The sequence below is a fragment of the Melopsittacus undulatus genome, chromosome 1 (genome assembly GCF_012275295.1).
Source record: "Melopsittacus undulatus isolate bMelUnd1 chromosome 1, bMelUnd1.mat.Z, whole genome shotgun sequence".
Lineage (NCBI taxonomy): Eukaryota > Metazoa > Chordata > Aves > Psittaciformes > Psittaculidae > Melopsittacus > Melopsittacus undulatus.
Genome location: NC_047527.1, coordinates 18154330 through 18298508, shown reverse-complemented (window position 1 = coordinate 18298508; position 144179 = coordinate 18154330). Strand labels below are relative to the sequence as shown.

Here is a 144179-nt window from a genome sequence, read left to right as displayed (position 1 = left end):
AGACTATCAGCTGAACCACACACCTTGGTGTCATCGGCAAACTTGCTGAGGGCACACTCAATCCCACTGTCCATGTCACCAACAGAGATGTTGAACAAGACCGGTCCCAACACTGATCCCTGAGGGACAGCACTCATTACTGGTCTCCAGCCAGACACTGAGCCATTGACCACAGCTCTGTATGCAGCCATCCAGCCAGCTCTTGATCCTCCGAGTGGTCCACCTATCAAATTGATGTCTCTCCAATTTAGAGACAACGGTGTTGTGTGGGACAGTGTCGAATGCTTTGCACAAGTCCATTTTAAGGAATTAATATGTATTTTTCTATTTTGTTACAGTAGCATAGGAAGGATGCATATTTGAAATTAACAGAAATCCTTGAAAATAATTAAAAAACCCTTTATTAATAAATCTAACATTTTTTCCATTTATTTAAACTAGTAAAGAATATATGATACATTTCAGATACACAACCAAGAAAAATGCTGAAAAAGAATATTAGAAATAAATAATGCAAGTCTATAAAGGCCAAAAGTTTTCACAGAAATTCTGTAAACAGACTGTGATTGGGACCTCTCAGGAAGTACTGGAACTTAAAATGTAAGATTTCAAGAAATAAAAAACTGAAGTAAGGTTCTCAGAAAACCACCTCTTTTAAATATCCACTTCCATACTTTGTATAAGCCTACATTAATACACTAAACAAATAAGGCTTAAAATAAAGTGTACACAGAAATGGAAATGCTGATAGGAAATGCCTCCCTGTGGCTTGCAGACATTTAATTACGGTAGCTTGCTGCATAACACACATGCAAGGTTCCTCAAGGCAACAAATCTTTTAAATAATACAATAACCTTAACTCTCATAGAAAGCAAAACAGAAGAGAGACTATGTGACATTCCCTTTCAAACAACACCATGATTGCAATAGATGAGTTACATGGGATAAAGGGCTGAACTTCTTCCCCATGTTCAGTTGTTCCCAGGAGCAAACACGAACTTCCTTGAAACAGATACTCATTTAGTCATTCTATATCACAATTCAGCCTCTGAGGAGGTAACCATTTTACTTGACTTTGTTTTCACTGTTGTAAGACACAGCAGAATTACCCAGATACCACCCAGAGCAAGAAGATTTTGAGAAAACTTACTGAAATTCCTCATCTGTACTGAAGCCGCCTGCAATAGACCTGAGGTGACAAAAATCGTTCTCCTTTATTCCTACATTCCCCAAATATCGCAGTGTTCCTAACTCTGTGTTCCCAATGATTAAATCTCAGGTTACTAAGTAATATTCATATAAATCTGTAAGCACTTTATGTTGCAAAGTAATCATCTATATAAAACCTTTTTTGATGGAGCTCTGCATGAACTCTACCACCTTGACATTACTGCCCAACAATGACAATGTAGATGCAAACCAGACATAAAACAGTAATACATTCACTGAGCCTTTTTAAAAAACATTTTCAAGTCAGTTAAAAAAAAACCCAAACAAACAAACCAAGACAACGACCAAACAACAGAATGAGAAGGGAAGGTCTGCAAATCAAAGTCTGTTTTAACTTACACAGGTAAGAGTAAGGAAAATCTTGTCAATATTGGATATACTGCTGCATGGAGGAGGAAAATCAGGTTCCTTGAAAAGCTCCTGCATTTGGAGGCATTTTTGCAAGCCAGAACTGTTTGTTTCTCTCTTCAATTCTCACTACATGATTTAATAATTTCACTGATACAAGTCTGGAGAATTTACAGGAGAACCAAACCAATCACAACTAAGAAACTGTTAGTCCATAAAAAAGGAACGCTTATTTTCCTCGCAAGTAGATTCTTACAGAGGTCTTTGGTACCACAGATCACAACAGCTTTCCTGTCAGTATACAACATATGAGACATTCTTTGCTATGGGGTTGTAAGCAAAACATGAATAAAAGAATGCAAAACACCCCAGGGTGGAGCTGTCACAACTGACCCATTTTTGGTTTAACTGTATTGACAATGTCAATTTAAAATAAAACTAATACCACCCCAACAGGTAATCACACTGACCCTTACTTTGCTCCAGGAAAAAGCTACTAAAAGCTATTCTAGTGTCTCCTGAAATATGAACAAATTTCACTGCAAGCGTTAAGTCCTAAGTCAATAATCTAAATCTGCATATGCAATGAAATGATTCCATTTGAATTAATTACCTGTATAAGAAACATAATTCCCCATTCATTCCATTCACATTTCCCTTGATGTTACTGAATATCAAAATATTAAACATTTTTTTGGCCAATAGCATTTGAATTTGGGATTTGTTTTCCTTACGATACACACTTGTTTATACATCATATGCTTGAAACACAAGGCTTTATCTTTTTTATCTGACTACTTTTTCCATAGGTAAACAGTGTCATTTAAAACAAGAAATGAATTCTCAAAACTCACAAGTATGGGAAATAGTTGGGAAAAATGATGCATAAATCTATCCACCTATGCAGTAGCAGCTTCTGAAAACTGCTTTGAGAAAGCTGTTAGTTGCAGAAGACATTGTCCCATAGATCTGAAAAAGCTTACTTCAGAGACAGCCAAGTTGAAAAGCTTTTTATCTTACAGATAAATTTTGACAAAAAAATTTTGATTCCCCTGTAAAATACCCCTTTCTAAACTTCAGCAGATAGTTCTGAACTTCTCAGAGCACTTACCTTGCCAGTTCTTTCACAAATCGTTAACACAAATTGCAGCAGAATAAACTAAATAATTAATTTCCAGAGTTCACCTTTATTAAAAACAAGGTTTTTGTCGTGAGAACAAATAATCTCTCACTTGTAGCTTGAAAGCCTAAGATAGGATCACTGGCTTCCAGGGTTGTTACTAGCTGCTTTGCAACCTGTCCGACTTGTCTTCCTTCCTTCCTGTTGTACAGAACTGTGGCCAGAGGAGTTGGCTGGCGATAGATGAAAACTCGTCGTAAGCATTCACAGAGAGCAGCATAGGAATAATCTGGAGCACAAGCCATGAACTTCTTGTCTTGCTTTGATGCTTGGACGTAACCTGCATAGCCCAAAAAGAAGCAGAAAAGAACAGTAATATATTAGTTTCATCAGCATTTTAACTGGCTAAGACAAAATCAAGCTTAGCTTAAAAAATAATAATGCAGTTAGAAACAAAAAAAGGAGAGAGATCTATGTTGTTATTTAATAAGCCAATAGGTTTTGGAGGTCTGCAGTGGCCAATTTAACATCATTACATCTTCCCAACAGGTGTTTCCAATGCATGTGTGTGTACAGCTAGATACTGCTCCCACATCTAGCCTCTCTCCGCCTCACAAGGTCTTTGATTTTCCCAGCAGGATCATAAAGCATGGATACACAATGTGACCCAATATTATTAGCCTAAGCAGAATAGCCCTCTTCTCTCCCCTCATCTCCCAGTTTGTAATTACATTTACAGTTTAAGATTTTTGAGCCTACCTAATCTTGAACAGGCACTTGGAACTTGCCTTCAATTTAGAACTGCATACTTTTCAACACAGTCATCTTTGTTAATGTTCACTAGAAGAAAATCCTTCCTTGCTTCTGCTATTACAGAACTCAATTCGTAAACAGATTTCAGACAAATTTACTTTCACACTTTCGTAAAGAGACTTGAGACACAATCTTTGTAAAGCGGTCTACCTGATCACTTTAGATCAGGTAAGATAATCTTCCTGAAAGGTTATCTACTTAACTTCCATTGAACAATGCATGGCAATGATTATCACTGAAAGACAGCATCTCTGAGAACAGCACACATGCCAAAGCTTACTTTTTTTTTGCTCTCCCTCTTTACTTACTATCAGAAGATAAAGGTGAAAGTACTTATACTGGAGATGTCTGGGATGTGGTTAACTTTCTTCACAGCAGACCTCAAGATACTGTGTTTGGAATTTGTGACTAAAACACTATTTTAATCCAACAGGGTTTTTTGCCTGTTGCTGAGAAGTGCCTGGACATTGTCACCACTGCTAATTCTTGAAGCTCTGCCTGCCCCCAGTAGTTTGGGGATGCACAAGAAGTTGGGAGGGGACACAACCAGGATAGCTGATCCAAAGAGCTCAACCCAAGAGTTTCTTGCTTTTGCTCTTCCTGTTCTCTCTCGTGCTCCACTGTGGGTAGAGAGAACAGGAAGAGCAAGCAGCTCTGTGGTGCTTCAGCGTCCACCTGGGCTAACCTACAACAGGACCATCACACTTAAGTATGCATTTCATGCCTTGAGGTTATTATGGTTGTTCTTTTGTTGTTGTTTTGGAGTTTTTTTGCTTGTTTTGTGGTTGGGTTGTTTGTTTTCTTTAATGTTAACCTGACTTCTAAATTTACAAATGCTTGCTACTGTCCTCAAGACACCATCTCTGTTCAAAGCCAGCTTGACAGTTTTCACCACAAAACAGCTAGTAAATATATAACTAGACTATCAACTGCTATGATTGCTGTAGTGGAAAATATTAGGACAGCCAGAAAAACCTTCCAAGTGTAGGGTTCATTAATTTAACTCATATATTTAAACACTGGCAATAAGAGCAGGATTTAAGGTAGGATTGCAGGTAAAAGAAGCTTTTGAGGCAGGGGACTTGCATTTAAATGTAATTTGCCAGAAAGAAAATGGTAGGTTCTTGATTTATGTTCACCAATAATATTTAAAATATTAATTTTTCACTCATCATTTTTGTATAGCTTATTAAAGTTAATTCCAAAGGTTCAAGCAGAAGGAGGAGGAAACAGGGCTACTACCATTGCTTTGGTCAATATAGTGAATATGGTAGGTTTTCAAAAACTAGCAAACTCATCTTTTAATCTAGAAAATACTGATTTTTACTAATAGCTCTTTCAAACTACTTCTAAATTTGGCTGTAGAGAAACAAGCTGATGACCTACATCACCTCTGGCACTTAAAAGGTGAGCTAGATTAGTACAAAGGTGCAAACTTCTATATAATACTGTAAAATGATATTACAATATGGAGAAAAAGGTAGAGGGCAATGTTGGTTTTGCCACCTTAGTTACAAAAAACCTCAAAGATACCATAATTTCCTTCCTGCCGTTTTCAAAACAGTAGAAACACATTCTTAAAACAGTATGATGGAGTCAGCCCAGAAACCTGAAACTAACAGTAACTGGGGAAAAAAAAAATCTTAATCCTTGACATCACTTTTTTCCCCCCACTGTAATGAAACCTGAAATGAGTAAACAAAGAACAAATTGTGAAATTAATCTCTCTTGTTAGAGGATTTTTTAAGATGCTTACAGCTTAATTTGATCTTAAGTTAAAATAACAGCCTATTAAGAATAAATCATATTACAAAATTAAATAACTTGCAAAGCCTCAGAACAAAATCAATTATGTGTTATGGTAACCTCTGTGAGCTCTATAAAACAGCCAGTATCTTCTCTTTCATTTTGAACCCAGACCAAGTGTGGTGTGGTCAAACAAATGTATCTAGGGAAGGGAGGGAATAAATTGTCACACTCATTGCATTACTGAAGGGATAGGTATAGGGAACACTCAGAGAACATGAAGACTAACTGCTGCAGCAGAAGTAAATTCTGGACCAGATTAATTTTCATGAAAACTGATTTGTGTGTTTCTTACTCGATAGGTACAATACTGGTCTACATGGACCATTGTATTTGATCAAATCCTACTTTTGTGTCTGTATTTTGCAAAGTACTTTCTGCTTCTGACCCTTAGGATTCTGCCTCTAACCCTTAGGATTCTGCCTCTAACAGTGGGTGAAAACAAATTCTTAGTCCTGAGTGCAAGACTACATCAATAATTCTTCACAATCACATTTTCTGCTTTTCTGGCAGCCTGTGATTTCAGAAGAGGTAGGGGCTTTTTGAGCCACGGCTACCACAGTTATACTCTTGACTGATTTCTTTTGTCACAATGACTTTTTTTATTTCCCTAAAATTAATGAAAACTTTCCATGTCCACTTTCCCTGTCAGAGTTCCATAAATTAAATGCACATATTAAGTATTTCTTTGAGCTTCTTTTGAACGTACTATGTGCCAGCAACATTTGATGCTCCTAGCTCTTACAAGAGAAAAAACAGTGAATAATCACGTCCAAGTCTTCAGATTTGTCATCTGGGACAAGGAGACAGGAAAAATCTAACAGTCACTTATTTAAACATTTTATTACCATAAGCATTACCATCTAGATATGTCATGAATGAACTGCAGCTGCTTCCCTGATGATTTCTGTGTGAGAGTTAAGATGATGATTGTGCTTTGAAGTCTTTAACTCAAGTTCACTTATGCAAGGAACATTCCTTTTTCACTTTGCAGTACCATGCTCACATCCTGTATATAGTCTGAAAAGGCTTATTTTCCTCCCAAGACATAAACATTTTATTTCTTATGTTCTAGTATTTTAAAATTAAGTTACTATGCTACTATCAACAGAATTATATTACTTTTCATTCAAATATAAGTGAAATATCAACAGAAGCCCTACTAAGGGTACTGAGCTAGAAAAGTTTCAGATACAGGAGAGTGACAAGGAAGTTTACTTCCTACCTAAAGCATTAAAAGTTGCAATGTGTTCCCACATGTTCTCTGGTTGGTCAGAGTGGGGCTGCCAGAGAAGAGCATCAACATCATGCCTCAGGCAGAAGCATGGCATTTCTTTGGGATCCACAACAACTGAGAAAAGATACTGGTTGCTTCCAAGATTAATCTGAAACAAAATGAAGAAATACAAAACACTGACTTAAAAGGATAAGCAGCAGATTCTTTCCCACATACTGCCCAAGTAAGATGATCAGCAGCTTCATGTTTGGTACTTGACAAAATGTTTGAATACATTATGTGCATCCCACTGATCAACAGCTCAATACACTACAGATAGCTAATATATTTCAAGCAGACACAATTAAGTTTCTTGGGATATTATTTAGGGAAACATTATGTTCACTACATAAACAAATGAGAATGTGTTCTGTGTAGAAATGGCTTCCCAGGATACTGGATCTTGACTTCTAATGTTAGGAAAATATTCGAAGTAATCATGCCTGGTTTTTAGCAGTGCCACCAGGGAAGGAAATGCAGTAGTTTAAGCTGAGTTATTCAGAACTTTATTCAGTCTGGTCTTGAAAACCTCAAGGATAGAGGCTGTACAATCTTACAAGGCAACCAGATCCATGATACAATTATAGTGTAAGAGCTTTTTCTTCTATCCAGTTTGAACCTCTTGTTCCTACTTATGCTTGCTGCCTTTTGTTTTCTTACCATGAATCACTGAACAGATAAAATCCATTTGAAGAGAGTTGCTTTAAAATGTCCTCCTACCAATTACAGATTTTATTTTATGACATATGTTACCTATCACACTATATCCACAAAACACATTACTTCCTTGGTGGAGCATGCTAGCCTTTAGAATTAATCTTTATTTCTCTAGCAGCACAGATGCACATGCAGGCATACATTACATACACATACACACACATGGAGAAATATATGTATTTATCCATATTGCCAAAAGAAAAAATAAAAGATATATTTCTATTTTTAAGGAAAAGAACAAACCAAGATCTGTAAGACATCATCTATAGACTTCTTACAGAGCTTTTCAAAGGAAAACAGGAAATTCTGAACCAATTCAAAATCTTATCCCTTAACTAAGACATTTTCTGTACAAGGCATTATCCTTACACTTTCTGCAACACAAAGTAGTGATGAGCTGTAACACCAATGTTCACTACAAGCTTAGTAGAGACATCTTGAAAAAATCCCCCAACAACACCAAGATGACAACTTAACCTGTGATGACTTCATATCACTATTTTGTTTCCTGATTTAGCCAAAGCACCAGATCAAGTCCTAACTTACTGTTAGCACAGGTTGCTTACAACCCAGATTAAGCCTCCTACTGAAACATTTTTCCTACAATCTGTTATTTCCAGTGATTGACAAGGAAGTATCACAAAGTGATCTGTGTACTCTACCTCCTTAGTGAAGAGTCAACTTTCTACCAGGCTAGCTGCAAAGTTATTGAGAAAAATGTAAGCTAAGTAATCTATAACAATTTTATGCCACTGAAAAAGACCCCTTCCTTTTAATCATTCTGATGTAACTTTGATTTTTCAAATGGTTCACTTGTGAAAGTAAATATATTTTTAAAACAGAATAAAGAGAGCCTTGTTTTTCCATTAAAATGACAGTGAAGAACACATACTGCTGCATAATTTTTGTTACTACTTTGATTTTACGTTATGGAAGGAAACTATGTGGTTTCAAGAGTTTCACAGATTTTGTTCCAGTAACAGAATTCAACTTGCTTATCATTAAAAAATGTTTTATAGTATTTCTGTAATAATTTGCAGCACTTACCACATGAGTGACTTTCAAGGTATCACCATCAAATCGGCACAAGCTTGCACTATCTTCAAGAAAAGCATCACATTCTTCTAATTCTTGAGCATTACAAGGTGGGTTCTCCTTCTCAGGGTTTGGATTCTGAAACAAAATTACAACAATATACACTGAAAACACAAGTTACTGAATATATATATAAATTGCTTTATATAACAAAAAAGTTCAATAGAACACAAAGAATTATTTGCATATACTTACATACTTAAAGATCAAGCTATTATGTACTCAATCCAAATGAATAGAATAATTTCTGTTATGAAGGATAGCATGAGTACTAGGTAACACAAAATCAATTTCAGTTCAAGGAAAGGCACATATGCCACTAAAACATGGAAAATGAATTCCCTTCTGTAAGTAGCAAAAGTATACAATTGTGAAAACCTACACAGATTTATTAAGTTTACATCAGCGTAAGCTTCTTTCAGCTTGCCACTGGAAATGCTATTAAAAAAGTCAAGTCATGTTGTAGGTACCTCTAAATACATAGCTCTTTTTAGCTTTGCTAATAATTATATAAAATGAATAACTTTTTATGCATATTTTTAATGCACTCAAACCAAGAAAGAAGCACGTGTATTTTTTCACATCCCACAAGTTGAAGAAAGGAAAACCCATACCTTTTACTACTAATTAAAGAGTAAAACAGAACACGACTACATAGAGAAACAGCCTCCTTCTGCTAATGACATCCTGGATAATTTTCAAAACCACCAAATTATGCTACCTTTGTGACCTATTTCAAGAACTAATTTCATAATAACAGAAAGGGACCTTTATTTAACAGAAGGCAAAAATATTCACTTTCTCATCAAGTATGAGTTCATGTTGCTTCTTGTTCAGGAAAAAAGACACCATCTAGACAACTAATGTAAGACGAAATCTGAAGCCTAACAGAATGTGTAAGGGAAGATTAGAGAGGGCACTGACTCAATTCATCTGACAGGGAGTTCTTGAGTTCCTATGCTCATTTCTTCATCCACTTCAGCTGATTATTAACTTTTTATTTTATTTCAGTTCACAAAGTGAGGGAGATCACAATTTTTTTTTTAATTGCTAAGCAATTTAAATCCAAAGAAAACAAACAAGAAGAGATAGATAATAAAGAAATGTCCTTAAATGGCAGAAACCAGAAAAGTTAAATGTCATATACAGCAGGCTAACACACAAGACTTAAAATAGGGAATCTGTCTCTTTGGAGGATGGATTTCGGGGGTCAGCTCTCCTCTATCAACATTCTTGGTTTCCTGTTTCATTGAGTGGCTTTTTAAAAAACTTTCCCAGGTAAATATCATTACCATAAGCAATTTGAGGTGTGAAAAAAGAACCTATGCTCTTATCAGACGTGTATAGCTAAAGTTGCAGAAAACATATAACATTTATGTAAATGAACCTAAGACTGTTTTTTTACATGATCATTATTGCAAACAAGCTGAAAAGTTGTGACAAAAAAATAATTATCATCACTTTAAGCTCAGTATGAGTTACAAAAGAAAACAAATGTGAAGTTGCCAGCCTAAGGATGTACTGCAGTATCTTGCCCACAAATAGTGAGGGAGGGAGAGAAATCAATTTATTTTAATAACACTTTTCAGCCTTATTAAAAAAAAGTAATAACCCAGAATCAATATATCAAGGCCCACAGGGAGTCACACTTCACAAGTTTTAGATGAGATGTCATTTTCTATTTAAACCAAAAGGGAAAGTATCAAGCAAGCAGCAGTTAAAAATTACATTTTATTTTAAGTCTCCTTGTATAACAATAATGCCAGAAAGTTCATGAATCATCCTTCAAAATCACTTAAATCAACTACTTTAAAAAAAGCTGCCACACCGTAAGTGATGGGAGCAAAATTTATTTTCAATATTAAATCAAGTGTCTTATTCTGGTGCAGAGACGCTATCATGGAAGCTAAATTCAGTCCCCCATGAACATATTGCTGTTCAAAGTATACTCACAACTCAAGTGCTATTACATTAACAACTTCAGTTAAAAATGAATGCAGTTAGGATTCTGAATAGTAACTGAACCGATGAGCTATGTTAATGAAGTGCAAATAACGATATCAAGAAAAGACAACATGCAAATATACAAGAATTACAAGTGTTTTATTTTCAACTCCTTACCATTACTTCAGAGGTAAGATGCATCAGGCTTTCAGATATTTCAGAGCATTGTGAAGAGTCCATAATGAATTCCCCTCTTGTGTCACCAAGTATTAGCTCTGGCCACCGGGGTCCCTCATTTTTCTTAATTAGAGAAATTTCCAAACTAAAATGCAAATAGAAGACAAAGAGTACTAATGAAAACACTGCATCCAGTTCTCAGACTAATAATCAAAAACCTCTAAATACAGATTTGAGCACTCCAAACTGAATTAATAATGAAAATCATATAACAAAATCATTAGTATTCACTTTATAAAACGAACTATTTTAATGGAAAATATTCTAAAGAAAAACAGACCAAGGACACATGATTTCTAAAAGCCTAACAATAAAGACACTGTGTTCATGCAAGTGTTCTTAAAGAGTTTTCGATGTAAATGTAGTTTTCCTGTAGCAGTCTTATTAAAATATTTCAAATATTACAAGAAGATGCCCTGTAAACAAATATTCAAAGAGTGACAGTCTATTTGAAACCTAAGTACTACTTAATAGGGCTACTTAAGTGTGCTCCACCTTCATATAACATCTAGGACAAAACCACTAGTATTTTATAGGCAACAAATACTATTTTGTTTTATAGGCAACAAATACTATCAATTATCTACATTGTGTATCTAAAATCATATCTCAGAAGACACAATTTCTGTAACCTGCAAAACAAGCCAACAATAAACTTAGGAGAACTTGGTATGAATGTTAAGATTAACTAACGAAACAAACAGAAAACAAGAGACAGAGCCCAGTGCACCAACACAGCAATTCCATTTAATTACTGCATTAGAACAACAGATGGAGATAACAATAAAATGAGTTAGTTTTATTCACTTTTTAGATATACTCATAGGGCCTACATAGACAGTCTGTTACCTGACAGAAAAGGAAAACCTTCTAAGTTATTAATTACTACATCACTACATCACAGCAATAACTATTCAGTGAATGCTGAATCAAGTTCTGAGGCAGTTACACTGGTATTAGAAGCAGCATACTTCTTCAGAAGATACTTGGAGCAAGTTTTATTCTTTTAATTGACAGATTTAAAGTGGTACTGCAGTACCAACATTAAGAACCAAATGCATTTTATTACACTGAAATGTGTAATTACTGTTTTCCATTAAAACAGAAACCTGATATTCATGGAATATTGCTCACTTGACTAAGTAATAAAAAAACTGAGTTACTCAGCTGAGTTATTTTTCACTATGATACTTAATACTCAACAACAGAAAAGTTGTATTTTAGTATACAGTATTAGTATAAGCTATATACTAATATTAATCCCTCTAATTCTTTTGGACATTTGCTACCAATAGGAAGACTAAACCCCATATACAACACCTTTTGTTCTCTCTAATTATCCATGTGCAGCTTTCATGGTCCACAGATGAATACAGTTTTCCTTCCATCAAGGGAGGCTGATCTTTCAGTATAACACATATGTTATCAGGGGAAAAGCGTACTTTTATGTCATCCTTAGTGATGTCTTCAGGAATGTGAACTGTTATTGTCACATCATCTTCAGTCTGCTGCCAGTAATAGAGAGGGTCTGCAATTGGAAAGATGCAGAATAATACAAACTATATTGCAAATGATGTCCTGGATTCCAGTGTGCAATACTAGGAGATACAAAATAGAAATTTGTGGAAGAATGGAAATTAACTTTTACTATGAAAAACTGTCCTGGGTTCAGCAGTAGCAGTCATTTTTTTCCTTCTTAGTAGCTGGTGCAGTGCTGGGGTTTTGACTTTCAGCCTGGGAACAGTACTGATAATAACCATGTTTTCAGTTGCTGCTCATTAATGTTTACTCTGACCAAGGACTTCCTGAGCCTCATGCTCTGCCAGGGAGAAGGGGAAGCTGGAAGGAAGCAGAGACAGGACACCTGACCCAAACTAGCCAAAGAGGTATCCCATACCACAGCACGTCATGCCCGGGGAGGTAACTGGGAATTCCCCAGAAGCGCTCGTTCTGGGTTGGGCTCGTTTCAGTGAGTGGTATCATATTCTCTTCCCTTGCTATTTCCTTTATCATTATTATTATTATTGGTGGTAGCAGCAGTGGTTTCTGTTATACCTTAGTTACTGGACTGCTCTTAACCCGTGGGAGTTATATTCTTTCGATTCTCCTTCCTATCCTTCTGGAAGTGGAGGGAGAGGAAGGGGTGCAGTGAGAGAGCGGCTGCGTGGCTGAGTGAGTTTAAACCATGACAACAACTTATATAAAATATATTCTTATTATAAAATGGATAAACAGTTTTTAACAATCGAGTTAATTTCTGTCCCTTTTCTGGAGAGCATTTTATATTCATGTCTATACTCAAACATGTTGACATGTTATACAATAAGCTATTACTCTAATTACTTTACTGTAGCATTACAAAATTGATAACCAAAATGTACTCGAAATACATTGAAACATTAATGATGAATAATTTGAAGAGACACCAGGTGCAGTGGTACTGACAAGCTACTGCATACTCAGAAGTATATGCCATTCAAAAATGTGAACATTTTTTTCTTACCTACTTTGCCAGAAGCTACACTGACTATTCAACAGAAATAACTTTAGAAAACCAGATAGTCTTCATCTGCTTCAACTGATGAAATAAAACTCCCTGCTCAGAGGTAACAACTGACTTCTGCTCCTGAGTCTCGAATCCACCTGATGTCTATCCTGATTAATAAACTGCTACAAGAAGAGGACTTTTAAGAGAAACATTTATACAATAGGAAAGCGATGACAACATTAACTGGGTAGTGCACAGTTGGTCACAGAAAATACAAGATGCATCCATTTTCTAAAAAGCAAACTTGTACATGTTACCTTCCTATTTAGAAGAAAATGAAAGTATGGATAGACCCTTTGGATGCTCTCAAGTTATCACAAGACAAGATTTCACTGATCTGCATCAGCAACTCTGACCTTGGAAGGCTTCCTACACTGCTGTCCCTTACCACAAATTTCCTGTTTGCAATGGATCAGCAATTGGTGCTACAAGTATATTTCCCAGAAACAATTAGTATCTGAGATAAGACAACCTTCAAAATTCTAAATTTTGACACAGCTTACATAAAATACTAAAAGTTTTGATTTATGAGACAACTGAATTGCACCTAAAAATGTAGCTAAGACTTATCATCTCTCTTAAATAGGTATTAAAACTTCCCCCTGAACTAGGAGTTCAGGTTTCAGTACTTTCTGTACCATTAGATTTCTGTGCCACAAGAAATTTTCTACAGGTATTGCTGCAAGCAGTATTCCTCATGTTATAGATATCTGGGCTTTAGCAATACTGTATGTGTGCAGCACAGCTCATTTCATGCATGTGTAAGAGCCATACAGAGCTCTTCACTGTATTTCTTTAATCACACCTAGCGCACAACTCAAACCCTTAAAATCCTTAAAACACTGAACTAATTCAGGTAACAACTACAGAGACACTGCATTATGGTCCTCAGTGCACTGAAGAACTCATTTGCCTCAAGATTTATACCTACAGGCTATTCCTATTACATGTACAATGTCACAGGTGTCACACAGTGCAACATTTATACATTCCAGAAAATTGATCTTTTTATATTGTTTCCAAAGAGATTTTTGCACCATGGACAAAGATTGTGCCAGTATCATTCAGTTAGGATCAGCTCATTAACGCCTCATATTCAGAAGCAAAATCAAATCTGAAACGACAGAGCTACATAAATATACATATTACAGAGCTCAGTGATAATTATGACAAACCAACTTCATTAATAAAGTTTTATTTCATTTTGCTTTGATCTTAAAGGAAAAAAAGCATGGATAACTTTTGTTGAAGTTTATTATTTTTTCCTGAACTGCTTTTTCACTGGAGAAAATAATCTTTTACAGGATTCTCAGTCTTTAGAAATGTTTGTGTTTTAATTTTGTTTTGTTTTGGGTTTTCTGTTTGTTTGCTTAGTTTTTGGTTTTATTGGGGTTTTTTTAGGGGGGAAGGGAATCTAAGCCAAGAGATAGATCAGCCTATCACAATCTGCCAGGTAAGTCTCACCTTTCTTTTCCTTTGTTGCTTCTGCATCATCATTTTCTTCTGATTTGTTGTCTTCACCTTGCATAAATTTGAATGGTTTGTAGGAAACAATCATTAAACCATCCCCAGTTGGCTCTATTGCTGCATAATGTGGGACTGATTTTCCTTGCAAAACTCTCCTTTTCAAGATTTCATATCTGTGATCACCTATAAAATAAATTAAAAAATATCTTAGTGATAATAATTTTTCTAGATGGCAAATTATTATAAAAATCTCATTACACTGAAATATACCGACCAAACCTATCAGTTAATTCACAGTACTGTAGTTTAAAAATAAATTTTTCTTCTGTTTTCCAATGAGTTTGTTAAGTATGTAGACCCTAAAATTAATCTAACTAATCAAAAAGAACAAAACATTGTCCCTTTTTCTTATGAGGTCTTTGTTGATCACAGCTAAAACCAGCAATTAACAAAACCACTCACACCCTCTGCAAAAACAAGTTTTCCACATACTTGTTTTGTTCCAATTCTTCACTCTGAGGCCCTGGCACAGGTTACCCAGAGAAGCTGCGGCTGTCCCATCCCTGGCAGTGTTCAAGGCCAGGCTGGACAAGGCCTTGAACAACCTGCTCTGCTGGAAGGTGTCCCCACTTGTGGCAGGGTGTTGGAACTACATGAGTTTTAAGACCCGTTCCAACCCAAACCATTCTGTGATATTTTGAGCTGCTGTCAGAACCTGAACAGCAGTGAAACAGCTAGTGATAACACTTTATTCATAATGGAAAATGCCCATGCCCATCTTTTTCAACTTTAGTAAAACACTGCCCTTTAAAAGGTCCTAGATGATAGCTACTGACATCAAGGACCATGCCATTCCCTACTGTGCACCAAAACTCATGAGTACTGATGACTCACAACATCATGAAGAGGGCAGGTTCCAGCACAATGTTTGTTCTTTTTCCATTAGAATCCTACTACCCACAGAGTCCTCAGTAATTGATCAACTTCTGAATAATAACCAGATGGCACAAATGGATTTTTAGCAAAAAACAACTTCATTAAATTCTCACAAGTGATAAAATTATCCCTAGGAATTATTTAGTTTTTCATATTTATGCTTCATCTCTTCATTAAAAAAAATTACTGTACTTGTAAATACAATTTTACTTGAACTTGTAACCCACTACCAAAGACATTAGAGAAAACCAGATTATGATGATAAAAATCATCTATGACACCCTAGCACTCAAAAATATGTTCCTCTTTGACCTCAACGTTAAGCTGAAGAGAAACATGAAAGTCGTAGGAGAATACAGATAATAATGGATAAGCCAGATGTAACTTACGTCTTCTCAGATGGTTATCTTGTTTGCTAAGCAAGTGGGGTAGAGAGTAACAACCAAACTATAACGTAATTCTGGTACTTAATGGTGTTAGAGCCCCCCTCCTTCTGCTAAAATGTTAGGGTAGGGCGGGAGTATTAATTAGAGATTCAACCATCCAATTAGTAAGAGATCTATACAACCAGGAGACTCCAAGCAACAGAGTAACATGCTTTAAAAGATTAACAAATTACTTTGTCTTAGATATATGATGAAAGAGAACATGTCTTTGTTGTAGTGGGAAGTTAGCCCCTCATTGTACGAGCTGTTATTTGACTAAATTTAACTGTGCACTGAAACACATCAAAATTGTTTGTGTCTCTCTTACAGCCCATGCTCACTTGTTAAAAGGCATCACGACCTCTCAACTTGCCATTGTGTGACCAAACCTCTTGTGGAGTATTTTCAAACAACCTCCAACACTTCTAATTTTTTTAAGTAAGTCTTTGTCATCTTTTGGGTAAGTTCATAGTACATGATTTTTTTCCTGTAAAGGTCAGAAGGAAGCTAAGTATTTAGCTTTTTCTGGTTTTAATTAGACTTACAAGACAAAAACTAAAAGCATGATTTATTGTTTTTAAAAACATTAGTCGCCAGTAATATAAATGTAAAAGACTTACCCTCTTTGCCTATCTCTGCAATTGTAACCCATTCCAAGGTAATATGAAATCCACTTCCTTTTGTGTCCAATTCATCTTTTTCTACCCTAAGCAGCAGCACAGCTACTGAATGAGTATCAGATTTTACAAATGAAACACTGTGTGCTATAGTAAAAGGACTTCCTAGTTCTTCATTAAACACAATCTAGAAGACAAAAGTGTAGTATAAAGTCAGTTGGTTAAAACTGGAAGTCTTGCTTTTTCTCAGAAAGCCGTAAAAGGCTCCAGCGAACATCAAACCAGTTAAACCTTGCTTCCCACAAACCACATTGGCAGAGAGGTTATTATTGCTTACATAATAAAATCATTATATGAGCCATTAAACAAAGCATAAAGAAAATGCCTGCATTATGGCTGTTTACTACAGTAAGTAGAGGTACAACTGAAAAACAGAACAGAATCCATAAACACAGCATATCAACCAGGGGAAACAGTCTCACATTCAAGATGTAGGCATTTCACCAAGGCCTTACCCCTTCTCTAGGCACCTCAACATCCTGAAAATCTCTGTAGAACTTGACATGTGCAAACAGGGAGATAAAAAGGTCCAGTGCAGTGGCTGCCAATGTTTAACCATCAGCCACTACTGAGGTGACAAGGGGTCTCTTTATTTGGCTACTGTCTTTACAAAGAGATTCAGTTTTCCTTCTCTATAAAGTTGAAGGGGAATAAGAAACAAAAATCTATAATGAAATGAAGAAGTATAATATTCATGCACAGGAGAAGCTAGGGCTGTAAGTTTTTATTTTTTTATGTTATACCATATGAAAAGGTCCATCCAGTTTTTCATAGAATCATAGAATGTAAAGGGTGGGTGTCAGGATGATGGAGCTAGGCTTTTTTCAGTGATACCCAGTGATAGGACAAGGGGCAATGGGTGTAAACTGGAGCATAGGAGGTTCCACGTTAACATCAGGAAGAACTTCTTTACTGTAAGAGTGACAGAGCACTGGAACAGGTTGCCCAGGGGGGTTGTGGAGTCTCCTACGTTGCAGATATTCAAGGCCCACCTGGACAAGTTCCTGTGTGATGTACTCTAGGTTACCCTGCTCTTGCAGGGGGGTTGGACTAGATGATCTTTGGAGGTCCCTTCCAATCCTTGGGATTCTGTGATTCTGTAATAGTTAGGGTTGGAAAGGACCTTAAGATCATCTAGTTCCAACACCCCTGCTACAGGCAGGGACACCTCACACTAAACCATATCATCCAAGGCTTCATCCAACCTGCCCTGGAACACCACCAGGGATGGAGCATTCACAACCTCCCTGGGCAAGCCATTCCAGTGCTTCATCACCCTAACAGGAAAGAATATCTTCCTTATATCCAACCTAAACCTCACCTGCTTAAGTTTGAAAACGTTACCCCTTGTGTCCTGTCACTAGAGTCCCTAATGAATAGTCCATCCCCGGCATCCCTATAGGGCCTCTTCAGATACTGAAAGGCTGCTATGAGGTCTCCATGCAGCCTTCTCTTCTCCAGGCTAAACAGACCCAACTTTCTAAGCCTGTCTTCATATGGGAGGTGCTCCAGTATGGGAGTAGATGGGCACAGTACATAAATATGTCATACTGAAAGGTTAATAAACACCACTGTTAACATTAAAAAAAAAATCACAGAAGAGGACTGCACATCTTGTAGTTTGAGACATTCAGCAATTGGTATCTCTAGCCAGAAGTTTTAATTCTAAAAACTATGTATTTCAGCCTTTCTCAAAACCAGTACTTAACATCAAAAACCCCAAGAACATAAAAATGAAATTAATCCAAACAACAGAGAAGAAGAAACAAAACATTGGCACACGAAAGAAAAGAAAAAATGACAAGGAATCAACCTAATTGATTCTGATTCTCTGAATTCAAACTGCAGTGGCTGAACAATTATAGATTCAATCCACCTGTGGTTACTGAAACCAGGTAAGGTTTGAGGATTTATGGGGTTGGGATGCAAACATCACTCTAAACCACTGGGTGCTATACATACTCAAAAAGTTCATTTCAAGGGTGACAGAACCTCAACATATAAATTTCATGGTTTTGTTAGCACTGATCATTTATGTCATTTATGCAACAGCATTCTCATAGAACAGAATAAAAAACAGTTGGTATTACCAAACATCTAAAGAACAGGATGACTAATTTCCTAGTTACTCAACTCTCAAAAGGTGTAGGAGAAGGAGCTAATCCATCATGCTGAAATCTTTCACTTCAGGACATATATCTGAGTTTCTGCCAGTATTAGAACCTCCTCAACTATTTCAGAAGCTGCTCTCTAACAGAGAAAATAGATGTGAAATGTGCCAGATTTATACCAGGTTCATCTTTTATGAATAAAGAGGAACTAACCACAGACCACAAGAGCCATAGTAGCTCAGATAGAAATGTAACTTAAATTACATTTGCTGTGTTCAGGCAGAATAACCAATACCATTATCAGTGTAGGAAGATCACAAAATCACCTCTTCACAACTTTTTCAAATAATTAATTATGTAAAGAATTTAATCATAAGAAATACAAAAACCATACTTCAGATGCAATTTTAACAACTTGAAAAACAATTTTAAGTAATAATATTAAGTACCAATAATTTTCCAGAGCTAAGTGCACAAACCAGAAATCTCCTAACTTAAAAATGAACGTTGCTTTTAGCTTGGTTGATAATAATTTCAGACTTTAAAAATATTGTATATTATTCCACAGGCCAGTTGAAATGGCAAACAATAAAAAATAGGGGGGGGGGGGTAGAATCCTAAACAGGCATATAAATGGGTAAGGGAAAGATGAAATGGTGTTAAGAAAAAGTTCCAACTAGACAATCACTTAGCCATGTATGTAGAGACACTTTTAGTTAGATTTTTCATTCAGTCAAAATATCCCCTTTCCAACACTTGCATTTCAGCTACTTTGTGCATAAAAAACTCAGTCATTATTCATTGAACACAATCCTGTATCAGTGACAGAGTTATGATTTAAAGTTTAATTCTTCACATTACATATATACAATTCCCATCAGAAATGCAAGAATTAGAATGATGTGGGAGATGTACAATTCTTAGATATGTTACAGCAAGACTTACCTCCCACTTTTCAAATGTACTGTTTCCACGCTTGCCTGATTTAATTAAATACAGTCTTCCTGTACCATCAGAAAGGGTAACCCATGTGGAAGATGAGAAGTGTATTGAGGCACAAAGGCGATTATCATAAGCTGTCAAATCTGTAGGTAGCCGGAAAACTTCTCTTGGTTTTTGCAGAGCAGTGTCCTGTAAGGGAACAATCACCTGCTGAGACTTTATGAAGCATTTATCAATTTCAGTAACTATTACAGTCAAATTAAGAATAACAAATCTCAGTGGCAACTCACCAGTTTCTTTGTGCAGTTGAGTATATTTGGAAAAAGGGGGTAGCAAACATCATTCCCACGTATGTGGGAAAGGTGGTAGGATTTCATTATTGATTTCTGTTTACTGAAAACACAAGTGTTCTATAACTGATACTTCAGCATTCAATGTTTTTCTTTCCATTTTACAGCACTAGTTACTTAAAAAAGGATTTTCAGTACTTTTCCACTAGCATTACATATAATCACCTACCTCAAATAATTCTAGTCCCAGTAAAAATGTGGAGGTCTAAAAGAAATGACAGCCACAGAATTGTATTCAAACCAGTTCATAAAAACTCACTTTTGAATTAAAGAGAATTTTAGGCTATTTTGTTATGCAGAATATCAAGCTGATATATAATTTCTCAGCTTTCCTAGAGCAGCCATTTTATTAGGTCATTAACTGTGATTAGCTAACAAAGCTGGACTAATTCATATCATATTTGCAAATAATTTTTCCATCACATTATGATTACCCTATGGAGTTAAATACAGTCAGCAGCCGGTCACAGGGGGTATTCGCCAGGGGAACAGTAATGGGGACAGATCTGTTTAGTATCTTTATCAATGATCTGGATGAGGGGATCAAGTGCACTCTCCGTAAGTCTGCAGACAACACCAAGTTGGGTGAAAGTGTTGATCTGCTGGAAGGTAGGAAGGCTCTAGAGATGGATCTGGACAGACTGGATCAATGGAATGTGGCCAACGGTATGAGGTTCAACAATGCTCAGTGCCAGGTTCTGCACTTGGGTCACAACAACCCATGCAATGCTACAGGCCTGGAGAAGAGTGGCTGGAAAGCTGGCTGGTGGAAAAGATGCTGACTGACAGAGCGAAACATGAGCCAGCTTGTGCCCAGGTGGCCAAGAAGGCCAACGGCATCCTGGCTTGTATCAGAAATAGCAGGGCCAGGGAAGTGATCACCCACCTGTACTTGGCACTGGTGAGGCCACACCTGGAATCCTGTGTTAAGTTTTGGGCCCCTCACTACAGGAGAGACATTGAGGAGCTGGAACACATCCAAAGAACGGTAGTGAAGCTGGTGAAAGGTCTGGAGCAAAAGTCTTAAAGGGGAGCAACTGAGGGAACTGGGGGGAAACCTTCTCACTCTCTGTGTGGAAGAAGATTGTAGCAAGGTGGGTGTCAGTCTTTTCTCCCAGGTAACAAGCAATAGTACAAGAGGAAATGGCCTCAAGTTGCACCAGGGGAGTTTTAGATTAGATGTTAGTAAAAATTTCTTCACCAAAAGGGTTACTGAGCATTGGAACAGGCTGCCAAGGAAGTGGTGGAGTCACCATCCTTGGGGGTATTTAAAACACGTGTACATGCGGTGCTTCAGGACATGGTTTAGTGGTGGACTCAGCAGTGGTAATGGTTGGACTCAACTTTAAAGGTCTTTTCCAACCTAAAAAATCCTGTCATTCTACTATGCATCAAGATAAATTTATCATGCTCTGTCAGTGGCACACTGCAATTTTATTTTTTACGCTAAACTGCAAGCATGGATTGTTTTTGAGCATGAAGAGAGAGACTACACCAAACAAATGACAAAAAAATATATAACACAGATTTTTTTTCTTTTGATAAAGGCAAAAAAGCCCCTAACAAAACATAAAAATAAATCCAGTATTTCCTGCAGTATAAACTTTACACAAATCAGCCTGATTACATAATAGTGCAAAATTACTAATGTCATCTATATCACAAGTAATTGTTCTCAAAAGTCCTGCTGTAGTTCTGTGTTGCCTTCTTCATTTCCTGCTAATTCTAGCAGAAGAAACTGCTTTTGTGCTGTAAATTGGATTTCCAACTGTTGTCATTAAGTACAAAGGCACGTCTTCCAGGACATATTTTAGGGATTATTCTTTATCTTCTGCCTTCACTCTCACATTCCTTCTTTGTCGCTTAAGGCTTTGTAACTCTCTGCTTATTATTTGGCTTGCAGAATGCCAGCAATGCTACTGCGTGCACAGGACTACAATTTACCTGCCTTTTGTGAGTTAAAGTAATCTCTGAATGTCCAAAAGGTTTGTTAGATAAAAACCCCAAACGAGTATTTATGATTTGTAAAGAACTTGGCAATGCAGTTTAAAAAATGGTCAGTACATGCTTTATCAGCAATTCAGCTTGATTTACTTATAAAGTAGATCAGGCTGCAGTATTAAGAGTACAAACAAAATGTTATTACAGAAAAACACAAAACACAGACTGCAGATTCAGCAGCATCAGTCACATCTCTATAATCTTTCAAATAGTTGAAATAGAACTTAATTGCTTGAAGTTTTTCAACTGAACTAAGCAGCTGCTAAATAAAATGGACTCGCAGTCTGTCACAAGAGGGGTAACCCACAGATTCATTCCAAGCACCATCCTGTTCAACATCCTCATAAATTACCTGGATGAGGAGATTGAAAGCACCCTCACCATATTTGCTGATGACAGCAAACTAGGTGATGAGGTGGATAGACATGTCTTGCACAGAGACACAGCCTGGAAGAGTAGAGTAGCAAGAACATTGTGAAGATAAACAAAGGCAAGGTTCTGCACCTGGTACAGAATAACCAAAGAGCCCAGTGCCAACCAGGATCTTTGTGGCTGGGGAGCAGCCTTGCCAAAAGGGACTGGGGTGCCCTGGTTGACAGCAAGCTGAGTATGAGCCAGCAGTCCACTAGTGCAGCAACATGGGCAAATAGAGTCTGAAGCTGCATCCGCAGGGGCATTACTAGCAGAGACAGAGACATGATCATCCCACTCTGGTCAGTGCTTGTCAGGCCACACCTGGAGTACGGTGTCCAGTTCACGTCCCCACAACTGAAAAGACAGACTAGAAAAGGTGCAAAGAAAGGCCATGAAGACAGTCAAAGGGCTGGAGAACCTGCCCTGTGAGGCAAGACTGGAGGACTTAGGTATTGTCTAAGTCCAGTACTTAAACGGTGGCTACAAAGAGGTTGAGGCATTCCCTTCACAAGTTACAGAGAAGACAAGGGTTAATGGGTAAAAGTTGCACCAGGAGACGTTCAACTCAACACAGCAGAATTTTAACAGTGAGAACCACCAATGACTGGAACAGCTTCCCCAAGTACATGGCAGAGCCCCCATCCCTGGAGGCCTAAGATACTAGATAATCTTATCCAGACTTCCTGTGAAAGGTTGTAACCTATTCTATTTTGTGGTCCCTTTGAACCAGAGCTGTTCAATGACACTAAAACAAATATTGAACACTAACAACATAATTCAAACAAAAAAATTCACTACCTTGCTCTTTATATTGATTCATAGACTTCAGAATCTGATCTCAGGTCTCCAAAAAGGTCTTCTAGTAATAACAAACAAAACTAATTTCTGTTGTTTCTGTTCTGTATCTTAAAGAAACATGTCTCCTGATGTCATGGTCCTTTTCCCTCATCTTGCAGACAATTTTATTTATATACCCATATATAATAAATGAAGCAAAATTAGCTTCAACAGGTTTTGGCAGATATTTAGCAGACTAGCATAACTCCATATATTTGAACAAATAAATAGTCATATCTGGGAAAAAAAGTGCCTGACTGGCCTTTACAGATCAACATTTCCCTTTTTAAACCTAATCTACCTTCTAAATAGACTATGTTGAGAACATAACTAATGGTCATAGAGCCAAACTGTTTTTAGTTTTATTTCACTAGGTTCATTTCCACTCTGTTGATCTACAATCTATAAAGCCCCACAAACCAGAAAACTCTTGCTTAAAAATTAGGAAATTCTTCCCTTGTTACTAAAAATCAGCATTAGTGTCACTAAAACTGAAAGATAATTAAGTTGAAATAGATCTCTAAAATAGAAAACAGCACGGGAAGGAAAAAGTATTACAGGGCCAGTGAAGGAAGCTTTTTACAAACATGTAAAAAGAAGCACTAACAGAAGCACATTATTGTACTGAAAGCAGAGGTGGGGGAGACAAGAACTCATCTATTCTGTGCCACACAAAATGCACTCTCTTACTACAGGAAGGGTGGGCATGAGGCTAAGAAATAGCCGTGAAAAAATTACCACAAAAAAAAACCCAGCAACTCATCACAGGCCCTGAAATTTCAGCTGCAAATAATTACAGTATTTTCTAAGCATCTCCTGTCATTCCATTTTCACTCGGTCTATGGACAGGCTGGGAGTGGGAAATCATCTCTAAACATATCTACTTCCAGAAAAAGAAACTCACTCATTCTGATTTATGAAATAAAGCAAAAATATACATATAAAACACCATCTTTAAAAGAATTCTTTGCACTTCAGCACATGTATGCTTTGCAAAAAGACCACACTTGTGCTTGCAGAGCATGCCAGGACCTCATGCATTGAGAATCCTGTATTTGAGCAGATTTCAAATTCTTCATATTTTCCAGATGTTATTAAAATCATATGCATTTAAAACATGTTCAAATGTAAGCAAGAGAAATGGGATTTGGCTAAGTACCACTTTAATAACCAAGAGCAAGAATGAGCAGATGACAAGCAGATAGCCTGCTTGCCGTTTGGGCCTACTTGAATTCGAATTAGAGATTACTTTATACTCCAAAAAGGCACAAGGGCTGTTATGAAACCTGCAATGGAAAAGATGCAGATTTGATTTTTAATTATTGAAAACATTCAGGGTCACTGTAGATTTGGTTGAATCACTGTGCTCCTTGAACTATTCCACTAATTTATAACACATACAGGAAGGCAGAATGAATTGAACAAGCACACCCCAACAAACCAACCAACCAAAAAAACCCCAACCCAACAAGCCCACAACACAAACAAACCAAACAAAAAAATCCCACAATTAAGGTTTCATTGAAAGGAAGTGTTCTCTACAGTAAGTGCTCCATTGTAACTAGCAATGACTTTGGTGCCTAGAGAAATAAATAATAAATTTCATGCATCTGATCATGGAAAGAAGCACCATCATCCCTCTTAACAATGATCTACAGGCCTATACTCTGTAGCATTAGAGAAGAACACACTTCTATCAGCTTTCAAGTGAATCTTAACAATAAACTTCAAATAGCTTTGTATGTAATTAAAAGTCAAGCATCAACCATTTACTCTTCTAAAGCGCACATCTGATTTATCAGTACTAAGCAGGAATGTCAATACTCAATATATCACCTGAAAAAAGTGAAAAATAATCTTCATTACACATTACAGTCTCCCTCTCAATAAGCAAGAAAGGAAATGCTCTTTTTACAACACTTCTGATCACTAATTTCACTTCAGGCATTATTAGAACAGTCTCTTACCTCAGTTTGACAACAAAAAAGATGAAGGATGGACTGGCTTGAAGCTGGAACATAACCTGCCCTCAAAACCCTTCTGTATCAGATTTGTTTTTTGACTTACTGTTCACTACCTGGTTAACAATGGTCAATACTAACCCCTTACTGTATGAGGAGATGCTGAGATACTACAGTCATGTATTACATTAGCAAGAACTGACTAAAAGAACTGTAGTCATTTTACCAGAAGCCAGATTTCCTCAATGTAATTATGTTTAAATGACAACAACACCGTTTCTTTATGAAGAAACTAGATGCAGCTTCTTGTCAATCCAGTTCTCCACCTCCCTTCACTTCTCCACAGAGATTCTTCCTTTAACTATTTTTCACTCCCAAGTGACAAGGTATTACCTATGCTTTTTGCCTTCACAGAAAACAACTTTTGAAACACCTAAGTTGCACGGATAAGTCGTGATTTATGGACAACTAACACACTACCATATTAGAATCAAAACTGCAACCAAAATAGGAAGTGGAAGTAGAAAGAAGTATGTGTTAAAAAGCCTATGTGTTCTTTCACTTTGAATTTAGGATAAGCATGTTAAACTGTTACATCTTCTGTTTTAAAGACGAGTGACATTAATTTTAACTGTGGCCATTGCTAACTTGTAAGTTATTCTTGGCTGAAAACAGCATTATTATTTGTAATACACATTTGCCTAATATATGGCCAGGCACATTTGTAATGAGACACCTTGTTGATGTTTCTGAAAACACACTCCTTTTTATGCATATGCAAACACATCTCCTTGCAAAACAGACTGCATTGTGCATTAGGACACAGGATGGCAGCTATTTATTTCACATTAGGGTGGAACTTAAACTCCTGACTAGATATTAACCAGGTGCCACTTTCCCAATGACTACAACAGCTCCACTAGTCCTAGGGAAGAATATTTATTATTTCAATTTACTGCACATAAAAATGAAAATTACTGCCTGTTTTTAAATCCTTTATCTAGTAAAATCCTTTATCTGCTAAGAAAGAAATCTGCACACTTTAGTGCCCTCCTATTAATGGAATGAATTGGGTGTCTGCGTTGTGGTGGCAGTGGTGAGCTGCAGAGATGACCTCTGTGAGAAGAGACCAGGGCTGCCCTATGCCGCACATGGCTGCTTCCAACCCCAAGAGGACCACAGTGAGGCAGATATTCCCCTACAGGCCAATGGAAAGCCCAAGCCCAGCTCCCAGTAGGAGCTTCGTGTGACTTTGTTTCCCATCATCCTACTCTGTTTTTTTTTGGCAATAGATTAAATTACCCCAAAGCATAGTCTGTTTTGCCTGTGATGGCAATTGGTAAGTGATCTTCCTGCTTTTATCTCAATCCACGAGTTTTTTTCTGCTTTATCTTCTCATTGTCTTGTTGAAGAGGGACCACAGAGTGTGTCTGGGTGCATGTCTGGTTGAGGCAGGGTTAACCAACCACAAAAGCACAAAAAAATGATGCTGTGACAAGCCACTCTTCACAGGAGGCTTTCCTTTACAAGCTTCTTTCTTTTAGACATTCCTACTGGGAAACCAGATATCTCAAATAATTTGGAAGAAATCCCAGAAGATTATTCTGTCGCAGCAACAGCCTGCCAAAGGCTCCAACTGCTTCTACATTCCATGAAAAGTAAAGGAACTGTTCTGAAGCTTCAGTTTTCCACCTACCATCCTTTGGAAACCTCTACTTCCTGAAAAATCCAGAACTACCACTTCTGGATTTTTCTCAGCTTGGCCTTGGACTAGTAATTTCAACCCCAGAACCCTTCACAAAGTAAGCCATGCTCTCCCAAAGTATCACAGATCTCCTTGTGTTTTTTGTCCTGCAGGGTTACAAGTCAAATTTCTTGGTAACATTACAGTAGATATTTTCCTTTCCAGTCTTTTATTCCTTAATGACCAAGTACTGCAATTGCGCGTACCAGAAACATGGTTCCTATCACCTCCAGAATGTGTCCTTTCACCTCCAGAATGAAGAATAGCTCTGTACTGCAAACTAGTGCACCAATGCATTAAAATGGCTCAAAAGAAACAAAGTTTTAGTACTTAAGAACATGAGTATAAAAGCAGAGAACTGTCATGTTTCTCCAAACATGGCTAGCTTGCTTGCACTATTTCAAGTTTGCTCAAGGCCACCAGCATCTTTTTGCCTCCAGCAAGTGATGCCAAGAGTAAGCTATTAGCCTATAAAGGCCTGCATTTCTAATTCTAATCCATACAGCTTCTTTCTCTCCTTGTATCTACAATGTCAGGATTTTCACATTAGCAAACAAACATCAAGTAGCATAGGGGAGAAAAGAAGTGTCTACTCTTTTTTCTGCTTGTCACCATGTCTATCTTCCCCAGACTGGAAAGAGATGACTGAAAGCACTACTGCAACACTAATGCAATACTATCAATGAAAGTATGTCAGCCACCTCACTTTAAATCCTTTCATCCTTCCTGGTGAACAGCACTTGTGTTAATCTACCCATGTTCCTGGCAGCAGCTTCCCCCAGTTTTTGCATTCAACTCCCACCTGCTATATTTTCTATCCTATCTCACACTTTTTCAAATTCAGTAATTTTTAATAAAGTTTATTCTTACCAGAGTCACTGACAGATTCATAATCCTTCCAAACTGATCAACATAGTAGACATTATCCTGGTACCAGGAATCAAGATGAAGATAATTATACATGCCAAAAGCACGCATGTGGTCAAGGGTATATTGATCATCACGAAGCTTCACTTCTGCTACAGCTGGTGGAGGTAAAAATAAAAACAAGAAAAAAACCAGAAAAAGACTATTTAAACATTTATTTATCATGTAATAATTGACAGTTCAAACATAACTTAAGAATAATTTTTCCATCCTTTGTCGACAGGTCTGGCTTATTTGAATAAAAACACATTATGCATACATAGTTTAAAATTTCACCATAAACTTGGAAAGCAGGTCATCCTCACTAAAGGCCAGTGCAGCCATTCACTGAGACCATGCAGCAACTATAACCATTAGTGGCCCGTGACGGTGGGCTCACCCTGGCTGGACACGAGATGCCCACCAAAGCTGCTCTGTCACTGCCTTCCTCAGCTGGACAAGGGGAAGAAAATATAACAAAAGGTACATGGGTCAAGAAAAGGACAGAGAGAGATCACTCACCAATTACTGTCATGGGCAAAACAGACTCAACTTGGGGAAATTAGTTTAGTTTATTACCAATCAAATCAGAGTCGGATAAAGAGAAGTAAAACCAAATTTTACAAACACTTTCCCAAACTCTTCCCTTCTGTCCAGGCTCAACTTCACTCCTGATTTATTCTACTTCCTTCCCCCACCTGTGGCACAGGAGGATAGGAAATGGGGGTTGTGAGCAGTTCACCACAAGTCATTTCTGCTGATCCTTCTTTCCCAGGGGAGGACTCCTCACACTCTTCACTTGCTCCAGCATGGAGTCTCTCCCACATGAAACAGAATCATAAAACAGGGTGGAAAAGGACCTTAAGTTCTTCATTAACTTCTCCAAATGGAGTCCTTTCCACAAGCTGCAGTTCATGAACTGCTCCAGCGTGGGTCCCTTCTATGGGTGCAGTCCTTCAGGCACAAACTGCTCCAGAGTGGGCCCCCCGTGTGGTCACAGCTCTTGCCAGAAACCTGCTCTAGCCCAGGCTCCTCTCTCCATGGGGCTGCAGGTCCTGCCAGGAGCCTGCTCCAGTGCAGGTCTGGGATCTCCACGGGCTGCAAAGGCACAGCCTGCCTCACCATGATCTGCACTATAGACTGCAGGGGAATCATTTCTCTGGTGCCTGGAGCACCTCCTGCCCTCCTCCTTTACTGACCTTGCCATCTGCAGAGCTGTTTCTCACACATATTCTCGTTCCTCTCTCCAGCTGCAATTGCTCCTGTGCAGTAACATTTCTTAAATGTATTATCCCAGAGACACTACCATCATCACTGATGGGCTCAGCTTTGGATCTATTGGAGATGGGGGAAGCTTCTGGCAGCTTCTCACAGAATCCATCCCTGAAATAAGCCAAAGTGGCACCAAAACTTCCAAGTAAGCTTTTTCAGTTGAAAGAAGCTGAAACGCTGGCTGTTCACTATTACAGTACCTTCTTCAAGGCAAGAAGCATGCTACCTGTGCTCATCCACTTGAGGAAGATTTTTCCAAATAGAAAACCTCGCCTCAGCTGCCAGTAATCAGAACTGGTCTTACCTAAGACAAGCCAAGTTTTTATCTAACCTATGCAGCTTTTTCTTCCTATTCCATACCTAGAGATCAAGCAGCTGTAGTTTCAACACCTAAAAATATGGAAAATCATCAAATTTCAGCCAAGATGTCAGTAAGTCTAGTCCATCCTTCTGCAAATAGTCTCAGACTGGAACTCCAGTTCACCCTCCAGTACAGTCATCCCAGGATCCTTAGCTTCCTTGCAGGAAGTTTATCTTGAACTTCACACAAGTAAAATCCTTTAGACAGTTTTAAGTAAACTCTGTCAGCCCATGACTATTAGCCTTTAAAACCAGAGTATGGGGAAAGCACCTCAAGGCTAATCCTTCTCACCACAACAGCTATTTTAATTCCTACTATTTTAGCTTCCACTTTCTTCTCTTTTCTGCTCAAAACCAGAGCAAAGCTATTTCCAATATTTCACTTCCATCCACACTCATATCAGGGGCCATTCACAACTCTATGTAACAGTCCCCATCTCAGATCTCTTACACTCTTTAGCATCTACTTAAAACCTACTGAAGAACCCGTAGTTTCCTCTGCTCTGCCAGAACACCCACTACAGCAACAGCAGATCATTTTGCAGTGCAATCAGTGGCACTGCATAGCTGTCACAAAACCATCTATCAGACAGTCACTAGATGGCTCAGTGAAAACTGACCCCATCACAGACATGGGCTATTAAGATAAGAGTGACTACAGGAAACTGTGCAAGATTATACTGCCTGATTAATAAAAACACCCAGTCACACTATGCAAAATGAGAGTATAATTATCAATTAGTCTCCTAATCACTGTTGATATTTGCAAGCCAACAGTATTAATTCCACTCAGCTCAAATCATTATTCACATTCACCACACAGGAGGGATTTCTGTACTCCTCCAATTAATAAATTACTGTTCCCTTGAAGAGCCAAGGCCCTTCAAAACAAGCTAGAATATCCACAAAGAACCCAGAAGAATATGCACCTTTCGTAGTGGAAAAGCCTGCTACCCATTCAAATTTCTACTTTTAATAATTAGAATATTTTGCAGTAAATTACACTAAAAAAAATTTACATTACAGTAAAAGATAGTAAAAGGATATGTTTGTTGTGAAAATGTTTTTAAAGCTGTTCATACAATCAAGCTTTATCACAGAGATAATTTTTCTAACATGACATGAGATGATGTGAATATTCTGCAAACAATTACAGACAAAATCAAATATAATCCAGGATAATTGTTTCCAGCGGAACCAAGTACATGTCATCTACTTCCTGTATAGTTAATTAACTGATCTTCTGAAATTAAATACACATGTGGAAGCATGTAAAGCTTTTTTTAACACAGAAAACCTAAAACTGTATTACTTCAGAAGGCCTTTCTTCTCTACTTCTCCCTCCTCACCCCCTTAGACATGTTGCTACTGTCAGAATTGTGACTGAAACACATAGTGAACATTCCAATTTAGATGCTTCCTGAAGCAAATGTACAACCTGCCAAGAAAATCACTGGAATAATACACTATTGGTTAGCTGACTAAAGTGATGAACTTTATAACCACAAATAAAGTTTTCTGCCTCGAGTTTTTTAGCCTGTAGTGCTGACACACCCTGACTAACAAGGGATCAGGAATACTGTACAATTGCAATATTGAATTAATTCTTCAGAAACAGGAGTCAGAAACTATACAATATATATGGGCAATTTTAAACCAGGAACTCAAACAAATCTGTACTGCACTGTCATAAAACACTTTAAATAAGTTTATCAACTGCCTGCAGAATGTATCATGTATACAGCTCTCTGCCAAGGAGAAATAATTAGAGTAACTATTCCATCCTCAATTAATTGAAATCCATTCTGTGATCAAGTGAAATGTGTGCACAAATGCCATCTGCTATCACATACCATGTGCTCAGATAGTTTATAGGAGATTTTACACTAGGATGAAGTTCATTCCTTCCTTTCTACAGCCTTCCAGGTTCAAGTTTTCTTGATGGTCCTTGGAAAAATGAGAAAACCAACAGAGCTGAGTGCAGAATAATGAAGGACAAAAGAGAAAAGAAATAGAGACTTTTAATAAAGGAAATTCAGGAAAAAAAAGAGGTTAATATAAATGGAAAAAAAGAAATACTTCAATCAGATCACCACCTTATTCAGTCACACAGTTTTGCCTGGTTTTGTTTGGTCAGGATTTTTTTGCTTATTTTTGCTGTTGTTAGGTTTATGGTAGGGTTTGTTGTATGGGTTGTTCTGTGTGCTTTGTTTGGGGAGTTGTGGTGTGTTTTTTGGGGGGAGGGGTCGTTTGTTTAAGAGCCTAGCACTGTGCTCTTCATTTTTTGGAGGTTCAATTAACAAGCAGCAGTTAATGACAGCAATTCAACAGAATGATGCATGGCCTCCTTCAAGTTTGATAAATCTGCATTACTAAAACCCAAGAACATTGATTCATACTCTGTCATACCCAAAAAGAGACCAAATATACAGAATGTATAAATTATATTGCATCTTTCAATATTATTTCTCAATAACCCTGGTTAGGTGGGATATTTCAGACTAGTACAAAGAAAATGATGCCACTTTTCTAGAAGTGTATTTATCTTCAGTTTCATGCTTGAAAAAAAAGTAATTTGACTCAACTTAGTTCAAAGATAATTCAGCAAAGAGTTTCACACATGTCACCTTTACCTAAAAGAAAAAGCACTAAATGCAAAGGAACTCATAAGAAACAACAGGAGTGAGACATCTCTGATCTAAGTGGATATTATAATTATTACTCTGCACTGAGGAAAAAAAGCTCCTCTGAATAAAAAACACTATCAAGAGATATACTTTAAATAAACAGAGAAGTCTTATATCTGCTACCAAATATGATATAGCATAACTGAAAAAAAAAAAGGAAAACTAGTGCAGAATGCTTCCTCTATCCCCCATTTTTAGATGTTTTACTGAATACATCAAAACAACTTTACAAAACTGGAAAATATGTAAAACAATTATATCAACATATTATTTTGATGCATCGAATGTTATAGGCTTGTATGCCATAGTTTGATCTGCAATGCCACCCAGTGGCAGTAATTCAGTATTTCATATAAATTTATAACCTCATGGAAGAGCTTAATTTATTTTCTAGTATCAGCATTCAAAGATCTTTCTAACCCTGCATTAATTCTTTTTTTTTTTAATATCAACAAATATCCTCTTATTGTTAATGGCAGCATCATCTCATTGCTGCTGTTGAGTAAAAGTACAAGGCTTGGTTATTCTACTGCAGTACCTGTAACAGACTAAACACAAAATGTTCCTGTTTTAATAAACACCTAGCTCGCTGAAAACAAGCACAGGCTGACAGATACTCTGTAGCAAAATATTTTCCCTAATCATAGTACTTACACAACCATTAAGTAAATATTATCTATCACGCAAAAAATTAAACAAATAAATTGAACAAGATCCAAAAACTTGCAAGACATTTGTGAAAGTATCAGTACAGCTGATAGTTCAGTGAACTACAGATATGGCTCACAGTTTCTTAGTATTTCTCATACATAGAAGACTTTCATTCTCTAATCATTTTTTCAAATGGACATGGAAAACACAAACGGAAACTGCTATAAATGTTTGAAATTGAGTATTGTGTGCAGTTCTGGTGTCCTCAACATAAAAAGGACATGGAACTGTTAGAACAAGTCCAGAGGAGGGCCACGAGGATGATCAGGGGACTGGAGCACCTCCTGTATGAAGATAGGCTGAGAAAGTTGGGGCTGTTCAGCCTGGAGAAGAGAAGGCTGCATGGAGACCTCATAGCAGCCTTCCAGTATCTGAAGGAGGCCTATAAAGATGCTGGTGAGGGACTCTTCATTAGGGTTCATGGCAGAGGGGGTTGGAACTAGATGATCTTAAGGTCCTTTCCAACCCTAACTATTCTATGATTCTATGAAATGCATCAGTACCTTTGGCTCCATAATTACTCCTAGACACAAATTATATTCATGTGGTATTAGTAATACAACTACTTTTCACTTAAGCAGAATGAATGAGCAACTATGTTTCACAGAAGTAGAGACCCTTTGGTCATAACAGGCTGCAAGCAGAGCAGGCATTCATCAACACCTTTTTTATTTTTAAAAGTGACAAAAAACCTGTAAATGCACATAATCAAAGGAACATACTCTCTGCATGCTCTCCTGGCTTGCAACAGGAGTTCCATGTTTGAGTGAATGTTTACTATGCCTTTCAGCTGTTATGGTATGATCATAGAATAGTTTGGGTTAGAAGTGACTTTCAAAGGAGGTGCTCCATCCCTCTGATCATTTTTGTGGCCCTCTTCTGTACCCTCTCCAACAGGTCTGTGTCTTTCCTGTACTGAGGACTCCAGAGCTGAATGCAGTACTGCAGGTGAGGCATGGTGCATGTTTTTTGATATGAATAACAGTTCTGCCAAATAGACAAAATCAGAGGAAAGGCATGAGGGAAACCCACAACTGAGTAACTTCTAAGCCTCTGAAAAAAAAAGGAATCAAGTTACATCTGATCAGTGGAAGTCAAGAGCGAGGTTTTCATTCCTTTAAAAACTACGTGCATCTTAAGTCATGGTCCTTGTTGGAGACAAGAGTCTGTCCCACAGCCACTGACTGCTCTGGGCTCTGCTGAGTTCAGATCAGGGCAGAAGAGGAAGACATTCTTTCTTCCCTCCCAAAGGTTCAGTGGTTTAAAAGAAAGGCCATACAAGGCTCAATACAAAGGAATTACTAGGAAATAAGTTATGAGAACAAATTAAGAAAATAAAAATACACAAAACTTAGGATGAAGAGTTAGGAATTAAACATGTAACAGTGTGGGACTCATTACTAGTTAAACCATGTTCCCAGGATTAGAGATGAGAAAGGAGTAATGACTGTGAAAGTTTAGACTAACTAGGACAGAATAGGTAGGAGCAAGGAAGAAATAAAAGATGAACATGCAAATCCCAGTATTTAAAAGGGAACGCAAGATCCCAGAATTTCACCATTCATCACTGTGACCTTGTATTTAAGATATTCACTAGAAAATTCCCCTCTAGTACAGATCTAATAAAATAAATATATTAAATAAACATTTTAAAATTATTTCTGCTGCACGTCTGACCACAGCAAATTCCTGGCAACTGCAGTTTGAAACTTAAAGGCAAACTGGAACTTAATACTAACTTTTACACAATGGTCAGAAAATGAAGCTCACTGTAGCCCCAGGAGCATGACAACCAACAGAAGTTGCCCCGCAGTACCATGTTGTCGTGGTTTAAAACCAAGTCCGCACAGCTCGTTCACTCGCTCCCCCCCTCGCTTCCCCGACTCCCGGAGAGTTAGGAAGGAGAATCCAAAGAATGTAGCCCCCACGAGTTGAGATAAGAACCGTTTAATAGCTAAGGTATAACATAAATCACTCCTGCTACTACTACAAACAATAATGATAAAGCAAATAACGAGTGAAGAGAATACAACACCTCACCAGCCACCGACCCATAACTCACCCCACCCTGCCCGACCGAACACCGACCGATACCCCCCCATCCCCCAGAGCTCCAGCTCTTCCGTGTCTCTCCCGGTTACATCCTGGGTATGATGTGCTATGGTACGGAATACTTCTTTGGCTAGCCTGGGTCAGGTGTCCTGTCTCTCCTTCCTCCCGGCCTCCCCTCCTCCCTGGCAGAGCATGAGCTCAGAAAAAGGCCTTGGACAAACCAAACATTTCAACAGTAACTCAAAACATGCTTGCTATCAGCAACCGTTCTCAGCCCAAAAGTCAAAACACAGCACTGCACCAGCTACCAAGAAGGAGAATAATGACTGCTATTGCTCAAACCAGGACACATGTGCTGCCATCCACCTGCTCCAGTAGTAGAAGCCTGCACCAACTCCATGTGCCAACTTCTTTCAGTCATTTCAGTTTACAGCTAGCAGTGAAATTCATAAAAATGGTTAAATATAAAAACATAGATGAAATATCAAAGATTAAAACCCTAATGCTTAATATGCAAGCTTGTATTAACACTGCATTAATACTTCAACTTCAATTGAGTTAATTCAGTTCTACTTTAAGAATAAGTACCTATTTCTATATATTATTATATATTCAAAGCGCTTCAAAGCTCACATGCTCATTTTACTGCCATGAAATTTGGGATGCCACACAGGCAGAACTCCAAATCTCAGGTCATTTGAGACAAGGATTCCTGAAATCGTTTCCTGAAAAACAAACAAAAAATCCAATGGCCTTTTTACATTAATCTTCCATATTCTACCTTGCATTTTGCACACAGTTGAGAATAAAATCAGAAATTAGTCATGCTGACAGTGTTCCTAAACATGTGACATTTATTTCAGCTATTGTACTTTGCTCACTCTCACTTTGAGGAAATTAAAACTCTTCACTCATTAACAAGTATTAATTTAATGACATACAGACTACCAAGTTCTTCATTATGCTCCTCAGACTTCTAATCTTCTCACAATGTGCTGGAAAGCAGAAGTCCTTGGCCTTCTAACACAGTATTAACTTCTTCTCTCTGGCAGTAATTTGAAAAAACTATGGCCTACACACCACACCCTGCTTCTACAACTCAACCCATTATTCCTGCATAACATAAAACTCAAGTTGTGAAAGGATGCCCTCAGTTTTATGCATACATATTAGACAGGAAACATAAAGTTCAGGTATAGAACATCCCTGTATTGTGAAAAAAAAACTGCCTTGGAGTAAGAAAAAAAACAGCAAGGAGAGAGCACCAGCTGTATGCCTAAGAGCAAGCTGGAATATCGATAAACAAAACATCTAGAAAGGTATCTGAGTCTTCTGTCACACAGGTTACTGAAGCTATTACATAAAATATCTGAATAGACAAGAAGTGTCTAGATCCATCTCTCCATTAGCAACTCCATCATTCAAGAAGTTTAATAAGAATCTGTAAACCTCACCTACTGAGAACAGGTGCACAACTGACTACCCAAGAACCACAAAGCTATCTAACAACAGGCAGAGTACCAAATAAAGGGCAAACTAAGAGGCTGTACGTATGCCACACTAACTGCTGCCATCTTTGACACAACTGTAATACACTCCTAACACACATTCTCTAACTCGTATTTGGACTGCCTTTTGAAAGGGGACACCTAAATTAGTCTTACAGTAAAAAATGTCAAAGTATATAACAAAAATGTTACTCTTTTTGAATTTTCCAGTCCTATGACAGATGCACATACAGTATCACCTCACCTTCATTCACTCCCACAATACACAGTTCACACACAGCTTCACATTCTGCCCACAATTCAAAATGGCAAACACACCTTTCTGATCCACTAATAATGCCATGTATTTAACACAAACCAAAGTAAGAAGTAACAGCTAGCTCTGTAGACAGGCACATAAATCAGCAGACATACAGAGGTTGAGATCAGTCCACCCAAACTGTATATTACTGTCTCAGATTCTTTAAAAATTAAAAAAAAAAAGTAATTCATCCACCTACAAAGCCCATACCTTTATTTAGGTGTTTTTGTAGGTGGATGAGAGATTTTAGGGGGCATGGCTAAGGCTGTAAGAACATTCTTCTCAGCAAATTAGTCCATTAATGGACCAGTACCTCAAATGTTACTCATAACACTTAACAGAAAAAGCAAAGCACGGAATAAACAACCCTTACATCCTCATCTGAACTGTGGGCAGAGAAAGAAAGTAAAAACGCTACCTGCTGAGGTCTGTAGGAAATAACTGATTTTATACATGCTTCTATAAATCACCTGCACTTCATCACACTCACATGTTCCCTGCCATTGTGAACACTACTGCGTGTGTACAAGGCTAAGCCAGATTTATCACACAGATTTCCTTACTCATTCAGAAACAGAGTTCAAACTCACAGGGGCAGGCCATTGTAATGCAGTGATGTGATAACAGCCTGAAACCTTGGTCCACCACGGAGCTGGGTGTACATACTGGGACACCAAAGTCAACGGTGCTGCCAATTGTAAAGAGAGCAACTAAGAGGAAAAGCCAGGTATGCCAACCGCCGGCCGTTCCGACCCAGGACAGGCGTGCAAGTCGCCCCGCACAGCGGGCCGGGCTGTCCCCCGCTCGGGCCACACCGCCCCCAGCTCGGGCCACGCCTGCAACGAGGGCCGCTGCGCCTGCCAGAGAGCACCACAAGAGAACCCCCCAGGCCACAGGGCGGTCTCACCAGCCCAGCCGCGCCGCCCCACTCCTCACCCGCGTCGAGCTCCAGCTGGTAGCAGGCCAGCGGTTCCAGGGACAGCTTGTAACCCTCGAACTTGGGGTCCAAGAGCAGGCGCTTGACCTGCAGAGAGCAGTGAGCAGCCATGCCGCGACACCGGGAGCAGCTCAGCGCAGAGGCACGAGCTACCGCGCAGCACCACGGGACCGGGACTGCGGGGCGTGCCGGGAGCTGTAGTCCCCAGAAGCACTTCCTGTCGGCGCCAGAGCTGTGCCGTTGGGGCCTGGCTGTGCTGTGCAGTGTTGGGTGAGCCGGTAGCGATGGATCGTGGCCTGTTGGGGCCTTTCCCAGTGCTCGCAGCTCCGATTCGGCCGCGGGGGGAGTCCGGGAGGGTGGGCGAGAGAGGCGCAGAGTGGGGGAAGGCGGGGGGGAGAGGAAGTTTCTGGATGCGGGAAGGCCGCGCCCGCTTCAGCGGGTCGGTGAGCTACCGGCGCCCTGGAGCGAGGCGCCCGGCCCGGAGAGTGCTGTTCTGGTGCTGATGCCGGGGATCCCTCCGGTCGTTAGCAGCGGGCGCGGTGCTGCCTGTAGCTGTGCGAGTGACTTTCCTTTTGTTGTGTTAGTGACACGGATGGTGGTCAGCCCCTCTTACGTTCCGTGTCGTTTGTGACAAACCGGGACTTCCAACATGAACAAAGATGCCCAGATGAGAGCAACCATTAACCAAAAGCTAATAGAAACAGGAGAGCGAGAACGGTAAGCAGGCTTCTGATTCCGTGCCACCATGAAGCTAAAAATACCATCGAACATGAGCCATTCCTAGAAGTAAAGATTAACTAAAGTTAACACTAAATTCTGCAAATACCTGCGTGTGAAAGCCTTATGTATTATGTAAAGCTGTATTAAAAATCTCTTATTTTTGCCTTTTGAGCAGTTTTATGTTAGTTTTGCACTTGAAAAGGGGAGACAGCAAAATGAAGGAGGGGGTGGTTGGCTTATGAACTCTTAAACTTATTCTCAAACTCTTAGCTTTTTCTTATTCTGGCATTTTTTTTTTGTTGGAAAGCTCTTGGTTCTTATACAGATCGCCATTAAATGCACTTGTTGCAGTTAAATCTTGTTATTTCTTGATAAAGAGAATGAGACAAAGCTTCCCTATTTGATTTTCTCCTGTGTACTTGTCTCTTGTTAAGGAAATAAATATGCAACGGAACACAGAAAACAGCACTTGTGCAAGTCATTCTAGAGATCCCGATAGAGGCAAACAAGTGAATTATGTAGTGTGGTGTGGCAGCTAGGTTTTGGCCTTTTTTTGTCTCTTAAGTCTGTTTTATTTGCAGTATAGTTACATATCATTAGCAGGCTTATACTTTGGGTTGGAAGGGACCTTCAAAGCTCATCCACTCCAATCCTCCTGCAGTGAGAAGGGACATCTTCAAATAATCAGGTTGTCCAGAACTACATCCAGCCTGGCCTTGAATGTCTCTGTGGATGGCACATCCACCACCTCTCTGGGAACCTGTGCCAGTATTTTACCGCCTTCATTGTAAAAACTTCTTTCTCACGACCAGCCTGAATCTCCCTCTTTTAGTTTAAAACCATCACCCCTCGTCCTGTCACAATGGCTCCTGTTAAAAAAAGTCTCTCCCCAGCTTTCCTGTAGGCCCCTTTAAAGAACTGAAAAGCCACAATAGGGTCTCCCTGGAGCTCCTCCAGGCTGAACAACCCCAACTCTCTCAGCCTTTCCTCATAGGAGAGGTGCTCCATCCTTCTTATCATTTTTGTGGACTTTCTCTAGACCCTCTCCAACAGGTTCATGTCTTTCCTGTGCTGAGAACTACAGAGCTGCACACAGGACTCTGGGTGGTGTCTCAGCAGAGTAGAAGGGGGAGAATCATCTCCTTTGACCTGCTGGCCATGCATCCTCATCATAATTTCACTAATAACACCATGCACCAAAAGCTCCATTTCCTTTATTTCTCAAGGCCTGTATGAGGAGTCTTCTCCCTAGATCATTGAATAGTCCTGTGCCCAGTGTAACCTTTCATAGACATGGTGTCTACACTGTGCTGCTCCTTTCCTGCTTGTGACCATCCCATTGGAGATTGCACTCTCATCCCATTGGAGAGCTTCGGCAGAGCAAGCAATTTCTTGAAATGGTATTGGGAACTATTTTAGTCTAAGTGAGAAGAGTTTTGTCAGGACATCAAAAGCTGTATTATAAGCAAGTTTTATCAGAGCCTTTCTATGATCAGTACTAATTTTCACTTTCTTAGCTAGCTTTCAATAGTCTCTATTGATACATGGAGTAGATGTACCATTGCAGCAGATTGTTGTGAGTCTTGTCCATTTTAACGCCCAAATCCTTTTTACTTATGCTTACAATTGCTGACCGCATTAGGAAGATACATGGTCCCTTTGTCTTCACTCAACATGAAGTAAAGCGTAACTGGGAAGAGAAACCTGCTGTTGAAAACACTTGTATGGAATTCTTTTAGAGGGGAAGAGGGAAGGTTTTCTTTTGAAGGCCTGTTTTCAGGTGAAATATTTTAACTTTTAAAGTTAGCATATGTATGCTAACAGAGTAGACCTGAGCAGTTCAAGTGACTCAAGGGCTTCTACCTCTTTTCTGTGGCTGCAGCATCAACACTGCCTGAAAGAAACACTGTGAAATTAGCTTGTGAGCTACCAACTCCTCTCAGTGCAACATGATAAACTAAAATTAGTACTCATTCGGGTTAGGGTTTACATGCTGGTCAGCTGTTTCGGCTGCTGGTCTGGGAGTTCTGTTGTGGATAGGAATTGTAGATGTAATTGTCATCCTGAAGCATCGTTAAGCTGTTGGGAATGTTTGCCGTTCCTAACAAGTTTGTATATTGTCTTAACAGCCTTAAAGAGTTGCTTAGAGCCAAATTAATCGAATGCGGCTGGAAGGATCAGCTGAAGGCACATTGCAAAGGTAACAGTGGTCAAATAACTAATGTTCTTTGTAATCAACTGAGGTTCTGGCCAAGTAAAAGTCCCAGATGAAGGCTTTGCTATGTAACACTCAATTTAAACAAGACATGAGCAAGAGGAAGGTATCCCTGGCAATTGGTTTTGCATGCAAAAAGCAGCTTGCCAACTTGGACACTTCTTTTCTGATCTGAACTTTCTTAAGTTCAGGAAGAAAAGTCTTGGAATTGATTCCCTACATATTCATGATGATACAGCTTTTTGTTTTGAGAGAGATGACTTCCTTACCACTGGAGAATAAAAAAAAAAAGATAGAGGAAGATGGAGCAAATACAGTGGTATGCAACTTAACAGCTTGAAAGAACTCTGTTTGCATATGGGAGACGAAGTACATGTGTACTCTTTCCAAGTACAGTTCTTGAAAGTAAGATCATCTACTTAGATGGGAGAAAAGCTGATGAATCTCTAGATACCTGAATCTTTAGTTCTGAGTTAAGTATTGAGCATTGCTACAATTTACTGGCTTGTAAATTGTATGAGATTTGCAAATAGTATTTCAGCAGCCAGGAATACTACCACATGATGAAATTTCCTTAAAGCAAATAACAAATCCCTGGAGCTTTTGCTTTAGTTCTGATTTGGTCTGTTATGCCCAGCTACTGAATATTCCATCACAAAGCTTTTCTTTTTATAGGGCTGAGTGTGTTAAATTGTTTTCATAGGTGGATTTGCAGAAAAGGCTGAAATGATCCATGCTGGCAGTTGTCTGCCTGATACCACTGCCAGAGGTTCCCCATTTCAGTAGTACAGGTAGTGAAAGGGATGTTTATCTGCCTTCTCAACTTTATATACTCTGCTATAGGAAAGTCATGTAAAATGTTTGGTTTATATTAGTATTTTGAACTGTAACTGCAAGCAGAACTTCATTTGTCCCTATTAAGGGCCTAACAGCCTCCAAAGAAAAGGAGAGGAATTGGGAGTGAGGGTCTGTTGTTGTTATTGTTGGGCTGGGGGTTTTGGGGTGGTTTTTGGTAGTTTGTTCTAGGTCTTCTTGCCCCTGTGGGTTACAGCCAATAATTGAGCAATCGAGGATTATCTTCAACAGGAAATTCAACCAAGAAAAACGGTTTACTAATAGTTCATGTGATGTCAGTTCAGAAAATGGATTTAGTATCTTGAACAATCAGTCCTATGGATACAGTTAAAAACGTTCACATTTCCACAAAAAAAATCAGGTTTATGCTGCTGATTGGAAGTTTTTTCTCAGCATTGACTTTGCATTTTTAGGTCTTCAAGGTACTATAAGTAAGAAGTTGTTTAAATGCTGGTATGCATTAATCATACAGCATATCAATCTAGCTTTTGCTGTAGATGCGTATCTTCTTTCAGATATGCTTTTTTACTTTGCTGAAATATAGATGTGTTATTTAAACCAATCAGGAATAGTGAGCATTTACTGTCTCTGTGTTCTCCCTTGCTGTATGTTCCAAAGTCTTTTTCCAACTGCATCTCTTTCTCCCTGTCATGTAAATAACGTGTTTGAAGAGATAAGCGCTACAACACTCAAGCAATACAGACACCTGGTAATGCTCAGATAAGCTTAAACTGTGTTGTGTTGGATTCTAAAATATGAGCTGATCAAGATGCATCAGTAATTCCAAGTTCCTATTGTTAAACCCATGGTCTGAATGAGAGGCTAAATCTAGTGTGCAATGCAGTAGGCACTGAGTTACATTTAGGTCACATGCTACTTTATATCCTCTGATGACCTATGTTTGCAGGTTTTGTCTCTTAATCATTGACATAGGTTTTGTCTTCTAATTAATGTGCTAAAAGACTTTAAAATATCGTTCTTGATCTTCCCCAGATGTTATTAAAGAAAAAGGATTAGAGCATGTTACTGTTGACGATTTGGTGGCAGAAATCACTCCCAAAGGCAGAGGTAAGAAAATGTAAACATGAATGTGTTAGGACATATAAATATACCATTTTAAATGGGAAAAATATCGATCTGCTATATGAGAATCAAGTAGCTTCAGTTACATTCAGGTATTAACAGAATTGCAAGAACAAAAAAAGAATAGCTGTTATGAAAGGTCGATATTAGCTTATTTTCCATGTTGTCCTGCTTTTTTACTTCTTGCTTTCTTATTTGTGTTTCAGCCTTGGTACCAGACAGCGTAAAGAAAGAACTCTTGCAAAGAATAAGAACATTCCTTGCCCAGCATGCCAGTCTTTAACTTTGACATTCACCTAGGACATTGTCTCTATATTATGTCAGTCATGTCAGGATTGGAATGCAGTTTACATACTTACGGATGATGAGTTGAAGTTCCTTTGCACTGCATTGATTTCTTAAACTCGGTGTTACTTTAATAAAAAATTTTGTGGATTTGTGCTTATAAGGCTCTTCTCTGTGTCAGTGCACTGTGATATGGCATCACCTGTTGTTGGTTTTAATAAGCCATAATTTTATATGGTTGTGCAGAATTGCTCAAATTTTCAAAAAAAAGAAGCAAGGTTAATAAGCATATGACGTAGAAATACAGAGGGGGAAAGAAGTCTGTGGAAAATGGGATATGACATACTACTGAGCGTATCCTTTCTAATTTTCTGAGTAAGTAGCTGGATGGCATGAAGAAGTTAAGACTACATGAAACAGTTGGTGGCATTCGTCCCAGTACTTTGCTTTAGAGTGAGTGGTTTCAAGTCCACAATTTCTGTTGTAAGTATTCACGCAGTAATTCATAAGAGGTTAAATTTTTCAAGCAAAGACAGTTGTATCTCTTCACATTTACTTCAATTAGAGAGTCACTATTCTGATGCACAACAACTACTGTTTTCTAGCTTTGCCTGTGTTACTGGTAATTAAAAATTATGTTGATCTTTAGGGCATTTAGAAATTTAAGCGTAATACAATAATTTGCCAACATAAGTCTCTTTGAATTCTTTTATCGGTATCTGCAACATCAGCCAGGTTTATAAATGGCTGCAAAAATAAAGCTGATGAATAGAGAGAATTGGGAAAGGGGCTTTGAAGTGAACATTCAATTTTTGCCAGCTTCAATTTGAGGCCTCTAACAGATGATGAAGTGGAGGAGAAGCATGAGCAAAAACTGATGGAGCAATTAGACACTGCTGTGACTCAGCCCCTGTGAAAAGTTAATTGACTCAATGTTAATCTCTATGCTCCTAATTACAAGAATACTCTCAAAATTGTCACTTAGAGTGGGGCTCAGGAAGCTGTGCCTGCTCCCATGGATTTGTGGATTTCATTTCCCAGTTGTTGCTGCGAGCACTTCCCCAGGGATCCTACTGGGAGAACCTACTGGGAGAACTCATGCATGGGGTGTACAATGCCTGCACCTCCTGGTTCCTTGGCTGTGGATGAGAAAAATAATGTGCTCTTGTTCATAGCAAAGCGCTGGGTGCTCACTGGAAGGCAGGTTGTGGATGGGCTGAGCTCCCCCCTGCACAGGGATGGGGCAAAACAGCAGTGCAGGGCTGTTGGTGCCAGGCTGTGAGTGTTCAGTTACCGCCTCTGCTCAGTCTGAGCTGGGCAACAGATGTGAGAGAAGAGTCCAGCAACAGCTGAAGGTGGTTATCGTTCCTCTGGCAGTAGACAAAAGTCAGTCCAAACTGGGCAATACTGACTGTCAGTGAGTGGGACAAGACATAATCAGTCATCAACACCTTTTGTCTACACAAGACCAAGTTCCTGCTGAGACTGGAAGATGGCAGGAGCCAGAACTGGGGTCTGTTGCAGGACAGATTCCCCTTCTGAGAGCCTGTGCTGTGCTGTTTTAAAACTATCTTCCTCCCAGGTTGAGCCCACTTGCCGTATGTCATTGTCTTTACTAAATAAAGGTGGATGTCAGAAGAAAATTCTTTCTTCCACTTAAAAGTCCATCCTACTTTTAAAATACTTATTCGCATTAATCCCAGCAAGCAACTGAGCCCCACACAGCCACTCACTCGCTTCCCTCAGTGAGATGTGGGAGAGAACCAGAAAGTTGAAAGTGAGAAACTCATGGGCTGAGATAAGAGTTTAACAGGTAAAGCACAAGCCTTACATGCAAGCAAAGCAAAGCAAAGCAAAGAATTCACTCACCACTTCCCATGGGCAGGGAGGTGTTCAGCCATCTCCAGGAAAGCGGGGCTTCATCATGCGTAACAGTTACTTGGGAAGCCATCATTCTGAACTTCCCCTCCTCCTTCCCCAGCTTTTCATGCTGAGCATGACCCTGTATGGTGTGGGATATCCCCTGGATCAGCTGGGGTCAGCTGTCCTGGCTGTGTCCTCTCCCAACTCTGTGTGCACCCACAACCTACTTATTAGTGGGATGAGGAGCAGAAAAAGTTTTGACTCTGTGCTAAGCACTGCTCAGCAGTAACTAAAGAGTCTCTGCATTATCAACACTGTTCTCATCACAAATCTAAAATGTATTAGCTTCTGTGGAAAAAGCCAACCATACCCCAGTCAACATCAGCACAGTATGTTAATTCAAAGTTTGATTTCTGCAACTTCATTTGCAATGGATATGTTCTGTTTGAATTGCATATATGTATATTTATACTTAGCTCTTCATTCTATAATGATTTTCCCAACGCTAGTAACTGATGGAATACAGAATGTTTCTTCACACAATGTAGCAGAATATACGCTAGCTGAGCATATGTTTAATGTTTGGCAAGGCTGTAAAATAATCTTCTGTATCCTTACTCTTTTAGTTTTAGTGGTCTTTGCTGATGTTCTTGGACATCTTGTACATGACTAAAAGTCTTTGCTTGATGAATGGCTGCAGAGTGTCATGGGCATACAGTAACTTGCTCCAGAGCTTCCACTTGATTTCCTTCACTGTGGTGGGAGAGGCCCAGACTTGAGGTATTCAGACACAGATATGTGGAAGGCTTGTTGTCTGATTAGTAAACATCTGAGATTCCATCTAGAACATGACAGATGAAGTGCAGTTGCTGTAAGTGAAGTGTAGTTCTCCTCTGTGGGCAGCTCATGCTTGTTGCAGAATAGACTGAATGCTGGATGCATTTGCAGAAAGTTGTGCTGGCCAATCTGAAGTTAAAGGTTTGACAAGTAGCTCTTTCACATGCTTCCAAAAATAAGTTGTAAAGTTATGCCCAGACTGGTTTAAAATGCAAAAGCATAAAGAGACCCCGAAGGGACAGCAGAGTGACTGCATTCCAGACACACAGCAGAGGCTCCTCCCCTAGGGTAACACAGGCTGCTCACTGATACGAACATCCCAACACCACATGTTCCCACAGTTAACCACACCAGTGCAGCCACCACTCAGAAGCTAGCCAACAAGAATGTCTGACAACATGCAGATCCAAATTACGCTGGAGTGGACTGGCCAGAGGCATCTTGACAGATCTTCAAAGGCTAAAGTTAGATTTGGGGTGAATAACAGAAATGGCAGATGGTTTCTAGAGGAAAAAGTAAGTCCCCTTAGTGGCCTCATATTTTTGTTTTTACTGCAGGTTTTATCCTCAGATGGACAGGGTAGCATTGTTTTGCATACTGTTCTCTGAACAGCCTCAGTTTCTACACATTTGGTGGAGTATTGAAAATAGTCGTTAACATTCAGGATTCAGCCAGCACATTATTGTCCTGTTGAGGTTCTTTTCACACACTGATTATCTGTGCTGTTAAAGGTTCCATAGCTCCAGCATGTACTACAGACACAGACAGATGTATTAACTACTTCTTCAAAATTTCAGCATTTTCAACATCATGAAATGCACCCATTCCTTACAAAAGCAGACAGCACCCAGAACTAGATAGCCAAGAAGAAACAGTTTAGGACTGATATGAATTACCTCAGCTGTGGGCATCTACTTCTTTTAGATGGTAGCCCTACATACAGACTCTAGCAGCTGATTCAGCTTTTTCTTTTTGTAAACAAGCCTGTAAAAAATATAATTTGTTTGTAAATTGATATTAAAATAATGGGTCAGATAACAGCTAGGGTAAATTGGTATAGCTCTGGATGTGCACTAATCCAAATTGTACGTAACAGTGAATTGAATAGTCCTACTGCTGTCAATGAAAGACCAACAGAAAGAAGTTAGCTTAGCCTCTTCCTTTAGTCAGGCAGTGAGGGGTCTGAAATATGCAATGAACTGGAACTGATTAGTTCTAGTTTGTTTGAATAACTATTTCCCCATGACTACTTCTCCACATTGACACAGTCCAGCCAAAAAAAAAGTTATAAAGCAGTAACATTATCAAGAAATTCTGCTGGGATGTCAAACTTACACTCACATTTTAGATAGTTTTTCAATTGTTGGGGGGGGGTGTTTGGGAGGGTGGTTGGTGTTTTGTTTGGTTGGTTGGTTGTTGTTTGGGTTGGGTTTTTTTCTCCTATTCTATTTTTCCCCATTCTTCTTCATCCTTGTTTACTGCCACAGTATTTCAGAACAGGCCTTTATCACTTGGAGAACAAGTGTCTGAAGTCTGTTGTAATACTAAATATTTAAATATTTAAATATTAAAGTTACTGACACCTCTCAGTTCTTCTGTCTGGAGGGTCCTTTGGGGTGACAGCTCTGCACTACCTAGCCCATGTTCTCATCTTTTAGTTCACATAATGGAATATGTTTGATTTTACTTGATTGTGGCACCTTGATAGTTTGGCTTTAACTTACTTAGTGATTGAGCTTTTATTGGAGCACTGGAAAATATCCAATGCTTTGACCTGCTGGCTTTCTTTAAATTTCTAAATATTTGTAATTGAAATCAGAATTGTATTCGATTTGGCCTGTTTTTCTCAAGCTATTCATTTCTAAAAGAAACAGCTGTGGCTGCAAAGCTGAATTTGTAATGGCTGGAGCCCAAACTGAGGAAAAATGAATTCTTCATAAATAATTTATACTTAACCACTTTAGTGTAATGAATTAGTTAATTAGCATTCTGCTTGGAATGAGAAAATGCCTAATCCCACTTCAGTGTATTTCCTATTTACGATGATGCTTTCCACCTGAACAGTGTTGTTTTAAATGCTTACCTTAAAACTAGTGAAGTAGTTAGAGCATAAAAAATACCCCTCTCAGAAATCCCTGCTGATTTCTGTAAGTTGGAGTTGCTAGGAAAGCTGTTATCCATTCTTTCAATCATTGATCCTGAGCTAATGTATTGAGTTGCTGCTGCTAAAATCTGCATCTGGCCCCTGCGGGTGAACACTGACAAGGGCAGAGCAACTTGGCCTCTCCTGTTGGCTAGCTCCCAACAACAGCCTGGGTACAAAGTCAGCACAACATTGAGTTTTTATGTCTGGTGCAGAGGGCAAAAGCAATACTTAATTTCCTGGAAGCAATGACACTTACTAAAAAGAAAGTTGATAGAAGGTATGATTGTGATGTGTCAGAACCTCAGGGAGAAAACACAAAACACAGGGCACTTTAACAGAGAAAGGCACACAATCATAGAATTATTGGGGTTGGAAAGCACCTTAAAGCTCATCCAGTTCCAACCCCCTGCCATGTACAGGGACATCTTTCACTAGACCAGGTTGCTCAAAGCTCTGTCCAACCTGGCACTGAAAAAAAAGCTGCAAGGGGAAAAGGGACATAAAGAGCAGATGGAAATAAAGTCAGAAAAATTCAAATTTAAAACAAGATGACACTTGTGAAAACACAGCTGCTTAATCACTGGAACAAGCTATGAAGAAATATGGTGGATCCTTCATTTTTCAACACTTTCCTGAGTACAAGATGCCTTTCTGGAAGAACTACTTTAGTTGAGAGTTACTCAGGCTTTGTAAAAATGCATTATTTGCCTATGAGTGTTCCCTAGAGCTGGCATCAGCAGCTCAGTTTCTTCAGCTGAGAAAGGTAAACCATAATAAATACTCCATGTTTATACTTCTGCTCCCTTGCGAAAGAAACAGAGGCAATCCCCAGAATGTAAGGTCCAGAGCAGCTTGCTGTTTTGTAAATGTCCTCTGCTAACTCCTGTTCCAGAAAAGCTCAGCAGCACCTCAAATGCTATTTTCTAACACTTTCCTAGGTGAACCTTCTAGTGAACTTGCCATAAAGAGAAATGCTGCTTCAAGCAGTAGCTGTTGGCCCCAGTACAGGTGTAACTGGCTGGAATGCAGTTCCTTACAATCGATGACAGTAGTCACACCAGCAGTTAAGCATGACAATATCTTTTCTTTGTAACTTGCACTGAAAAATGTGCATATCTAGCTAATCTGTTTGTTAACTTTTCCATGTGCATTTCACTGAGATATGTTTTGCCCAAATCACAGATCTGTTTGGTAATATTTGAGTAGTTCAGATTAAATTTCAAAATACCCACTGACGTATTTTTTGCAAAGAGAAGTGTTTCATCGAATAGTCAATGGGGAGAAGAGGACTGTTCTTCCTCTGCTGAGTGAAGATCAGAAAGACTATTATCTGTGTTTGGTTTCTGCCTACTGACTGCTGCAATTATAAAAATGACTTAAAATGTTTCCCTGCTACCATGAGGTAAAGAGGAAAACTGGATAACAAATTAAAAAATTTATTTCACTTCCACATTTCCCTTCTTTTGACTGCTGTCTCCTTTAAACTGTATATATGAGATTATGCAGTTTTATTCAAAACCAGTTGTTGAATTTTCCCCTCACAAAAACTGGAATCTAGATGTCCCAATCCAAATTTTACTGAGACAGTGAAGTTCGTCTGAAGCTGGGATTGATTTTAGTCAGATTTTGAGAGCTCAACACTTCCAACAGCCACTTGGGTTTGGCACGTAGGTGCTCAGGTAAGAACTTGAGTTTTGAAGTTTTTGAGTTATAACATAGTTCTTTGTTGCTGCATTGATTTGTTTTAAAATGGAGAAAAGAAGGAGTCATGATTAATTTTTTTTTTTTCTATTATTTTCCCAACTTGGAATAATTCTTTCAGAAAATTCTTGTAGAAATGAGATGATTAGATTTGGCAAAGGGCATGGTAAAAAGAAATCAAATACACATTTTACCAATAGATAGAAACTCTTCTAACAAATGATGAAGCATGAAGAAACATAATTTCATGATTCCCATCCCTCCTCCAGTAAACTATAGATAGAAAATTCTTTGCTTTCCTAAATGCATTTCCAAACAAAACTTCATGACTATCTATTTCCATGCTATGCACTCTCTCTCCTATTTCCCTAAATGCAAACCATATCCAAAGCATATCCATGTAGATAACTATTTTTGTAAAGCAACATGCTAAATACTCAAGTATTTTGAACTCAAAAATTCTAACACTATGTCTAGGACCTGTCTTCTAATAACTTAGAGCTTCCAAAAGGATTACTTGGGATGTGAGTGATGTGCAACTTTTCACAATTTCAAATATGATTTTTTATGTATTATATGCTTGCTAAAAGTCAGGTTTTTAATTTTTTCTACAAATGTCTCTCACCAGGATCACCAGTCTGGAAATTCCCTCTACAAGACATTTCAAGCCTTAATGTGCATGACGGACAGAATTTAAGGTACACTCGCAGAGGCAGTGGAGAGTAGAGCTTCAGCCTGGAAACCTTTAAGAGAGAAAACAGGCTGTCATGACTACTTGCCTACTTACTTGGGAAGGGGCAGATTTTCATACATGCTAGGCTACACATTTACCTAAACTTAGGCAAATACTTAGACTTTACCAAAAACAGGTGCTCAGTAATGCTACAAAGGAATGAAAAATATGTCTCTCATCTAGGATTTCAAGACAGTTAATGATGAAATTTCAAAAAGCAGAATATGAATTTGTAGCAGTGGCACAAAAATCTACTTGTAAATTTTAAAGTAAAAGCCTGCAATTTTTCTGTGGTTGAAACTGTGAAAACTCTTTACTTTGGCCAGAATCAAACACTTGTCCAGGGTAAAATCTCTTCTGCAAATGTAAAACTCCGGTTACTGCACAATTCAACAGGACTGAAACTCAGGAAAGGCACCCTTAGATAAAAAAAGTTATTTGTAGCTTTAACAAATGACTGAACAGTGAGAGAGCACATAAGCAAATGAAGCACAGATATTGGAGGAATTCATATTGAAAGAGAGACTATATCCTTTTTATGTTCGGAAATGGACATACTAAATGTTATCAGACAGCATCTATCCAGTGGCTGTGGAACCATGAAGTGATGGAAACTGCTTTGTATGTAAAGAACTGACACTTTTAAATTGTCAGGTGATGTCACATGTATGTTTAATCCTTAATATCTGTAAAAGAAAAGCATGAATTAAAAAAAATGTAATTCCCTAACAAATTTTATTAGTTTACTGTAGCAGTACTGCATGTGCTGTGGCCACAAAATATCTAGGATTTAAGACCATCTCTTTGGTATAAATCAGGTTAAAAACTTAAGAGCTAAGAGTTGATGACATTTTTGAACAGGGAAGTATTTATCCCTGCAAACATTTATTTTGAAGTAATGTTTATATTATTCTCAAATTTGAAGTTGCATATTTATGTTTTCTATGAAAGCAGCTATTCTCCATTTGTGGTCTGTCAATTTTCAGGGTTTTTTCCCATTAACACATCAGACACACACAGGTCTGCTATGCAGTTAGGGTGATAGGGTGGGCGAGCCACTCTGGGAGGTTTTGTATTAAGTGTGGGTATTTATATACATATTTTAAAACATTTCATTCTCACTGTGGTATATTCCCTATTGAGTATATAGACTGCAATGCCAAAGCAAGTGTGTTCTTAAAGGAAATGTCTCTGGCTATCTTAATAATCTGATCTCTCCACTGTGCTGTGCTTTTTTTTGAGTGAATACAGATGATTATTTTCCAGTTTCTGCTTTAGACAGAACGCTGTCCTGAAAGGTTTAACTCTTTATTACACAAATGGTTTTGAAATAATGCTTAGAATTAAAACCAGCAGTGCATATATTGAGTTTCTCTTACTGAATGCAGGTTTCGCAGGCACAAGTACATCAGTCCCCACCTAAGCAACACTGCAGAGCTGCCCTTCAGCTCAGTCACTGCTGTGCCCTGACTGCTATGGACTCTATTGGTCCTGGACCACCATATTGACTCCCTGGCTTGTCCTCAGACCTGCCTTATCACCAGAAAACCGCCTGTTGGTCTGGACCCTGAGCTGCCAGCAGCCTGCCTCCTGAGGTCCTGTGTGGAGAGGCCCCTGCCCTGCCATAAGCCATGTCATGCTTGGCTCCTTGTCCCTCTGGCCCCTGCTTCTGGATGAAGAGTTGTGGAATGCAGTTACAGTGCCTTCTGGGACAGGAGAAGAGGGAAACAAAGGAATTCTGTTCGTCCTTCCAACAAGAACCACCCTTCTAGCACCCACCTCCTCACTGCCTGAGCTAACAGAACGGGAGACAGCAGTTAGGTTTGCTACACAGCAGGAAGTCTGTAAGGTAAGGCACCAAAGGAGAGCAGAACTGAGCAGAGAAAGAACTGTGCGGTATGATCTGAAAGGGCTTTGTATCAGAGATGCCTTTGCAAGTTGACTAGGCCTCCCAGTGAGCAGGGACTGCACTGTCAAAATGCAACACAGCTGAAGGCACACACAGAGATCTGGAAAAATCACACGTTACTGAACATCTCCCTCCTTCTCTTTTCTGCACATTGTCAGGGAATGAGTAAACTGTGCCCGGAGGCCAGCCAGTTCACACACACACAAGCCCGTTCTTGAGGCATCTGGATGAACAAATGGAGACACTGGCAAGGCCCCAGGACCCACTGCCAGCTGAGGCTACACCCTGTCAGAAGCTACTTCAGACAGTACATTTTAGCAGTTTCCAAATGTACAGCTCAGCATCTAGCCAACCACAACTGAGCTACCTTTACAACCACCGATGTAGCACCCTGATTTATTAAAGACCAATGCTTTTTATCACAGCTCCCCAGGCTGACAAAGACTCCTCTCGAACTCCCGCGGGGCGAGGCAGCAGCCGTGCCGCGCGTAGCAGAGCGGGCTGGGGCAGGGGGCAGAGGCCGCGGACTGCCGGCGGGTGTGCCCCTTTGGAGAGGTCTCGGCGCCTCAACAGCCACCCGCTCCGGACCGCAGCCTCTGGCAGAAGCTATGGCCGCCGGAGGGAGCGTTAGTGTGGGTCAGCGGCGCGCTTGGAAGGGGCGCGGCCGGAAGAGGCGGGCTCATCTCCCGGGTGACCGGAGGCCGACATGGCGGCGTGGGGGGTGGCAGCGCGCACCCGGCTTTGAATGAGGGGCAGGCGGCCAGGGCGCAGGCTGCGGGAGCGGCCCCTGGCGCCCCCGCTCCCCCGGAGCGCCCTTCCGCGACAGGCAGGTGAGTGGCGGCCCACGTCCTTCCCCTGCAGGTGCTCGCTTCCGCCTCGCTTCGCCTTTCCGCGGCGCGGCTGGTGAGGGGCCCGGTCTCGGCCGTTTCCCGCTTTAGGGCAGGCCCTCGCTGTTCTTCCCCAGAAGCGCTCCACCCCGTTCCCCTCCATGCTCGGGACGCCGCGTGGCCGTCGGCGCACCTGCGGCCCGCAGGCCTCGCCCGCCGGCAGGCCTGCCCGGGAGCACGGGGCCCTCGGTCACCCCGTGTCTGCTTGTTGCGGGGCATGGCGGGCCGGGGGCACGTTACGGGCTGAGCAAAGTGACTGAGGAGTAGATCGGCAGCGTTTGGGGACCTGGGGTTGGTACCCGCTGGGAAAAGGGGATGGGAGCACGTACTGTCAGAGCTGGCAGGTTTAAGCATTTCTGGTGTTTCTCGGTGCTCTGTGGGACCGCGCTTCTTGGGGTTACCTAGTGTGAGGTTTTCCTTTTTTTCTGCTGACTGACAGACGGCATGAAAGTTAACGTGAAAGTTGCTTAGTACAGTTTTAAAGACTTAAGAATCTCTAACAGGTCACAGAAAACTTAGGTGCTGCCGTCTGGCCTCGGTGCTGCCTGTGATTGAACACTTGAGCCCGGGCTGTCCTGTACAATGGGGGGGGGGGGGGGGGGGCAGTATTTAATGGTCATGAATTCTCAATGTGTCTGCGTTGCACATATCATGTAAACAGCATAGCTTGCTGCTTTGTAGTCCTTCTGGAGGTACTGACATGCTTTGTAGAGATGTCTTTAAGCCCTCTTGCACAGCGTGTCTTGTAGTGTATCTTGATTGTAAATAACAGGTGCTTGTCGAGACAGCTAATGTTCCAAGATGATTTTATGGTACTGACAATGAGGGTGTGTTAATTTTTCATCTCTGGCTTTCCATATAGCTACAGATAACTAAAGTCCAGGATGATTAATAATGACTGGAACAGAACTGGGGTCTCTTGAACTGTGGTTCTGTGCCTGAGAACTTCTCAGTGTTGTGATTTAGTGCATTATGTCAAAGACTTTGCAAACGTGAACAAAATTGAAGTATCACGGGATTGCATAACTTCAGTCCTTGTGTTCTGTATGCTGGCTTTCAGAAGGCAGTGGTTTATATAGATAAGAATTGTCTGATAAGTCAGTGGACATAGATTTTATTTTAACTAACATTGCCTTATAAAAATAGAAGTTAGAATTTCTAATTCAAAACAGAGAGCTTCATTTCATGTGAACAAGATTGGAACTATGTTTTTTGCAGAGGGAGGGGTGAGATGAGGTGGTATTACTGTAAAAATTTTGTGGGTTTAAGACTAGCACACTTTAGAAAAAATTGAAACTCTCTATGTCGTGATGGAGCGTTGGGTGTCCAGGAATAACTTGGTAATCATCAGCATGCACCAGTTTTTACTGCCTTTAATTAAAGAAGCACACAATCCATCTTGAATTTCGGTATTTTCTGCAGCTCCTGATAGTCTTGAAATCTCTTGCTGGGTTTGAGCACCTTGGATCACTTAGTTCACAGGTAGAGTAGTCTTTTCCCAGCTACCTGGAGCATTAGTGATGGAACTACGGTATATATTGTGGAAATCCACCAACTACCTACTTGTAGGTAGACAGGAGGTGCCTCCTAATCTTTCCTTTGGATTCTGCTCCTTTGTCTCATGCCACAGTAGCATGGCTTCAGAGTTCAGTCATGTTGCTGTTTAACCTCTCTGTTTATCAGCTAGGTGTTGGAGACATTGACAAATTCTTTCCTTCTACCTTTGTGTTCTAAATATGTCTCTATATAAAGTGATAAACGAACAAGCAAACAAAACTCAAACAAATACAAAAATCTGTCAGGAAGAAGGGAATAGGACCTGCTTATTAGGCTACAAGACTCATGGTTACTCTGAAATGCAGTAGGTGCTGATTGTGTCTTTCAGTACCTGACTGAATGCTGTTCCTGAATCATTATGTTGACCTTTTTAAAATACAGTAAGTCTTTGTACATGCTGTCATGTACATGATTTGGAGGAGGATTTGTGTGCTTAAAAATAAATAGGTTTTTTAGCTCTGTCTAGTAGCCTTCTTAGAATTCCATCTCCCTATAAAACTAGTTGGGCATCTGCAGGTAGATGTGACCACTCTACTTTTGTAAAATTTCATACAAAATAAACTTCTAAGAAATCCTGTCCTTACCAGTGAAACTTTGGACTAGTCTTATGGTACTTGCTAGTGAAGACACACTGGTTCAGCTGTGCTTTTGTGGGAATTTGGTGCTGACATGTATAACCACTTAAGGCTATGTTAGTCTTTTGTACTAGGAAGTGAACTTCTGATTTTGCTTTAGAAGGGTGAGGCTTTTTCTGTGGCTGCTTATGTAAATATGTAGTTGGCAGGGAACCTTTCTGTTTCAGACATTATTTTTAGTCTCGGTTTAGACAGCATCCTTTGGCTATTTAGCTAGCTGTGTTTAATGTAAGTTAAAGTCACTGTTACCAAGGTGTCTTCATGTATTCATTGTAGAGTCACAGGCGAGCTGATGTTAAAGAATGTAATTCAGAAAGCACTGGTAATTTAAGGCAGAAATTGAAGATGGTGACCCCTAAATAAAACCACACAGTAACAGTCATTCCTCATTGTAGAAGAACAGAGGAGAGAAGGGTAGGTGTTCTGTGAGTGTTCTAACATCTTTTTCACTGACAGTAGGAGCTAAGCTCTCTAAGAAGGAACAAGCCTCTAAAGCGATTTTAGTGCCACAAAGTGACTTTATTTTAGAATTGTCTTGGTCTTATGAAATAGTGTTTAAGTGGCACATTTAGGTATGTGCAGTTACCTATGAAAGAGGAAGTGCTTCCCCACATGACAACATGCTCATTGTACAGTGATGGCCAGTAAGGCTTGCTTATTGAACCACAGTAACTGGCTCAGATGGATTACATGTGCCACGAATGATTTGAGGGTTTGTGTCAGTGAAGTCAGAGGTGCCAGAGTTCTAATGAGGCCATTGCTGCAGGCTGAAAGCAATTGAAAAATGCTTCAGTTCAGTAAACTTCTGAACTTTCCCTCTCTTCACTGTATTTCTTTTATGGATCTATAAAATGTTTTGAGGGATGAGTTGCCTCATTCTTTTGATGTGGGTCTAATGTGTTTCATATCTTACTGCCGCTGTGCTTTAATCCTTTCTGTGCTCATTTTCCCTGTAAGCAACTGCTGTGATTTTTTTTTTTTTTACCAATAAAAGCAGTATGAGCTGAGTCAAACTCCAGCTCAATTTAGTGTCTTACAAAACTGTTGCATTGACTGATAGAATCAAATTAATTAGGATACATGCCCTGATTTATTCACTTTCTGTTGTAATGGAACTTAAAAGTTCAGTTGACAGGAAGTTGGTAAATGTAATACATTAGAAGCAATCTCAATAGTGGGTGAAGGAAAGTTCCATCTCATTTTACAAAGGGGAAGCTGAGGCATGAGGTGTGTTATGCACAACAATGTATCAGGCTGACAGACAGTCTTAACGGATTTCCCAAATTCTAGTCTAGTGTTTCACTTTTGCCATCTGTTTAGAAATGTTATAGGACTGTATATGTCTCTGTGCCATCCTGTATCATAGTTTGCTGCTGATGTAATTGTAGCTGCTTTTGGGATTGATTATCAAGGACAGGCTTAAGAAAAAGGAAGGAAACATGTGGCCCTGCCATTAAGCATTATGCTGTCTGGTATTATTTCCCATTCATGAGATAAGGAGCACATGGCTGTGCTTATTGACAGTGTTTGAGAAAGATGGACAAGAAAAGAATGAACACATTGTTTCACTTAAAGTTTACACAATTGTTTACCATTACACAAGTTTAGTGTAATGGTATCAGGGGAATTAAGTTTGCAGTAAACTGAAGAAATACTAAGGTTCCATGTGTGCATATTTATTCATGTTAGTGCTTCAGAATATAAAATTATTTACCTTTGAGAAAATTAATTAAATTTAAAAACAAAACAAAAAAACACCAAACTAACGAAGCCTAACCCCAAAGGCACAAAAAAACCCAAACCCTCAAAACCTTTACATAACCTTTAACTTTTCTTTTTGGGTAGCACTGTCCTTAGAGCAACACTGCAAATGCTTTAAGTGCTACTTCAGACACTGGGGAGAATGCTTGCCTTGTCTTTATATTGAGCCAATAATTTCTTCACAATCCTGTTTTAAACAACTTTTAGCATATTGTGAAAATTAATGTATATATACTGCTTCTTGTCTTAATTGGCAGTATAAAAACTAGTTACACTGAGGAAAGTAATTTAAAGGTAGATGATTGCTAGTACTGCTGTGGCTACTTGGCAACATATTGTTGCTGAAACTGGTTGTGCATCATACATACTACCTGTAGTGTCCAGAGCTTAACTTAATTGGGAAAACTGCAGTGAAGAGGCAAGCCAGGCAGTACTTACTGTCTTGAAGGACCCAGCACTGCCAGAGTTGAAGTGAAATGCATCTCTAACACAAATACATTATGTGGTTGCGTGTCTCATCTCAGAAACTTTTGTGTGACACATAAAAAGTGGAAAGGGGCAAGTTACCTGATAGCTATTAAACCCTGGCAAACAGACATACAGATGATACTGGAAGAGTAGTCACTCATGTATAGGAATGATGTGGGACAAAAGGATTAAGTTCTGGTGGCTAACTTTTGTCAGCAGTGGACTTCACAAGCTTGCAAGACAGACATCGTGGATTCTGTTGGGGCTTTTTTGTTGTTGTTTATATTGAGCCAATAGAGTATACAATTTGGTATATTAAAAATGGGGGTGAATTAAAAAACGGAGGTGTTATCAGTTATATATATATATATATAATATATGTAACTGATACATGAGTATTGTTTGGTTTTAATTTTGCACTTAGGTAGTAAACTTCCCAGTCCTCTCAGTTCCAAACCCTTGACTAATCCATTCTTCTGTCACCTAGATATTGTCAAAATTGCTTATTCCAAATGGTAAGGAAGTGCTTGAGCACAATATGAAATGCTAGTCTTACTTTTAAAACTAAAACCTAAATGTGATGTATGGTGTCTGCTGTTCTTGCTTCTTTGTAGGAAGTTTGACTGTTTCCTGTTAGATCAAAAGCCCATTTAATGCCCACTCTTGTATAAGGCTCTCTAAATTTTTTAAGTCTTCTACGAAAGGAGACTAAGACAATACTAGTGTTGAAGTAGAGGTGAAATGTGTCCTACGAGGCCTTTCTCTTGCGCTAGAGCTTGGTAGTGTGGTCTGTAATTTAGCATTTACTCATTGACTTAAGCCTTCTCTTGTACAGTAAAAGAGCCTGATTGTTTAGTAATGATTTTTCAGCAGAAATTCAAGATCTGGTCTGTATGTGAAGCAATGTGAATCCAGGACTATATTTATATAGTGTTTAATACTAGTTACATTATCTAACAAATGAGCACCGATAAAAAATAAGCTCCATGAAGCTCACAAATCCCATTATGTACTTTTTAATAAAATCCTCAGGGCAGTATTGGAGCAGCCTACCTAATGATCCACCTTCCTGACTCTTCCTAACTTAAAGCCTGGAATATAGAAAGTGATTTAAATGCCATAGCATATTTGAAATCAAGCTGTCCTTCCATGGAGTACTCATGGCCTGAGGAAAATGTCACAGGGCTGCCTTCTCTTCTCACCAGGAGGTATGTTAAACTTGCAAGAGAAAATGTTGTTACACGTGTAGACGTATATAATGAAAAGCTATTTGTGAAGCCTAACCTCTTACTCTTTACTCTGAAATGTTCACCTCTAGAAGAGAGAAGGATCCTTGAAGTACAGCAGATTATTCTGATTCAGTTTGTAACTTGTGTAAGGGAATCTGTTGGAATAGTGTGAAATACTGAGTATGAATTCTCTAGATTATCAAATTGACACCACTGAAACAAGCCTAAATGGCTTCACCCAAAGATGATTGTTTTTTCTTGTCTGGGTTTGCCAGCACGATCCAGTCTGGAGCAGGAATACTGATAGATCGAGGGGTTAACTGCTGCGATAGTGCACCCAGGTTGAACAGTCTCTTTGCTGATGATTTTTCATTGACACTGGTTCTAAAATAAACAATGTTTGTTCTCATCATACATTTCCATCAAAACGGAAGCTAGACTTAACCAGCCAATTTTGGGTTTTGATTTAACGACTATATTTATAATTTGTATGTTCAAGACTTGCTCATGCAAGTGTGAGCTTCTTTCTGATGATTATTCTGTTATTATTGTTCCTCATGCCATTGTTAGTGCATAAACCAGCCAGCTGTACAGTCACTGTGTTTGATTGCCTGCACTTCCCCTTATAAAGTATCTCTAACTATGACTTTACCTATGATTATGTGCTGTTTCTTTAAAGGCTGTATATATTCAGTACTTGCATTATTTACATCACTGAAATCTCCTGATAGTAGGTAGGTAGTGTCTGTGCTCCAGGTACCTCCTCTCTCTTATTGCATTAGTATAGTTTCATAGAATGCTCCTTGCTTATCAACAGCTAAGAAGCTGACTTTAAGAACCATGTAAATATGTATAATCCTCTATATCTAACTTATTTTCTTTTGCAGGGAGGGTTTCTCACCATGGCTGTAACACAGTTTCGACTCTTTAAAATCTGTACTTGCCTGGCAGCAGTGCTTTCTTTCATTAAAAAGTTAATATGCAGGTAAACAAGTGTGATTTAATTTGGTTACCTTGTCTTTTTTAATTATAGGTTCTTGCACTTCTTTCCTTCTCCCAACACCCACCTACCACTTTTCCCAGTTCTGATTTTACTAATTGCAAAACAAAGATAAAAACTAAGTCAACATTCATGCTTTAATCTTCATATTCCTTCAGAATTCAAAAGTTTACGCTGTGCAGTTGTGAGTATACTTTGTGGTATGATAGCTCTGAGTGTTTTCTAAACAACTATGACAGGGTTTTAAAAATGCCTTTTAAAAATATCCCGTGTCAAAGCAGAATTGTTCTTTGCATTTTTTATAAGTACTTGACAAGTGGTACTTTGTTTTTTAAGAGACTCAATTAACAGCAGCACCCATCAAGTCATCAGTCAGTAAGCTTTCATTATAAATGTGTGATGCTAATCCTGCTTTGTCAAGAAACAGTTGCTTGAGACTTCAGATTCTTCTGCCTGTTGAAGGTTCTTTCAAAAGTTTGGAGGAGAGTGATTAAAGTTCATGGAGACTTTTTTCTTTGTTTCTTAATGAATAGAACTTATTTTTTGTTTACTCTTGTAAGTCATACATAGTGTTCTTTTGAGTTGTAGACCATGACCACAGTAGTGTAGTACCTAGAAGCATTCAAAATCTCTCAAGAGTTATGGTTGTATATTAGGAGAGTTAAATAGAACAGGAGCAGATTACCTGAGGTACCTCTCAGCTCTGCTGTCATGGGAAGTACTGCTGCTTCTTCCCACTCTTACAGAATGCAGTTTTACATAAACACATAGCTGTTTAGAGAAATGTATTGTTTTGTGTATGATGGCTACTACTTTGCCTGTGAGGTTAAATCAGATGCAGAATGTGTGGTAGACATAAATTACATGTCTATTTCCTGTTCACCTTACTTATCCCAAGAATAGGAGGCAGCTCTCAACTGGTTGGTAAATTTACTACAGATATAGTGAAGCTTTACAAAGATATATTTTAATGCTGCCTACAACTGCATAGATGTCAGCCTTAGTTCTGTGATTTCAATACCAAATTAAATTAAGAATGCTTGTTGTATAAGTTCTAAAAGAAATCAAAACACTGAGCTGATGATAGCTTCTGTGTTACATAGACTGTTCATCTCTCTAAGCATTAAGATAGCTTTTATAAGCAGATAATTGTTTAGTAGGTGTAATGACAGTATTTTCCTCAGTTTTTCAACTTCTGAATTAAACAAATCCTTGAAATTAACAGCCAGGAACTGTTCGAAAGTAAAAAGAACTTTTCTTCTGTGAACAGCAGTTAGTTGATAGAATGAAAATTTAAAATACTTCACATAAGCAAGTCAGTGGATGAAATTAGTTCAGTCTATTAACTACAGATGTTTCTCCTGTTTAATGTTAGCTGCAAAGCATAGCTTGGACACGTTTTTCCTGTAATGCTCCCCTGCATATGAGTGTGCCCGATAACCAGCAAACATGATTTAATTAAACATGCATTTTGAATCGGTGGTTATGTACTTGTGCTTATTTAGATTATTTAGTTTACATTAGGTTTTCTTTTAAACAAATGCCTGTAGAGATCATGCATCTTCCTGGTAGCGTAAAGCCTACATGTGGTACTAGTCATCTCTTTAGTTAAAACTTTTAATAAAAGCCTGAGTGAATCCAGTGTTTCCAGAAAATAAAAGATACAAAAAGAAATTAAATTTTATTCTATTAAAAATGTCTAGATAGCTTCTCCAGCTGAGAAATCTGGCTGCTACTAATTAGTAAAGAGAAACAAAACCCAAGAGCAGCGTCTTATTCCTGTTGTAGAAAAAGAAGTGTAGATACATAGTCTTCCCCAGTGCTGCCCTGCATAGCACTTTCTTTCCCATGTATGACAGAAGCTGTTGTCAGTGTAATCATTTTGGCTAGATGAATATTTGCTATAAACCACTTGCTGGAGTCTTCTACATCTTATAAATAGGGAAGTAATTGCAGAAGTGATGGCTTAGCATAGTATTAAAGATACACATGTTGTACAGGTCTGAAGGATGTTTCCAAGCTTGGGTTTTCCTTAGAGACATCAACTAAATTTAGTCAGCCAGAACTGGAAGTCTCTAATGTGTCTGAAGAAACAGCATTTTCACTTTACCCCTAGACTTGCTTTTCAATTTAAAGGAACAGTTTTTAAGGGGGCTAGAGTTACTTATATAAAACTTGAATATTTTGATTATAGCACCTGATCTTAAGGAAGAATCTGTTGGGCTTAAAGTAAGAAAATATAACCACTCACCAGCATGTGCCAGAGGTGGTATTACAGGCAATTTGGCAATTCTAAGCTAATGGTAGAATCACAGAATCCCAAGGGTTGGAAGGGACCTCGAAAGATCATCTAGTCCAACCCCCCTGCAAGAGCAGGGTAACCATGTTCTATAATAGTAAAAATACTGGATGTGAACTCAAAATTATAATTTCCCAGTTTTATTCTCATCAGTAGTAATAAAAAGTTAAGTTTTCTAAGCTGTATAAAGTCAGTTACATGACTGCCTTGCTATAGGAAATTACATAACTTGGGGTAAAACATGAGTGTGACCTTGAATTTCATTCTCTTGTGTTGTAAGGTTTTAAAATATAGTGAATGTCAGCTAGGAATATTTTAATTATTATTGATCTTTGAATGGTGTCATTAAGTAAACATGTAGGTGCTTTATTTGCATTAGTGTTCAGTGAAAATTATTTGCAGCTGCTGAAATGCTTTAATTAAAACTGTTGTTTAAGTAAGTAGAAGCATGTATTGAACAGAAGCTGTTGACTTGCATAATCTTGTAATACCTCTGTTCAGACTTTGAAGGGAAGTGCTTTAGAGGGGCTTTCAAATCAAGCAACATAAAAAGTGGTTTGTTAGACACAGCATCTAAGACAAGTAGAAATACTTCTGAGTTTACAATAGAAATGGTTATCATTAAACAGATGTAGATCAATAGTGCTTGCTTTATAAGCACTGACAGTCTAAAAATGGGAACTGTCTGTATGCAAGTAATGAAGTTAATTTGTTAATTTTTGTAGTTTAAAATTGCTTCTCCTCCATTTCCACTGCAGTTTAAAAAGTAAATTGGAAATTCTTGTAAACACCACTTTCAATTCGTGATGAAATTCCTTTGCTTAGCAAACTTTTACTGGCAGTAGGTAATACTAAAGTAGCTTAAGGACTGAATGTTTTAGACATGACTATTTTCAGTAGTGCTGTTCTCAGACTTCCTTTTTGTTCTTTTTAAACTTAGTGCTCATGTTTTCAGAGCTTGGAGGAATCCTACATTTTTCTTTCAGGTCTGGAAGAGGGCGAAAGTTAAGTGGAGACCAAATAACTTTACCAACCACAGTGGATTATTCATCTGTTCCTAAACAGGTAATTGCTTAAGCAGTAGGTCACTTTATAAATAATCTCTTAACATGGTGTTTATACCAGTCCTAGAATGTGATCAGTATATATCTTATTATATTATTATTATATATGCTATTATATATGATATATGCTATTACTATATTACTATTATATATGCTATATTATATGAAGAATATATCTTGGCAAGATAAAGACAAGTTTTTACTCACAGATAATATTAACTTGTACCATATACTTCCTCTTCAGCCTGAAGTAGAAGACTGGTCATCATGGGATGAAGATGCACCTACCAGTGTGAAGATTGAAGGTGGTAATGGTAATGTGGCTGCTCAGCAGAATCCTTTGGAACAAATGGAACCTGATTATTTCAAAGATATGACACCAACTATAAGAAAAACTCAAAAAGTAAGTATTGCACTTTCAACTGTGCTTACGGAAGGGTTACCTTCCTTTAAATTCGGATACAAATAAATTGGAAACAGACAAAGTGCTGCTGGCAAAATTAAGCTGTCCTATTGAAATGAGATCAGGTGCTGATAGGTAGTCTAACGTGTAATTAAAAATACTGACTCTTTGAGATCTTGGTGAATGTAATGCTAGTTCACATTTATACCTTTAGTGTTACAGAAAACTTATGATTTCATAGCCTGAGGGCTCTGGGAAATATAATGTGAGAACTCTCAAGTTAAGTTCTGAAAATGGAACTACTGCACTAAGATACTTGTGCTTATTCCCTTCTGTTATTTGAACAGAGACATTCCGTGTCCTACTGTACTGAAGTTTGAGGTAGCAGCACTGCTGTTTCAGGAAACAATTCACCAGGTTATACTGGGGAGGCTGGAATTAGGAAGCTGCTATTTCAGAATAGCTTGTTCTTCAGATACCCATTTTTATTATGGGGACGACAGAGGGGCATATCCACAAGAGCACGGACACTGTAAATAAATGCTGACTAAGCTTCTGGTAATTGCAAGATTTGTTTGTATGTAGAAGTCTTCCAGCTGGGTACTTACGGCACTTTGAGTCAATTGGAAAACCTTTTTCACAACAAAGTAGTGAAACAGGTTACCAGAGAGGTTGTGCAGGCTCCATCTGTGGAAGTTTTCAAGATCCAGGTTGATTAGTCCTGAGTACCTTCATCAGCCTCTGAACTGACAGTGCTTTGAGGTGAAAGGTGTATTTCAGACCTCCTGAGGCCCTTTTCAGCCTGAATCTTCCTGTGGTCCTATGACCTGGAGATGATACTGGAGTCAATTTTCTGTGCATGCAGGATCTGCTGCATTCTGTGGAACAAATTCTGCTAAGGATGTTGATTTCTCAAAATCTGGAGGCAGAGGTACCTCTGCAGAGATGGATTTCTCCTCAAGAAGAGTTCATGCTGCTTGAGTGCTGTATACTGGGTTTAGTTTAAATGTACCTTTAGGGGTGACTGCAGGCACTGTAAAAAACATTCCTGCTAACTTCACCTTGTTGCCACCCTCAAATAGGAATTCGTGTTTGTTTCCATCTCAAATCTGAGCTCAAAATAAATCCCAGCATCAGAGGTGGAATCTACTGGTGTTACCACTCCTATCTACAATGTACGAAAATTGAACCTCCGTCAAATAACAGTGTCTCTCATTGCTAAATAAGATGGTTTAGTCTGTTTCCTTTCTTGCCATTAGTATTAGCATTTGTACAGTCAGTGGATCTGGGAATCTGGCTCTTTTGGAATTGGCAGAGGCTTAAAGTAGGCTGAATGAAATAAGTAAGTTCATATCTTGAGTTCCAGACACATAAGGAATACATGATTTTAGCCACTGTCTTGAATTTGCTAATAATAAGCCTTTTCAGGGAAGTATTAGTGCGTGTTTTTGAGCCAAATCAGTACAGTGCTTTACCAGTTAATGTGATAGTGAATTACACTGCAGGTATTGAAACTTCTGCACAGGTATGGTACTGAAGTAGCTAACAGAGCTCCATGTTCCAAAGCAGTATAGCTATGCAGACAGCACTATCCTCAAGAGTAGTATTACACAGTAACCTGTGTAATACTAAAAAACCTTGGATAAACCCTGGAAACAGGGTTTATCCAAGGAATATGTCATGTAATTATTAGCTTATACGAGTACTGGGAGATGTGTCTATTAGATCTGTAATCACAGATTGAGTCACATTAAGTCATGTGACTTAAGTAAAAGCTGGTGGGGGAAAGAGGGAGTATTTGTGTCTTTTGAATTTAGCTTCTCTCACCAGTTCCTCTGGCTTTACAGCTCCCAGATCCTGAACAAGTTTGAGGCACTGTGTAGTGTTGTATATCTGTATCCTCACAGGCACAGTTAGATGAACACCAAGGGACCTGTGCAGTGCTTTGTCTCACCACTTTTCCTTTTTTTTCTTTTTTTCCTTTTCCAATATTTTCAGATAGTTATTAAAAAACGAGAGCCTTTAAATTTTGGGATACCAGAGGGAAACACGGGATTCTCTAGCAGATTAGCAGCTACACAAGATATTCCTTTTATTCACCAGTCTGTAAGTATGTTCTAAGTATTGATCTTATACTTGACAGTTAAATGGCTATTGTGTAGGAGAATGAATAGTCTGCCTAAGGTTTGCATTGTGGGAAGCAAGAGGAAGAGTTGTGGAATAATGTAAACTGTTTTAAAATTGAGTATTTGGTTCAAAGCAATGATAAACTGATATAATTTAAACTAATATATTCTACCAAGAAATTTAACAGATCAGTGATGAAAAGGTAAGAAACTTCCAAACACTTGTATAGTCCATTGCTTTAGGAGATTATACATATGGGGTTTTCCTGATTCTACACATTAAGTTTGTAACAGAAAGGTAGAAAGCTTTCTGTTTCTTTTTCTTTTTGAAAGCTTCTGGGTTACCTTGGACTCATTTTTAACTTTCTGCAGGGAAAATCCTACCTTTCTGTAGGGATTGTGTTCTAACAGTCTCCTGATATTTTTTTTTTTTCAGCCTTTTAAAAAATAGACTGGTTACCCGACAGCCTGGCTATTTAGAGGGAGATGCCCTCCCTCCCTTCCTATCTGCCTTCTTTAATGGTGCTTCTGCTTTGTTTAACATAGTGGACAGAAGGGTCTCATCAGAAAGCAGTACAGAAGCTTAGAACCTTAGACAGGTTGTTATGCAGATAATTCAGGAAGGGAATTCTAGTGAGGAAAAACAGAACTCAAGCGACAGTGGACACACCAACATGTGAATATACGTGTTGGTTTGTCCATGCAGCTTCCAGAAATCTACTTTCTAGTCATTTCAGCTGCTCAACTTACTAGCTGAAAAGTATCATCATATCTCAAACATTTCTAGAAGTCTGAGGCATTGAAGGTAAACTAAGTGTTTTATCTCATTTTTTCACATTTTCTTTTGTTTCAGCCTGAACTGGGGGACTTGGATACTTGGCAAGAAAATACTAATGCCTGGGAAGAAGAGGAAGATGCTGCCTGGCAGGCAGAAGAAGTTCTTAGGTAAGTGAAAATAATGTAACACCATGTAAACTTTTCACATGGAATCATAGAATAGCTAGAGTTGGACAGGACCTTAAGATCATCTAGTTCCAACCCCCCTGCCATGGCCAGGGATGCCTCATCTCTGTCCAACCTGTCCTTGAACACTGCCAGGGATGGAGCATTTGCCACTTCTTTGGGCAACCTGTTCCAGTGCCTTACCACCCTCACAATGAAATAAGCTAATTCCCATACCAAATAAAAGTCAGAAATTTATCCTTTTAATAAAAACCATAACACAAACAGCTTCATCCTGTACAGTTCACAAGGCATCATAACAACATATTTATGTTTTCAAGTTTGCTTTCTTGGTTCTCTGTCAGCGGTGTCATAATCGGATGTGAAAGAATCAAATGGAGGCTGATTTGTTGTAACCTTTCTGATAAGGCCTAAGAATTGTTGATCAGTTCTTAATACAAATGGTTTTCATTCATCTGAGCTCTAAGTAATTGGTACTGGGCAGAATGCGTTTTGGATATAGTTAATTTAGTAGATGAGATAGTAGGGGAAATTGCAAAAAAGCATTCTGGTCAACTAGTTATTGTAACCATTGGGAAAGTTTACTTTTCTCAACCAGTAGAATAAGGGGGAAGTCAACCAGCGCCCTTTTGATGCATTAATGGTAGACAATAAATTCAAGACAATTTTAATAGTGTCAGTCTTCCTCTGCAGCAGCTTCATGTGTGAGAATATGGTTGTAAGGCAAATATTTTTGTGAACTTAATCAGATACCTGTAGGTGTAAACTCTGGTCAACAGCTTGGGTTTGATTTCTTTTTTGAACTTCAGTGCTAAAGCTCTTCCACCTCTTGTCTTTCACTAATGGATCACAGGAGTATGAGCTTTGTGATGTGAATGATGTGGCTTGGGGCTGGTTTTATTCTGAAGATAATACCTTTTCCCATAAAGAATACCCGTAGGCTCAGTAAGGGCTTAATTCTCTGAAGTGTAGTCTGTTGAGACAATTTATGGTGCATCAGACAAAGAAAATGAAAGAGTGAAAAATGCTGTTTGTTTTGATTTTTTCTTTTTTTTTTTTTTTAATCTTTAACTGAGAAATGGACCAACTACTTTTGCTGACTGCAGAAGCTGTATTGTACTTTACTTAACCCTTGCCGCATTCGGTTACAGACATTTTCAGGAATCTGAAAAGAAGCATTCAAACTTTCCAAAGCAGGGACTTGTTTTAGATAGAGTAGAAAGTAGTTTTCTCACAAACTCCATTTTTCCAAGTGTCATCCTGTTTGGTTGAACCTGCCTAACAATTCCAGCCTGCCATCTTTACTGTTGAGATTGTCATTGAGGAAAGTGCTGGCTGATTTCTAGCAAGATTGATAGGAGATACCTTCAGGACTTACAATTTCTCTTGCAGTAGACATCTGTGGTGTAATTAACATCTGACATTTAACTTAAGTATAGCACTTGACAGGACTGGCTCTGCTTCCAACAGATTGTAGTAAGGAAGTGATCTGGAGTTTCTTCTTAATAGTAAAAGATTGCATCTTGGTCTTGTAGTCTGCTTTTGGAGCATTCTCCTCACTTCCCAGCATGTTCTGGGCTGGAATACACTGAAATTTTCCAGTCAGTGTTGAATCAGTATAGAACATGATAAACTGGATTTTCAGTTAATTGAAGTTAGCTAGAACTTGGTTTCTTCTGCAAATCGTTGATGCATTTCTGTACCTTTAGACTTTCTAATACCAAATAAGTTGGTTTCTCCCATTGGGAACAGTTAAGCTAAGTGCTGGTGCATTTTTAGTTATGTTGAAGTAAAAGACTAAATGGAAGGCATGAATACTTTTCTGGCGTAAACAACTTGTATTATTCCATCCAAAGCCGCTGAAGTCCTTGCTTTGGAACTCAGAAAAAGTAAGTCAGATATGGCTGCAGTTTGTCTTGGGCTTTTCTTCCACTAAGAAAGGAAGTTTGGAATAGAGCTCAATGTTTTGAATGTTGACTGAGTAAAAGAGCAGTGGAAAGGAAATCACTTTGCAGCAAGCTGCTTGTTTATATTTTTTGTGATGACTTTAGTTCCTCCGTTTGAGGTGACCTGAAGGTCTCTCTTACTTGAGTGTAACTGAAGTCCAGTAAAACTATTTGGCCAGTAGAGGGCATGGAAACCACTTCTCTGTTCAGAGGAGTTCAGCAGTATGCAGTTTTTGGTAGGGAGAAGAAACATGACCTGATATGACTTTCCTCACTTCAGAACGGCAAATGAATAGCATTGCTTAGCACCTCATGTAACTTTTAGAATTCTTTAACATGCTGGCTGGTGTATGTACAGCTTTTCCCCTTCTGCATCATTATGTGGATGTGCACAGGTAATTTAGATACATTGAAAGTTAACGCATTACTGCCCTGTCAATTACATTTCTCTATTCCTTTTTACTAAACAAGCTTTATCTTTACTCAATCGGTGTTAAATTCCACCTTTTCAAGTTAATGAAGCTTCATGTTTGTTTTTAGAGTCCTCTTGCAAGCTACTTAGTAAAATTTAAATATCTAAACTGAATTCAAAATGTAACTTCCTTAATCCATTCTGATACTAATTACGCAATACAGGGGAGAGAGCTATAATGTGCCACTCGTGATATGGATCTGGTTGTTGAGCCTGCGCCACTCAGTGATGTGTTGTAGCTGTAGCGGGGAACAAAATGAGTGGAACTTTGTGTTAGTTTTGCCGTTTGCTCTAGTCAGCTCTATATTTGTGGAACTTGGAAACCTTTTTCTGTAGACAAATTCTTTGAGCTAGCTAATAGTGATGTCCAATGATTTATAGCAGTGATGAGCAAAAATGCCAAAAGGATGCACAGCTGAAGACTCTTACTTCATTTTCTTAAAGACTGTTGTTTATGCTTGTACTGATCACAAGAGTACAACACAGATCCTGAACATGTGAAAGGGAGTGTTAGAAGTTATCGTCTCACATGATCATGAGGGGAAGTTTGTAGTACTTCCATTACCAAGAAGATAACTGCTGATGCTTCTGCTGAGGGAGAGTGGGACATAAAGTGGTGTTCTAGACAAGTCAAAGTGGTTTGGTCTGAATTTGAAGAAACAGGTAATCTTAATAGTCAAAGCATTAGAGAGCTGTTTATTCTTTTTCTAAATAGCTTTTGGCCTTATAATAGCCATACACTCTCACTGATTCTGTTACTCTCAATCTTTGAGAATTAAGTGGCTTTTAGATTGTAAAATAATTGAACAATTATTACTGCCCAAGACTAGATTAATCTGGAGAAAACACAGGACTTCAGCACAATAAAAGAGTAATTGTTCTGAGCCTAACTACAGTAAACTGCAGCTCTGTTTGATTAGTTATAACAATCTATTTATTGATGTAATGACATTAATTAATGATTAAGGTATGACCATGCTAAAAATTGGTTTCCTGTTATTTAGCAATTCACATTTTCTTTAATTACAGACAACAGAAGATAGCAGAAAGAGAAAAAAGAGCAGCAGAGCAGCAGCGGAAGAAAATGGAGAAAGAGGCCCAGAGGCTAATGAAAAAGGAACAAACCAAAATTGGTGTAAAACTGTCCTAACAGAAACCAGGCATCAATGGCAGTGCCAGTGAAGAAGAGAATTTCAGCTCTGCAACATACATATTGGTATTGATTTTAAGTACTTCTAGGACTTCAACATGCTGCTTGGTTTTAGTGCATTCTTCAGGTCATCTTGGAATCCAGGATTCTCCTAAAATACCTTGAACTACTAGTTGGTTCTCTTAAAGGAGAAAAAGCCCACAGAAAATCATGCCTTGATGGAATCATGATTCCTGCAATTGCTCTATTCCAGCACCGTTCTTTGCAGCAGAAGTTATTGAGCAGGGATGTTGATTGAAAGACACTCTTAATGAACAGCTGAAGCTTACAGAAAAGAATGTAAATATTCAGTGGTGGGAAATCTACTCTATTGTCTGTGCTTACCTGAAACATGTAATTAAACAGTTTTAAAGAACCCTTTTCTTGCTGCCTGGTAAAGAATGTCTGCTTCTGCCTTTTTTTATAAAGGTATTTATAAATACTTCAATGTTTTCCATGGGTGATCATATTTTGACATGTGCAGAAGAAAAGCGCTTGTTCTAGATGACCTGCGACTAAATGTACTCCTGGTAGGTTATGCTATGGTAGAGCACAAGTCAAAGCTGAACACTGAAGTGGCACTATTGTCACTTTGTCATTTGCAGCTTCCTGTGCTGCCTTGCCCATTTACACATAACACTGCAGTGGCATCACCACACAACAACAGTGCATGCTGCTCCTTCAGGTATCAGTGCTGGGACCGGTCTTGCTCAACATCTTTGTTGGTGACATGGACAATGGAATTGAGTGCACCTTCAGCAAGTTTGCCGATGACACCAAGCTGTGTGGTTCGGTTGATACGCTGGAGGGAAGGAATTCCATCCAGAGGGACTTTGACACTCTTGTGAGGTGGACTGATGCCAACCTCATGAAATTTAACCATGACAAGTGCAAGGTCCAGCACCTGGTCCAGACACAACCACAGGTTGGGCAGAGAAGAGATTCAGAGCAGCCCTGTGGAGAAGGACTTGGGGTTGTTGGTTGATGAGAAAGTGAACATGAGCCGGCTTCAGTGTGCACTTGTAGCCCAGAAAGCCAACGGTATCCTGGGCTGTATCAAAAGGAACGTGCCCAGCAGGTCAAAGGTGGGGATTCTGCCCCTGTATTCTGCTCTCATCAGACCTCACTTGGAGTATTGTGTGCAGTTCTCATGTCCTCAACATAAAAAGGACATGGAACTCTTAGAACAAGTCCAGAGGAGGGCCATGAGGACGATCAGGGGACTGGAGCACCTCCCATATGAAGACAGGCTGAGAAAGTTGGGGCTGTTCAGCCTGGAGAAGAGAAGGCTGTGGGGAGGCCCCATAGCAGCCTTCCAGTATCTGAAGGAGGCCTATAAAGATGCTGGTGAGGGACTCTTCATTAGGGACTGTAGTGATAGGACAAGGGGTAAAGGGTTAAAACTTAAACAGCAGAGGTTTAGATTGGATATAAGGAAGAAATTCTTTACTGTTAGGGTGGTGAGGTACTGGCAGTGCTCAAGGCCAGGTTGGATGAAACCTTGGGTGATATGGTTTAGTGTGAGGTGTCCCTGCCCATTGCAGGGAGGTTGGAACTAGATGATTTTAAGGTCCTTTCCAACCCTAACTATTCTATGGTTCTATGCAAGTGGGTATGAAGACAGGGGAGCCATTTCATCACTTACATTTAGTCTTAAATTTGTATTTACAGCAGAAAGTCTTCCTACAGTTAAGAAAAAAAAAACCCTCACACCTTATACTTGCAGAGGTAGTATAATTGAACAAAAATTGTGTCCTGTTAATAAAGCTAGTGTGAAAATTCTCATTTTACAGCACTTCTCAAATTCCATTTTTGTACACTTACTGTATGTATTTCCACTGGAATTCCTCTAGTAAAATGTGTGGGGTAAATACACAGTCGAAAACAACCATGCTTCAGAGAAGAAGGGAAGTTTCACACTGGGGCAGGAGTTAGCAGGGCTTATTGACAGGGCTTTAAAATAGATATGAAGGGGGGAGGGGATTTCACTGGTGCTGTTAGGGACAAGCCCAAGAGAAACATGCTAGGGCTTGAAGGATGACGAGCTAGGGAGCACTATCGATATCTTGTTTCATTTGTGGGAAAGGATAGTTGTTTAGACCCTGTCCCACAGGGGTAAAAGGGTACTAGGACAAGAGTTAGCAGAGCTAACTCACAGAGCTTCAGGTTAGATTCAAAGTGCGAGGGGGTCTTAGCTGACTTAGCTGGGGCATTGTTCTACTATTAATAAAGACCAGAAGGCCTCCTGCCTCCCAAGGTTGCCATCAGCGTGCTCTGTTCGCTCCCTGAAATGCCTGTCCACCAACGCACGCAGCATGGGGAATAAACAGGAGGAGTTAGAAGTCTGTGTGCAGTCTAAACATTATGATCTGGTGGCAATTACAGAGACATGATGGGACAGCTCACATGACTGGAATGTGGTCATGGATGGCTATGTCCTTTTTAGGAAAGATAGGTCAGCAAAGCGAGGTGGTGGAGTTGCTCTTTACGTGAGAGAGTGACTAGAATGTATTGAGTTCTGTCCAGGGGCAGATGAGGAGAAAGTGGAATGTGTGTGGGTACGAATTAAGGGACAGGCTGGTACAGGTGATACAGTTGTGGGAGTCTATTATAGACCTCCTGATCAGGACGAAGGAGTTGATGAGGCTTTCTACAGGCAACTGAAAGCAGCCTCGCGACTACATGCCTTAGTCCTCATGGGGGATTTTAACTACCTTGATATTTGCTGGAAGACTCACACAGCCAATCATTCACAGTCTAGGAGGTTCCTCCAGTGCACTGATGATAACTTCTTAATGCAAATGGTGGACAAACCAACTAGGAGAGGAGCACTGTTGGATTTAGTACTCCCCAACAAAGAGGGTCTGGTTGAAGTGGTGATGGTCAATGGCAGCCTTGGCTGCAGTGACCATGAGATGGCGGAGTTTAGGATCCTGTGTGGGAGGAATAGAATACCTAGCAAGGCCACAGTTCTGGATTTCCGAAGGGACAACTTTGGCCTCTTCAATCAACTGCTAAGGGAAGTCTCATGGGAAAGGGTACTAGGCGGTAAAGGGGCTCAAGATAGTTGGTCAGCATTCAAGGACCACTTCTTCCAAGCTCAGGATCAGAGCATCCCAACGGGTAGGAAATCAAGTAAGGGATCTAGGAGACCAACGTGGTTAAACAAGGAGCTGCTGGGCAAACTCAAGTGGAAAAGAAGAATCTATGGATTATGGAAAGAGAGGCTGGCCACTTGGGAGGAATATAGGACAGTTGTTAGAGGATGTAGGGAGGCAATTAGTACAGCTAAGGCCTCCTTGGAACTTAATCTTGCTAGTCGGATTAAGGACAATAGAAAGGGCTTCTTTAAATACATAGCAAATAAAACTAACACAAGAGGCAATATATGCCCACTGTTGAACGAGGTGGGTGCCCTGGAGACAGAGGATATAAAGAAGGAAGAGGTGCTGAATGCTTTCTTTGTCTCTGTCTTTACTCCTGCAGACTCTCCCCAGGGGCCCCAGATTCCTATAGCCCCAGAAGGAGTCAGGACAAAGGAGGAGTTTGCTTTGGTAGATGAGGATTGGGTTAGGGATCAGCTATGCAATCTGGACATCTGTAAATCGATGGGTCCTGATGGAATACACCCACGGGTGCTGAGGGAGCTGGTGGAGGTCATTGCTAGGCCACTCTCCATCATCTTTGGTAAGTCGTGGGAAATGGGAGAGGTACCTGAGGATTGGAGGATGGCAAATGTCACACCAGTCTATAAGAAGGGCAAGAAGGAGGACCTGGGTAATCATAGACCGGTCAGCCTTACCTCCGTCCCTGGAAAGGTGATGGAACAACTTATTCTTGACTCCATCTCTAGGCATATCAAGGATGAGGGGGTCATTAAGAACAGCCAACATGGTTTTATGAGGGGGAAGTCATGTTTGACCCATCTTACAGCCTTCTATGAGGAAGTAACTAGGTGGAGGGATGATAGTACAGTGGTAGATGTGTTTTTTCTTGATTTCAGTAAGGCATTTGATACTGTCTCCCACAGCATCCTCATAAATAAGCTAAGAAAGTGTGGGCTTGACGATCAGGTAGTGAGGTGGATCAAGAACTGGCTGAAAGGAAGAAGGCAGAGAGTTGTGGTCAATGGCACAGAATCTAGCTGGAGGTCTGTGACTAGTGGAGTCCCTCAGGGGTCGGTGCTGGGACCAGTGCTGTTTAATATTTCCATCAACGACCTGGATGAGGGAACTGAGTGTACCCTCAGCAAGTTTGCTGATGAAACTAAACTGGGAGGAGTGGCTGACACACCAGAAGGCTGTGTTACCATTCAGTGAGACCTGGACAGGCTGGAGAGTTGGGCAGGGAGAAACTTGATGAAATTCAACAAGGGCAAGTGTAGAGTCTTGCATCTGGGGAAGAACAACCCCATGTACCAGTACAGGTTGGGGGTTGACCTGCTGGAAAGGAGTGAAGGGGAAAGGGACCTGGGGGTCCTGGTGGATAGGAGGATGACCATGAGCCAGCAATGTGCCCTTGTGGCCAAGAAGGCCAATGGCATCCTAGGGTGCATTAGAAAGGGTGTGGTTAGTAGGGCAAGAGAGGTTCTTCTCCCCCTCTACTCTGCCTTGGTGAGGCCACGTCTGGAATATTGTGTCCAGTTCTGGGACCCTCAGTTCAAAAAGGACAAGGAATTACTTGAAAGAGTCCAGCGCAGAGCCACAGAGATGATGAAGGGAGTGGAACACCTTCCTTATGAGGAGAGGCTGAGGGAGCTGGGTCTCTTTAGCTTGGAGGAGACTGAGGGTTGACCTCATCAGTGTTTACAAATATGTAGAGGGTGGGTGTCAGGATGATGGAGCTAGGCTTTTTTCAGTGATATGCAGTGGTAGGACAAGGGGCAATGGGTGTAAACTGGAGCATAGGAGGTTCCATGTGAACATCAGGAAGAACTTCTTTACTGTGAGAGTGACAGAGCACTGGAACAGGTTGCCCAGGGGGGTTGTGGAGTCTCCTACGTTGGAGATATTCAAGGCCCACCTGGACAAGTTCCTGTGTGATGTACTCTAGGTTACCCTGCTCTTGTGGTGGGGTTGGACTAGATGATCTTTCAAGGTCCTTTCCAACCCTTGGGATTCTGTGATTCTGTGATCTACTGAAAGGGAAGGTGTACAGTTGTAGGGGAGTCAGTGGGGCTCTCAGACCTAGCTCACAGCTATGGTGAATGCCTTCTCCATCTTCTGTTGTGTAGATGCTGTTATCCCTGCATTTGGGTGTTATATGGATTTCTTACCTGGAACAGATAAGTGAAAGCAGCAAGTTCTGTGCCTGAGACTTGTTCCTTGTGCATGCAGGGAAGCTGTAAAGGAATGGAAAAGGGCAGGGGGCTGTCAGACTAGATCATGCCTGCCTGGAAGAATAGAATTCTTAAGTTTTAGTAGGTTCTGACACAAGTTTTGTGTGCAAGGTAGGTAATGGAGAAAATGACAGTAAGAGTGACCTTCCGTGCGCTTGGTCACTCATAGAAGATGTTTTAAAAATGGTTAGCATGCTTGCCATGTGCTTAAAATCTTGATTTAAGCAGTGACTTGATGGCAGTTTTCAGATATGAAATAAGTCCTTGAGGAATGTTATATTTTAAAATACATTTTAGAGAGCAACAATATGGACTTTTTTGTGCTTTTCTGCACAAGTGTTGTGGCTGGAATAGGATGGATGGCTGCAGTGGGAGCTGACTGAACAGTGGCATGGCAAGTGAGTTTGCTCCTCAAGCACACCTCTAAAGCATCTGAGGGTGAATAGGAGATAAGGCAAGAATGTGTCAGTAAGCTTTAATAACCCATGTCTCTCCTTTTAATCACACTGATAAAGCGAGGAGGTACAAGTCACAGCTCACTTTTGCTGATGGAGGGCAGGGAAACTGCCCTCCGTCAAATAGGCAAATAGTATCTCCTATTTCAGTTCAAACCTGTTGGAAGCTACATCCCATAGTTTAGAAATCAGTTTAGTGCTTCCTATTGTTATTTGACAATGTAAAATAGATGCAAATAAATACTATTTCTTAAAACACGGGCTAGTTAATAAAAAGCTAGAAGTAAAGCCCCTGAATGCATCATGAAAGTGTGTTTGTTTATTGAGTCTTCAGGCATTCAAAAAGCCATTGGGTGCTGCCACCTTCTTGCCAGTCAGACCTCCTGTAGCTGCATACTGCTTTGCTATGCTTCCCTCCATGTCCCTGCTATGCTTGAGCACAGCTGCTTGAGAGATCAATTCATGGGCTATGTGCTGACACAATGCCAGCAAGGACATGGTGCTGTTGTAGATACATGTTAAACCCATGCAGTGGTGGTACATTTCATCTTGCCTGTGCTGTGTCTTCTTTCCTCTTTCATATATCAAGAAATACCGTTATTTTCCCTGTATATGTTTTGTGCTACATGCAGAACAACCAACAAGTGGATAAAGCTGCTAAGATTGAAGTGGCTCAGATGGATTTAGATTGGCAACATAAGGGTGAATTATTCTTGGCCCGGTGGGCCCATGACACTTCAGGCCCTCAGGGCAGAGATGCAACATACAGATGGGCCTGTGATCAAGGGATGGACTTAACAATGGACACTATTGCCCAGGTTATTCACGACTGTGAAATGTGCTGCGATTAAGCATTCATTGTTTTGGATTAATAGTCACTTGTCACAATGCTGATTTATTGGCTCTCAAAGTTGTTGCTCTTGATCTCACAACCAGCCTTATGCCCTATCACTCTGTCTCCTCCTGCTTGGCCTGTGCCAGAGTGCTCAGCTGAAATGGGGTGTTTTTCATAGGTTTTCCACAACAAAACATTCACACATTTGACTTTGCAACATGCTTTACTGAACTTGTGATAATAAAGGTAACTTACACAAAAACAAATAAATAAACAATAAGTTAAAACACAATACATTTATCCTTAGTATTTTATAGGGCTCGGAAGACTGTTCCAAGACTTAAACCAAAATTAAGATTCAAAGTGTATCTATTGATGTCCAGCTGGAGACCAGTAACGAGTGGTGTCCCTCAGGGATTGGTGTTGGGACAGATCTTGTTCAACATCTTTGTTGGTGACATGGACAGTGGGATTGAGTGTGCCCTCAGCAAGTTTGCTGATGACACCAAGCTGTGTGGTTCTGTTGGTACGCTGGAGGGAAGGAATGCCATCCAGAGGGACCTTGACACGCTTGTGAGGTGGGCTGATGCCAACCTCATGAAGTTTAACCATGCCAAGTGCAAGGTCCTACACCTGGGTCGGAGCAATCCCAGGCACAGCTACAGGTTGGGCAGAGAAGAGATTCAGAGCAGCCCTGTGGAGAAGGACTTGGGGGTGTTGGTTAATGAGAAAATGAACATGAGCCAGCTTCAGTGTGTGCTTGCAGCCCAGAAAGCCAACTGTATTCTGGGCTGCATCAAAAGGGGCATGCCCAGTAGGTCAAAGGAGGTGATCCTGCCCCTCTACTCTGCTCTCATAAGACCTCACTTGGAGTACTGTGTGCAGTTCTGGTGTCCTCAACATAAAAAGGACATGGAACTGTTGGAACAAGTCCAGAGGAGGGCCATGAAGCTGATCGGGGGACTGGAGCACCTCCCATATGAAGACAGGCTGAGAAAGTTGGGGCTGTTCAGCCTGGAGAAGGCTGTGTGGAGACCTCACAGCAGCCTTCCAGTATCTAAAGGGGGCCTATAAGGATGCTGGTGAGGGACTCTTCATTAGGGACTGTAGTGATAGGACAAGGGGTAATGGGTTAAAGCTTAAACAGCAGAGGTTTAGACTGGATATAAGGAAGAAATTCTTTCCTGTAAGGGTGGTGAGGTACTGGAATGGGTTGCCCAAGGAAGCTGTGAATGCTCCATCCCTGGCAGTGCTCAAGGCCAGGTTGGATAAAGCCTTGGGTGGCATGGTTTAGTGTGAGGTGTCCCTGCCCATGGCAGGGGGGTTGGAACTAGATGATCTTAAGGTCCTTTCCAACCCTAACTATTCTATGATTCTAGGATTCTAAACTTACCCTTATAACAAGTTTCAAGACTCCTAACAATGCACATTTTTTGTTACAGTCCAAGTATACGCACAAGACCAGTGAAATGCTCGAGCAATTGCACCATTGAGAAGAGCACTATACAAGACAGGGACGAAGGATGTGCTGGGTGGAAGCTGCCTGCAAAATACATGTGTTAACCTCTAAACTGTATTGACACTCTGGACAACAGATGGAAAGCGCTTGCATGCTTTCTGGAGCACATGGATGATACCCTTGTTGGGCTTGAGTCTCTATGTAATTTACTTAAAACTGTAGTTTCACAACCATTTGAGATGAGTACTGCCATAAGAAATACCGTTCCTTTCTCTGTATATGTTTCGTGCTACCCTTGAGCCAGTGAGTCTGCTCAGTGAACCAGTGAGGGAAGTGACCAAGCTCAGGGCTAGCTCAGCAGACAAACACAGACATGAGCTGTAAGTCTCCTTGATTTCCCTGGTCATGTTCACTGTGCAGACGCACTGGCACCAGAAAGACACTAGCACAGGGGAAGGACACAGTGCCTGGGAGCAAGACGACTGTCTCTGTGGGCAGCAGTGCTGTTTAAAACACCAGTTAAAAGGTATCTTGTGGAAGTACAGAATTCAGCTATTTATTTGAACAAGGAACATATCTCTGAAACAATTTATAGTGCAAATCAAATAGTGAAAAGCAAAATTATGAACTCTTAAAGAATCTACAATAGTTTAAGGACCTATCTTATCCCTATTCCTCTCTGTCTCAGGGAGATAGCATCAGGGACAGAGCGGACTTTAAATTTTGGTAGGGAAGGGTGTACAGCGTAAAGAGCACAGGGCCACCAGGCAGCAGCCACGAAGCAATGTGCCAATATTGTAAATGGGCTCTGTGCCTCCTCTGTGGGTACTGAAAGCCCACATGATGGTTGGCATAAAAGGGACTGCTAGAGCTAGAACATCTGTGAGGGGACTGCTGCTCCAGTAGCTCCTCTTGGTGTCTACCTGAGAGGAAGTATGGGCAGACCTAAAGGCTTCATCATCAGGAGGGTCTATGAAATCAAGTTCTTTCATGAAACGGTTTTCATTAACTCTGTGCTGCACCAATCGGCATGGAGACTCCATGGGAGACAAAAGGATGACAGAGTTTGGATCACTCGGAGTTAAGTCCACTGCGATAGCAGAATCGGTGAAGCTTCCAAGAGAAAACTCATCCAGCTCCTTCAGTGAAGAAGGTGGGCTTAGAGGATAGGTATCTTGAGCACTGAAGATGCTTTGGAAGAACTGCTCCACATCCAGGCTATATGGCACCACGTCAGTCTGGATGGCCTTTTCCACCATCACATTGATGCTTTTCTCCTCCTCCTGGAGGAAAGCTAGTTTTTCATCCAGAGCATTTTCAAGCATCTCTTTATGCACAGCAGGATTGGAGGGAACTGGATCACTCAGTGCGGAGGTTCTGGTGGTCAAACTCTCTTCACATGAATCAGACTCATTAGCTGTGTCCTCATTAAGAAGCAGTCCACTATCTGCCACTTCCTCCAGAGCTTGCTCCCCAGTGATGAGGCTGTCTGGTATCATGGCTAATGGCTTCCCTTCCAAGTCACACGTGTAGTCTAGGTGCTGCTCATCCTGCACAAAGCTGTGCTGAGCCACCTCCATGCTCTGCAGCAAAGATTCCAGTTTCTTGTTTTGAATGTTTATGTCTAGGAAATATTTCTGCATTTTTTTGTCTTTCTCAGCCATGCTGTTTTTCATGGTTTCAATTACAACCTTAAGTTGTTTAATTTCACTTTTTGCTTCCTTTAAGGCCAGCTCTGCCTCCACACGATTACACTCTTCTTCAATCCAGTCTTCCCTCATCCGTCCCAGCTGAGCTTTTAGCTCTTCCATTTCTTTTTCCCTGTAGCAGAATAAAAGTGTTGTAACACTACTGCTGACTGGCCAGTAAATGAATCAACATGAGGCTCCCCCATGCTGGAATGGTTGTGCTGCAGAGATGCTCCAACAAGGAAGCAAACTCCTCCATGCCCCATTTGCTGCATCCCTGAGAGAGCTGGCAGAGATGCAGCCAGCTGCCAGCCAGAGTCAACAACCTCACCACCCAGCCAGTAACCACAAGTGGGCACACTGGTTTGTGTAAGAGCTTTTCTTTCATTAGGGGAACAGGGGGACATTTGTAGTCATATTTCACTGAGAGGCAGAACAAGAGACTAAGGTCACATGCTGGCAGGGAAAAACTGCCTTATGTATAAAGGCCTCTCAATGCTAAATCAGACTGGTAAAATATAGTCCATTAAAAATATTCTACAAGTGAAAGTTCAAAAAAGGGGAAAGAGACAGCTATATTCATATTAAACTGCATGGTATGTATTCCCTCAGAACACTGAGACCTGAAATACCTGAAAACAGCCTCATCAGACTGATCAGATTTCAAATTTCTTAATGCAGACTTTATGTGGTCAAGAAATGAGTAGAAGTGTTTGGGATTCCCACCCCTAAATGTTCCTGAATAAATCTTTCTTGCTCTGATTTCTGAAGGGAAATTTACCTTTCTTTGAGTTTGCTCTCAGATTCCTTCAGCTTGGTTTTCAAATGCCTTACTGTGACTTCTTTCTGCTGCAGAGGTGTCAAATACTGCTCTGGACTTTGTGACTTAATGTTGTGATTGTCACAAGAATTACTGTACCTTCCTGATCGCCTGCAAAGAAAACACACAAACCATCACATAACATCATTCCTACAGTTCTTCCATCCTGGCCAAAATAAAAGCATCCCATTGACTGATACAACATTTGACTCCTTTGGGGCTCCTCAGTGTCCACACAAGTGACTCCCTCTGGCAAATCAGAGTACTTGAGGGAAGAGCTGATTTGTGGCTATGTGTAAAATCTGCTATTTATTGTACTTGGTTTCAGTGCCATGACATCAAATGAGATATTTAAGGCTAAACCACCCACCCATGCCCTCACCCAAAATGGATGGAATGCCCAGGAGCAGGCAACTGGGACCTGGCAAGGCTCCCCAGCTCTGGACACGGACAGGCAAGGGCTGCTGTGTTCATCTCCACATGGGAGTTATGAAGCCCAGCATGCTGAAACCTCGATTCAGCCTAATTAGCTTTAGGTGTGTGTCTGACATGCTTGGCTGTTGAATTGCTTGAGAGAGGGAGAGGGAGGGAAACAGCAGCAGTGTGGTGGCAATTTCTTCTCTGCACTACATGCTTCATTCTCTGGCAGAGATCTGTTTTCCTTCCTGTACAGGAAACTGCACTCCTCAGGAGGGTGCCCAAGGCTGGGCAGGGTGAATTTTCACTTAAGTGCATAGTATTTTCTATACTACCCCATCCAGTTGTCTCCAAAGTGAAAGGACCCTTCAAGAAAAGAACCATGAGAACTGAAGGCATGAAACCCCACGAAGTAGCCTGCCTTGGAGTGAAAACAAACTCCAAAGGGCTTTGACTAAAAGTAACCTTGAATTTTACAGTGCTGAAACAATAAAGTTTTTACAAGGGATGGAGCACCCTGTTGACTGTCAAACCACCAGCATGAGAAGTCACACCTATGCTGAGGAGCAAGGTGACCTGCTCTGCAACTGGTACAGCTGGTCCCACGTTACAGTGCAGAGAAGATAAGTCATGCGCTGAACACTGGGATGCTGAAATAAACACTTGCCTCATCACTGGGCTGCTGTTGCTTCCTTTGTATGAGCCTGAGTTGCTGCTGCTCACTGAAGAAGCCCTGTAACTCTGATGGATAGTAGGAGGACTCAGCTGGTTTTTGCACAGTGTTGGCAAAGGGTCCTTTTCACGGGAAGCAAGTGGGCTGGCTCCAGGCTTGTAGGATAAGGATCCATTATTCCGACCATAAGGGCCACGACTGGAGGGGAACCAAATAGAGGATTATCGTGGTTTAACCCCAGCCAGAAACCAAGTTTCACAAAGCCACCCGCTGCCCCTGCCCCTGAAGGGATGGGTAAGAGAACCAGACAAAAACGTAAAACCCATGGGTTGAGATAGGAACAGTCTAATAACTGAAATAAAATGAAGTAAAATAGAATAATAATGATAACATCAATTGTAATGAAAAGGGAGACAAAAAGAGACAGCTGAATAAAAAACAATAAACACAAGTGATACTCAATACAATTGCTCAGCACCAGCTGACCGATACACAGCCAGATCTGAGCAGTAATCAGTCCCTTCCAGGTGACTTCCCCACAGTTTACCCATACTGGGCATGAGGTGCTGTGGTATGGAATACCCCTTTGGCTAGTTTGGGTCAGGTGTCCTGGCTCTGCTTCCTCACAGCTTCTTGTGCCCCTCCTCACTGGCAGAACATGAGAAACTGAGCAACAACTGGAACATCGGTGTGTTATCAGCATTGTTCTCAGACTGAAGCCAAAATGCAGCATTGTACCAGCTACTAGGGAGAGAATTAACTCTAGCCCAGCGAAAAACAGGACAAATATATTGGATTATCCTCACCACACAACCCTTATTTTACACATGACATTTTCTAACCACTAATCCAGCCAGATAACTGTGATTGGCTGAGAAGAAAGTCCTGAAGCCATCAGCCACTGCATGTCCTTTCAGTGACTGCAAGGCCCTCAGTCTGAGCCACGTGATCTAGGGAAACCTCGGCCACCTTCACATTGTCTGTGGATAGCACAGTACCAAGTGACTCCGTCATCCACGTTCCCTGAACTTCTGGGTCCATTAAGTAATGAGAGGCCTGCAGCCTGGATTAGTACCACAAGAACCACGCTGCTGCTTTCCCTGTCCAGGCCTGCAGAGAGATGCCCATCTGTGGAGGTTTGTTGTAAGGCTGCTTTCAACCACAGCCTCCCTCTCCCTCCCCCTGCTCCTGGAGGGATGGGGAGGAGAATCGAAAGAATGTAACTCCCACGAGTTAAGAGCAGTCCAGTAACTAAGGTATAACACAAATCACTACTGCTACCACCAATAATAATAACGATAGAAGAAATAAACAAGGGGAGAGAATACGATACCACCCGCCGAAATGAGCCCAACCCGGAAGAAAGAAAGACCAAGCCCTTCCCGCAAACTCCTAGTTACCTCCCTTGGCATGACGTGCTATGGTATGGAATACCTCTTTGGCTAGCCTGGGTCAGGTGTCCTGTCTCTGCTTCCTCCCAGCCTCCCCTCCTCCCTGGCAGATCATGAGACTCACAAAGTCCTTGATCAAAGTAAACATTTGAGCAGTAACTACAAACATAGATGCTATCAGCACTGTTCCCAGGCCGAAAAGACAAAACACAGCGCTGCACCAGCTACCAAGAAGGATTAAAAATGACTGCTACTGCTGAACCAGGACAATTATGAAGCAAAGTCTCTTCTAAAAATTGTTTGATTTCGTTTCCTCCCGTCTCTGAAAGTGGAACAGCTTATAAGGAACAGATGGTCAAGTGGCACTGCTGTGGTTTGGGTGATTTTACAGTTATTTTACAATGAAGCACAGGGCAGTGGTTTGTCAAACAATGGAATGTTTCGTAGTGAGTTAAGGCAAACAGTTAAAAAAGAACCTATTGCAAAGGAGACATCTCCTTACACTTTGTACAGTACAGCATCAACATGAGGCAGAACTTGTACTGACTGTGCATAACACAGCAATGCATTTGAAGGAGTCTTTTGATGGACGACTTCAGTCCAGTTTAGAAGGTCTATATGCTCTAAGTTAAAGTTATACTTAAATGCGCAATAAGAAATTTTGCATAATCTTACTGAAAGTAAGGTGATTTTAGGGCTTTGTATTATGCTTAGTACTGTTTCTTCCCACAGCCAGTAAATTTACTTGTTAGATTTAATCTAGCGAGAGCTTAAGTAAGTTTATTTTTCTAACAGTCTCACAACACAGATAAGAAAAAGCATCATTCGGGTGATGCGGGTACAGTGGGGCACACTGCGATCCTGGGGTCGTCTGTGTAACTCATGCATATGAGTACCCCGCTGCTGGTCCCTGCTTGCCAGCTCTGCCATGCAGGGCAGGAAACCAGGCCTGTCAACCTGAACTCTTTCCACCTACTCCAAAACCTGTATCCAACAGGGATTGTGTGGGCAGAGCTCACTGTGCACACTCTAGTCCCACTGTCCCCCATTCACAAGCTGTCTGGATTTACACTCCACACATGACAGGAAGAAACCCCACTGAAAACTTTATGAAAGGTTCTGTCAGACAGATGAGCATGATATTTTTTAAAGCTTGCATTTAGTTTGAGTTATGTAAAGGTTAGGCCAGGGTGTTTAAGAAAAAAAGCATCAAAGGCAATATTGTCTACTTATTTCCTACAGAAATAAGATCATGATCTGGAAAGGTAGAAGTCGAGCTGACGATATATTACAAAGAGGAAATAAAGAAATAAAACCAAAAGGTTAACTGGATAGAAGTACTGCTTTTAACCGACACACACCTAGTTGTTTCCGCCTCCTCTCCAGCCAATGCGTTTTCTCTGCCTTACCTGATTATCTCTCCATACCTGTCATGGTATGTCATGTCATGTCTCCATACATAAATACCATTTGGCTGATCTGACGGGCTGGCAATTTGTGTGCTCCAAATACAGCATCATTTTTTCTTTCTCATATCACAGTTCTCATGAGTGTGGGTGCTGCCCAAGAACACAGTGTTACCCAAATAGTTTTAAATCTCACAAGACAGGTATTGTATGCATTAACTGCAAGACCTGACACAGCAGTCTATCTTTGCACACGCAGTACTTGCGATGTTCAGGAAAAATCGCTTTACTTACTTGCGAGAGAAAGAAGATTTCTTGCTTCCAGCAGCAGACAGATGGACTTCAGGTGCTGAAATACTGCCCGTGCTGCCTGAAGAGCTAAAATCAGCTTCACTGCCTGGAAAGGAAAGGGGAAGAGTGAAAACATGATGGAAATTATAACTCAAAGACTGTTTTCAAAGCAACAGTGAAGCACAAGCATCCTTCCTTTGTCTGTCCCAGGTGAATTTCAGAAGTTGCATTGATTTTCAAACATCCCTGAGGGCAAGCGCTGGATTTGTTCCAGATTTTCATCATTTCCTCAGAACTGTCACTTCCACAAGAGCTGGAAAAACTTTTGGACACGTGCCCGTCATGCTACAGAAGCCATTTTAGGACTTTGGCTAGGAACATTTGTTGTGACAACCTGTTCGCTTTGTCACAGCCATCAACAGCTGAATGAGGCCACTCACGTGTCTCCTTTGGGAGCACAGTCATTAGGAGCACACAGTTCTAACTGGAGATTTCTCTTGCTTTAAATCACATGCAAATACTACTTGTTGGGAGGAAAGTTGCTTCTGTTCTGTTTCTGAGATGATGTACACACACATTTATAGATGTATATATGTACAGAGACTAATGGGGTATGTGTATATGTATACGCACACCAGTGCAGGTTTTCATGTGTCACAGAAGCATAGGAATGTAGTACCAATAAGCTTGAAATAATCCAGTAATCATGTGTGGCTTTCAAGTGCTTCCTGGGTGCTAAGTCATCTCTGATTACTGACTTTCTATGGATCACAGATTTAATTTCCCAAGCTCTGGCATATACAAGGGAAAATGCTCTCATTTTGCTAAGGTCAGTACTAAACAGATGTACTAAGAAAGTCTTGTCCCCTGGAAAAAAAAAAACCCCACTCTAAGGTTAGGAGTTTTTTCAGTCTGTCACTCAAATGGCATATCCCTCAAGCCATATCCAGGGCTCCTGCTGCAGAGCCACAATAACGGATGGTGACTTTACTTGAGGGGATGGAAATAGCTCTCCAACCACCTTCACACAGCTGGTCAGGGGGAGCATCGCTGACGTGGGGATTTCTGGGTGCTGTCCCATGCACATACACCCCTGGCCAGCGCTGCAGATTTACCACAAATCCCAGTTTTGCTCTTTTTTTCCACGAGGGGGGGATACAGCTGCAGATATCATCCTGCCGTCCAAGACAGATAAACCTCCAAGTGCACCATCTTCACAGCCTTACAGAGGATGAGACATCCAGCAACCATCCTTACTATCTGGTAACTCTTAGCAACTGATCATAGGGTCAGACGTGTCCGGATTTAACTCAGCATTTTCCCAATCTCACCAGGTCTGAGACCAGCCCCATTTCTCTGTGCCTCTGGTTCAGCCCACCCCAGAATATTCCTTAGCCCAGTTTCGAAGTGCACAAATACAAAGCGCTTTTCAAAAGGGAAGGCCATCCCATCTCTAACAAACTCTGTACCCAGGAAAACACCCCTGATAATTAGACACAAGGCACACAGCTGTAACCAGATCAAAACCACACGCAAGTCTGCAAGGGGAGGGAGGGAAGCCAGCAAAGCCACTTTGTGTCACAGAGTATTTATATCATGTCTACAGATGCAGATGTCAGTGACCCTCTCCTTAGGGAAGCAAAATGACCGTGGGACATAGTGTCCAAAACTGCAATGGAATTTTCCTGACAAACAGAACATTCCCATCTACAAGACTGAAACACACTCTGAATACTGTCTCAGTACCACACTGCTCCCAGATCTACTTTTCCAAGCAAGATGCAAACAGGTAAACCCATTACAGAGATGTCATACCTCTGGTGTTCAGAACTCTCAACATTCTTGCCCCTGAAAGATGCCAGAAGCTTTCCACAGCATGTTCTGACTGCGGCACAGAGGGCAGGAGCGCTCGCTGAAGCTTATCTCTGGGTAAACAGACCACATCCTAATCAGCCCTGGCTACCGGAAGCATTTCAAGGAAGCAAGGCTTAGCAGTCACCCCTGGCTGACCTGCCTGCATTACAGAGCATTTCTGGGGCAAGCTGCAGAGCTGGCACTGCCATCTCAGTCAGCAGAGCCTGGAAACAGCCACCTCCTTCACGGAGCTTCCTGAGCGTGAGCTGCATTCGAGAGAGGAACCGCGCCTGCAGAGCACAAACTCACCTTTCTGGCCACGGTTCTGATAACAGCTACACACAAACTTCATACTGAGTACAGGAGATTACTTATGTTTAAAATTAGGTGTGAGGCTAATTATAGGCTCTTCGAGAACATCTTCTGAATTAAAGGGGTCACTGCTAGCAATGGTTCCAAGTGCGTTAGTGATGTTCAAGCCACATGTTTGCATGTGGCAGAGCTCAGCAGCAGTGTTACCAGGAGACTTTGAAAATGCTTCCTCCCATTTGGTAGACATCTCTAAGCAAAGGAACCTGGCATGTATCAATACAATATCACATGATGAAACACATCCTCCTGGGTAACTGTGACTTCTGTCTTAACAAAGAGGTGGAATTCCTTGTCTAGCAGCACTGCAGGCAGGATCCTCTCATCTCTCCTAATACCATTCTCCAGGCTGATGGCGCCCCAAGGACACCTGTTGACTGTTTTTGTTGCTGTGACAACGTGATTGCAAAAGCTCACACATGTAAGCCCAGCAGAGCCTGTGCTGGGTTTATATGTTAACGATATTCTGTGTTAACCATGAAGGAGGTTGACATTTCTCAAAGCCATTAGTTTGTCCTAACTGGCCATAATACTTGTTCAGCTCTGATCTCAGTCCTGTTAACAGGACTGTCTTACCCACCCTTTCCTGCCCATGATGCTACATGTTGAGACACTGGATTCAGCAGTATCTCATTTGAAATTCATTCATTCACATTATTCCATGCTCCAGGCACTCAGTGTCACAGCACCAACAGCCTGCCAGGGTGACCTGACCTAGGCATATGCTCTGATGGAGATGCTTGTGCCACATGTATGATATGCAGCCTTGGGAAGCCAGTAGACCTGGCCTCCCTCCATCTCACAGAGGGCTCAGTAGAGCAGCATGCCCTCACCCCTGGAGTGGAGCTGTGCACTGCTCTGTGCAATGGGAGGCACAAATTGAGAATGGCCAACAAAGTACTGTAACATTTTCCAGAGCTGCTCCTTGCCTGGAATGGGTATCTGAAAAGCAGGAGTGAAATCATGTAGCATCTGGTGCTGTCTCTGCACTTTAGTGCTTGATGGACAGCTGCTCCAAGCTAAGAGCTTGCTGCAGACAGCATCACACTTTTACTCTGCTTGCTGCCCTAACAGCACTGCAACAGACAGACAGTCAGCTGAAAGTGACACAGAGGGGAGGAGAAGCGAGCTGTGCCACCCCGTGACAAGGGCTGCAGGGAGCACAGGCAGACACAAGCCAGGCAGAGGCAGGGAGGGCAGTGAGGCTCTGGCAGATGTGTGCTCACCTGAGCCCGGGGTCAGGGAGCACAGCTCAGGGTGCTAATGCTGTCTCACTGCAGCATGGGAGTCAGATGGGGAGCCTCCTCCTGCTGATGACTCAGATTTCCCATCCTGCATGTGATGCCACTGAATTTCAAGGTGGGATTGAGGGAGGGAGAAGGAGCTGCCTGTGCAAGGACAGCTGGCACTTACATGTGTTTACTCCACTTGGGCAGCACAGCCATCACACCTACATTCTGGGTGCAGAGAATCCCCACCTTTAACTCCACTGTCTGCATGGCTTCAGTCATAGTGAAACGGTCATGACACAGTACACTGACCAGACCACACGCTGCATTCACAGCTGTTACAGGTAGAAAAAAGTCAGTGTATTAGGCCTACCAGGGCAATATTGCAAGCCCAGAAATACCACACCATGGATATATACCTATGTATGTATGTACACAGAGACAGTAAATACATTGCTTACACAGAGTCACACAATAACCCCACACACGACTGGAGTAATGGCATCCCAGTCCACTATTTGCAGCTATTACGGACAAGGTCTTCTGGCCTCAACACTAAAATTTAGCATTTAATCTTCTATAAGAAGAAAGCTCCAACTTTCCTGTGTGCATTTTATTGTCCATTTGCTATCTAAATAGTAAGACTAAAGTATGGAGAGAAAAAAAAATAATTCAAGTAATACCTGTGACAGGAACATTGACAACTGAGCAGCATAAAAATGCATACAAGCTTATCAATGTTTAGTCTTTCCACATAAGTCTTTCCTATTTGTAACTTCACTGCTATTTCATAGCTGCCAAAGCATATAAACCACAGAGCTTACTTATCTTCTGACTCCATAACACGACCTCTTTCTATATATCAGTTTTGGTGCTAAGTTTTCCATATTGTCATCCAGTGAAATAGAGCTGTAAATAAAACACTGCTGACAGATACTTGTTCTAAAATGTAAAGCACTTCTGTTTGCTGAGCTTCCTCGCCTTGAAAAGTATCCTGTTCCACAGCAAATCCCACTATATGCATATATGTTCACCACTTGGAGGCAGCAACTAGAGGACTAAGGGGCACACTGTCTCTGCAGATAGCTTAATTTAGAGACCCCAGGGGAAAAGACAGGGCCTAACTGTGTATAAAAATCTAACAAAGCCATTAGAAACAGTTGGAAAAGTAGAAAGAATTAAGTTGCAATGCCCACTATTGAAAGGGTCTGTATTTTAAAGAGATTTGGTTTCTTTTCTCTTGAAACCTTTAACTCACAGCTACATCTCTTGTTCCAATCTTTAATAGTATAAGCAGTATATTTCCAGGAAACACTAATGTGGCTTCTTTTCTACTTAAAAGTAGAAAACCTTGCTCCTGCAAGGTTGTTTTTGTACAGCACAAGCAATCTAGGAAAGAAAACCACACTGCTCACATGCACTGAAAAAATCAAGAAAAAGAAGCCACAAAGGAGTGATGAAGTCTCTCCATAGAATTTCAGGCCTTTCTTCAGGTAACATCCTTAAAAATTATTAACTTCAAGGGTAAAGTCTCCTAGTGGAAAATGTACTCAATTCACAGCATCAAGCTATAGCTGACATTAGGTTTTGGTTCCAGTCTCTGTTCTTTGCCTTATTATTTATTTGATTTACTATTACTTATCTCAGACTTACTATTCTATTCACACCAAACAGTAACTGGGTAAAAGAAGACATAATCCTGGAACCAAGAAAAAGGACACAGAGATCTCCTCCATGTGGACAGCTCTAATATTTGGGTGACACAAGCTGCTCCCACTTCCTCTGCCTCTGATTCAGCCTCTCCTGAAGCTGAGGTTTAGGGTCTGTGGTGGAAGCTGAGGATGCCCAGTAGGTCACAGTTGCTCAGAAACTCTGATGAGAAGTGTGGATTTGAAGTCCTTTGGTCTAAGGAGGGCACTGAACTGATCTTTTCCTCAAGCTCTAACTGCTCAGCTGGGACCCAGAACACAAACGTAGCAGTAGCAATGCCCTGTTTCAAAGGAATGAAATAAGTGCCTGCCTGCCCTCACAGAGTTGGTCTAGCTCCAGCATGGAGGTTCAGAGTGAACCTAAGGCATGCATGAGGGCACACTAAGGACTACAAGTAGGTGACCAAGTCTGTCTCTCTCTCTCACAGGGACTCTCTCTGACTTCTCCTGTGTACTGGTGGAGGTGTGCTCCTGCCTGTCATGCTCTGCTGTGAATATTGGATTTTAGTATCTGACCGTCCCCTTTGATTTTATACACAGCTTGGTCACTGAGCTCAGATTTGTGAGTTGTGCTCTCAGAATGATGGTGAGGAGCTGGGAACAGCAGTGCCTGGCATGGTCAATCCCAAGGGTACCAACAGGCATCCCTCCCTTATCCCATTGCACTGGCTGCTGAAGCCATCACTCCCCACTCTTCAGTGGACATCCACCTGACTTCTTGCCAGTGCTCCCTCATCAGACAGGTCTGTTAACCATATTTCAGCCTGGAGAAGAGAGGGCTGCATGGAGACCTCATAGCAGCCTTCCAGTATCTGAAGGGGGCCTTATATGGATGCTGAGGAGAGACTCTTCACGAGGGACTGTAGTGACAGGACAAGGGGTAATGGGTTCAAACTAAACAGGAGAAGTTTAGATTGGGTGTACGGAGGAAGTTCTTTACTGTAAGGGTGGTGAGGTACTGGAATGGGATGCCCAAGGAAGCTGTGAATGCTCCATCCCTTTGGTGTTCAAGGCCAGGCTGGAAAAAGCCTTGGGTGACATGGTTTAGTGTGAGGTGTTCCTGCCCATGGCAGGGGGGTTGGAACTAGATGATCTTAAGTTCCTTTCCAACCCTAACTATTCTATGATTCTATGATTCTATGATTCAGGAATAACTGGTAACCTGGGCAACTGGCAAAGCTGCAGTTTGAGGGGATACAGAGCAAAACTTGCAGTGTGGCCCTTTATAAATTGTTCACACCTGCTGGGTGAGGAGACCTCCAGCTCAAAACCAGAGAGAAGACTTTGGGGAAAAATGGCAACACAGATCCAGCTTCCCCACATTTGGACCTAAATTCGATTTTAAAAATGATCTCCTCGATTCAGATTGCTGGCTTTGTGATCTAACCTCATTATTTGTCTTGATTTTTGCTTGCTTACTCTTACTTTGGAAGAAGAATTGTTATCAAATAATTAAAATTTATCTCATTAAGCAGTTTTCTAAGCTCATCTACATACTTTAGTTTTGGTAGTAATGTGAACTCCATTAATGCAAATTATAAGCACTGCAGATCTCAAAATGAATACTGAATGTGACTTGTGTATGCTGTGAAACCACAATCAATCCAATTCTTCTCTAAAAACACAGTCACTACAAACTAATTACTACTATTGGCTGAGAGCCATCATGTATATTCTGCATGTCACTGTGATCTGGGCTTGTGTTTTTCTTAATTTTTTTAATTCACGGATTTGTAGCACAGCCACAAGCAGCTGTTGGACCAATGAGCACTGCAGGTTGGGGTTTTTTTTGCTTTAAGTATTTTAAGAAGATTCTTCATACAGAAATCAGCTTGAACAAATTATTTTTTGTGCTTCTGCACACAGTTTGGGTTGTTCTAACACCTCAGAAATGTGTCTCATGAATTTTTTTTTCTCAGCCTGAAATGACCTTTGTCAGGGGGAACATATGTTCATGAAGCAGAAGAGGGTGGTCTGGGGAACTTACTTTCCTGTTCAAACAAAAAGGCTCTTTGGAGCAGATGTGGAAGGATGCTGCTTTGCTACACCAACCTCAGGGAGGTTCAACTAATACACTGAGAGCTGTATAACATGACACTCAATTTGCATTTGACAGTAAATGCAAGTGTAAGTCCACCTATGGACAAGTATCTTTTATAATCAAGCATGCAGTGTCATCTTGTGAGATTTTTAAATGTACCTGGCAGTGCTATTTGGTCTGTTTGAAGGAAAATGGCTGGTCAGAAATATTTTTAGGAGATGCAAAATGTCATCTTTGGCAAGGATGACTTAGTAGTACACAAAAAAGGGAGCAAACTCCGTTAGAGACTGGGAAAACATCCCAGCCCTCCTGTCACGTTGGTGGCAGAAGTTTAACAAAGGGCTTTCAGAAGCCTCTCCAACGCATCTAAATCTGGTTCCCATAAACACGAAACACAAGTGACTGGGGCACCGCAAGTAACTGTGCAGGCAAGCATTCACACCATATATGCAAATGCATGAAATCACATGCTAAACCTGATTCAGCTGAAAGCTTGTGCACAGTCACCTTTAATCTAAGACATATGGTTTTCATTATAATGTGCATAAAATTTTAAATCAGCTTTAAATGTCTTCAGCAGGCAAGAGAAAAACACTGGAAGAAGAAACATATCTGGGAGGTAACTAACTAAACAACCTGGCAGACCTAGGATAAGAAGCAAAATTTGTCATAAGCTAAGAAAACATTTATGGTATCACACACCTTGAAATGATTACAAAATGCAGTAAGAGTTCAAGTGTCATTTCAGGTTGCAATTGCTGCCATTTGCTCTTTCTTTTTCTCAATAGCACCCTTCTCATTAAGAAGCACAAATGACAGATGAGAAGCCTGTGCTTTTTCAGTTTATTAATCCTTGCAGGTTTGTGGTCACACTGTATTATGCCAGCTCCAGCAAACAGTCACAGCCTGCCTGGATTTGGAAAGTCAACAGCTTCCTATTAGTTACGGAATTTCAGAAGGAAGGAATAGAGACCTGTAATAAAGTGACTCAGTGTGGAAGCAAGGTAAGACTTGTAATACTAATAAAACATGAAACAAACCCAGCAGAATTTTCATTTCCTTATGTAATGGTATTTATAAAATACACTATTATAAAGCAGGTTTACTCTTTTGCTATGTCACATTAAAGGCAGTATATTTTAAGCTCCTTAGGAAAGTAATGTTACCCTGGAGGCTGGATTTATGAAGGGATGCAAGGTCCTCTGCATTCGGGGCAGGATGGTGGAGGGATTTTGGAAGTGGCTGTCTCCCCATCTGCCACCTCACTTGGGAAGTATCTCCCATCAGTCTCAACCAGCAAAGTTTCTCATCTCTGTGACACTCTTGTTTCTGGACACGCCTAGGAGCAGGTCAGCTTTAAAACTGGTGAACAGTGCAGTGCTTGGCTGCTGTCTAAAGATCAGGGTGTTTCACACCATGCGAAATACACTAGGATCTACACAAAAGCAGACCAAGGAAAGCTCTCTTCTGCTGTCTGCTTTACTGGGAAAAGAAAGAATTCACAGGGTCAGACTTAGCTTTGAACAGGGAAGAGGCTGCACAAGATTTCCCCATCACATCACCAGGAACATGCACCGCATCCAGCAGTAAGAAATGAGTGAAGAGACGGGGTTCCCATACTCTTAGCTTATCATGCCCTTCTCTAGTTCCTCTGTAAATCCACCTAGCCTGGGATGCCTGTCTTCATTTACCTCCTGCTGCATTTCCTACAGCTCCCACCTCCATCACGAGACCCAACCCAACCCCAGCACCTAACACATCTGAGAAAACTAAGCTCTACAATCTGAAGTTTTGCGACAAGTTGGGCAACCTCTACCTAGTTGCTCTTCCAGATGCTAGTGTTTATTTTATGATTTTTAATTGTGTTTTCTTCATTGGAACAGTGGATTGGATTTGCATTTCTCCTATGCTCTTTCTGAGCTCAAGATTGTAAATTCAAGTAGGAACCAAAACAAAGTGAAGGCATCTCAAACACAGCTTCGTCAGGATTTTGGTATCTAGGTACATAAAAGCAAGTAACATACCACTGCTTAAATGGGCCAAATGTTCAAAATGCCACCACTACCTGCAAAGGTCTGCTTAGCTGTTTATGCTTGAGCTTTCACTTCTGAGTCCAGGAACCACCAACATACCCGATGTCTTTATAGCACTGTGAAACGAGATGAGTGAGATATGCATGCCTAAAATACATTCCCTTAGCTTTCTATGCTTAAATATAAATACAGATATATAAAGACAAGGAATATATAGACATATTTGCTGAATACTGATCAAAAAGTATTTAAAGTACTCACTCTGAGGGTAACAAAAACTTTTAGGTAGTAATTTGGTCACCAGAAAAACCAAGTTCGGAGAATACTGAAGCTATTTATGATTAAAGTCAAACAGAAAACTGTCTGCTTTCTGTTTGCAATGATGCTATAATTTTGAAAACTGACAAATTTCTTTGTTCTTTCAGAAAGGGGGTAAATCCACTAAAAAAACCTCTCTACACATTCTAAATATTTTAGATTCAATATTGTCTTTGCTCAGTCTGGAACAAAGGTTTTCTTTAATGTTTTGATTTGGCAGCAAACCCCCAAATCAGTTATTTGCATAGCTCCACTTTGAACATCGTGAGATGTCAGGCAAAAAAGAAATAAGGGATGTAAAGGAAAATAGAAAAAGGAAATAATCTATCAATTCTTGAGTAAATATTGCTCAGAAAACAGTTTAAATCCCAAGATTCTCCTTAAAAAGACATTAATAACCCGGAGGAATTTCCAAAAAGGTCAATAATAATGATAACAGAATTACAGGGCACTGTTTATGAAGGGAGAGTAAGGGAATGCAATTTGTGTATTCTAAGATAAAAATGAATACTGGCAACACTGTTTATCATGGGGAGGAGGAATACAGCTGGAAAACTGTAAAGAAAAATATATAACAGCAACACAGGATTCTAGCTGTGATTTATGTTATTTTATGAAAAATTACTTGAAATAAAAGCTGATGGTTGGTGGGAGTTGTGCATAGTAAAATGTAGCTGGAGTAGGTTCAGAATACTTTAACCAGGGAATCAGAAAGCTATTTTAAACATTGGCATAAATAATCAGATTGTAATTTAAACGCAGAGCACACACACACACAAAATCTCCTAAGGGAAGATTCATAATGGCCTCTTTCGTCTGCACAGTATTCTTTCTGCAGAGGTGAAGTGAGCTGAAACCCACAGAAAACAGCCAGAAGGAGCAGAAAAACTGCTGCAGTAAAACACAAATTGCAAAGCATATTCTAGCTTGACCTCACACACATTCTAAAACAAATATTTAAGTGTGCAGTGTGTATAGCGCCGGTTTCTCTTTTTTGGCTCTCATTCCACTCTGGATTACCAGAGGACAGAAAAAAAGCTTACTTAAATCACAGAACCATAGAATGTTTGTGTTGGAAGAGGCCTTAAAGTTCCAACCACCCTGTCATGGCAGGGACACCTTCCACTAGCCCAGGTTGCTCAAAGCCCCATCCAACCTGGCCTTGAACTCTGCCAGGGATGTGGCATACAATTTTATTTTTAACTAAAGATCACAGCTATGCCATCTTCCATACCTACCTCAACTCTGACTTCTAAACTCCAGTTCCCTCCTTACGCCAGGCACTCAGTCACCTTTTCCAGATGCAGGAGCACATCCCCACAATCCCCAGCAGATCTTCCTCTCTATCCAGAGGCATCTGGAGCTAAAAGATGAATTGGCTGGCACAGGCCTCCCTCTGTCCAGCAATCCGGGGACTCCCTGCCAAAGTCACATATCCATAGCCCCTACTCATTCTGATATGCAGTTAGAGCTGTGGCTCTGTCATGAATGAGCACAACTCTATGCTTGAGGTTGCAGGTGTGTTGCTGTTATCAAGCATGAATCTCACTTTTTTTTATGAGTTTCCCACTTTCTGCACATCTGGAGTGGTACTGGGACAATTAACAGGCCAGAGAGAGAGAAAGGCGCTATGGTGTGCCTGCTGGGAACTCTGCTTCAACCCCCAATAAAGCAGTTACTAAATTAACCAAAGTGGAACAGCTCCCTTGGGAGCAGACTCTGCATCCCCTCAGCCTGCCCAGGCCTGGATTAGCACACTCTTCACCCCTATGCTCAAGTCCATCCTTCAAAAGGGGCACAAACAGATCTAAATATAAATTTATTTTCCCTTCACTGAACTAAGTAACAGGGATCTCCTTTTATTGTATCTTTTTATTAATTTCCTAAGGAAATAAGTACCTAACTGCATAACATTTGTGCCCAAGGCCCTGAATTGCAGGTAGCCTGTGCCACCAACCCACACCTGGACAGGTCAGGAGAGGTAGGACTCGGCCTTTTGCCTTTTATTTGCCAGCTCTTCCTTTGCAACTTCCTGGCTTCAGTTTCAGATGCTCCATTTTTTCTGTGATATCTGGGTGCTTGCTGCAGCCTGAAATCTTTGGAACAAAAAGTGGTATGCGTCTCAAGAGGCCACAGCCCAACTACTAATTGCTTACAGCTCTCCTAAGCAACACCTAAAATAATCTTTAGAAGGGGATGTATTATAAATTTAGAGACACAGAATTAAAAGACTGTATTTCCAGGTCACTTTGACAGGAACTTGTAGATTTGGTCTTGATGCAAAACACTCCAAAGCTAAAATATTCTTTGTAGCTATTTTGCTTATTCTTGTTCAAAAGAAGTATTTGGTGATTCGAACACATTTTCTACATCAATTTAAGCATATTTGTTTAAATTCCAAGTTTAAATCTAAAATACATATAAATTCAAGCTAAAAAGCCCCCAGCGCTATGCTAATCATATTTAGCAAACTTTCACATGGTGGCAGGTGCAGAGGCAGGAAGGTGGGTCCTGATCCCATGAGGGCTGTGTGACCATGTCTGACCACATATCGGACCAGGGCAGCAATGGAGACCCTTGGCAGCCATTCCCTGTCAGTCTCTCTCAGAGCAGCGGGCCTGACTTTTGAGTACAAAGAAGTAACTGCCTTGAGGTTGAGAACCCACCCTTTTAGATGAGTGACTGCACATTTTGTATCGTTGGCCATGAACTTTTAAGAATCAGCACTGTAGTGATGAATCCATGTGACATCCCGAAGCTGTCACAGCCGGTGTTGGTGGAACTTTGATTGACCTTGAACAATAACTTTCATTTAGCCTCAATTTATTGCTTCTGTGGCTTCAGCAGGACGTCCACACACGGCTTGTTACAGAGGCACGGAGGAGCAGGTTTTGGCATCCAGGAGTGTTTTTGAGCAGCGGACCGAGAGGCTTCTTGGGCTGGGTGGTGGAGCCCCGGAGTGAGGGGTGCTGGTAACTGTGGAAGTGAAGGGCCTGTCCGAGCTACCGGAAGGGGGACAAACGGCTGCTTTCATCTAAGCAGTGTAAGAGAGGGCTGCAGGGAGCACCGATGGCCGCTCCGAGAGACCCCAGCCACCTCAGACCACTCCTTAGAGGGTCACAGGACGCCCTGAAAGTGTTGGTTCAGTCTCTTGTGGGGAGAAACCCAGCGATCATGGAGCACAGCCGGCAATATCCTCACCACCCCCGTGAGGGTTTTGGTTCGGGCGGAGACGTGACACAATATTGTCACCCCCAGGCGAGAGATGGGCTGGGCTGATCCGGAAGGCGGGGCTGGCGGGCGGGCGGAAGACTATCCGGCCAGTCTGTTACAGACTCCGGCCTGCTTATCCCGCTGGGATCTGGAACAGACCCGAACCTTTGGGGCTCGGGCCATCCGCTCCTGCCGAAGTGGCTCTAAGTCCTCACAAGGAAACTACATGAGGGTTTGACATACTGGCAGGCAGGCAATGGTGTGTCCAGCGGCAGAGTATGGAGTCCTGGATGCAGAGAGGCAGAACCCCTCTAAGTGAGGCTCCTGCAGACTGCCCTTGCTCTACCACAGAACAACCTGTGTCTCAATATCTACTGCCAAGCAGGCCACGTCTTGAAGTGATTAAAGAGCTAGAGAAGACGCACACTGAAAGTTGTATGCGCTCCCCTCAGAACTCGCCAGTCTGGCCAGTCCATAAGGCTGATGGCCAGTGGTGTTTAACAACTGATTACAGGAAACGGAATACTAATACAGCACCACTGACTGCTGCTGTCCTGAGCATAACCTCTGTAGTGACAGCAGCGCAGGCTGCTGCCCACCCCTGAATGGCCACTCTAGATGTTAAAGATACAGTTTTTTTATGGTTACCCTAAGGGAAGAAGACACACCTCCATTGCTTTCACATGGAAGAGAACACAGTACACCCTTAGCTGACTCCCCCAACAGTATAAACAATCCGCCAATATTTCCCACAGTGCTTTAGCCAAGCCAATGGAATAGTTGAGTGAACTAATGGCTTGATTAAAAGACATGCAGGTGTTTCATATTCATACTACATTTGGGATGTATGACTGCCACAAGCAGTCTTCATTGTCAGTAACTGCTGTGGAAATTACAGGAACCCAAAACCTTAAGTGTTTTGTCCTCCTGGGACACTGACGGGTGACACCCCCATACCTGATGATCAAAGGAGTTAATTCCCATTGGAAACCCATGTGGGACAACTAGTCATGGTGAAATTGCCCTGTGTTGGCATTGTGCCCATGACCCTGTCAAAACCCAGAGGCCTATATATGCCTGGCGAGCCCTGGACAGGAGCAGGAAGACCCACTGAATTACTGCCTGATGGATAATCTCTGACTTTAACCCTAGAGCCCAGTCTCAAAGGTCGGAGGCCTAGTTTTGTTTCCTTACAGAGGAGGACATGAAGATGTGGATCAACCTGGTGTGACAGGAGTACTGGCCTGCAACAGCCACCAAGACCTGGTCATCAGATATGTCAAAGCCAGCTTGGTGTGGTATACAAGGTGTAATTTCACCTTTCTACACTCTTTCTCCCAGTAACACAGGGTGGAATTGGACATTTTCAAGGAGAGTCTGTGCCAACAAGTAATGGGACTGCACCCCAGGAAGCCAGTGGGAGGTGTGGCAGGAAGCCTCAACACTAAAGAAAGGGTGTATGTGGAATTCTGAAACTGTTGATAGATGACTGTTGTCTTCACATTCCAAAGTTTATATTATGAGATGTTTCGTTAAGTGTGTAAGATCAGTAACATAATTGAGAACTAATGATCCACAGTGAGCATTCAGACTCACCGAGGCTGTGCTCTCTTTTAACTTTGCAGGCAAGAGGCCTCAATTTATTGGTTCTGTGACACCAGGTTAAATGTTCTTTGACATACCCTTGTTCTTAATTACCCATCCCCCAGAAAAGGTGCAGTCTTGGAATGTGGGTTACAAAGTACTGCTAAATAAGGGACAGGAGAAAGACAGGCACATTGTACTGAGGTCACCAGTCTTCTCATCACTCTCACCTTTGTGTGATTTCTGCTTTTAAACTGACGCACACTCATTTATTTTAGGGATCAGTCAAGTCAGATTGCTATCTCTAAATACAGGTTTTCTGCTTTCTGTCTTTCTTCAAAACAACCCAACAGTGGGACTTTGTGTTAGTATACAAGGTACAACAGCAGCATTTTAAAATGTATTTCAGTGTAAGAGGTAGAAGTACTAATGAGTAGTTACACGGAACAATAAACCTTTGCCTACCATAGGATCTATTCAAATTAGTACATTTTGTAACTTGTTTTTTGTACTCTGTACCATTGTTCCTGAACAATGGGGACAACAGTTCTATTATTTTTCCCCACTGCTTGCAGAAACTCGGTGTAAAGAATGAACATAAGCCACGCAAATACAAGATACAATCTTCTTGGATAAATTTACCAGTAAAACATGTCTTTCCAATATTTTACCAGACTTCCCAAGATAAAACAAGTCCAATCATTGCATCTTTCTGCATTCTAAAAGGCAAAGTCCTTAAGAGTGAAGTATACTTCCAGAATTACCTCTAAGACAATCCTCTCTCAGTATTTGCACACAGATTCATCTACTTTTCAAGTGAAACACATACATATACATTTCAGAGTCAGACACTATTATTTCCACAGTGTCATACTGAAGAAAGGAAGTGAGCTGACAGAAGAGCTACAGAATCATAAAGCCAGATGTCAGTAATACAACCTAAATCAGAGCTTTAATTTAAAATAACCAGAGTGGCTGCCTTTAGCATACAGGCATATATGGAAGGAGGGTAGCAATATGGATAAAACTTACCTGCTAATTTTACACTAATGGATCAAGTAGCCACTACTCTTATTTGCACAGGGTGGCCCCAAGAACAAGTTCCTGGATATTTCATATCCTGGAAATCTAATCCTTACACAGTGGACAGCACAAAAAAGCAGGAAGAACATTACGTTTTAACGGCTAGACATAATTTGCATCTGATGCTTGTATTTCTTTGATCAGTTTGGCTTATTTAGCTCTAACTGTAATATTCCCAGTTACCCAGGGTTATTTCCCTTGCCTCATTTTTGTTCATTATCATCAGCTCCAACACTGACTAAAAAAGTTACCAGCACCTATTGAGTACTCATAAGCAATTTAAGTCCAATTACAGTCTGCCCCACCTGTCTCTCCTAAAACTCCTGATAATCTTAAAACTTTCAATGATTAATCTGTGCAGACTCGGACATCCTACCCTGAGGGTCACTTGCTTATGACTTAATAAATTCACCAGGAAGAAGTCAAAAAGATCATATTGGCCACATATGCTCAGTACAATGCTACTTACTATGGCTGAAAGTTAGATGACATTTTAACTTGAATAGCGATTGTTAAAAGTTATTCTTTTTTTATACTTCTATTTTGATAATCTTATTGTAAGTGAAATGTCAGTACACGGACATGAAAGATAGGGCAGAAAAAGCACAAATTGTACCTTGCAGCTACTTAACTACAGATCTGGGTGATGCACTATTTAAAGTAAAAAAAATCCAACAACACAGAATCACAGAACTGATGGGGGTGGAAGGGAACTCTTGAGACTACCTGGCTTGATTCCCAGTTCAAGCAAGTCTAGCTGATGCAGGTTGCCCAGGACCATGCCCAGCTGAGTTTTGAATGTCTCCATAGATGGTAACTCCACAACTTCTCCAGAAAACCTGTGCCAGTGTCTACTCCTATCTGGAATGGTTATTCCTGAACTGAGCTGTGAATTACAGCCAGCCAGTCTTGACAAGGCTTAGGGAGCTGACCCCTAACTATGGCTCACCTAGGTCTCCTTTAATGCAGTGGTGCTTACATCTCTACTCTGCAGCCTCCTGAAGGTGCAAAAGGGACAAGTCTGGGACAATCTTAATGTTTTACCTTAAGTCTTAACAATTTCATGTGGAACTTCAGCAATTCCACAGGCTCTAAGAGCCAGTTCAACAGCAACCTCAACTGTTCCATGTATGCCCATGACACCAAAAGCAAGAAAGCAAAGATCAGAACTTCTGCCAGAAATGCCGAACATAGTCAGCTGCTCAGGTGCCCTTCTCAAATGATGCTCACAGACATTCAAATACAGGTACATCTCTGTGTTATTTTAAACATGCAAGCCTTTTAAAAGTTACTGACACAACTCTTGCCCAAGATTCCTTTCTCTATCCACATGTCTTTGAAAGTTTATCAGTACTTTTTAGCTTGCAGATCCAGATTTTGAATTCTAGTACTAAGCATTCTAAAGGAAGTCTAAAAAAAAATGATATGACAAAGACTGTCAAAGAAAGCAGTTCCCGCTATTCGCAACAAGATGTGGATATGAACTGCAGGAAATCAGGATGGATCTCTGCAGGAGGAGTACACTGAAAATGTGAACATGTAGAAGTGTTTATGCTCCTGTTTATTCAATTACAGAAACTAGAATTCAGTAATACTAGTTTTAACAAAGCTGTTTGTGCCTTTTTGCTAGGCATTTTCTGCAACACATTTTCCATTGCTTTTAATACTGCATAAATGAATCACATCCAAAGAAGGAGCAACTTCTACAGCCCTGAATCTAAAAGGCTTGTAACTTTCTTCTGGAGAGGATGTTATAGATCTTCCTTAATGTTCCTGTCCTCTCCATCCTTTCATGGGAAAGCAGGCACAAATTTTAAGCCAAACTCACCTATAACACTGCTGTGATTCAGATTTAATGCACAATAAAAGCCATTACCAACTATCCCAAATGAATAATTTCTTCATGGTTATAAATCTTTCAGAGGCTTAGCAAGATGCAGTGATAATTCATTTCAGGGTTAAGTATGGTTCCTTACACAGACAACATAAATTATGAGTGATACCCAAATCTAGTTTGTTAATACTTAAAGAGGTGAAGATGACTTAGATCCATAAAGCAATGCCTAAGGCCCTTAGTGTCCTGTGTTCAGCTGTAACAGTTATTTTTCTTTTTCTTAGCAGCTGGTGCAGTGCTATGTTTTGGATTTAGCCTGATAACACAGATGTTTGTAGCTGTTGCTAAGTAATGTTTACTCCAATCAAGGACTTTTCAATCTCATGCTCTGCCGTTGAGGAGGGGCACGCGAAGCTTGGAGGAAGCAGAGACAGGACACCTAGCCAAATGGGTATTCCATAACACAGCACATCATGCCCAATATGTAAACTGGAAAGAGTCACCCAGAAGTCCCAGATTGCTGCTCAGGTCAGGCTGGGTATCAGTTGGTGACTGGTGAGCAGCTGTATTTTCTTCCCTTGTTATTTCCCTTATCATTATTATTATTATTGGTGGTAGCAGTAGTAGTTTGTGTTCTACCTTAGTTACTGGACTGTTCTTATCTCAACCCATGGGGTGTTAAATTCTTCCAATTCTCCTCCCATCCCTCCGGTAGCTGGGGGAGGAAGGGGGGAAAGTGATCGAGCTGCTGTGTGGTTCTGAGTTACCAGCTGGGCTTAAACCACAACAGTTCTTTGTGGCGCCCAACATGGGGCACGAGGAGTTGAGATAACAGATCTGACCAAAGTGTGTCTAATCGTATTTGTTATAAGCATTAATAGTTTCTGATTAATAGTCACTCACCACAATGCTGATTGCTGATATATTTGCTCTCAGAGTTGTTGCACTTGGTCTCAGAGTTTCAGCATGTCATACCTTACTGGCAGTGAACATTGCTGTTTTAGAGTTGATCAGCTGTGGGGCCTGAGCTAAGGTTCTTGTTTCACTGTATTTCATGGTAATGACTTGTAATACCATTAAAATCATTGATCATGAAAGTGGCCTGGCATGCTTTCTCAGCATTTTCATCACCTCTGTACTTTGGGAGGCATATAAAGGGCATTTTTAGCAATTACAGATCTTTTTTTTCCTCCTTGGAGGGTCAACCTATGAAGGAGACATTCCCTCACACCCTCTGCTCCCCCATTGAGGATTCTAAAGGTTTTGGATGGCCTTTGGCTACTCTTGAAACCTGACTGCTCCTTTTGCTGGGGATCAGCATGTTGCCACAAATACTGCACGTTTTACCCACAGCCATAACACCTTGAGAACACCCAATTTTGTCTCATCTCATAAGTTAAGCAGGGTCATGCTTGGGTCTTGTCTAGGGTTAAACAAAGATCCAAGAGAACCACCAAGAGATTTTTGCTGAGGCTAGACAGTCATGAATGGCAGGGTGTGTGGGACAGTATAGGCAAGTATGTAGGCAAGTGGGCCCCTTGAGTTCATGCAGTAGCCCTTGGACCAGTCCAGACCAGGCCAGATGTGAAAAACGTGCTTTACACCACGGCCAGGGAGAATGGTCCTACCTGGAGCCTCTGGCAGAAAGCTCCAGGGGAGACACAAGCTCAACCCCTCAGCTTTTGGAGTTGGGGTGCAGAGGATCTGAGGCCAGGTATACCCCAACTGAAAGATATTGGCAGCCTATGAAGCAGTTTGAGCTGCTTCAGAAGTGATTGGCACTGAATCACAGCTCCTCCTAGCACCCTGGTTGCCCGTGCTGGGCTGGATGTTCAAAGGCAGGGTGTCCTCTACACATAATGCAACTGATGCTACATGGAGTAAGTGGGCTATACTAATTACACAGTGAGTTCAAATGGGAAATCCCAGTTGTCCAGGAATTCTAGAAGTCATCATGGACTGGCCAGAGGGCAAAGAATGGAATGTCACCAGAGGAGGAGGTGATGCTTGCTGAAGAGGCCCTACCATATAATAAACTGTCAGAAAATGAAAAGCAATATGCCTTGTTTACTGATGGGTCCTGCTGTATTGTAGGAAAGCATTCGAGATAGAAGGCAGCTGTATGGAGTCCCCGACAACAAGCTGCAGAAACTGCTGCAGGAGAGGGTGAATCGAGTCAGTTTACCAAGGTGAAAGCCATCCATCTAGCCTTGGACATTGCTGAATGAGAAAAGGGGGCCAGTACTTTATACTGACTCATGGATGGTGGCAACTGCCCTGTGGGGGTGGTTGCAGCAATGGAAGCAGAGCAACTGGCAACACAGAGGTAAACCCATCTGGGCTGCTGCACTGTGGCAAGGTATCACTGCCCAGGTGCACAGCCTGGTGGTGAAGGTACGCCATGTAGATGCTCATGTACCCAAGCATGAAAGAAGCAGGGGAGTGAGTGAGTGGCTGCATAGTTCTGAGCTACTGTGGGCTTAAACCACGACAGGGAAAACAAAAGCTATGTTGCATTTCATATTTTGAAGTATAGAAAAGAAAGATGAAGTGATGTTGCATAAGTAGCAGAAAAGTACTGGAACTTGCAAACAGCCTAAAAATGTCCTAGGGTTCATTCCCATTGCTGTCCCACTTTGATATTTCCTGAATTATCTAAATATTTGTGTGAATGCTACTTCTGAGATTCAGATTGTTCCAGGAAAACAATCCTGGAAAAAAATAAATTTATTTCAGCAAAATGGCAGGCATTTTGAAGGTGTACGCTGATTGATGTACTTGCCTGCAAAAATGTAGTGCAGGACACAGTCTGTAAAAGACAGTGGTAGGCTGCATTTCTGTCTTTCATATCTCATATCATATCATATACTCCTGCTATGTAGTCATTATCAGAAGATGTTTCAGATAAATATGAAGTAAAGATTGTCTCCATAAATCAGTAAGGGCTTTTGGTATCAAGATACTATGCACCACCCCTTTTGTGCCAGAGTTTGAAGTATCCAGTTATATGGAGAATTAGGTTATATACAAGGACATGTTGCTGCTACTCTCCTCCCATGTCCCACTTCCCTTCTACTGCTCCCCTGTGTCTTTTGCTACATGACGCTGCCCCCTCTTTTCACAAGGGCTAGATATTCCCGACTGAGTCACCTGAAATTCATGTGCAAGTAGGTCATGGGGAAAACACTGGATCCGCCTGAAGCCAAGAGATGGCAATGGGAGTTACATTAACCCCTGTGACTAACAGTGAGGAAAATGAACCCCAGCTGTTCCCTGGCATGCTCCCCATTTCAGGAATGTCCCTCACACGTGTCAGTGCTTACGCTATGGTGCAGTTTTTTACAACTTTCCACTAAAAAAAGTTATGAGATATTTAGCACAAGGAACTTAGAAATACTCTGTGAATCAGACCTTGTTCCTGCTCTGAGAGTTTTGATGGATCTCAAAGAGCAATAGGCTTGAAATCAAGAAACAGTTTTTCCAGTCTTAGAGATCAACTGATGTAGAGGTACCAACAGTTACTGGATGGCCCACTTAGAAGAATACCTAAATACCTAAACTAAGTCCATTCAAAGACTTGAAATAATACTGTCAACTAAAATTAAGACAACTTCTGACTATTACTGCAAAAGGCTAATAACTTGATATTGTAGGTCAATTTAAGTGTAATAATTAAACCAAATAATTTATTGAAATGTGCATAACTTTTCCATGTGTATAGGACTCCTCAGTAGAAAAAAAACTTTCAAAATCCATAATCCACATTTTACTAAGCTACATACATAGTTGCTTAGTCTTGCCTTGGTCTGACATGTTGTATTCCCAGAGCTATCACAACCTGGCAGCATAAACTTTAGGCAGGATCCAGCAATAAATCTAACAACATCAGAAGATTGTAATTCTTTGCTTTGATGGTAAGAGTCATTTATCTTTGGCCAGTGAAATATGTGTGCAGTTACCATGAAACAGGATAAAACCCGTTTCAGTTACCTGGCATCACCATTGAGCCTCATAAAAGAAAGTGAAGACATCAATTAATTATATTTTCCTGAAAAAGGTAGTACCAACACTGTTTCCAAACCTTGTAGGTGGCTCCAAAGAAAGAACCCAACTATTTTATTTACTATGAGCATTAGTGGTATCAGAGGCAGCACAACACAATGTATGCAGATACCTGCAGATGTAATAGCAAATTAGAAAGTGTCATTAAAGAAATGAAAGGCACTATATTGTACTCACCAGGCTTTACAAAGCTTGTCTTTGTCTCCTTCTTAGATCGACTCAGCTGTGGGTTGCCTTCACTTGTTGATCCTGGACTGAATTTCTTCCTGCAGAAGTCTCCATCACTACCAGTACAAAAACTGATAGGACTGTTCCCAGCCTCAGAAGGAGTCTTCACCGGAGATACTGACTGGCTACTGGGACAGCCAGTGTCATCTGAAGGCAAAAGGGAAAACATCAACATTTCTAACTAGTAAGTATGTGAATGTTAGCAGAAAATTAAACAAACAAAAAAGTGTTTGCACTACAACTGTTTGTAGCCATTTACCTGATACGTACAACTTTGTTTCTGAAACCTGGTGAGAAGGTATTCACTTCTCCCATTTTGCGAAGAAGTCTTGAATACCTTATGACAGAAAGTCTGACAAAATACAAAATCAGGGGCTACATAATAAAAACTCAGATCTAAGATAAATTCTGTTGACGTAGCTAGGTTCGGGAGTATTCTGAAATGAGGAAATGCACATAAGACACAAGAATGGCTTGTGTAGTGTACACTGGATGAAGAGCTAACATGGCCCATGGAGGCCATGGACTCTCCTTCAAAATCTGTTCCTGTGTGAGCAAGAGAACAACGTCAAGTCCATATGCACAAAGTCAGGATTTTAATTTAACTGGAATTAATAAATGTTTCTCAATTTTTTTTCCTCTTAAAGCTGTTGTGATCACAGAGCTATTCCTTCTTGACAAGTGGCTGTGAGGCACCTAATTCTGAAGAGGGTGTATTATACACAGACTGCTTTTGTTTAAGACCAAATTCCTCTGAGGGCATACCAGTGGTTTGTGGTATCAGCAGCCACCTCAAGAACAGACCCACGTTCCTGACCTCCAGGAATACAAACACTACAGCTCTTAACAATAAAATGCAAAGTAGGAAGTCTGAGTCCAGATGAAATCCACATATCAAACACCCCCTTCATCTAATCACATCTCCTGCAATCAGAGCTCCCCTAAAAGTCATGGTGGTTTTAAAGACACATGACAAAACCAGACTACTCTGACAAAAGGAAGTCTTGAATGTTTACTCCCCTGAAGAAATGTAATTGTTTGTTCTTTCCCAGTACAAAATGAAAGCTGCCATCTTAATTATGCAACTGCACCCTGCTCTCTTTACCTAACATGAAACTCAAAGAAGCATCAGCAACTGAGCCAAAAGATTTGCATGACCATATTGCACTTACCACTTCCACCCTGTTCATAATTCAGGTCAAGCCTGATCGTGCAATGAGCTCTGCATGGGAAGATTGCTCAAAAAGTCAGTATATGACTGCGCATTTATGAGACAAAAGGGATATCCTGTAACTACCTAACTCCCTCCCTGCCCACCTCTCCTCCTCAGGGAAAAGCAGCTGTTAACTACTGTTCCCTCAGTACAGTAAAACAACCTCATCCTTTCATGGGAACCAGTTTTCCTCGCCTGCTACTTGCTCCGAGGTTCTGCTTCTTACTTCTCCGCGTTCTGCATCCAATACTGAGCAAGGTACCTGTAGGTGTTGACCACTCAATTAATGTTTTATGTCTTAGCACGTATCAGCAGTCAGCAGCCCGAGGTGTTGCTGTCCAGGCCCCTGCAAAGTGCCAGCCATGATGCCAAGCCATGGGGCAGCCCTGCCTACTGCCAGGATTATCTGCCAAGGCACAAAGGGCAGTAATGCTGCAAAGCACCTAGTACAACTTCATTGTATTTCATTCCTTCACATCAGCTCAATTGAACCTACAAACATCTCCTTTTGCCATCTTGCTGCTGGCTTCAGGTTTGGTCCCTAGGAAAATGCAAGAGAAGATGTGTAATAAGGTTTTCAGCCCATCTCCGTATTCTTCCTGACTAAAGCAGGATTGCTGTCCACATTATTTTAGTTTACTTTTTATCCTTTCCATTCCCATCAACATCACTGTATAAACTAATAGAAAGAAAAGAGAAGGCAGCGGTTTCCTCCCAGATCAGCACCCATTTCCTTTCTTCAAGGGTTCAGTCTCTTTTGCAGTCTGAATTAATGCCACCTACAGGGCAATGGATCAGCATGCTGAGTGAACTTCTGAACTGCATTTAAGCAGCTCCTTTAGCTTTGTCCAACTCATCTGCTCTTCAGAAGCACACAAACATTTATAAATACATTCTGAAAAGTGAAGCTTCATGCAGTTTGTTTTTAATTGTGACCATTCTATTTAGTTCTTTATGTGTCTTTATTTTCAAAACTTTGCATTAAAAAAACCCAACCCAAACTGTTTACTTCATCTCTCCACCAGTAAAACCACTGCAATACCTGCACAGGTTCTGCAGCCCTCATAGACGTGTTTTATATGGGAGGCTTTATATAAAAATTACACCCAAAGCTAGATATGCTACCTGGAAGAGCATCAGGAGTTTATAAAACCTTTAAATAACAAAAGAACTAAACTTCAGTGTTAAGAATTAGGGCAGTAAAAAACTCAAATACTTGAAGCTGACTGCAATAAGGAAATGACGTAGCTAAAGAAAGCATACAAAATAGCATTAAAATTTAAGTATTTTAAATACCATACTGCCACCATTACCTCTGGTATTACACTGTTGACACTATGATCGCATATGATATGTCTATGCATTCTCATTTTACCCTTAAGGACATCAGCTTTCATTGCAGTGGGGCATTTATTAAAGGAAGAAATGAGCCTGGTACAAATGAGCTTGGCACTTCTCTACTTATACCCCTTGTGATCTTTAAATACACCAATAAGCAGGTGAGCATTCCCTCTCCAAATGAAGTAAATTAGTGATTTTATTGTAGTCCCTCTCCTCTTACAGTTTGTTATATATTCTGTGTTATGTGTAACTTCTACTCCTTTGACCTAGCATTAGCCAGAAACTTAAGCAAAATTAGAACTGTCCAAATCTAGGCCAAGGTGCAGAGAGACAGTTTTCTGTGTCAGAGTGTTAACTCTGACAGGAGTTTACACAGACAGACACAGCTGCATATAAGTGCTGGTGCTCCCCACCAAAGGCAAGCAAAGCTTGGCTATAGTCTGGGGGATCCACCTCCCATCTGACCTGCAGCCCAGCATTCTGGCACAAGAAAAAGTCCTGAGGTGGTATCCAGCAGCTCAGTGAGACCCAAATTACTTGCACTTACCTTTGTTTTTCCCTGCTACCAAAGCCTTAACAGGCTATTTAATTGTATTTAACACTGCAGGTGAACTCCCCACAGGAGAGCAACAAACTTCCTTGTGGACCCTAAGTGTAAACCAAACTGATGCTCCCTCTGCCCTGCAGACAGCCTGACCATACATTCTGCACACTGCGGCAGTGAACACCTTTGCTGCTCATCCTCTAGAGGAAGGGTGCAGTGTGGTTTCAGTATTACCCACAAACCTGCAGGCTCCTCCAAAACCCTACTGACAACTTTGATGGAAGGAGGTGAGGACCTCCACCTGCCCAGAAATGGGCAGAGATAATGGATCTGTCTCCAAAGGAGGAAGGTAATAGGAGCAGATAAGCCCACAATGGTATTCACTTTCTGCTGATATGAATATATAAAGACAGGATAGCAATGTAGTTTTCAGCAAGGTCAGTTATGGATTCAGTCCTATTACTTGGCAAGATGTTTGCCCCAGCAGGATTTCAGGTCTAGACTCCTCAGGAATACAGAGAAACCTGATTTACCTTCCCAGGCACATGAGCATCAGGAAGACAGAAGAGAGAAAGCTGGCAAATACTGTTGTGAAAGTATTTCACAGCACAAGATCACTTCTGATATTGTCTATATTATTGAGTTGCACAAGAGGGAAAAAACAAATTTATAACATAAGACTTTCATTGTTTACTTAGCGATATTCATAGTGTCTTTTTTTCACAGTGGCCTCCTCAGAGTGCTCTGGGAGTACTTTCCCTTTGAACATCAGCTGGATTTCATCACTGAAACTGCATGTCCAACCCTTCTCCCAGATCAGGCATGCCTGCCAAGTTTCAAAGCCAAGCATGGGATATAGTGTCTTCTCTAACAAACAATCAGGGAGGTTGCTCAGAGTACTCTGACATTTGCATGCACTAACTTTCAAATAGAAAAGTCAAAGTATAAACAGCAGCATTAAAAATAATAATACTCTAACAACTAACAAAAATAGTGTTCTAGACTTTGAGGCTATACATTATGACGTGATTTTCTCTGGTTTTATGGGCACTTTAGGAGTTAGAAATTTCATTTGAATATGCCTTAGAACCTTCTTTAGAAAAACACTGCTTTTTCCTAAAGGTTTCAAAGGATACTGAATATATAACCACCTTATGTAATACACCAAATAATTAATGATGCTCTCTCTGAGGAGCCACTGTCTTATTTTTACTTTCACTCCTAGCTGTCAAATCTAGTTACGCACTTTTATGAGTCTGAACTGTCCATCCCCTATTTATCTTCACTTCATTGTCCCACTTTCATCTCCTCTTAAAGTTCCCTTGATCAGTGTTCAGGCTGTAAATATTTTGAATTTCCACTAGAAATGTGGCTTCTAGAATTAAACATGGGCCTCTAATGAAGGCCCACGAGTAAGTAAATACTCAGTGTACCAGGGCAAAAATAGTCTTCTGACTTCTACCTGACTCCCCTTCAATTAATCCCAGGATCTGTTAGTCTGGGTGACCATGGCTCTGCGAGCGTGGCGCAGTGTTAGCTGGCTGTTGATGGTGAGGGTGCCACTAAGGGTATTTTAGAATTTTTTTAGGTTAATCTCCCAATCTGTTTGTCTGCTCCACATTTTTTGACACCCTACATGCTTTGCTTTTCTTTTGCCTTTTACCACAGGGGTGTTTTATGTATTAATGAGAATTCCTGACAGACACCAAAGGGAATGTATCACCTAGCTTCCACCTGTAAAGTTCATGCTGTATTAACTGGAGAGAAAGAGGCTCTTCTGGAGGAGGAAAGTCTAATTCAGGCTTACTCATCCCACTACTCTGAGTCACTGTCTGGAGGATCTCGCCTTTCTCCATTGACTAGTGCAACCACTCTTCTGACTGGCAGCTGAACCAGTGTTGGTGTAAAGGCTCACCATCCAGTCAGAAAACAGTGCTAAGAGGAGACTCAGAGCATCATTCTGGAACACCTGGAGAACACGATAAAAGCAGCAGGATAAAACACAGTAGTGTAAAATGAGTAGTACATACAGAAAGACAGATGTGGAACATACTCAGATCAACACCATGAGGCTCTCAACAGGTAGGAGTCTAACACCTATCTCATCACAATATGGAATGGTTCTCTAAAGGCACCCTCACTTGCCCACATCATTTTGCCACCTACAAATAACTAAAAGATTAGTCATTTGGTACTAACAATCTGTCAGCTGCAAACCTGCAAAGTCACACAGGCTGTTGACAGAAAGTAGTTAACAACTTCACTAAAAGCAGAGCCCTAAAATGCTACTGGTTTTGGTTCATCTGATCAATTCTAAACTCAGTTTACAGCTATTTTTAAAAACTGTTTGGGTTAGTATTTAATAAAATTATCCTGTGCTTGTGAGGCACATGTCTTACCAAAGTCGAGCGCACTAAAGCAGAGTCGAAAAGCCACCAAAACTACAGCCCTGACAGGAAAAATAGAGGAGGCCTACTTACATGAAATTCTGCTAAGCAAATTAATTCCACATTTAATCTCTGTGTCTCTGCAGACAGAGCTTGAATTACGTATGCTCCATTTTGCCCGAGAAAGAAGGCAGGCTCCTTGAAGTTACCTTGAGAGGCTGTGCCAACTCTTGTCCTTGAAGCTTTTCTAGACTTGGATAGACAAAGCCATTGCTGACATGATGTAGTACTGGAGACAGTCCTTCTGCACAAAGGTGGCTGGATGAAGCAATCTCCAGAGGTCCTGTACAACCTACACACATAGAATCATTCTTTTCCTTGACATGTTTTAGATACTCCACATCTGGGAACCAGTCTGGTTTTCCCTGTTCAAGCTGGAACTATTGATTTTAATGTTCTAGTTATAAAATCTAACCCAGTAGTGACATAAGTATTTCCCACAGACCTGTGGGCTCCTCCAAAACCCTGCTGACAACTCTCATGGGAGGAGGTGAAGACCTCTTCACCTGCCCAGAAATGGGCTGAAATAAAGAATCTATCTCCAAAGTGGGCAGAGGGGTAACAGGAGCAGGTAAGATTAAACATCTTCAACTCCTTTTGATTGTTGCTGTGGTTCCTATCATTAATATACAGGTAACTTTTACACCTGTTCCTCACCAGCCACTTTGACATTGCTTCCATCATACCCACAGGTTGAACACGAATGGTTACTACTGAAAATTTAGTATGGAAACTGCTCACCGGTCACTCAAAGCATGGCATAAATGGTGACATGCTCAAATTATGTATAAGAGGGGAGAGGAAGGTGAGAGAAGATGGACTGACCTGCTCCTACAGCTTGGGCAAGTAGTTAATCACAGAATCATAGAATGGGTTGAGTTGGAAAGGATGTTAAGATCATCTAGTTCTAACCCCATGGTCAGAAACACCTTCCGGTAGACTAGCTTGCTCCAAGCACCATCCAGCCTGACCTTGAATGCTGCCAGGGATGGGGCATTCACCACTTCCTTGGGAAAATTTCTTATTCCTTGTTCCTTATTTCCCATAAACATGTCCTTAAAGGTATCCGCTCTTGACATCTTGACTATACAACAGATAAGTTACACTGAAGCAGCAAATTATAATGGATTTTGGCAGTAAATCTATTACTCTTCCTTCTATTTGAACATTTCACTAACAGGCAGAACTGATGTGAGTTCTGGGAAAGCATCTGAAAAAAAATTACTCTATTGTGGATTACTGGCCTTGTCATTACATTTATAGTATCACTAAATGGTAGAAGTATTACGGAACAAAAGCATAAAGGCTTACTAGTAAAAACATCAATAAGAATAGTACTGTTACTAGGACAGAGCTGTGGTCACCAATAACACAGCTCCTAGAGTTTTGATATCACACCACATCACATCACAGGTAATACTTGGACAAGGGTTTTAAGATGATAGAGGACTGAAAATCTATTTGAAAATTATAAAGAAAAGTATTAACTAAAGGTGAGGACAGGAAAGGGTCTGAAAAAGAGACAAAGAAGAGTCTTGGATGTTTGATAGGGTTTTTTAAGCACTTTAGTAGACCTCACTAATCTTTTCTGAGGACAGTAGCTGGAAGTGGAACCACTGCTGATGCCTCTGGTAGGAAAGCCTTGACTACATCCAGTCTAAGAAAGATTACTCATTTAATATTAACTCTATGTGGTTTATTAATTATTAATATTAACTCTATGATGGATTTCTATGTGTGTGTTTTTAATTTCATTATGCATTAAAGGAAGAAATTATACATTATCCAATTTTAAAGGTAGTATTTTTGGAAATAAAAATCTTCAGTAGACCACATAGAAATTTGTACCTGTTCCTCAAATGGTACAACATATTACAGCCCCTTGTTCTCACACAGCTCTGCCTCCATGGTTGACAGGAGGACTGTGACCTTCACAGCTTCGACATCACCTCACAATGTTGCACTGTTTACCTTGTAATGGAAGGAAACCACATATATTCTAGCCATTGCTGCTGTACTCCTATTTTTCTTCTTTTGTTAACTTCCCCCAGGCCCAGACTGGCACTCAGCATTATCGCATACAGAACCCATCCACCCTATCTGGTGATATGTACACATCAAAATACTGTTCCAGAATTTCAAGGACATATATTAGCCCTATGAGTGTGTGGTTAAAACATTAGGGGTTTAAAACATCAAGATTCTTTTTTAGTACAAAATAAACCAAAAAAATAAACCAAAGACTTGTAATTGAAGTTTCAGTCCTGCTACAAGTTGTAATATTCTTCAACATGCATAAGAATAGAAAACTGCATGAAATGTGCTTTATAACAAAAGCATTAGATTACACATTGGTGGCAATATGCAAAATACACATTGCAGTTTTGAATTCAGGCTGCAGCACACAGCAAGCTGTGAGGAACAGGGTGGTTGAAAGGGTGAGGTACTGAGTGTTCTCAGGATAACATCCAAAATGTGCCAGAGAGAACAGTAACTCTTCTACTGGCTCAGGAGGCTCAGGTCATGTTTAAAGGTTCACAGTACTGACAGATAAATAAAAAGGTGACAACAAGCATTCAAAAGGTCAAATATTTTTGCTTCCAGATGTTGTTGTGTGGCACAGAAACAAAAAGGCTGTTACTTAGTAAGAGGGAATAAATAGTGAAGTTGAAAAGGAAGCAGGGAAAGGCCAAAAGCTTAGGAACCAGCAGGCTTCACTCTTTAGTACCTAGGCACTTTGCTCATTTCCATATTTGGAACAGATCTTGAGCCACAGAAACAGAACTAGTGGTTAACAGTATGAAGCAATAATGAATTACTGCATGTAAGCCAGGCCAGCAGGAAATTCTCCAGGGAAGCAGCAGTGAGAAAAGGAAGCATGTCACAGTGTGGCCCCTATGCAAAGGCCATCCGTGCATTTTTGCAAGCAGATTTTGTTTCAGCGCTTTTGTAAATTAGTATCACAGTGATCCTGAGCTGCATTAAAGAGAGTTCTGCAAGCAAATGTGCTGGAGAACACCTCCACTTCATACCTTTCAAATAATGGCAAAAATACCCTATAAAAGCACAGCATAAAGGACTGCAGGGAAGAGAAGCTAACTTTCAGTATCACGTACTTGAGCACTTTTAAGCCTATCTCTGATTTAGTGACTCAGACTGAAAAAGAGCAACAAATAAACCAGAAAGGAACTATTTAAATTAGATATTTTTTCTTATGACAAGCAACAAGAATGGGAGTGCCCATGGTTTCTGTATAATAATACATACATTATACATACCTATAAATACACACAAGTAAGAAGAGTAATTATTTTCAGTAATCTATACTATCTCTCTGGCCTCATTCTGTTGACTTGATAAAATACTGAACATTTGTTTTCCTCTCTGTTTTTCTATTCAGAAATACATGTTTAAGTACATATACTTTAATAGTGTAGCCTCCAAGGCGAGGTGGTTACAGTGCAACTTGCTTCAATGCTTTAACAAATAAATTATTTACCACAGTTCCAGAATATACAGCTTTTTGTCCGTTAACACCCATACAACCCTTCTATTCTTGTCTGTGACTACCAATATGAGTCATGCATTCACATGGACTTCAGTAAACCTGCTGAAAGCCTGTTTTTTTTTTTTTTTTTACATAGGTGGTGTGAACTCAGCCCCAGCATCCATCACCAGCTGGGTCAACTGGCAAATAATCTCCGAGTTCAAGGGGACTGTGCACAGGAGCAGGGAATGGTAATGCTGAGTTTCCTGTTGCAGTGCCTGCACCCCAGGGCTTATAGTGCAGCCTCGGTACAGGAGCATAGTTACTGTGCCACACAGAACAAGATTTTCAAAAAGTCATTGCACCAAAGAACAAGATACGGAATAAGGACTGAACCCAGATCTCAAAATTTGAAAGGAAAAGCAAAACTGAACTTTCAGCTCCTATTTTGGAAAACTGCTGTACTAAGTCACAATCATCCATGTGCACAGACACTACTGATTTTCAATAGCCTGTAGTACTATGCAGTCCAATTAAAGAGGTGGTTTGCAGGTAAGCCCAAGAGGAATTGTTTGCTGTGGGTATAAAACAAGTTCCCTTGCTCACAAAGTCTTATGCTGAACTGACTATTAAATGCAAAGCTGCTTCCTGCAAAGCTGCATCTCAGTTAATAAAGCACTGCTGCATTACGTACAGAAATTCAGGCAGCTGGCTTCTGAAGAAAAGCTGGAGGAAACCTTGGGCATCGTTATGAAGGCAGCTTGTAACAAATCTTCTTCATAAGGAGAAATTTAAAAACTGAGCTACTCAGTAGCAGAAACTAGAAAAAAAGCAGATCCCAAACTAACTTCCTTTTACAATGAAAAGCTTAACAGGCTGTTCCTGAGCTTGGCATGTCCAGGCTGCCTCTGATCCAATACACAGCTGGCTTGGTATCAAAATGACATGTACACAGAAATCAAGGATAACGCCCTGCCTTAAGTATTTTATTTCTTATGAGTCAAATACTGCAGCTGGACTTACCAAAGGCAGCCTGGCAGCTGCTCTGCCACAGGCCCAAAAGTGGATGGTTTGTTCTTGATGCTTAAATTGCGCTCTCCACCCGACTGAGAAGGTAACTAAGTGCACAGAGCCACTCAGAGCCAAGTGCAACTGATGAGGTAAACACGCATGACATGGGCAAGTGCTCAGTAGCAGCCGCGCCAGAAGCTGCTGAGAGCATTTGTTCATGGTTTGACATCACACAAGCTTGATGGCCGACATCCAAGCCAAAGGAGGGCAGTGGCTGCAGGAAGAGAAGTGCTCCCATATCAAATGACAAACAGGACCCCAGATGCACTAGGATTTTATGGAAGGATTGCGAACACTGGATATTGATACAAAGGCTCAGCTTGGCTACACAACATCCAGAGAGCATCCATGTTCACTTGGCAGAAAAAAAAGGATATTAAAAACATGTTTTGTTGAGAATATCAGGTAAGATTAACAGCCTCATCATGTTTCATACAGACTTACAAAGCAAAACTGACACAGTCAGTTGCAAATAACTGACTGACAGGATCAAGTGAGTCTCTGACCCAGTCATCCAAGACAAAAGGAGCTGATCACATGAATTACTTCAGCCAGAACTAACTTCTTCAAAAGAAACTAAGAAGTAAAACCAAATGTCTCATGTCTGTTGCCAAGTGGTATTTTTTGCACTGCCACAGTTCCCAAAGGCTCCTTCCACCTAAACCATCATTAATGATACCTAGAAGGCCCTGCTGCTCTCACTTAGAGAAAAAGAAGAACTCCAAGCCTTCACTTATGTGTTGTGACCAATGTAAGCACACAGGGCAAATGGACAACCTCATAAGCCCTAGGGAATCAAGCAGGAAATACATGTTTAAATGGAGGAGGGGAAAAAGAAATCTACTGATCATAAACACTTTGTGTCAATAATAAGGGAAGAAAGGCAGAGAGCAACTTGTCAAGGGAAGGGTAAAGAGGAAAGGAATTATTCTAGGTGTCAAGTCATACAATCTTATCAAGAACCTTTTGAAGTTTAACGCTCCAAACAATTTACAAAAAAGATATTTATCCAAATGCTCATGAGCTTTTTCATACTGCCATCACACTGTCATTCATATTATCCATCTGCTCCCCTCTTCCAAATGTATTACTTGCTAATTTTAAATACACTTTCTGCACATGCCACTTCTCCATTAAGATGAAGCACCAGGAGAGGCAGGTGAGAGGCTGCTTCACTCCCCTCCCCACTCAGCTCTTTGCCGTCCCCGCCCCAGAAGCAGGAATGAGCAGCCACCTGCTGACGCTGGGAATTTCTATCTATCTAAATTATACATATTATGATAAAGAAGGATTTTCATAAGGAAGATAGGGAAGAGACACTAGAGACAGGAGAGATCAAGTCAATGACTTTTGTCATCATACCTACACTACAGTGAAAAATCCATCAAACTGATCGAACAAGACCCCATGTACTAGGATGGAGCACAGGGCCTTGGCTGATCCTTGGCTGTGAAAGGTTTGAAGACTGAGCAGTCAAACAGGGTAGTATGGGTGCGCAGGAAGCAGAGGACTCAGCATGGGAAAGAAAAGCAAACTGTATCAATGCAGTATTCATGGAAGAATAGAAGATGAATACAGGAAATATAAACAGGAGCATTTGCAATAGCACTGCCCTCCTGAAACCTCTGTGAAAGGTGCCTTTAAACTGTCCAGCCTTGAGATCAGCCACACCAAGAGCAAATACAAAGCTCTGCTGGGCCTCCAGACAACACACATAGTGCAGAGGGACAGCAAGGGTATCCCTGGGCAGCTCTGTGCTGAAGAGATCTGAAGAACACAATACAGACCCAAAAGATACGAAAAAGAATGTCAGTAACCAGGATGAAAGGCCTGTCAACACACAGGGGAAGAAAGTCAGGATAAGAAGCAGCCATTTGGAAGAGATCATAAAAATAATGCATTTCTAGAAAGCTTCAAAAGATTTTACTTGTTTGTAACAGCAAACTCACGTAAGGTAAGATGGAGGGATTCCAAAGGCATGGGAAAAAGACTTCACTGGTCCTACAGTACTGTGTTGTTTGCTTAACATTTTGCATTGTTCATTAAACAATAACCAAATAGATCATTTCACTGAGCCTGAATTGCAAAATCTGCCCAAGCTAGACTCTAACATGGATAGTGTGTTTCTCATCTAGGAAAACTGACTGTTCTTGTAGATAGTGTTAAATACACTGCTTTTCATTAAAGGAATTGAAACCAATAATCTGATCCACTGTAGTGGAGACAAAGATAAATATGTGTGTTTATGGCTGTTCTCAGGAAAGCCTTTGGTACCTTATGAATAAGCAAAAAGGAAGTTTAGGAACTTGCTCTGATATTAACTTCAGATTTTTGATTCAGATTTTTAGTTTGACTATTAGGCTCTGCAAAAAAAAAAAAGAAAGAAAAAACAAAAAACTATTAAAACAAAATGTTTAGTCTCCAAAATATGTTTAAAGTTACCACACACATATCGAACCCAAGGTGCTCATGCTGTGACCTTCCGTGCTGTTATCCACATGCATAATGTCCTATGTGGTGAACAGTTAAAAGATTGCTCACCACTAGTAGGAATCTGAGTCATTCACTGCTAGTCGAGGCATTTGAATTGTGCTGAACTCTACACAGGACAAATATGTAACATAAAATATCTGGTTTCAAGCTGTCCCTGACATAAAGAGTTATACTTATGTTGCAGAGCGAATGACACTTTTGTGGTCTACAGTTGGAAAATAGTAATTCACTTCTGATGTATCACCCAGACATTGCTCTCTCTGTAGAGAAGGTATGTCCAGCTCTGGTAACAGGCTTGCCAGGAGAAGCCTGAATGCTCAAATAAACAAAACTCAATTCACTTTAACAGTGAAAACTTCACCTACATATTTAGCTCCAATTCATGCACAATCACTATCATAAAAAAAAAAAAGAATAGCAGTAGTTGACCTGTATCTGATACCTGTAGTAGCAACTCCCCTGTTTTACACACTGGCTCAGGGGCTTTTCAGATGCCTCAACACCATGCTGCAGTTTTTAAGACAAATCTTTCTCTTTAAAGCAACTATTTTGCTGCAGTAAAACTGCCAAATTTTAGCAGTGGATAGCAAACTCGAAATGGAAACATCTGGTGTTGCTTATGGGCATGTATTAAAAGAACAGATACTGGAAAAATCAATGGTTGCCCTTCTTCATCTGCAAAGCAGGATGCTCATCAGGGCTTAGGACGAGCCTGACACACAGATGCTGCATCCAGTGGTGAGAGCATCCCTCGAGGGGCCAGGGTGCTGGGTAGGCACTGAGGCCGGGAGCATAGGGGAGGATCCCTCTGCGGTACCTGAGCAGAAGCTGTTGCTGCTGACGGTCCTGCGGGAACCCGCGGAGGAACTGGGCGGGTTGAATTCCCGGCTTTCCTCTTCCGAAAAGGGCGACTCGGAAGGGGGGGATGTCTTCTGCTGCGGGCGGAGGACCAGGCGGGGGATGCGGCTGCGGGACACCTCCTTCTCCAGCTGCGTCTTCTGCTCCTGCTTGGGAAGGGACACTCTGGGATGCACCCTCCTCCTTCCACCTTCCAGGCAGGCTCCGGGCGAGCGGGGGGGCCGGGGTTTGCCTGCCCCTGCCGCTCGTCCGTCCCTGCAGCCGCCCGGTCCCCGCAGCCATCCCCGTCTCCTCACCTTGCTGCTCTCCCGCAGAGGCCCCATCGCTCCTCAGTCACGTCGCAGCCGGGAAAGGACACCTGGCATGGGCGAGAAGGGATGCGCTCAGCCGGGGCCGCTGCCGCTGCGTCGCTGGCGGGTGGTGGAGCCCAGCCCGGCCCCACCGCTCCCCGCCCCGACACGTGGTGCCGCCACTGCCGCCCTCCCCGAGGTGCGGGAGCGGGGCCGCGGGTATCCCAGTGGGCAGCAGCATTGCTTCGGAGCCTCCCAGAGCGGGCACAGCCGGGGGGGGGGGGGGACGACGGGGGACGGGGGGACGACGGGACACGCTACCCTGGGTGCAGGAAGGCGTGGGGGGCATGAACATGTTCATAGGGAAGTGGTGTGATGGAGGTTTCAGCGTGAGGCATGAAGCAGACACATAACGGGGTAGATGTTACCGGTACAAATATGATGGATGCTGTATAAGTAGCAAAATGTGTCAGATGTTCTCTGCTCCTTATTATTCAACACCACCTTTTGATGGAAGATGTAGAGATGTAAAACCGTACTTGCTTCTCTGTGCAAGGCATAGTGTAGTTTATTGTTGTAGCATCTCTTTTACCTCTCACTGTGATAATTGTTGTTGACCCTCCTATTGATTAATGCACATGTGTTAACCTTCTTCATCTGCTCCCCAGAGTGGCTCTACTTAAAAGGCATGCATTTATTATCAGGGCTGCAATCTGAGCTGTGTGCACATTCACACAATGGGTTGAAATGACTTCTTTTTCACAAAAACGATGAAGAAATTCTCAGTGTGAAGCTCATTTGGGGTTCCACATAAATGTCTGCTTGTAGGACTTAATGAGTTTGCAGAAACTGTACTTTCAGCAGTAATATTTTTGGACAAAGGTTTCCTTTGCATGTATGCTGCCTACAAAGGGCCCCAGTTCCTGTGGGGAACTTCTGTCTGCTATTAGAGAGTAAATATTAAGTATTGTCTCGCAAATAATTAAGAGCAAATGTGTCCTTTATGTACAGTACAGAGAACATACCATCAGTAATAGGAAAGGTGATGCATTCATCTGGTCCTCGAAGAAGAAAGAGGACACTGGTGAGTACTGACACACTGATTGTTGCATATACAAAGAGATATAATTACTAATTTATCAAGCTGGCATCAGGACTAGGTCCATTACTTATGTAGAGCTCCGAGCTATGCTCTGCCAAAAAGATGATACCATCCTCCCTGGTGGTGTCAAGACATCTATAATTCAGAGAAGTGAGGTAGTTACAGCTGAAAAAAAAAATAGCGTAGAATCCCTGCATTAAAGATTCTCTGTGCTCATAAGACACCCTCTAAGCACTGAATACACCTTCCCGAGGCACAGAACAGCAGGAAGAATCCTGGGTCCTGCCCCAAGACTGTTTCCATGGATAACTGCAAATCACGTACTTTAATTACAGGAATTTGCTCTTCCTCTCTGCAGGAACTGGGCACTGGAGCCCATGGGTCTCTCCTGCGAGCCACACGTGTGAGGTGGATATTTCCCACATATGTTTGCTGTCATACCTGTAGAATGAGTAAGGAGAAGCTGTGCAGCAGCACTGCCATTGCCATAGTAACTCCGCTCCGGAGCGGATGGTGATGATTCAGTTGCTGGAGCCTGCTTTATCTTTTTTCCATTTCAAGCTCAAATTTTTGCCTTGTTCAGAGACAAGATATGAAAAGTGAAGGCTTCAGACTGCCTCAGGATTCATAATGGCATGTGATTCCCTTTGATCCCCTCTTTGCATAGAGATTTATAGCCTTATCACAAATAATGAAACAATCCTTAACTTTCAGGCAAACATTTTCTCCCCTACAATCCATGTATATCAAATAAATATTGAGGAATTAAGTCACTTCTCAGCTTACTAAAATATTTTTACTGTGCACTGGTTAATCATCAGTATAAGGAGGAACACATACTTGACATGATCCCATGATACCGCTCCTGATACTCCTCCTAATGCCTTTTACAAACCATCACTATTGCTGCATTACCTATAAAGCTAATTTTCATAACCAGTATGTAACTCTGACCATACCTGTGTTCGCTGTGGAAAGGAAAAATGTACATCGATACGGGCCTCAGAAAACCTACAGAACACAATATCTTCCTAGGCTTTTCTTGCTCTGCTCCATCCTCTCAAATAACAGCTCTCCAGGAAGCCACAGCAGGATGCAGATTCAGCACAAGCGCTGGACTCTGGGAGCTGCCAGGGAAAGCTGGGCTCTGGGCCAGGCCCTTGGGTTAGACCTTTTGCTTTCCTGAGCAGGGAGCAAGGTACGTGAAGCAGTTCTTATTCTAGGCTTTGCTACTCTGATCTTCACTCGGAGCACTTTTCCAAAAGCAGTTGCAAGGAGAGGGGAAGGAGTGAATTACAGCTGGTCATTGAGCACATTTTGCTGTTGCCTCTGCTCCTGTTTTGCTGCTACTTCTGAACCTTCTCAGTGTGAGGGAGAATGGGTTCTCAATCATAGGTTGTTGCTAGCCAGCAGTTAGCGGTGTCCTTTAGCAGAGACACAGGGAACTCGGTGCATTTTTGCTTCCTACTGCAACTGACCTGCCAAAGGAAAAGCTTCACCTGACGTTTTTGCAAAGCTTTCTATGGAATTTGTTTTCGTAAGTTGATTTGCTCCATCTGATGGTACGTTGTTTCTAGACACCTGCTAATGCTGTTTTCCAGTTTGCTTTCTTGCAGTCCAGTATTTTTGCTCATGAGCTGTCAGAATAACAAGAGTGGAACAGTCCAGTAAAGGTCTCAGCACTGCAGTTAAGTTCCCAAATACCTCTGGTCAGAATTTACACTTCAGAAGAACAAACAAAACCAATACTGTACCCAGGAGAATGGCTTAGAGCTCAGTAGTACATACTAGGGTACCTTTGCACCCTTCAGCACAAGAGGTTTATTCATGCTGCCTGGAGAGACCAAGTTTCAGTTGAGACCTTCTCCGTGGTACAGCCTTGTATAAGACCTTTCTGATTCCATGAATTCCATCTTTTCTGTGCAGTAGGTCCACTTCAGCAGAAAGGCTTCCTCTCCTTACTCACTTTACTTTAGACCAGTCCCTGACAGTGGATGAACACAACTTCTAGGAAGTCAGAGGCTGCAGTCTCCCCAGGTGGCAAAAGCAGTGCAACCTGTACTTCTTTTTTCTTTTTTCCTTGGTGTAATAACTAAAAGGCTGAACAATGAGTCCTGCCTGATGTGAATTCCTACTAAACAGCCACCTTGTGCACTTTGCCTGTCTTTATGCTGTGATCATCTGGTAGTGTTGTGTATACTTGCAAAACTTGGCTTTATGGGGCAGTGGGGTGCTTCTCAGTTTTATCACCTGGTCCAAAACCAGGTTAGCTCGTTGCACAGACCAGGACACTTTCATGTTTTTATAACACTGAAAGCACTTGTGGACATTTGGGATGAAAACCCAAGAGGCGTTTTGTGACCTTGTGTTCAGTAGGGTTGGATAGATTTCTTTCAAAGTTATTTTGGTTTGGAGAGTTTTGGTGCCTATGTCTATATAAGTTCAATTTCAGGTGGCTGAATTTTTCCTTTTAGGTTTGGCACTGGGATTTCACCGGTTAACAAACTGCAGACAATGCCTTATACTGTTTCAGGACCGTAGGCCAGGTTTGGGTTTTGAATTGTGTCCCCCTTTGATGTCACAGGAATGCTGAAAGTGGCAGAGTGCAGAGCTGGGCCCTGTAATCCTGATGCTGTGTGATCTCATTAATGCAGGCACATAGCTGATAATGTTTCTGCCTGTGACCTAGAGAGCATCTGTACTTTGCCAGCTGAGGCCTATGATACCTTGACCTTTCTTTCCGCCCCAAAACATGAGAATGATGTTGAAATCAGGTTTTCAGAGTTTGGAGATGAGGAAATGTTGTGAAGATTATGAAAGCACATGAAGCTGGGGAAAATGAAGGAAAACACTGCAAATTGTCAATATTAACAAAAATTGACTTGTAGATCTTCTTTAAACATCTGCTTTGTAAACAAGTGATTAATATGTAGGTGAGCAAGCACAATGAAAAGTGTTGCCAAGTATACATTCATTTGCAAGTGTGTGTATCAGTATATTAGTACGGATAGGACAGATAGAAATGGTGGAAAAAAGTAGAACATGGAGAATTAGAAGATTACAATTCTACATTTAAAATGTCAGACTCAAAAGGCTTTTGCATAAAGATTATAGATGAAAAATCAGCATAAATAAGAGAAAATAAAAAGATGAAGCAGATATTCATTGAATATCATATGCTTATGATTTTATACTTAAGAATGCTACTTGTATATTTCTTATTTTTCATTGGCAGTGAAAAAATTAATATTTTTCTGCTTTAGAAAACAGGTGGGCAGGAGAATTAAAATCCAAATGCAAAGACAGACCTGCACATGGGTCAGTCCCCAATATCAATACAGGCTGGGGGATGAATGGATTGAGAGAAGCCCTGCAAAGGGCTTGAGAATATTGGTGGATTAAAAACTGGACCAGAGCCAGCATTGTGCACTTGTGGCCCAGAAAGCCAACCGTAAGCTGGGCTGCATCAAAAGGAATTTGGCCAGCAGGTCACGGGAGGTACATCTGCCCCTCTCCTCTGCTCTTGTGAGATCCCACCTGCAGTACTGTGTTCAGCTCTGATGCCCTCAATACAAGAGGAATGTGGAGCTGTTGGGACGAGTCCAGAGGAGTTCAGGAAGAAGTTCAGGGCAGCTTGGCTCTGGAGGCAGGCTGAGAGAGCTGGGGCTGTTCAGCCTGGAGAAGTCTCTGAGGATACCTTAGAGCAGCTTCCAATGCCTCAGGGGGGCTACAAGTAATCTGGAGAGGGGCTTTTTACAAGGGCAGGTAGTGACAGGGTGAGAGGGAATGGCTTTAAACTGACAGAGGGGAGATTGAAATGAGATCTTATGCAGATCTCATTACCCCTGTGAGGGTGGTGAGGCACTGAATGGACTGCCCACAGAAGCTGTGGCTGTCCCATCCTTGGCAGAGTTCAAGGCCAGGTTGGATGGGGCTTGGAGCAACCTGCTCTAGTGGAAGGTGTCCCTGCTCATGGCAGGGGGTTGGAACTGGATGAGCTTTAATGTCCCTTCCAACTATTCTATGATTCAATGATCTCTGATTCAATTATTCTGACTGGCCTTAGTTCAAATGAGTTCTAATTCCCCAAACAGAATAACACCCTTAGTTTGCTTGTCAAATGTGTTGATCCTGTTTTTCTATTCAGATGGGTTGTATAACATATCAACAGATCTCACTGAAACATTTCACAAATGCTAAAAAGAACAGCAGCTGGAGCTAAGCATTTTCCTAGTATTTTCATAGCAATAGTTTACATTAGAGGTCCTCAGAGAATTAACTGAAAAATTCTGTTACCATATTTATGAAATACTGGAAAATGAGAGAAAGATGAGAAGACTATGAATATCATTATTACATATAAAAAAGAGCAAAAGGGAAGCATTGCTTCATGTTGGTCCTGGGCAAAAAAAGGAGAATAATTAATTTGTGATTCTGGCAACACAAATCAGAGGTTAAAAATAAAGCCAGTAGCTATCAGGCTGTCTTTATAGGAAGAATATCTTATGAGAAAGACTCATTAGGTAGAGTGAACAGTAACATCAAAAATATACAGCCAAATTCAAAGAAGAACATCTGGGACAAATAATAAAGCTCTGCCAAAAGGATGGGAAACTGTTTCGGAAATCAGTTAAGAGAAAAAATACCTTGGACCCATGGTAGTGAATGTCTCAATGTGAGTTCTTAGACCACGACTGTGGTTAAGAGAACTAATGCTGAAGTGGAAAGTTTAGCTGAAATAGTGGAGTGATCTTGCCTGTATACACAGTGTAAGATTTCTGCTGGAACAGTGTGTTCAGTTCTACCGGGGGAGAGTTCAAGGGAGATGTTATTTTCATCAAAGCATTTATTTAATCTGACTTCTGATAAGAATTGTGTGATCTGTTTGTACTGGACAGATCCCTGTCAGTACTACTCAGTGAAATGCAAGCCAGAAGGCAACCTGAAGCACTGCACACCCTCAGATGTTTGTGTAGCAGCCTATGTACTTAGAAAGAACTTGCCTGGCTTCAGGCATCTGAAGTTACTGCATGGAATCATGAGATATATAGAGGCAGAGCAATGGCAAGCAGGCACACCCATGCCTGTGCCTCTGCTGGAGATGGAGATGTGAGGAAGAACCTGTGCCTGGATTTATGATTTCCTCATCTAGGAGTCCCAGAGCTCTGCCAAAACCCATGACACAGCTCTGCATCCAAACAATTTGCAAAATATAGGAAATGTGGGTTTAAGTGCAGTTTGGATCTGCTTTTAAAACACAGTGTAAACACATTAAAAAAATCTACATAAACAATTACTCAACTGCCTGACCACCACAGGCACTCCCATCAAAGGCTAGTCTGAGTGGCACAGACATACCCTGTGAGTTTTAGACTATAGCTGTGCCTGAGCTCCACTAGAACAAACCTGGTATTCCTATACAGATCGGATTTATCAAATTCATAAAATGGTTGTATATAACAGGACACATATTTTGGTAATCTCTGAGAAGGTTGCCCAAAGAGGTGGTAAATGCTCCATCCCTGGCAGTGTTCAAGGCCAGGCTGGACAGAGCCTTAGGGGACATGGTCTAGTGGAAGGTGTCCCTGCCTATGGCAGGGGAGTTGGAACTTGATTATCTTAAGGTCCTTTTCAACCCTAACTTTTCTATGATTCTATGATTCTAACTTGATCCAGTGGAAGAGTTTAGGAACAGCCTTGTTATGAGTCCTGGAATTCAACCATCTGAGTTGAGTAACTGTAGCTTACTGTACCATGTGGCTTTTTTTACGTAATGTAAACTCTGTGTGCAGTAGGGCTTGGGGAGTGGCTGTGGTGAGGTCCTGAAAAAGTTGATGGCATGCAGCTATTTCTCCTAGCTGAGCCCTGGTATAGTTTGTAACTCTGGTTGCTTTAGGGTTTAGTGTGGCATTGCCAAAGCATGAATACTCAAGGAAGACAGATTATTCAGAGATGGGCTCATACCTAATGACTCCTACCTAGTTTTGAAAGATTCTTTCCTTTGGAGCAAGTGTTCTCCACTTTTATCTTGGCTCAGTGGCCATCAGCCAACCACCATTTAAACTGGAAGATACAGATTTGACAGAGACTTGATTTTTCATATTAAATGTGAATGAGTGAGCAAGTAGCAGAGGCATTCAGTGGTTAATTATTTCTGAATGCTGCATCTCCTGGGTTTTCAATCTTTTTTCCGCCTTATTTTCCTCAGTACCTTATGCATGTTTTCATGGTGTATAGCGCTTGCAGCACAGAACAGGGAGAAAAAGCATTTTATTGGGAATCTGGACTGAACTGCCACTTGGAGAGGGATAGCTGACATTTTTAGCTTTTTCTGGAGACAAGTGTCTGTTGATGAATACAGCACTTGTGAAGGGAGTTTTATGACCCCAGAATGAGTGTCTGAGAAGTGTCTTCCCATTTATCTTGCACACCTACTTGGGTCCCTCCTTTCTGAGGAGTGGAAGATTTATTTCTGAGGTAGTTTTATTCTGTTCTTACCCTGCAGGTACAGAGGAGTCTGATGCGGCTGGATGGCCACATGCAAAGAGTTGTGGTCAACGGCTCAATGTCCAGCTGGAGACCAGTAACGAGTGGTGTCCCTCAGGGATCGGTGTTGGGACTGGTCTTGCTCAACATCTTTGTCACTGACATGGACAGTGGGATTGAGTGCACCCTCAGCAAATTTGCCGATGACACCAAGCTGTGTGGTTCTGTTTATACACTAGAGGGAAGGAATGCCATCCAGAGGGACCTTGACATGCTTGTGAGGTGGGAAGATGCCAACCTCATGAAATTTAACCATGACAAGTGCAAGGTCCTACACCTGGGTCGGAGCAATCCCAGGCACAGCTACAGGTTGGGCAGAGAAGGGATTCAGAGCAGCCCTGTGGAGAAGGACTTGGGGGTGTTGGTTGATGAGAAAATGAACATGAACCGGCTTCAGTGTGCGCTTGCAACCCAGAAAGCCAGCCGTATCCTGGGCTGCATCAAAAGGAACGCGACCAGCAGGTCAAAGGTGGTGATCCTGCCCCTCTACTCTGCTCTTGTGAGACCTCACTTGGAGTATTGTGTGCAGTTCTGGTGTCCTCAACATAAAAAGGACATGGAACTGTTGGAACAAGTCCAGAGGAGGGCCATGAGGATGATCAGGGGACTGGAGCACTTCCCATATGAAGACAGGTTGAGAAAGTTGGGGCTGTTCAGCCTGGAGAAGGCTGCGTGGAGACCCCATAGCAGCCTTCCAGTATCTGAAGGGGGCCTACAGGGATGCTGGAGAGGGACTCTTCATAAGGGACTGTAGTGATAGGACAAGGGGTAACAGGTTGAAACTTAAACAGCAGAGGTTTAGACTGGATATAAGGAAGAAATTCTTTCCTGTGAGGGTGGTGAGGTACTGGAATGGGTTGCCCAGGGAGGTTGTGAATGCTCCATCCCTGCTGGTGCTCAAGGCCAGGTTGGATGAAGCCTTGGGTGATATGGTTTAGTGTGAGGTGTCCCTGCCCATGGCAGGGGTGCTGGAACTAGATGATCTTAAGGTCCTTTCCAAACCTAACTATTCTATGATTCTATGTTTCTGATTCTATGATTTCAAAAGCTCTTTGGTGTGGGAAAGAAAAAGGATGCAGTGACACCTGTATATCTGAAAGTTCCCCAGGAACTGGAGCACACTCTTGCAGAGGCCTTTAGGTGAGCTTCAAATTGGTTGATGTCATTTAATACGGTTAAGAGGATAAGCCCTCACTGACCTTGAATCTAACACGGTTCTTATGAGCATTCCCCTTTGAATCAAAGTAATGTCTTGCCAATTCACACATGCTTCTGGCAAAATGTAATGATTGGAATGAGGACAAATTTAACCAATTTATGGGAACACTTGCACAGGAGCAAAAGGCAGAATAAGAGACTGTCATGGTGCAGAAGGAGTTGATGTCTAGAATGTCTGTACAGGCTCTGTTGTATGAGCCTGAGAGCACAGCGTGTGATGTAGCCAAGTGAGATTTGATATAGGAGGTGATGATCCCTGGAGGCAGACACAAGGTAATGGGGAAAGGTTATCTAGGGTGCAGATGTGATCCAAGGCACTGCTAGCCAAAATGATATGATTTCGCATGCTCAGTATAAGAAGCATGAATCTACCCAAACTGTCACTGAAGTAAGAAAACCAGCATAAATTATATACAATTGCCAATGTCAGTAGCTATTCAACTCAAGGGGAGAGCAGAAACTGTGTTAGCAGAGCACTATAATTGGAATTCAGGATAATTGAATTCAATTTTAACCGCATTTCACAAGTAACAGCAATGAAGAATGGTCAACACAGAGCGTTTTCACCTCGTGTCCTTTTACAGGACAAAAATATGAAAAATACTTCCCTCCCAAAATTAGACTTCAAAAGAATCTTAAAAAGTCTTTTATCTTAATCAACTTATTAAGTACTGTATCAGTTCTTAGGGGCTTGCTTTAATAAAAAATTTGGGATATGCATAGATTTATTCAGTACTGTGGTTCTGTGTTGAGTAAGTAGAAATTTGTATATGGATATTCATGTATAAATCAGTTCATAAAAACATGAATAGCACCAAAGAGGAACAAAAACATGGTTTTTATTTATTCAGGAGATGATACAGCGTTTATATTTTGGTCTTGTCCTTCCAAGACTGGTCTTTCTTCTGTCAGCTTCACAGTATTAATATATATGCACCAAGGATCACATCATAGTTACACTCATTCTCCCATCCTTTCTCCTTTCTGCTTTATTGATGTTCTTGGCTAGACACGTACGCAGCAGTACCCTTCACATAGGCTTTCTCTGGGAACATTCAGAGCCTGACCTATAAGCAGGGACAAGACCTTTTGATATGTTTTTGTTTCAGTATCTATTGTGATGTGGTCTTGAACAGGGCCTTGAAGTGCTGCTCCATGTAAACAATAGATGGTAATAGGAGTAAATTATAAAGCTTAATGCCTTCAGCATCAGAAAGATTGTCAGGGTGCCAGCTGAGCTATAAAATCTTCAAGTAATCAACAGTTTGTGTAGTCCTTCATGACTTTCAAATCACTGGTATAAGGATTTTGGAGAAGTGTGTACTTGGCTTACATGTATGGTTCCTGACAGGTACATTTCTGCTTGATAACATCCCCCATATGAATTTTTTATGTTGTTACCATCCTCTTAATCCCTCTCAATAAGATAATTGAGCTAAATGGGGTCAATTAAAAGGCAAAAGACACTTTTTTATCTAGGCATCTACTTTCAGACAATGGTAGGGTCATGTTTTCCACAACTGTCAGTAAATAACAGTGATACTGGTTTGATATAAAGGCTTGTGAAGCTGAGAACACTGAATATGCAAAGGGCAGAAGTGCTCCACTTCCACAGAAGATGTGTGTTTTTAGGGCTGCTGGATAAACTTGCTTAGAAATGTTAAGAGAAAATGAGATTTTTAATCTTAATTTTACATTTGAATGTAAATAAAATTACTTACAGTTTACTTACATAAAATTTTATTTATATCATAAGTTTGTAATTTATATAATTTTTCTCTAAAGGCAGACAAGATAAACAAGAAAATATTTTCTACTGATACTGAATTGCCAACCACGTCAAATATGCTGTTGATTTATAGTCTGGTTATTTAGCTGAAAGAAGTGGGTCCAGTTTGAGCCGTGGATTTACATTATGGGTAACAGTTAAAGACTACATAGAATCATAGAATAGTTAGGGTTGGAAAGGACCTTAAGATCATCCAGTACCAACCCCCCCGCCATGGGCAGGGACACCTCACACTAAACCATGTTACCCAAGGCTCTGTCCAGCCTGGCCTTGAGCACTGCCAGGAATGAATATTCACAACTTCCTTGGATAGCCTATTCCAGTGCCTCACCTTACCTTTTTGCCCAGACTCAGCTGTGTTTCACAGACATTGCTTGCTCTCTAGACAAGGCCCTTTGGCTGTAGCCTGGCATGATGCACAGCTCCTGGTGAGATATGTGCTGGCTCATGCTGTTTTGTTCCAAGCTTGATGGAGGCTCTCAGCCAGCAGTCCACAGCTGCACATGTCTGACACCCAGTCCCCTGGCTCAATTTAACCACTAATTGCACCAAGTGCCTCTTGAAATGCAGGGGGAGCAGGGGCGCAGCAGGGCAGATTCCCCTGGCATTTCCCCCCAGCCACCCCATAATAAACTAGCAGTGGGAACTGCAAAAAAGAAAGCTGCATTGTAAGACTGTAACCCACAGGCAAGGCAGGGATCAGTGTAAGTCAGGGGATGGAGAGGAAACCTGTCAGAACTGATTCCATGTCCTACTCCCTGCAGGAGGTGCCCTGGGTCCAGTGCCAGCTGGCACAGCTGGATGTCAGCATCCCCTGATGCAGCACAGAGCAGGTACTGGCCAAGATTCAGCTGAGGAAAGACTATAGGACTTGATCAAATATTTCTGAAATATTATTTAATCCCATAGTCCTTCTATATCCATAACTAACAGCATAGCTGAAAGGTTGCATCCTGCCCTGCTGTTCCTACCTGAAGTAAATGCTAAGCTTTGAAAATCATTTACTGAGGAATTCTTCTAGATACTAAGAGTAACTTAAATGAATACAAGCGTTGTGCAACCACTGCTGATAGGAATTTCAGAAGATTCAAAACCCTGATCAGTAAAAGCATCTGTTATTAAAAATAGCTTTTTACACATTTGCTCTCCTGATTTTCTTTATATGTTGCTTATTAATTGGGATGTCGGAAGATCAGTGGGCCTTTTAACTGATGTGGGAGGTAACCAACACAGAGTCAACCTCTTAGGTTGAAAATTGTTTATTTCCTTTGTAAAAGTACATTTAAGTATAAGTGGTAGAGTCCCTTTCTTATTCCATATACCTCTTTTTTTGGTATTTTGTTGGATATATATATATTGTAAGTATTAGAGACTACCATTACTGTTTACTGTGGGCTTGAACTGAGTTTATAGTAGTCAAGAGCACCCACTCAACCCATCTGAAGCACTGGTATTAAATCTTCGTGGAATGCAGGTTTAACCCACATGAACATGTGATCCCAGAAATGCACGAGCCTGATGCAAGGATTTCCATTCAGTTTGTCAGCAGCTCTGCACTGACAAGTCTGCAGGCTCTGGACTCAGTCCAGCATTAAAATTATATCACTGCTGGAAGATAACTGAAAAATAAAGTCTGCATAAACAATACTCAGGTAATATCCAGTGTTCTTTTTAATGGCATCAGCAGAGTTAAAAGAAACCTACTTGTAGCCTGGGCTCCAGAGAGAGCTTGTGACAGAATGAAAGATAGCTTGCTGAAACCTACTGTAAGCAAATACCACAAGCTGTGCCAAACAATTATATTAGTTTCACTGTAAACATAATACTGAATAGAAAGAAAGGACTTGCATATTCTGTCACCATTGTTTTTAAATGGTACCTCCATGAAGAAGGCAGGCAATCATTTGGCTAAAAAGTCATTAAATCATAATCTGTACAAGTATCCAATGCAGACAGAAGTTTTAGGGGCTTGGCTTATCTTATAAGGAAAAATGGATCTGAATATCACATTTGCTTCCTAATATTGTTTAGGAATGTTTATAAACCCTGTTGTTATTTCAGAATTTAATTTTCATGATGTTTTAAACACTGGTTGGTTGCTCTGATCCTGTATGCATACAGAATCTTTTTCTACTTTTGATTTAGAAATGCTATGGTGTAATGCATCTGCTATTTGCAACAAAGCAGAAAAAAAAGGATTAGTGTTTCGTTTATGCCTAGTACATCATAATATTTGTAACTCTATAAATGGATTTCTGTGAACACTGCTGAAGTGGTGAGGTTATACACACTTAAAACATCAGGTGAGGGATACATGTGTCAAAACCTACTATTTCTGAGGTGGTCTTGCCAAAAGATACTAAGTTTTGTATGCTTGTCTAAGAAAAAATAGGCTGTCAGCTGGTCTGAGATGACATTCTCCTGGCTCAGGGCCCTGGATGCAATTTCTTATCAGATCCAGTGCTTTTTCAAACACTCTGTGTCCCTAACCTGACCTCAACCTCCAGAGAAACTCCCTTTTCCACCACAGCAGATGAAATTGGGCTTGAGTGAAGAATACAGAGCTTGAGCGCAAGGGGGATTTATCTTTAGAGTTTGTCAGAACACACTGCCAAGAGTTTTGATTTCAGAGCTGAGTTCAACTTTTTCTTTAAGGAACCATTTGTTTTTGCCAGCTGGGAATCTTCACAAATACTCAGTTTGAGCAGTACTTCATCAGGAGCACAAATATCCCTAGGGTTTTATATAGATATGTATTTCAAAAGTTTGCAAATTGGTTTATATGTTGCCTCAAATATCATGTATTGGAATGCATCTTTCCATTGTACCTTAAAAAACTTTTTTTTAGTCTATGATGAGCCAGAAATATCCATATGTCACTAATCCCAGAGTCTAATCCCACCAAAAGTTACTGAATGTGCCTTTTGTTTTGCTTTACACAGCAAATCATTCATTACATTTCAGGATTCACTTATTTATCTTCTCCCAGGTACTGTATAATTTCTCATCTCTTGTCTACTTCAGTGTGCAAGAAATATTAGTTCAGAAATCTGAAGTCTGTTTTAATCTAAGGTAAGAACATATATGGATTTTAGTTTTTTGTAGGATTTTTGTGCTTCATAGGGTAGAACACTGACAAGGGTCCACTTTCAATGATAGGCAACTAATAGCATCAGCAGAGGTGTTATTTCTTACTTCTCCAGTTAGAATCTCTCACATGGTGTAGACATAGCAAAAGTAATTACATCTCTTCCTGGATTCATATTGCAATGTGTCACAAATGCTGTTCATGCTCCCTGTCTTTTTCCCAGTTCTTAGAGATGCCACTTCTAGCTTTTCTAAATGATCATTTATTTAAGCTCTTATTGAAGCCCTTGTGAGCATTCTCCAGCTCCTTGTTAGAAATCACTATTCACTTCCTGATAAGACTACAAAGAATATATGAACAATATGAAATTTTCCCATTCAAAAAATGCTTTTAGGTTAAAGAGTCTGACCTCATTTAATATTTAAAATAGTGGTAATATTAGCTAAACCTGAACTCACTTTGTTCTAGGGAATGAAGAAATGAAGTGGTAGCTTTTTCTGTCGAGCAGTCAGGAAGATTTCATAGGAGGTGATGTAATGTTTCTAATAATAGGACTTTTTATCATCTTCCTGCAGGTTCTGGATCTTGGCAAATTTAGTTGTAATAATCATAAATGCATTTGAAATGTTCTAAGTGGCACAGATTCTTTTGCTTCTAATAGGAATGTTGGATCAGTGTGACAGAAGCCTTGGTTCTGGAGGCAGTGATGTGCCATGTGCATAACCTGGAGCTATGTAAATGCATGTGCCTATCTGGAGATGCTCAGACTTTCTGTCCCTGCACACAATAAACCAGCTTCTTTCCTAAAGTCAATGCATCTGTGTTGGTTTTCTCCTTTGTCAATATATCAAATAATATTCTCTGTAAGTGGTAATAAATTTTTTTTCTAGTACTGAGTGCTTCAACTACACCTATGTTGTTTCTGTCATAGGATACATGTCTAACTTGCTCTTAGAAGTCTCCAGCAATGGTTTCCATAATCTCCCCAACTAAATTATTCTTCCACTCTTAATTATTTTTACTAGGTGTTTGGTGTGAACTTTCTGTGCTAAAAGTGTTGAACTCATTGTTTCTTGTCCTGTCCACCGTAGCCATGAAGGACAAAGGGCCCTTTCTGTCTTTATGTCAATTTTTTATGCACTTGAATAGTGCCCTCTACTTATATTTTATGCAAGCTTTTGTTTGAAGGTCTTGACTTACAGTCCCATCACACCTATAAACAGCTCTGTGTTTTTTAATGGTCATATGACAGTGGAGTTAGCTTGTGTTTCAGAGCAGTCCTGCTCCTTTACTGTACAACTGCTGCCTATCGACTTCTTCCTCATTCTGTGTATCTCATTATTTCTCCATTAATTTTCATTTATCCTTCTTAGAAAATCAACCTATTATACTGAGATGATACAACTTGTTCAAAGCACTGGCAGTTCCATTCAGCTTGGAGTTGTCTGCACATTAATAATATATTGCTTATTTCATCATGCAGGCTATTAACGGAACTGCTTACCAGACCCAGGGCCAATCCCTGAGGGCCCTATTGAAATACATGCTGCAGTTTTCCCAGTGAACCATTGATAAATGTCCTCCTAATGGGATTTCGTAACTGTTTTTGCACCCAGTCAGTGATATTTTCACCTCTATTATGTGTTTTAGCTTGCTTTGAGAATGCAGTGTCAGTGCAGTGTCCAAAGGAGTACTAAAATCAAAATATATGACTCCAGCTGTTTCTGTCTTACCCACAGGCCTGTCATCCCATCACAAAGGAATTTATATTGTCTTGGCATAATTTATTCTTAAGTAATCCATATTGGCTTTTAATCATCTCCTGTTGCTCGAGATACTTACAGACAGTATGTACAAAAATGACCATTTTGATTAGGACTGTGAGGAAATAGAGGTGAGACCAGCACTGTGGCTGGCTCCCAGATGAATGTTGGTGGATATTATCAGAATAAAATCTACCTCTGTAGGCTCTACATCCCAGTTGCCCTTCAGACTACCTCAGAGGCCATTGCTGCCTAAGAGGTTAGTAACAAGGCTGTATCTGTGCCAGTCAGCCCTTGTGCCGGGGACAGATTCTTGGCATGTTTCATCAACTCTTTGGTTTACAGCTTCAGTCTTCTTAACCTCTTGCATCCCTTTTCAGGGCTGAGATCTTTCACAGTTATCACCAGTGCTAACCACTTGATTGGCAAGTGAACTTTTTAGCGAAGTGAAACTTAGCATCATCATTTGTTCATGCTACTGAATGGCAGAGTAACAGTTGGTTTTTCTCTTATTATTGAAGTACTCCAAATGTCCCTTGCTAGTTGCATCACTTTTTTTTGCTATCACTTGTATTACAGTAATAAGTTTGCAATTAAAGCCTGTCTTCTGGTAGCCCTTTTAGAGCAAATTTCCACTGAAGTGTTGACTGAAGTGTTTATATTCACTAAAACTTGTGACAGCTTAATATGTATATTCATGTCACTACATATTAAAACATGATGCCTGACTATTATTTTTTTCAGAAAGTGGGCATCTTGAAGATGAGAACAAATACCATAAACCTATATATATTATCTGTATAATTCTATATAATAAATGTATTTATCTATCAACAAAGTGTGCACATGTTCTTTTTAAATAATAAATTCATCAAAATTGATTTCATTAAACTACCTAATTATAGAATTGATTTTACCACTTTAAAGAAAGAAAAATGGTTGTGGTGTTAGGTGGTAAATATATAGCAATATTTGAAAAGACAAAATAATTTGTAACTATGGTCTCCTGCATAGTAATATTAATTATGTCCACTAATATTACTCCAGATAAACAGATTTTTCTATGGAACTAAATAGGAATCCTTTCTCTGTATCAAAACCAGGAAATATACTGTCTTTAGAAGGAATGTCTCTGGCAGATCCTCATCCTATATGAGAAATGCAGTAAATAATGCTAAAGTTGAATGATTTAATTTAAGGGAAATAGATATAAGCTAAAATATCATACTGAAAGAAGGCTTTCAAGATTAAACAGGTATAAAAGTAGTGCTGTACTGTCAACGTTTACTTGGAAATTTTGGGGGTAAATCATTTTTTTTTCCTTTTTCAAATGCATGTTTGTTATAAGGCAAACACTTAAGCTAATGACAACCTCAGGAAGGCCACTGGAGCTCAGGCTGGGTGGCTGTGTGACAGTGTCCCACCTGCCAGCACTGCATGCATGAGAAAGAACACAAGGGCAGGGTTATGCATGCAGTGATATGTTTACAAATATTTTCTCAGCCTGTGGCAATTTGTAGATCAAGGGCTTTCCATAGCAGAGGTGAAGGTTTGATTCATGCATTTGCCCTGTTAAGGCTGGAGAATACAGATGAATGTACATGTGGAAGCTCCTGGCAATAATAAAAGCATGGGAGAAGGGAGCTCATAAACACTGAGTTATGTGCTGTATGTTTTCATAAATACTTATTAGCCTGGATATTTTATATGCCTGAATGCAAATGCCATCTTTCCTGGTTTTATATTTAATTATTACTGCTGGTTTTCACTTTCAGAGGTCAGAGGATCATAGCAGCATTTATAAAAGTACCGACAACATACTAATGTACTAGCATTTTTCTTTTCATGCATCTAAAAATACAAACATTCTAATTTAAAAGGTGAGATGATTCACTACTTTATTGAGCTATGTCCTATTTCAGAAAACTTCTGTTTCCAAATTCCAGGCTGCAGGCTAAGAAAAACAGTAAATTTGTTGTTTGGAACTTGGATGGATTGATTATTTGATGGAAAAGGAATTGGCTGGATGGTCACATCTAAAGAGTTGTGGTCAATGGCTCAATGTCTAAATGGAGATCAGTGATAAGTGCTGTCTCTTAAGGGTCCACACTGAGACTGGTACTCTTCAGTATATTAATGATATATATATATTTGGGATTGAGTGCACCCTCAGCAAGTTTATGGGTGACACAAAACTGAGTGGTGCAGCTGATATGCTGGAGGGAAGGGATGCCATACAAAGGGACTCTGGCAGACTTGAGTAGAGGCCCTGTGAAGTTCAAGGAGAAGTGCAAGATCCTTCACTTTTGTTGTGCCAATCCCCAGTATCAATATAGACTTGTGATGGAAATCAGCCCTGTGGAGAAGGACTTGAGGGTGCTGGTGGATGTAAAATTGGACATGAGCTGGCAATGTGTGCTTGCAGCTCAGAAAGCCAGCTGTATCCTGGTCTACATCACAAGAAACATGAACAGCAGGTTGAAGGAGGTAATTGTCCCTCTGTACTCTGCTCCTTTGGGATCCCACCACAGTACTGCATTCAGCACAAGAAAGGGGTGGATGTGTTGGAATGGGCCCAGAGGAGGGCCACAGAGATGCTCAGGTGGCTGGAGCACCTCTCCTATAAAGCCTGGAGAAGAGAAAGCTCTGGGGAAACTTTACTGTGGCACTTCAGTAAAGAGGGCTTACAAGACAGATGGAGAGAGACTTTCGCTAAGACCTATAATTACAGGACAAGGGGCAACAGTTTTGAACTGAAAGAGGGGAGGTTGAAGTTGGACATAAGAAGGGAACTTTTTATGATGAGGGTGGTGACACACTTGACCAGGTTGCCCTGAGAGGTTGTTGATGCCCTATCTGTGGCAGCATTCAAGGCCAGGCTGAATGGGGCTTGGACCAACCTGGTCTACTGGAAGGTGTCCCTGCCTGTGTTAGGGGTCTGGAACTGAATGAGCTTTAAGGACCCTTCCAGTCCAAATCATTCTATGGTTCTGTGATTTTTTTACAGAACCTTTAAACAGGTACATGGGTGAGGTAGATACAGAAATTCATGCTTAAGATGAGAACATGTGAAATCTTTTCCAAGTAACAGATGAATCCACCTCAACAAAATTCCAGCTCTGAAGAGATCTACCTGGGTATATTATTTACTTATAATACACCTTTTTAAAGGGATACAATGGGCAGCAAGAAGTCTGAATTAGGAAGGGAATGAAGTAAAGAGATGTCATAGCAGAAAAGCAGAATAACTTTAATGGACTTTGGTTTGCATTTTGAGTAACACAAAAGTACCCAAGGAGCTGTCTGGCAGCTATTCTCCAGCACCCTCTTCTGGCTGGCTCAAGAGTGGCATCACAGCCTTGAAAAGTGTCCCCATTTGGGGAAGGTGAAGGTGATAGACTACAACTACATTTTTAATGGAAAAGCAAAGTAGGAATGAAATGGATGAGAGAAACAAAGTTATTTTCCTCTTTCCCAGAAACCCTAAGCCCACCTACAGGATTCAATAGGGGCTAAAATTGTAATAAATTATTATTCATGGCCAGTTGATAAGGTCATGCAGAAAATAAAATCATAAAATTGCATTATCATGTGCTCAGAAGCAGGCCCAGAATAGCCACCTGCAGTATACTGTGAAGCCTCAGTGCTGGTGCTGCAAAAGAAAATCAATCCAGAGCATGCAAACGAGTCCACTTCCCTGTGCCTTAGCTTCCAGTCACTAATCGTGTTGTTTCCCATGGGACACAGAACAGGACTTTTAGCTGTAATTGTGGAAGGAAGGGAACAGTAAACAGAGCCCATGTACTGCCAAAAGGTGGTTTCTGGCCTTACATGAATAATTTCTACATCTACTGATGCTGAAGTATGCACATCAGAGAGAGAAAGAACACTTTCTATACAGGTAACTACTTACTTCAGTTGCACGTATACTCCAAAAGTGCAGTAATTGTATTAGTCTTCCATTTCATTTGGTGCCTATGAATGCTAAGTTGTCATGAAATAAAAGGCAAAGCTCTTAAAATAAGGCTGGTCTAAGAAAATGTTGACAAATCCTATATTGTAAAAATGTATCAGAGAAATGAAAGTTAAAAGTTTTTAATGCCTTAAAGGTATTTTGTAAGCATGTTTATACTTAAAAATGTATATAATGCATAAGATTAAATTAATCTTATATATATTAAATATGTAATTAAATACATATATAAAGGATTGCATGTAAAAGAGATGAAAGGATTAAATGCATATGGAGAAGTGAGATTTTCAAGGCTTTTTACAGCCATTTTCTCATAAAAGCAAGAGTAAGCAAAACGTAAGGTGTTAGTTTATAAGAGATTTGCTGCCTTTGATCAGAGAGTATTGAACATTATTAGAATTGGTCTGAATAATAACACATAAAGATTCAACCATTCTGGTTACTGAAATGACACCTGGTAATTTCAGCCAGATATTGCAGGTCACACCTTTCCCAGCTGACTCCATATGATGATATTTGTTCCACAGCCTGCTGACTCCAGCTGGGCTACAGGCACAGGAATGGCTGCACCAGGAAGAATCACACTTCAATGCCAGGGAGGTATTTCCAGGGAAGTACCATTGATGCTTGGAAAAGGAAAATGCCTGGTGTCAATTTAGCTCTGCACAGCTTCAGGAAGAATAATAGTAACAAGGGTAATGGGCTTCATGTCATCATCTCTGTGGAGAGGCCCCTCAGTGATCATCACAGCGGGTGAGGGGCTGCTGTGGTTGTATGTATAGCTTCTCCTCCAGCTTCTCCTGGCTCCTAGCTACCAACATCGAAAATTAATTTAGTTGACTTTTGCAAATATAACTCAGTTCTTTACATGGCTCCTGATACATAGATTTTACTTTGTACGTTAGATGCTACGGGAGAAGAGGGGCAAAGCAGATGGCCTATGTTTCTGAGAAACAGGTTTGTTTTTTTTCTTTTTTTTAATGAGGAGTGTGTAAACTGTAATTGCAGTTTTATCATTTTATTTGGCAATATTGCAGTCATTTTGTCTTGAAACAGATGTGGTAGCTTTGGTTGCAACTACTGAACATGAAATGTTGAAACTGAAGTGGTCCGCATAACTTGTCAGATCTTAATATCAATAAGTCCTGTAAGCACATATATTCTTACTCATGCCTATGGGTAAATCTCTCTATATTAATATCAAATACAAAGATAATTCAAGCTGGTGTAAGAAAATGAACTTTTTTTCAGAATCATTAAATCAGTCCTCAACTCAGAGTAATGTTCCCATACACATTAACTTGACACAAAATCACACCCCTTGTGCTCTATGAACAATGGGAAATAAGAGGTTTTTCCTAATGCACATCTATTTCAACAGTTAAAGAAGCTGTTAGTATGTGAATAGGACTAAAAATTCCTTGCAACTCACTTATCAACTGTCTTTCAGTTTGTCAGGTATTTTTAGGGTCTTAGAAAAATTACATTTTGTGTAATCATGCTGGGGAAAAGAAAGTCCCTTAAAGATTCACTTACTCATATGTTAGGGAGTAAATGCAACTGTCTAATGCTTTGATTATAGAACAGTCTTAAGGGACCAGCAACTGCTTTGTAAAAAGCATGACAGACTCTTGTAAACTGGATAGCTTGGAGAACAGGAGGAACTTTGCTCTGACCAGAGATGCCCAACATACCTGTTTTTGTGGGCTTCATCAGTGATCCTGACCTATCAGAGCTGATGATTCTTGGTGGGCAAACCTACTGTTCATTCTTTTAATAGACTGATGTTTTCTATGAATTGTGCTAGAAATTTTTGCTGATCAGAATAAATGTAATAATTACAGCTACATGAAGAAAGTGTATTGTTAGTGGCAATTAAATTGATAATTTGGAGTGTTGCAAAAATTCCTGCAGTATTTAACTTTTTTTTCCCAAAGGCTTCACTACTGAGATAGAGGATAATTAATTCTATTTGACACTTAAACAAAAATTGCAGTGATTTCATTAAAATAATATAAAGTATTAGATATCAAGTTTTATTTTAATTTTTTTAATAATAATCAGATCTATTACACCTTGATTCTAAATCCTACATCTGTATTTATACCAATTGCACTAATGCCTTTCAGAATACTGCAGAAATGTAGGTCAGAAAAAAATGCAGCACTGCTCTCAATCTTACAGAAATTAATGGCATTATAGGAGTTTCTAGGCTATCAGTTTTGAAATAAATTCACTGAAGTAGCACTACTTGAGTGACCCAGTCACCATAGCACACACAACTTGAATTAGCTGTTATTATTTAGGTTTGAAGTTAATCTCATTAATAACATTGTCAGATCTGTTCTTAGTGAGATGTAATGATGAATGATCTTCCAAATCTTGGTATTCTACAGAACTTACTTGTATTAATGCAATTTTTTCTACCATTGTAGATCCTTTTTTAAAGATGTAAAATCGGCTGCTTTGCTTGTAGGCAAAGAAGGAGGCAACATGAGGCAGAAAACCTTTGAAATGCATACAGAGGAATTTACTGCTTTATGAGTAAAGCACAGCATGCAATTTTTGGTGAATATGTACTAGGAACAGTGCTCTGCTAACAATCAGTAGTGGTTTAGATTTGGACATTGTTTGCAATTGTAAGTAGTATTTATAAAAAAAATCCAAGAGAGATCCTGATCCAAAATGTAAGAAATTATTTAATTTAGGAAGAGGAAATCTGTAAGTGGTATTTCACAGCCACGCATGTGTCTGAATGAATTCTTCAGCACCTAGTGTGAGATATTGGCTAGCCTTTTGACTTGTCAGTATAAATGGGGAAGGGATAGTGGAAATACAGAAAATAACACATGGATGTAGAAAACAGTCATAGAGTCATAGAATGATCTATTCTTCAGCACCTAGTGTGAGATATTGGCTAGCCTTTTGACTTGTCAGTATAAATGGGGAAGGGATAGTGGAAATACAGAAAATAACACATGGATGTAGAAAATAGTCATAGATTCATAGAATGATCTATTCTTCAGCACCTAGTGTGAGATATTGGCTAGCCTTTTGACTTGTCAGTATAAATGGGGAAGGGATAGTGGAAATACAGAAAATAACACATGGATGTAGAAAATAGTCATAGATTCATAGAATGATCTGAGTTGGAAAGGACCTTAAGATCGTCTAATTCCAACCACCTTACCACGGGCAGGGACATGTACCACCAGATCAGGTTGCTTGAAGCGCTGTCCAACCTGGCCTTGAATACTGCCAGGGATGGAACATTCACAGCTTCCTTGGGCAGCCTGTGCCAGTGTCTCACCACCCTCACGGTAAAGAACTTCCTCCTTATATCTAACCTGATTCTTACCTGTTTAAGTTTGAAACCATTACCCCTTGTCCTCCTGCTCCTTTGTCTATGCTTCACATTTCAATTCTCTCACACAACTGTATTCCTTACACCATTACGAAGAGCACCTGTCCTAGTTTCAGCTAGGATAGAGTTAATGTTCTTACTAGCAACTAGTACAGTGCTGTGTTTTGGCTTTAGTCTGAGAATAATGTTGACCATGACAGTACCTTAGATAAATGCAAGTTTAGGAGAGATTGCCAAAATCTAGCTCCTCAGACACTCAAATACATGATCTCTCCCACATTTTCTGAATTTTTCTGTAAGAAAGCATCCTTTCAATAAGAAAAATACTTCATTTCTCTTGGCTGGCATGTGCACAACCATCTGATAGTTCACAGCTTGCAGATAATCAATGTCTAGGACAGTTTTGCTACCCATGGTCTAGATCATTGGCACTGAGGACAGACTTACTAAAATGTGTCCTGCCCCTGTCCCCTCACATAGAGCTAATGGCTCAAATGATTGAGTACATGGGCTAGGTTGCAGTGGTACCTAATCAGTGCCTCAGCTGAGGGATTGTCCCACAGCTGCAGAAAGGACAACACTTGAGGGCTTTGATAATTCTCAGCTGGAGGTCTCCCAAGCCTATTTGCTAAAACCATTCAATCAGTTACAAAGTATTAATTAGAGCTGGGAAAAACATGTCTGTCTGAAGAAATAGGCTTTAATTTCCAATACTATTTTCCAAACTATTTCTTTTCTTGAGGAGATGAAAAACAAAAGGTCAGATTCTTTCCTTGATCACAGAACTGAAAAAATTTGTCACATAATCTAACAACTTTTCACAGAGGCACTTAGGATCTGCTGATGGGTAGTTGGAGCAGTTTGAGTCAATTTTGCTCTTCCATGCTAATGTTTATTGAAACAATTTTGCTGCATTCACTGAGAATACTCAAAATCTTCATAGACACAAATGGAAGGAAAATAATTTCTTTTGCCATTTTCTGAATCCATGGCATGCACAAATGACACATGGTATTTATTAATTGCTCAGCTTTATATGTATTCAGCACATCTTAGAGAAAAGCAATTATAATAAATTCTTTCATAAAAGCGGTATCTTCAGTATGATAATTCCATGAGAAATAGCTAGCTCTGAAGCAAATAACCAGCATTTATAATCTCAAAGCCTATTATCATCAGTGA

At 40.7% G+C, this 144179-nt stretch overlaps 4 protein-coding genes across 6 annotated transcripts; 2 read left to right on the top strand and 2 right to left on the bottom strand.

Annotated features, from left to right (window-relative positions):
- Positions 1–402: 402 nt before the first annotated feature.
- NUDCD1 (NudC domain containing 1) lies at positions 403–37885 on the bottom strand. 2 transcript variants are annotated; one of them, XM_031050533.2, is made up of 10 exons: positions 37734–37885; positions 27871–28025; positions 19697–19882; positions 16584–16767; positions 14600–14785; positions 11908–12115; positions 10528–10672; positions 8359–8484; positions 6544–6703; positions 403–3039 (listed from the first exon to the last, which is right to left on the bottom strand). In XM_031050533.2, exons 1-10 carry the CDS (start codon positions 37843–37845, stop codon positions 2747–2749), a joined length of 1755 nt encoding a protein of 584 aa, XP_030906393.2. In that variant the 5' UTR covers positions 37846–37885; the 3' UTR covers positions 403–2746. The 2 variants fall into 2 exon arrangements, with proteins under 2 accessions (XP_030906393.2, XP_033919668.1); XM_034063777.1 differs by lacking the exon at positions 37734–37885 and adding an exon at positions 31392–31470.
- A 25-nt stretch (positions 37886–37910) lies between these two features.
- On the top strand, positions 37911–43052 carry ENY2 (ENY2 transcription and export complex 2 subunit). The gene is made up of 5 exons (XM_005150927.3): positions 37911–38004; positions 38319–38451; positions 40584–40654; positions 42518–42592; positions 42814–43052. The coding sequence occupies exons 2-5, from the start codon at positions 38384–38386 to the stop codon at positions 42888–42890; spliced, it is 291 nt and encodes a 96-aa protein (XP_005150984.1). The 5' UTR covers positions 37911–38004; positions 38319–38383; the 3' UTR covers positions 42891–43052.
- Positions 43053–52765: 9713 nt separating this feature from the next.
- Positions 52766–70456, top strand: EBAG9 (estrogen receptor binding site associated antigen 9). Of its 2 annotated transcripts, XM_034065071.1 has the most exons (8): positions 52766–52911; positions 58422–58597; positions 59506–59603; positions 62904–62982; positions 63226–63384; positions 65383–65490; positions 66364–66455; positions 69921–70456. In XM_034065071.1, the coding sequence occupies exons 3-8, from the start codon at positions 59521–59523 to the stop codon at positions 70039–70041; spliced, it is 642 nt and encodes a 213-aa protein (XP_033920962.1). In that variant the 5' UTR covers positions 52766–52911; positions 58422–58597; positions 59506–59520; the 3' UTR covers positions 70042–70456. The 2 variants fall into 2 exon arrangements, with proteins under 2 accessions (XP_033920962.1, XP_033920967.1); XM_034065076.1 differs by lacking the exon at positions 58422–58597.
- An 8246-nt stretch (positions 70457–78702) lies between these two features.
- Positions 78703–120276, bottom strand: SYBU (syntabulin). Its single transcript, XM_005150988.3, has 7 exons — positions 120161–120276; positions 119824–120010; positions 106360–106557; positions 84857–84959; positions 81760–81963; positions 80637–80786; positions 78703–79988 (listed from the first exon to the last, which is right to left on the bottom strand). Exons 1-7 carry the CDS (start codon positions 120185–120187, stop codon positions 78884–78886), a joined length of 1974 nt encoding a protein of 657 aa, XP_005151045.1. The 5' UTR covers positions 120188–120276; the 3' UTR covers positions 78703–78883.
- Between the last annotated feature and the right edge of the window lie 23903 nt (positions 120277–144179).

What these genes read in the sequence shown, in the direction of transcription:
- NUDCD1 (XM_031050533.2), bottom strand. Translation starts at nt 37,845, where the DNA reads ATGGCTGCTCACTGCTCTCTGCAGGTCAAGCGCCTGCTCTTGGACCCC. An exon ending in TGAATCTGTCAGTGACTCTG is followed by an intron (nt 19,883 to 27,870) that starts GTAAGAATAAAC and finishes GTTCCCTTACAG; the next exon opens with GACACTGCTCTGCAAAAACC. An exon ending in TGCAACTTTTAATGCTTTAG is followed by an intron (nt 3,040 to 6,543) that starts GTAGGAAGTAAA and finishes TGGGCTATGCAG; the next exon opens with GTTACGTCCAAGCATCAAAG.
- ENY2 (XM_005150927.3), top strand. Translation starts at nt 38,384, where the DNA reads ATGAACAAAGATGCCCAGATGAGAGCAACCATTAACCAAAAGCTAATA. An exon ending in GCTGAAGGCACATTGCAAAG is followed by an intron (nt 40,655 to 42,517) that starts GTAACAGTGGTC and finishes GATCTTCCCCAG; the next exon opens with ATGTTATTAAAGAAAAAGGA. An exon ending in AATCACTCCCAAAGGCAGAG is followed by an intron (nt 42,593 to 42,813) that starts GTAAGAAAATGT and finishes TTTGTGTTTCAG; the next exon opens with CCTTGGTACCAGACAGCGTA.
- EBAG9 (XM_034065076.1), top strand. Translation starts at nt 59,521, where the DNA reads ATGGCTGTAACACAGTTTCGACTCTTTAAAATCTGTACTTGCCTGGCA. An exon ending in TTCCTTTTATTCACCAGTCT is followed by an intron (nt 65,491 to 66,363) that starts GTAAGTATGTTC and finishes CTTTTGTTTCAG; the next exon opens with CCTGAACTGGGGGACTTGGA. An exon ending in CAGGCAGAAGAAGTTCTTAG is followed by an intron (nt 66,456 to 69,920) that starts GTAAGTGAAAAT and finishes CTTTAATTACAG; the next exon opens with ACAACAGAAGATAGCAGAAA.
- SYBU (XM_005150988.3), bottom strand. Translation starts at nt 120,187, where the DNA reads ATGGGGCCTCTGCGGGAGAGCAGCAAG. An exon ending in CAGCAACAGCTTCTGCTCAG is followed by an intron (nt 106,558 to 119,823) that starts GTACCGCAGAGG and finishes TTTTGCCTTCAG; the next exon opens with ATGACACTGGCTGTCCCAGT. An exon ending in GACAAGCTTTGTAAAGCCTG is followed by an intron (nt 84,960 to 106,359) that starts GTGAGTACAATA and finishes TTTCCTTTCCAG; the next exon opens with GCAGTGAAGCTGATTTTAGC.